The 140,298-nt window shown below is 44.9% G+C and overlaps 9 protein-coding genes across 15 annotated transcripts; 1 reads left to right on the top strand and 8 right to left on the bottom strand.

Annotated features, from left to right (window-relative positions):
- Nucleotides 1-3,932: 3,932 nt before the first annotated feature.
- LOC309383754 (EPM2A-interacting protein 1-like) lies at nt 3,933-14,487 on the bottom strand. The gene is made up of 4 exons (XM_081936594.1): nt 12,496-14,487; nt 10,565-10,642; nt 10,056-10,182; nt 3,933-7,615 (listed from the first exon to the last, which is right to left on the bottom strand). The coding sequence occupies exons 1-4, from the start codon at nt 14,293-14,295 to the stop codon at nt 6,678-6,680; spliced, it is 2,943 nt and encodes a 980-aa protein (XP_081792720.1). The 5' UTR covers nt 14,296-14,487; the 3' UTR covers nt 3,933-6,677.
- Nucleotides 14,488-18,939: 4,452 nt separating this feature from the next.
- Nucleotides 18,940-25,204, bottom strand: LOC309383777 (uncharacterized protein). The gene is made up of 5 exons (XM_081936651.1): nt 24,790-25,204; nt 24,212-24,329; nt 23,993-24,060; nt 22,067-22,193; nt 18,940-21,428 (listed from the first exon to the last, which is right to left on the bottom strand). Exons 2-5 carry the CDS (start codon nt 24,318-24,320, stop codon nt 19,969-19,971), a joined length of 1,764 nt encoding a protein of 587 aa, XP_081792777.1. The 5' UTR covers nt 24,321-24,329; nt 24,790-25,204; the 3' UTR covers nt 18,940-19,968.
- Nucleotides 25,205-31,737: 6,533 nt separating this feature from the next.
- Nucleotides 31,738-40,284, bottom strand: LOC309383770 (uncharacterized protein). 5 transcript variants are annotated; one of them, XM_081936638.1, is made up of 5 exons: nt 40,216-40,284; nt 38,476-38,597; nt 38,014-38,078; nt 35,382-35,508; nt 31,738-33,906 (listed from the first exon to the last, which is right to left on the bottom strand). In XM_081936638.1, the coding sequence occupies exons 3-5, from the start codon at nt 38,059-38,061 to the stop codon at nt 32,036-32,038; spliced, it is 2,046 nt and encodes a 681-aa protein (XP_081792764.1). In that variant the 5' UTR covers nt 38,062-38,078; nt 38,476-38,597; nt 40,216-40,284; the 3' UTR covers nt 31,738-32,035. The 5 variants fall into 5 exon arrangements, with proteins under 5 accessions (XP_081792764.1, XP_081792767.1, XP_081792766.1 ...); XM_081936641.1 differs by lacking the exon at nt 40,216-40,284 and adding an exon at nt 37,823-37,898 and having other exon boundaries at nt 38,476-38,493; XM_081936640.1 differs by lacking the exon at nt 38,014-38,078.
- Nucleotides 40,285-42,758: 2,474 nt separating this feature from the next.
- LOC309383763 (uncharacterized protein) lies at nt 42,759-52,367 on the bottom strand. 2 transcript variants are annotated; one of them, XM_081936626.1, is made up of 5 exons: nt 51,731-52,367; nt 50,679-50,822; nt 48,809-48,935; nt 45,070-45,543; nt 42,759-45,027 (listed from the first exon to the last, which is right to left on the bottom strand). In XM_081936626.1, exons 1-5 carry the CDS (start codon nt 51,815-51,817, stop codon nt 43,607-43,609), a joined length of 2,253 nt encoding a protein of 750 aa, XP_081792752.1. In that variant the 5' UTR covers nt 51,818-52,367; the 3' UTR covers nt 42,759-43,606. The 2 variants fall into 2 exon arrangements, with proteins under 2 accessions (XP_081792752.1, XP_081792751.1); XM_081936625.1 differs by having other exon boundaries at nt 42,759-45,543.
- Nucleotides 52,368-53,906: 1,539 nt separating this feature from the next.
- LOC309383766 (uncharacterized protein) lies at nt 53,907-62,287 on the bottom strand. The gene is made up of 4 exons (XM_081936633.1): nt 62,250-62,287; nt 59,831-59,974; nt 58,592-58,718; nt 53,907-56,566 (listed from the first exon to the last, which is right to left on the bottom strand). The coding sequence occupies exons 2-4, from the start codon at nt 59,972-59,974 to the stop codon at nt 54,717-54,719; spliced, it is 2,121 nt and encodes a 706-aa protein (XP_081792759.1). The 5' UTR covers nt 62,250-62,287; the 3' UTR covers nt 53,907-54,716.
- Nucleotides 62,288-63,239: 952 nt separating this feature from the next.
- LOC309383780 (uncharacterized protein) lies at nt 63,240-70,056 on the bottom strand. Its single transcript, XM_081936668.1, has 4 exons — nt 69,936-70,056; nt 68,651-68,782; nt 66,828-66,954; nt 63,240-65,326 (listed from the first exon to the last, which is right to left on the bottom strand). Exons 2-4 carry the CDS (start codon nt 68,780-68,782, stop codon nt 64,035-64,037), a joined length of 1,551 nt encoding a protein of 516 aa, XP_081792794.1. The 5' UTR covers nt 69,936-70,056; the 3' UTR covers nt 63,240-64,034.
- A 3,616-nt stretch (nt 70,057-73,672) lies between these two features.
- On the bottom strand, nt 73,673-86,615 carry LOC309383775 (uncharacterized protein). The gene is made up of 3 exons (XM_081936649.1): nt 86,503-86,615; nt 79,390-79,511; nt 73,673-78,046 (listed from the first exon to the last, which is right to left on the bottom strand). Exons 2-3 carry the CDS (start codon nt 79,505-79,507, stop codon nt 76,191-76,193), a joined length of 1,974 nt encoding a protein of 657 aa, XP_081792775.1. The 5' UTR covers nt 79,508-79,511; nt 86,503-86,615; the 3' UTR covers nt 73,673-76,190.
- A 3,108-nt stretch (nt 86,616-89,723) lies between these two features.
- On the top strand, nt 89,724-100,218 carry LOC309383774 (uncharacterized protein). The gene is made up of 6 exons (XM_081936648.1): nt 89,724-89,830; nt 91,947-92,553; nt 94,531-94,651; nt 94,942-95,024; nt 96,818-96,944; nt 98,008-100,218. The coding sequence occupies exons 2-6, from the start codon at nt 92,167-92,169 to the stop codon at nt 99,276-99,278; spliced, it is 1,989 nt and encodes a 662-aa protein (XP_081792774.1). The 5' UTR covers nt 89,724-89,830; nt 91,947-92,166; the 3' UTR covers nt 99,279-100,218.
- Nucleotides 100,219-104,811: 4,593 nt separating this feature from the next.
- Nucleotides 104,812-115,885, bottom strand: LOC309383755 (uncharacterized protein). Of its 2 annotated transcripts, none has more exons than XM_081936596.1 (5): nt 114,187-115,885; nt 113,264-113,369; nt 111,827-111,906; nt 110,941-111,067; nt 104,812-108,024 (listed from the first exon to the last, which is right to left on the bottom strand). In XM_081936596.1, exons 1-5 carry the CDS (start codon nt 114,478-114,480, stop codon nt 105,839-105,841), a joined length of 2,793 nt encoding a protein of 930 aa, XP_081792722.1. In that variant the 5' UTR covers nt 114,481-115,885; the 3' UTR covers nt 104,812-105,838. The 2 variants fall into 2 exon arrangements, with proteins under 2 accessions (XP_081792722.1, XP_081792721.1); XM_081936595.1 differs by having other exon boundaries at nt 111,827-111,909.
- Between the last annotated feature and the right edge of the window lie 24,413 nt (nt 115,886-140,298).

Raw genomic sequence — 140,298 nt, forward strand, 5'->3', positions numbered from 1 at the left:
AAGGTCCTGCTTGAGCAAAGGGCTGGACTAGAAGACCTCAAAGGTCCCTTTGAGCTCTATTCTACTCTGAAATACATTCTGATTGAGGAAGGATCCTGAGCAGCCTAGGGAGCAATTGTAGATCTTAAATGATTCAGAGAGAATTTCAATCAGGGCAGGGAGCAACTCTCTCTACAACCCACCACCACCGCTTGGTATAGGTAGTTCTCAATTTACAAGTTTATTTCGTGACCATTAAAGTTACGACGGCATGGGGAAAAAGTGACTTATGTCTGTTTTTCACTGTTACAACGGTTGCAGCATCCCCATGGTAACATAATTAAAATTCAGATGCTTGGTACGTAACAGGTTCATATTTATGACGGTTGGGGTATCCCAGGATCATGTGATTGCCTTTTGCGACCTTCTGACAAGCAAAGTCACTGGGGAAGTCAGATTTACGTAACATCCATCTTAATAACTCAACAAATGCAGTGATTTGCTTAACAACTTGCAAAAAGGTCGTAAAATAGGGCAAAAGTCACTTAACACATGTTTCACTTAGCAACCTAATTTTTTGGCTCAATTGTGGTCGCAACTTAAGGACTACCAGTATTCTTAAGCCATGGAAGGGATCCCTTCCTGGAGGGTCCCAAAGTTGGTCGGGAATTTGCCTGGGCTGAGAATTGGAGGGATCGGACTAGAAGATCTCCACATCCATGATGGACATGGGCTACTTCTTTGAGGCAGAGAGTTCCCTGCTCCACGTGCTGAATACAGATAGACCTTGACTTATAACAGTTCATTTAGTAACCGTTCGAAGTTACAACAGCACTGAAAATAGTGACATGTCTTTTACACCTACGACCGTTGCAGCATTCCAATGGTTGCATGATTTATCTTCAGATGCTTGTCAATTGACTCACATCTATGATGGTTGCAGGGTTCAGGAGTTGTTTTGCAACCTTTTGACGAGCAAAGTCAACGCTGGATTATTTAACAACTGTGTTCCTGGTTGAACAGCTGCAGTGACCCACTTAACAAATGTGGCGAGAAAAGTCATAAAACGGGACAAGTTCACTTAGCAAAGTTTTTCACTTCACAAACATCAATGTTGGGTTCAATTGTGGCCGTTGAGGACTACCCTTATCTTGCTCTGTGCCCCTTCAAGGGCACGCTCCAAATTGAGTAGCATCCAGTGAGAAAAGGGGTTAGGCTGCGCATGAGAAGGTTCTTCTCTTGCACTCAGCTCCAAAGCCTTCCCATAAACAACCTATTATATATGCGCTAATATCGACAATAGTGGGAAGGCCTTGAAAGCAACCGTGAAATCAAAATTTGGTTCGAATATGCTGGAGAAGGGGAACAGCGGAAGCCACAGAATGTGCCTCTCGGCAGTCATGGGATCAAAGTCCAGCGTAAAAACCGCCCTCCAGTGTGGAACTCCAGAAAGCCTCACCCTCTTCTGCCTCTCCCACCGTATCGCACTGCAGCCCACTTTCTCTTAAATGCTGAGACAAAGGTTGTATGATGTCATTGGCCCACATGGAAGCTTTTTCCTGGTCTTCCAGTGACCTAATCCAATATATTTTCACGTGTCTTAATCTAGAAATTGGATGTGACATCTGTATAATATTGCTACAAATGCTACATATCTGTATAGTATTCTACAAAGAACAGGGGGGCAGGGGTCAACTTTTTTTCCAAAGCACCAGCGGTTAGGACAAGAGACAATGGATGGAAACTAATCAAGGAGAGAAGCAACCTGGAACGAAGGAGAAACTTCCTAACAGCGAGGACAATTAACGAGTGGAAGTTGCCTTCAGAAGTTGTAGGTGCTCTATCATTGGAGGTTTTTAAGAAGACTGGACAGCCATTGACTTGTCGGAAATGGTATAGAGCCGTGATAGCAAACCTATGGCATGCATGTCACAGGTGGCACGCGGAGCCATTTTTAAGGGCACACAAGGTGTTGCCCTGTCCAAGCTGGCCAGCTGACTTCGGCCTTCTTCCTTGAAGCCTCCAGAGCACGAAAAACCAGCCCCTACGGGAAAACCGGAAGTTCAGGAACAGACTTCCGGTTTGCTCGTAGGACCGTTGTTCACCCTCCGGAGCCTTCAGGGAAGCCTCCTGAAGCTCTGGAGGGCAAAAACCAGCCCTAGGAGCAAACCGGCTTCCAGTTTGTCCGAAGGTCCGTTTTTCGCCCTCCGGAGCCTTCAGGGAAGCTCCTGAGGCCCCCGGAAAGCGTCCGGGGGGGGGGGGAGGCTGTTTCGGCCCTACCCAGGCTCCTAGAAACCTCTGGATTATTATAAGAATAATCCATATCAACTATTAGCACCAGTCAATGGTATTTGTGACACATCTTTAAATGTTCAGTTGACTTGAGTTTCATGTTTAATGAATAAAAGAAATAATAATACTTTATTGTCAGTGCACAACATATGTACAATGAGATTGGTTGAGCTCCCTCAGTGCACCCCCCTCAACACAATACAACTCACAGTGAAGACCCAAAAAAGAAAAGAAAAAAAAAGAAGAAATATCCCTAACCCAATAAATCATATCACAACAAACACCAAGTCCCATTACACTAGTGCGAGCATGTTACACATTGCGCCAGCCCTGCAAGTCCATCGTACTACATAGTTATGATGTTATTTTGCATTCAGGAGTCTGACAGGCCACGGATATATTAGCCATGTGATACTTGGTCTGCTGGTTATTCAAGACCTCGTAGCCAGCCATCTATAAGCAAGCAGGCAACTTCAAATTGCAACTTAGAACTGAGGAGAAATTTCCTGACAGTTAGAACAATTAATCAGTGGAACAGAAGTTGCCTCCAGAAGTTGTGAATGCCCCAACACTGGAAGTCTTTAAGAAGATGTTGGATAGCCATCTGTCTGAAACAGTATAGGGTTTCCTGCCTAGGCAGGGGGTTGGACTAGAAGACCTCCAAGGTCCCTTCCAACTCTACTATTGTATTGTATTGTATTGTATTGTATTGTATACTTTATCACTGCTTCATGTATAGACAAAAAGGCATCTTTAACGGGAAATCTAAACAAGAACGTGTCAAGACACAGGGATTTCAAATCCTGCCCCCCACCCCAGTAGCTTCTACTCCCATAGAACTAAAGCTTTTCCTCCAAATTAGGGAACCTTTGCTCCCTCAGTCAGGAAGGTCCTGCTTGCATCAAGAAATGCTGCTGCCTTGTCCTGGTAAGCAGCCTCCATCTAGTAAATGCCAATGGCATCACAGTTCCCAACATTTCAAGATCATATTGATCACTATTGTCCAAAGCACCTGAGGGTAGAACAAGAAGCAATGGGTGGAAACTAATCAAGGAGAGAAGCAACTTAGAACTAAGGAGAACTTTCCTGGCAGTTAGAACAATTAATCAGTGGAACAGAAGTTGCCTCCAGAAGTTGTGAATGCCCCAACACTGGAAGTCTTTAAGAAGATGTTGGATAGCCATCTGTCTGAAACGTTATAGGGTTCCCTGCCTAGGCAGGGGGTTGGACTAGAAGACCTCCAAGGTCCCTTCCAACTTTGCTATTGTATTGTATATACAGTTGAACATAGGAAAACCCAAAACCAGACCAAGGAATGTCCAATTTCAGCTGGGCAGCAGCCAGCAATCTAAGCCTGTGACAGCATGGCTTTGACTGGATGGGAAATTATGGCAAACAAACCTATCATTTGATGAGTAACAGACAACAGGATCCTTTCTGATTAACACAGTCACGGTATTATTTTGGATGATGTCATTCTATGAACGGCACGTCATATAATCCAGATTTTGAATTTGCCTTTCCTGATCCAATTCAGTTTCTCAACTTCAGCGTGTTCCCTTGTCACTTGGTGTGTGGGCAAGTTCCTAAGGTTCATTTTCCACGCTCTACCTTTAAATATCCTGAGAAGTAAACAAGCAATTGACCTCTAATGAGAAATGTGAAATAAAAAGAGAGGGAAATTTATTTACAAACTTTAAAAAGTTTGATTTCCAGCAAAAAAAAAAAAAAAAAGCCATAAATTATATCACATGAACATAGAATGACATAACCAGCTGTAAAGGGGAGGCAGTTACCCAGGGCCTGAAATGCAGTCATGTCATATTTTCCAACGTACCAAAAGGCAAGACAAGAAACAACGGATGTATTGAATTCTGGATGGAGAAAGAGGCGTCGGACTCGTTGAGCTACTGTCAGCCACTTTATTTGAACAGATCAACTAGAAAACGGCAAGGTAACAACTTCAGCACCTTGCTCTGCTTGGCAGCTATTTATATTGGAGCTGTCAAGCAGAGCAACCAATAGGAACAGTGTAAAAAGCCCGCTTCCAGACAGGCGCATCTTAACCAACAGCCGTGAGTCTTTGGTTGCCGGGCTGTCAGTCGTAAGTTGAGGAATTGCGGCCGGTCGTAAGTCAAGGACTTAGGACCAGTCGCAAGTAAAGGACTTTACACTCCTTCCCAAGCAGGTGCGTGCACAGTAGCTGCGCATGCATAATCTGCGGGGAAGAGCTCCAGGTGACATCACGCTGTTCCAACCCTGGAGGCAGGCCAGGCTCCTCAGGTAAGTCCTGCGGCGGTAGCAAGGCGGAGCCCCAATGAGCTGCTGGAAGGGGGTGGCTGGTTGCGGGTCTTCATAGGAGAGGCCTGACTGGGGGAAGGCCTCAGTTGGAAGGCGGCGCTTCAATTGGTCAATGTGGCGCCACCATTCTCGCCTGTCTTGCAAGACAACCCTGTAGGAACAGGGGCCCATTAAGTGTGATGATGGCTGGCACCCACCTAGGTTCCCCTGCAAAGTTCTTGGCAAAGACAGGGTCCTCCTCCAGGAACTGGCGTGTGGGAGTCCCTAGGCTTTCGGGCCATAGGTCACTGTATTGGGGGTACAGCTTGTCCAGGATTGTTTGCAGGCGCTGGCCCATCAGCAGCTCCACGGGGCTTTTATTAGTGGTGGGGCACGGAGTGGAACATTGCCCAAGGAAGTAGGCTGCCACCTTGTCTCCCTGGCCCATACGCCCAGCGCTTCCTTAGCCGAGCAGACGGCCCAGAGAGGTGGTATGGGGCCATGAGGGCATGGCAAATCCCCAGGCGGTTAGGAACCCCTGGAACCCTGCGGCTGTAAATTGGGGCCCATTGTCAGATACCAAGGTATCTGGCAAACCGTGGGAAGTGAAAATGCACCACAACCCTCTTATAGTGGCCTCGGTGCTGGTGGACGGCATAAGTAGTAGTTCTACCCATTTAGAGTAAGCATCCACTACCACCAGGAAGTTCTAGCCATGGAATGGACCTGCGTAATCCATGTGGACCCTGGACCAGGGTCCTCTGGGCAGTTCCCCTTCGTGGACTGGTGTGGCAGGAGGCACTGGCCGGGACTCCTGGCATGGGTGGCAGTTAGCCACCCATGACGTGATGACCTCATCCATTTTGGGCCACCAGACATAGCTGCGGGCAAGGACCTTCATGCGATCTATGCTGGGATGGCCCAAGTGAAGGCAGTCTAGCACCTGGGTTCTCAAAGTGGGGGGAACCACCACCCTGTCTCCCTAGAGTAGGCACCCGACCTGGGTTGCGAGCTCTAGCTGGCATGTCCTGGAGACCTTTGTTGATGGTCGACTTATAGTCAGCACAAATCCTGATGGACCCGTCAGCCTTAATGGGAACGGCTATAGGAGTCTCCCATTTAGAATGGTTGATGGGCTCCAGGACTCCTTGTGCCAGGAGCTTATCCAGCTCTGCATCAACTTTAGGTCTCAAGGCAAACGGCGCCCTGTGAGTCTTCAGGCAAATGGGGGCTACCTATGGATCTATATTTAAACTAATAGGGAATCCCCTGTATTTACCCAAAGAGCCATCAAAGACATCTGCAAACTCCTGAATGACGTCTTCGATGGAGGAAGAGGCAGGGTAGTTGGCATGGATGCCCACTAGGGAGAGACCGAGAAGTGGGAACCAATCCAGCCCAAGGAAAGCATGCAGGGGTTTGGCTACCACGATCACTGTTAGGTGACTATGGAAATTGGCATAGACCACCAATACAGAGAGGCAGCCTAAGGTAGGGATTGAGCATCCCTGATAGTCACGCAAGGCTGTAGTTGGTTCTTTCAGGTGGGCTCTGATGATGGTCAGAATCAGGTGAGTGAGAGTGACCCATGAAAGAATGGACTTTGAAGAACCAGAGTCCACCTCTGTGGCACACGGGGCCCCTTCGATGTGTAGGGAGATGTGGATCTTCCAGGCATCCTCCATGTGGGACGAGTTGCTGCTCACGGAAGCGGCTGGGTAGTCGATGTTGAAGCAGTCCTCTCGGAGCGCGAAGGCTCGTCGTTCTGGGCGGCCGGTCGGAGGGCACAAAGGTGGCTGGGTGGTCGAGGGCAGATTAGCCCTGCAGACATGGGCCAAGTGTCCTTTTTTGTTGCAGCAGTGGCAGATAGCAGACTTGAATGGGCAAGCCGTGCAGGGTGGGAATGACCAATATTGGCACCAAAGGTTTGTTCATAGTCATAGGCTTCCCAATGCGAAATAAGGATGGGGACACATTTTAAACAATTTCCACACTTCAGGCATTTTTATGGTTCCCTAATGTGGATTCATTTCGATCTGATGAAACACCCTTTGGAACTGAATGTTACTGGAAAGTCAATGTATTTCTGGTGTGTTTAGAAAGCACTTGTGATGAAAGCTCCTAAGCTATGATTGTTCTCTCCTGTGGATTGTTTTATGTAGTGAAAGGTGATTGTGCCGACTAAAGCTCTTTCCACACTCTGAGCATTCAAATGGTTTCTCCCCTGTGTGGCTCCTTTTATGGCAAATAAAATGACTGCTGCATTTGAAACTCTTTCCACACTCCAAACATTTATATGGTCTCTCCCCTGTGTGGCTCCTCACATGTTTGGTAAGGTCTGAACTTTCACTGAACTTCCTTCCGCAGTGAAGGCACGTATATGGCTTCTCCCCAGTGTGGGTTCGTCGATGTCTCGAAAGGTGACCAGTCTGCCTGAATCTTTTCCCACAGACCTGGCATATATATGGCTTCTCCCCGGAGTGAATCCATTCATGGACAGTAAGCCTACATCTGTGAGGGAAGGTCTTTCCGCACTCCAGACATTTGTATGGTTTTTCCATGGGGGGATTTTCTGGGGGTAAAATAAGCAACTGTTTCTGGCTGAAACCCTTTCCACACTCATATGGGTTATTCTCTCCAACGGACATAAGATGACTGTCCAAAGTGTATTTTCCTACACAATTTATAAATGCGTGTGGAGTCTCTGGAATGTATGACAGGTGATGTAACGCAAGAGAGGAGCCAAGATTGATATTTTGCCCATACTCTTGATGTCCATATTGTTCCTCTTCAGTCTGGTTTGTACAATATTCAGTGAAAACAATTTTTGCTCTCTCTGTCTTGTCACCACCAAAATATTTTTCACTTTTTACTCGTTGCTGAAGTTGCGGAGTTGGGAGGCCAAGGACTTCATTGTGATCAGAGGGAGAAGATTTCTTCCTTCGATTCTTTAGGAAACTTTTCGTACTCTTTTGAAGTATCCCCTGAATTCCAAACATCTTTTCTACAGACTGGAATAGCGCTAAGCTGGGCCCCTGGTAGTCTTTATGCTCCTGCCCGTAACCTGGTTCGACGAAAAACAAAAAAACAAAAAAAATCATTACATTCGTCACGCAAAAATGCCACAGCTGTTATTTTTGCATTTACAAGATTGTCAGAGTTCCTCTTTAAATGCCTGAGACTTTCATATCATTTTTAGTTCTGCCTCAAACATTATGTCCTTTTGAATAGTTCCCCACTTATTTTTATGAGGTATGTCTAGTTTCCCCACACCCCACCCCGGGATTCCCTCTTCCTGCTGGGAAAGACCCCTGGGGGACACACACCTTGTTTTGTCATCTGAATTATGAATAATCAGGTACAAGAGATATTAAGAACAAAATGTATGAAACAATTGTGATGTTTATCACTGCAAATGTAGTTTCAAGAGGGCCCTACAATATATGCTGACACACCTAGCCTCAATTCCTGAAGGCATTTGAAATGACATCGTATAATCATGAATCTATCTTTGCCAAGGGGAACATCATCCTCAAACATAAAGGAAACCTCTGAGAATCTCCTGGTTGAAAATAAAAAACTAAAATTGAGTTTCCCTGGTAAAGGCTAAGCTTCCCTCTGCTCCACTCTCCGCGGCCTAGGATCAGGCGGGGGAGGCAGCTGTTCCTTGTCAGAGGGGACACGATGCCTCTTATCACCGCTGCCCTCTGCAGCCGATCCTTCCCTGCCTTTATTTCCTGTAGAGGAAATAAACGTAACAAACAAAATGGAGGCTGTACCGGTTTGTTTCCCCGTCTTTTAGACATGAGCAGGGTTAAACCCCGTCATCTCTTTGCCTAGCCCTATGAGACCTGAACTGACCACCCTGCTCGACACCCCAGTCCCATCAAACCAAATAAAAAGTCTCATCCACTCGCAGTACAGCCCTTAAGCCCCAACCTTCCATCCTCCATCCGCTGATGACCTCGGCATTCCATCTCCTGAACCTCTTTTGAGTTATGCTGTCCTGCTGAAAGGCCCATCTTGTCTAACAGCACAACTACAGGCATCCCTTGCTTAGTAATAACTGCCCCAGACAGTGACCGTTTAGATATGATGAAAAACTTGACTAATGCCCACATTCATGACAGTCACAGCATTTCTCTCAGTCATGTGTCCCCCAATGAAATCAGTCAGTACATGTTTGTTTCACTCCCCTTCCTCACAGGGTGGAAAGATTGCCTAAGCAAGCTGTTTCTTTCTTAGCATCTTTTCTGCACAGAGCAGGGCGTCGCTGCTAATGTCAAGTTAACAAAACAGACCGGAATTGTTGCCAATAAACCAGGAAGCTGGTTGGCATATAGCCTAAGAAAGGAAAGGGAAAAGAGAATGGTTGAAAAAAAATCATGAAGGCAATAACGTAATAACTGAAAACGAGCAAATTAAAGAAAACGTTTCATAACTTTTAACTCGGGGGTTTCAAACTGGAGGCCCGTGGGATGGAGGCATCATGCCCAGGCCACACCCACCCCAGCTCCACAAAAACATCACAAAATGTCACATGACAGGCAAGATGAGAAAATAAGATATAAATATTAAGAAGGAAGTTTATAAGCTGAGGGATTTGGTGGTATTTCTGCAAGACCAAAAAATAATATAGAATATTAGATGGTGAAATTAAATGAGCTTGGGTCTTTAGCAGAAAACAAAATAGACCAGAATTGTTGATTAGAGGCTGGTTTGCAGCTGCTGCCTAACATGATAAGACTCTAATGCAGGGGTGTCCAAACTTGGGAACTTTAAGACTTGTGGACTTCAACTCCCAGAATTCCCCAGCCAGCCATGGGAGTTGAAGTCCACAAGTCTTAAAGTTCCCAAGTTTGGACACCCCTGCTCTAATGTCACCGTCAAGGCATTTTTTGCCTCCTCTAGGTGGACAGCCTGCATTCTTCCAGTGTACATTCCCCTTTGCGTCTCAGCTTGCTCTCTTGTAATTCCTGTCTCCAATGAATATGGAAACAAACAATTCTCTTGCAAATTATCCAAGCATTAGGGCGAGCGTTCCAAAGCACGAATGGTGAGGTTTACTCTGTTACCCAACTTCCTCATGTCACACTTCCACAAAGCTGTCAAGCGAAGGAAACCTGAAGTAAACTCGTAAGTGAAGTCATGGTCACGTAATTTATTACTTACTGATTGCTTTGATTAACAGAATAGTTGTTGGTCCCAACTGAAAGTCACTAAAAGAGAACTACTGTAACCCCAGGTTACAGTATTTGTCTAACTTCTACAATCGGACTAAAGAGAAACCGTCATCTTGGCTAAAGAACTTCTTCAAAAACCCAGACAAGAAAGGATTCTTGTAAAGTGTCTACCATCTTCTCCACTTACTCTGCTCTTAAGAAAAACAAAAAGAAATCCCAGGACGTCCTTCTAGGTAGAAGCTGCTTTCTGAGCACTTATAGCAACAAAAGACTCCCGCAACAGATCCTCCTGCAGAATGGTGACACAAAAAAGGTCCTTACCCACAGCAACCAGATTCCTAGAATTCTCCAGCATGATTTCTCTGTGTAAGGCTCTTTGGCTAGAATCCAGCAGAGCCCACTCCTCCTCCGTGAAATACACAACCACGTCTTCAAAGGATACAGAGCCCTGAAAGTCAAAGGAAATGTTTACTCAACCCAGATATCCCAGAATGTTCTCTTCTACATTTCCAATTTCCTAAAAGTAAGTTTTTGCAAGACAGAAAATGCTCCTTTTCTGACACAATTTGGTTTCATGGCTGCCTCACTGACAATCTACCTGCTTGGTTAAATTTTTTTCTTACCAAAATTCATTTCGGTGAAAGACTTTGAAGAGGTACACCATTTGGGCCCATCTCTTTCTGTGTGTGTTTTTTTTGTGTGTGCAGAAGCTACCATTTTGATGTAATAAGTCCATTCTTCACATATATCACTTTTCACTGAATCCACTTGAACAAGTCAGACTAATGTTTTAGACTTTAAGGATTTCCTGCTCTGATAAGGCTCCTTACCTGAGATGTTGTGGCACAGAGATCAGATAGAGCTTCTCCACGATCAGGGGATACCCTGGCCATTTTCATCGGTTGGCCCTGCCATTCAAAATATATCCAGGATGAAAGACATGTTAAAGCAATTAAACAAAAGAATGATGGTGTCTCTAAAGCTGGACTATGTTATAGCTTAATTCAGGAGTGTCAAACTCAATTTAATTGAGGGCCACATTAACATTATGGTTGCCCTCAAAGGACCAGTTGCATGTAAGACTATGATGACTCCCCCCTCACTGGGCGTGGCTGACTTGAGACGGTTGGGTCGGGATGGAACAAGTGGCACTGGTTAACTCAATGTGGGGACAACTTGGTGCCCCACAAGCTCCCTTCCCCAAACTGCTGGCAGCTAACTGCGTTGTCCTGCCCTTGTCGGAGTCTGAATCTGCGGGGGAAGATGAGCTGGAATAAGAGCTGACAAATATGGAGAGGGCGGTTCCGTTGACCTTGAAGGAAACTATGGAGGAGCAGAGTCGGTCCATGCCTGGCTTTTCTGAATTAGAAAGGCTTGCAGACAGGGAGGAGCAGGAGAGGCAGAACTCAGACAAAGAGCAAGGACTACCCCCTCCTGATCCTAGAGTACGAAGAGAAAAGAGAAGGCGAGAACAACGCAGTCAGAGCCAGCTACAAGGGAGGAGAGCACCTGTTCCCCTTAACAAGGCACACCTGGGGATTGAGATGTAAGGAGGTGCCGATGGGAGGGGCATTTGTTGGGAACAAGTGTTGAATCTGTAGAGCAGGGGTGTCCAAACTTGGGAACTTTAAGACTTGTGGACTTCAACTCCCAGAATTCTGGGAGTTGAAGTCCACAAGTCTTAAAGTTCCCAAGTTTGGACACCCCTGCTGTAGAGCCTCATGTGCACTTGCCAACACCTGGAGATTACTGTGCTCTGTCTTGTGAGCTTTGCTGCAGGACTTGTAGTAAACATGGGGACGTTTGGGGGCAAAGCTGGAGCAATAAAGGGGAGTTAGTCCTGTTCTCTGGCTGTGTTGCTTTCATGTCATGCACGGGTCATCACATGCGCACAGGCACACACTATATTCCAAGTTTTGAGACTTTTATCCACAGACGAAGGAGAGGGCCTTCTCCCCAAGCCCTAGCAGTTTGCTAGCTCAGATGTGGATAAGTTTCCAAACTTGGAATAGTGTGTGTGTGTGTGTGTGTGTGTGTGTGTGTGCGCGCGCACGCACACACAATACTCTAAAGGAGATATTCTTCTCCCAATCCCAGACATTGTTGGCATTTCCGTGTCTGCAAAGCAGGAGGTGGAGGACAACAACTCTGTTGCGTGTGGAAGCACGGAGGAAAAAGTTTGCAGGAAGCAGTTTCCTCCGAATTCAACTTCTGCCTTGACAGCTCTCTGGAGAGCAAAAGGAGGAGGCAGGGGAACAACGCTCCCCACTTCTGCACAAGTGAGGCTGGCCCTTATCGAAAGGGAATCCCTGTTTCCAATTGTGAGTGGTAAGGATGCTGGCTTGTTGGAGCAGCCTTCCCTTAATCTATGTATTTATGTATTCTTTTTTATGTATTCCACTGACTGTACACTGCCCCGAGTCCCTTTTGGGAGAGGGGGCGGTCTAGAAATATGAATAAAGTAAAGTAAGTAAAGTAACCTGCCACCCCCTCCTCCTATCCAGAGATCTTTCAAGGCAGAAATTGGACTTGGAGGAAACTACTTCCTGCAAACCTTTTTCCACATTAGCATTATGGTTGCCCTCAAAGGGCCAATGGCATGTAAGACTATTGCATCATGTTAGTTCAGGAGTGCGTTATGTCTAAGACCTTGGCCAAACAATATTAATATTTCAAATATGAACAAACAATTAGTTCAAATAAATCTGCAAAAACAAATTTAAAACAAAGAAAAAAAACTTTGTAGTTCTCTCTCTCTCACCTTTTTTTCTGACCTGGATGTTTGGCATCTTTTCCTGGCTACAAGTTCATCCACGTTTAGGGTTAGGTTTTGAGCTGTGGAAACTCTCAGGATAGAGCGGAGGTGTGCATCAGTGAGAAGACTCCTGTGGGCTCTTTTGTTCGCCCTGATCACAGAGAAAACTTTCTCACACAGGTGTGTGTTACCAAACATGCAGAGCATTCGAGCGGCCCGTAGGCGGAGTTGGGGCATCGTTTCAGGGATAAACCTGGCGAACTGCGCGGATCCTACAGAATCATACTTTGCCTTAAGTGTGTTGCTACACTGGAGTTCCATCAGCTCCATCTGGATGTCTGCGGGCGCCTCCTTCACGTCGACTGAAAACGGATTCCTGAGCAGTCCGAAATCGAATGCCTGCGCTTCAAACTCAACAAAGCGGCGTGCAAACTCCATGTGAAGCGTGCTCAGTTGATCCGCAAACTGAGCGTGTGAGAACGCAGCGGTGGAGACTTGGCTGATGATTGTTTGGCAACAGGGAAAGTGACTCAAGTTTCCGTGCTGCATCTGAGCCTCCCAGAGCTGCAGCTTCACTTGAAAGCTTTTCACTGCGTCATACATGTCCGTGATCGCAAAGTCCCGTCCCTGAAGCTGAAGCTTTAGTGCAGCGAGATGCTTCGTAGCATCGCACAGGAAGGCTAATTCGCACAGCCACTTTTCATCCCGCAGTACCGCGGAGTCTTTTCCTTTACTTTCAACAAACTGACAAATGTCCAGACGCAACTCAAAAAATCTAATGAGCACTTTTTCTTGACTTAGCCCCCGCGCCTCTGTGTGATAGGGCAGATCACCAAGTTCAGAATGTATTTCCTCAAGAAAAGACTTAAATTGATGGTGATTTAAATCATTGGCTCTTATAAAGTTAATTGTCTGTGTTACAGTGCCCATTATATGTTCCATCTTCAGAATTTTGCCGCACAGGGTTTCCTGGTGTATGATGCAGTGATATGCTGTCAGCTCACCTGTGCAATTCTCGCTCTTCATCTTCTCTCGCATCCTTCCCACTAATCCACTCTCTTCCCCGCGCATCGAAGGTGTCCCATTTGTTGTCAGTCCCGTAAGTTTGTCCCAGGGCAGTTTCATGTCATTTACACATTTAGATACTGCTTCAAATATGTCTTTTCCTGTGGTAATGCCATGCATTGATTTCATATCCAAAAATTCCTCTGTAATGCATAAACTTGGGTCCACTCCACGGATGAAGATTGTCAGCTGTGCCATGTCAGAGATGTCACTGCTCTCATCCACAGCAAGAGAATACGCAATGAAATCTTTTGCCTTTTCAACCAACTGTCCTTGCAAAACAGTGGCAAGCTCACCTATCCGACCAGCAATAGTATTTCTGCTCAGGCTTAAGTTCAGAAATGCTTCTTTTTGGTCTGGACACAAGACTTCGCACACTTTAACCATGCAGCGCTTCAAAAACTCACCTTCCGTAAATGGCCAGGCTGATTTAGCTATCTCTTCTGCCACTATAAAAGTAGCTTTCACAGCAGCTTCACGTTGTGTCTTTGCTTTTATGAACGACATCAGATTCTTTCTCAACTCTTCCACCGTCTTCATCTTTTCCTGTATGCTCATGTTTCTGTACCTGTCGTGATGCTTGGTCTCATAGTGCTGTCTCATATTATATTCTTGAAATACAGCCACAATATCTCTGCAAACAAGGCACACGGCCGTATCTTCAATATCAACAAACATATACTCTGCCTCCCACCTCTTTTGAAAGCACCTGTTTTCAATGTCCACTCTAAGTTCAGCCATTTTGGGGGGTTTAGTTATCGTCTTCTTCACACAGATGTTGTATATATGGAGTATGAGACTATACAGGAAGCTCAGAGTCCCAGGTGCTGCATGAAGCGATCAGTTGTGAGGCTCCGGAGGCTCAGTAGGATGCTGTGAGTCCAGATGTTTTGAGCAGGGTTAACAACGTCACAGCATCTATGGAGAGAAAGCAAGTGACTACAGCTCTCTTTGATACAATTGAAATTATATGTTTTATACAGGAGAGATCATGGATGGATGGGGGGGAGGGAGGAAATCACCAACCCACCATCACTCCTGTGGGAAGCCCCTTTCCTTAGAAAAATTAAATATTTTGGGAAATATTAAAAAGGCAGGATAGAATATTTCCCCTGAATGAGAAATAGGAAAAATCTTAAGGGATTTTTCCCTGCCCAAGGAAGGAGGTGGAGGCCAGCTTTTAGAAAGGCAGATTTGGTAATCCATTCAGAAAGACTGGGTCAAGACACAAACTCAGATAAAGCACAAAGGGGACAAGCATTAAAATACAAGGATAGAGAAATAGCCATTCTGAAACAGATCCCAAAGAAAGTTAGAGATAAAAGAAAAAACTATTCACATTTAGCGAAGAAATTATACCAGAAAGGGGTGTGGTTTAGATGGCTTTTTCCAGAAGGTATGTTAATATTCTGGGAGGACACGAGAGTTAGAATTAATACAACTACTGAGGCTGAGGCCTTCATGGGAAAAAATAAAGTCCTCCTAGATAAACCTGATGATATTATACGGAACATACAGGACACGGGAGGTGCCGGAGCTCTGCCGGGGGGAGGAGAAGAGGTAACATTGAGAAAACTCAGATCACAAAAATGAACTTGAAAATCTGTTTGATATAAAATGATTGAAATTATTTTAAGATAAAAGTTTATATGCTGACAAAATACCAATAAGTAACAACAATCTAATGTATTAATAAATGAAAGTTATGAGAATGGGGGGGAGGGCCATCTCCTGCATAATATAACTGTCAACATTTGTACTTCATCCACTACCCCTTTCCTTGTATATTTTTCCTTAAAAACCAATAAAATTTTGTTAAAAAAAAAAAGACACAAACTCAGATAAAGCAACAAACCAAAGGTTGACAAAATTAGCTCAGACAGAGACACCTAGGATTTGCCTTTCCCCTTTTGCTTATAGAGCCAGCCATAGGACCCCATAGGAATCCAGAAGGTATAAAGCCCACCCACTCTCAACTCCGTTTTGTCAGCTGTACGAGAATCACGTGTGGTTGGTGGTTGTGCTTCATCAATAAATGGATTCCAATAAATCAATAAATGGATTTCCAATCAGCCTCTATTTTATTTCCGGTGCCTTTCTCCCAACTTGCAACTGAACCAGATGGATTTTTCTTCCAATACTCCCAAGCTCAGGGGTGTCCAAACTTGGGAACTTTAAGACTTGTGGACTTCAATTCCCAGAATTCCCCAGCCAGCCATGCTGGCTGGGGAATTCTGGGAATTGAAGTCCACAAGTCTTAAAGTTCTCAAGTTTGGACACCCCTGCCCAAGCTGGTGTAGCAGCCACAAGGGCTACTCAACCTCTCTAGCTAAGCTACTCCCATTTCTGATCAGTTTCTGATATTTTCAGGGCTGTCTTTTGGCCTCTGAATGTAAAGGGGGGGGGAGGAAAAATCAAGACAAACTCACCTTTCCCAAATAGGAAACAAGGAAGCCATTTTTCCCCAACATTTTCTCCTGCTTCCAAGAAGCCCAGAAATATAGCTCAAAATCCCTGAAATATCCACCCAAAATTTAGCTTTGCAGGCAATGCAAAGACTTCCATGTGGAATAATCTGGGCAAGGAAAGAGAACTCTATGACTGAAAGGGGAGGGAAACTAAAATGTCTCCTATTGTTACAATTTGAATGCCTGTCTCCAAAGGTGGACCATGTTATATCCATAGTTGGGGATGCAAATTCCCTAGGGATTCCCTCTTCCTCCTGTGGAATCATCTGGGTGGGGAAAAAGAACTCTAGGACTGAAAATGGAGGGAAACCATTTCTTTTTTTAAAAAAATAAATAGTTTTTATTAAACATTTTTACCTTTAAAAACAGGGGGGGAGAAACACAACAAAAAAGGAAAGAAAAAACAAGACAAACATAACGATATAAAGTAGTTGTACAGCCTTCTATATCGGCATTCATGTTTAGCCTTTGTACTTCTCCATTCTCCATTGCCTTCCTCTCAGTTTTAACCTCTGTAATAATGTAAGAACAGCAGTACCAACACTTGTAATAATATTAATTGTTCATATCACCATTATATTTACATTGTAGTGAATACTTTTAAGTTTGATAGCAATTAACTTTGGTTAACCAAAGTAACCAAGGGAAATCATTTCTTAATAGCCCACAGCAGGTATTTTGCGCCCATTAAGGAAGATGGGGCCAGCCTATGCAGAAACAAAAGACCTTTTTCACCTCCAGTGATGGAATCAAACGTTTCCATTCTCCTCCACCTACATTTTCAGAATAGGATATGACCATAAGAAATTGTGCAATGTAGTGAGCTCTGTGTCTTCTGCTAAATGTTGGTGGATTAATCCTAAATGGTCATATTAGGATTAATCCACCACAATTTAGCAGAAGACACAGAGCTCACTACATTGCACAATTTCTTAAGGGCATTTCACACAGTGCACAACCTCCCCCCACACCTCCCAGCATTTGAGGATCTCTATAAAAATCCTGGCACTCCTCTAGCTAGTGGTTCAGGTGACCCACAACTGCTGTTGGTTCTGTTCATCATTAAATTTTTTCTTTGTTCCTATCAGCCTCTCGCCACTTGCATTTGTGCCTCCAAAGATGGACTGTGTTACATTCACAGTTGGAGATGCAAATTCCCTTGGGATTCTCTCTTCCTCCCGTGGAATAATCTGGGCGGGGAAAGAGGACGCTGGGACTGAGCTGGAAGCCTCCGCCGCCCGGGGGCAGCTCTCCTCTCCTCTCCGCCCTCCTCCTCGGGCTCAGCGGCAGGAGGGCCCGGCGCTGCTCCCGCGACCTCTTCCGCAAGGCCCATCGTGCTTACCCCGTAGCGTCTGGTGCCGCAGCTCTCCTGCCCGACCGCCTCCGGACGCTTCGCTTCCCGGGTAAGCGGGATCGCGCTTCCTCGTGGTCTGGATCGGGGGAAGCGCGGCTGCAATTCGTTCCCTGCTCTCCGCTCCGACTTCAGCGCCACTCCGGCCTCTGGGAAGGCGAGAGCGGCTTCTTGCTTTAAAAGGGAGCGAGTCCCCTTCGCAACCTCCCCGGCTGCCAGCCACCCCGTGTCTTTCTTGCGGGACGGGACGGCGAGCGAAGACTCCCGCCACGTGCCTCCGCCCGAGTCCCCAGTTTTGCAAAGCCCGCCGGTGGATTTGACTCCGCGGATTGGAGAAGATCCCGAGCAGGCTTAAGGAGGGCGGAGCCTCAGCTGATTGGGTGAAAATTCCAAATCCGCCTAGGGAGCATCTCCCCCCACTTGGTATTCTTAATAGTGTGGAGTGGAGTAGGATGGAATGGAACGGAACAGAATAGAAAATATGGAATGGAATGAAATAAGAAACAGGATCAGGAGGAAGAACAAGAACAGAATAGGAATATTCCAAAGCACCCGAAGGGCAGACAGGGAACAATGGATGGAAACTGAACAAGGAGAGATTCAACCTGGAAATAAGGAGGAATTTTCTGACAGTGAGAGCAATCAACCCATGGAACGGAAGTTGTGGGAGCTTCATCACTGGAAGCTTTCAAGAAGAGACTGGATTGCCATCTGTCAGAAATGGTGTAGGTAGGGCAGGGGTGTCCAAACCTGGGAACTTTAAGACTTGTGGACTTCAACTTCCAGAATTCGGCCACGGTATTGTTTTTGGATGGTGCTCATTCTACGAATGGCACTCCACCTAATCCAGGGTTTGAATTTTCCTTTCCTGATCCAATTCAGTTTCCTAAATTCTGTGTGTTCCCTTTTCACTTTGTGTGTGCAAGTTCCTAAGGTACATTTTTTTCTCATTTCATGTTCCACCTTTACATATCTTGAGGAGTAAACAATACTAATTTGAAGCAACTGGCCTCTTATCTGGAAATGCGAAATAAAGAGAGAGGAAAGTTTCTTTACCATTTCAGCAGCACAAGAAAGTAGAGATAGTCCTCAGTTTATAACTATAATGGAGGCTGGAATAGTAAGTCGTAACAGTCACAAATTGAGGTACCCACCTGAGTGACCTGATTTTATTACCTTTTTTGCAGCAGTTGTGAAGCATATGCCGCAGTCGTTTAAAAAAGTCTATGGATTCTATGGGCGTTTTTTGCCAGAAACTTTGAAAAGAAATAACAGATGGCAACTAATCAAGAACATAAGCAGGCTGGAATTAAGGAGAAACTTCCTAACACTGAGAACAATTAATCAGCGTTAATTCAGATGTTTGAGGGGCTTCATCACTGGAGGCTTTCAAGAAGCCCCTTGTCTAAAATGGTATAGGGTCTCCTGTTTGAGCAGGGGGTTGGACTAGAAGATCTCCAAAGTCTTCTGATTGGAGTGTGCTGCCATTCCAAGTCTAGAACTGGTTCATATTTATCTTTTGAATCGTAAATTCAAAGAGTTGCTAAGCAAGTACTATCCACAGTCTTTAGAAAAGAAAATTCCAATATTTTATTGTGAAATTAAAGGACAAGCACCCTAGTAAATTTGTACAAAGTTGCATCAAATGGGGATTTGTGGAGAGGGGGAAGGATTTTCCTGTATTTATTAAGGGAGGAGGGTCAGCAGAGGTAGTTATTGAGTGTTTGAGAATTTCACCACTATCGTAATATTTTTGTAACATTAAACCTGATTCTACTATATTTATTCTGCACTGCAGGACAAACCTTTCATCTATGGGATATCGCATTAAACGCTTCAAGAGAGATCACATCTTTCTTATTTGCTTTTTTTTACAAGGCTAAACATTTATATCGGCATCAGTCTCTTTTCATGGGATTTGAACCCTGCCCAACCATGTAATCCTCATCAGCCTCTCATACAACAGCCCCAGATTACATCAAGAAAAATATTCAAAATTGGCCTAACAATGTGGAGAGTGGCTCATAATTTGTTGATGAAGACTTATGAAATAAAAAACACGAACTCTTTCCATGTTCCACTCTTTTATACAGTTTCTCTCCCAAGTGGAACTTTTTTAGTATTTAAGAAGACGCGTCCTCTTAAATAGTGGCTTTGCTTCATGTCTTGATATATTATATTTCCTGCATGGATCAGCTCTTCAGTCTGCAGGTTTAGCTTTCCTGAAGATCAACCAAATTCAGATACGTATGTATTTTCTTGGGGGAGGGGGGGAATACTGGTACCAAAAGTTCATTTACGCTCATAGGACTTCCTGTGGGAAACAAAGGCAGTGCCGTGTTTTAACTCATTCCCACACTTCAGGCATTTTTATGGTTCTTCCATCTGGATTTATTTAGGTGTGATGAGACGGCATTTCCAACTGAATGTCCCTCCAGTCATCACCACCACTTCAGTATTTCATAAACGGGTCTTTTTTTTTTCGGTGTCATCATATCTTTGAACGGTCACTAAATGAACTGCTATAAGTCGAGGACTACCTATGCTTCTATGATAAGCCACATTTGAGTGAAAGTGGACGTTCTTTTCACAGTCCTAGCGCTGGTACAATTTCTTCCCGGTGTGCATCCGTTTATGCTTCTTAAGGTGACAGTTTCGCCTGAAGTTCTTCCCACACTCCAGGCATTTGAAGGGTTTTTCTCCGGTGTGGATCCTTCGATGGTAAATGTAGGTAGTTCTCTGACGGAAGCCCTTCCCGCACTCTGTACATTTATATGGGCTCTCCCCCGTGTGGATTCTCATGTGGATCACGAGGCTTGATCTTCTACTAAACTTCCTTCCGCATTTCAAGCACGCGAATGGTTTCTCCCCGGTGTGGGTTCTTTTATGACTTGTTAGGTGGCCGCTCTGACTGAATCTCCTTCCACACACCAGGCATATGTACGGTTTCTGCCCTGTGTGTTTTCTTTTGTGAGCTGTAAGGCGACTTCTCCTACTGAATCGCTTTCCGCACTCTGGGCATTTATACGGTGTCTCCCCTGTATGAATCCTCTTGTGGTACATGAGATCCGAGGATCCAGTGAAACTCTTTCCACAGACTGAGCATTGGTACGGTTTCTCCCCGGTGTGAGTCCTTTTATGTTGCATAAGGCTAAAGTTACGCCCGAAGCTCTTCCCGCACTCCAGGCACTTATAAGGTTTTTCACCTGTATGGATCATTTTATGGCGGATGTAGTGACTGCTCTGATTGAAGCTCTTATCGCACTCTGTACATTTATATGGTTTCTCCCCTGTGTGGCTCCTTACGTGCTTGATAAGGCTGGAACTTCCACTATACTTCCTTCCACACTGCAGGCACGAATATGGTTTTTCGCCGGTGTGGGTTCGTTGATGTCTGGTAAGGTGACCAGTCTGACTGAATTGTCTTCCACAAACCAGACACGTATACGGTTTCTCCCCCGTGTGGGTCCGTTCATGGATAGTAAGTTTACATTTGTGAGTGAAGGTCTTTCCGCACTCCGGACATTTATATCGTTTTTCCATGGGGGGATTTTCTGGGGGTAAAATAAGCAATTGCTTCTGGCTGGCACTCTTTTCACACTCATATGGGTCCTTCTCTTTATGGGGCCTAAAATGACTGTTCAAAGTGAGTTTTTCCGCACAATCGATAAATGCATATGGTGTCTCTGAGATGTATGGTGGGTGATGTAAAACAAGAGAGGAGCTAAGATTGATATTTTGCCCATACTCTTGATGTTCGTGCTGCTCCTCTTCAATTCGGTTCGTATAGTATTTACCCAAAACAGATTTTGCTTTGTCTATTTTGCCGTATCCGAAATGTTTTCCAACTTCTTCCCGTTGCTGAAGTGGCTGGGTTGGGAGGCAGAGGACTTCACTGTGACTAGAAGGAGATTTCTTCCTTCCATTTCTTAGACAGCTCTTCACACACTTCGAAGCTGCTCCCCGATTTCCAACCATCCCGTTTTCAGGCTGGATCCGTTCCACTAGGCTTGGCTCCTGGTTATTTGGCTCCTGGTTATGCGCCTGCCCATAAGCTTATTTGAAAAAAGAAATAAAAAAGTTCGTTATTTTCATCACAGAAAAATGGTTCACCAGTTATTTCTGCACATTTCCTGGACTGCGTTGTGTGTTTTTCTTACATATAGGTAGTCCACCAAGTTGCAATTATTCGTTCAGCCACCACTGAAACCTAACAGTGGTGTCTGATTAATGATATTTATCTCCCAATGTTGCAGCTTTTTCAGGTGTTATGACCCACATCTGTCTCTGAACATCCCCCTAAACATAAAAGAAATCTCTGAGAATCTCCCGGTAGAAATACAAACAGAAATTGAATTTTCCTGCTAAGGATAAGAATTGGGCAGAGGTGGCTTAGAAGTTCTTCTAAGATGATAATCCTATGATAAAGGTTAGATTCAGAATAAAGTTGGTTACCAGCCACAGTTCTACCCAGCTGGTGTGCCATCAATCAGTATTGGTATCAAGACTGAACTGCTTTACTTCTTTCAAACCTTATTGCTATTCAGGATCGTGGGAGCCTGGAAATCATCAAGGTCACCATTCCATTTACTTTAGTCTTTAAGAGAAAAAGCCCCAGAATGTCTTTCTGAGCAGTTATGGCAACCCAGGTCTTTCCACAAATACCTGAATCCAGAGCAAAACAGGTCCTTACCCAGAGCGGCCACATTCCTAGAATTCTCCAGCATGACTTCCTCGTGCAAGGCTCTCTGGCTGGGATCCAGCAGCGCCCACTCCTCCTCCGTGAAATACACAGCCACCTCCTCAAAGGTTACCGAGCCCTAAAGATCAAAGTAAATGTTCCTCAAAAGAAGTCCCAGGAAGTGCTCTCCCAAATTTCCAATATCCTAAAAGTGAGTTTGATAAGACAGAAAATGCTTCTTTTCTGACATAATGTACTACAAGGTTTTTATAGCTGCCTCTCCACAATCCACCTGTCTGGTTAGAATTTCTTCCTACCATAATTCATTTCAGTAAAAGACTTTGAAGAAATGGAACACTTTCACTACATCTCCTTCCGTATGAAAACTTTCTGGGTTTTTTTTCTTTGCTGCACAAGCTACTATTTTGATGAAATAACTGCATATCGCACATATATAGCTTTTAATGGTATCTCCGTGGACATATGCCATAATTTAATTGCTGTGGTTTTTAAACATTTTTTTCCGAATTGTCATACTAATACTTCTATAAAATGTAATGTTAAAACTAATTCCTGGCTTTTATTTATTTGTAACCTGCCTTTATTGTTTTTACAAATAACTCAAGGTGGCGAACATATTCAGCACACCTTCCTCTTTCTATTGATCCCCACAACAACAACCCTGTGAAGTAAATGGACTTAGAGAGCGTCACTGGTCCAAAGCCACCCAGCTGCTGTGCGTGGTTAAAGCAGGACAAGAACTCACTGTCTCCTGCTTTCTAGCCGGTGCCTTAACCACTACACCAAACTGTCTTTATTTCTTGCAAGCCGATTGCTGGGGTTTTCCGCATACTTTGGATAGCAAAGGATTTATCTTTAAAAAATTAATGTAACCCATTGTGGAAAGTTAGCATCCACCCCTCTCCTAGAAGGATGAGATATTTTGAGAAATATTAAAAAGGCAGGATGTTGTATTTCCCTGGATGAGAAATAGAGAAACATGCTCTTGGAGACAGAAAGCAGCCCCAACCTTTCTAGATGGCCCTCGGCAGATCTCTTAAGTGCAAATTCAGCACTTAAGAGATAAAGAGATAGCTAGCTCTATTCATAGGCAAAAATTCCCTGCAGCAAGGTCTAAACAAAGGTAGGATTAGCCCTCAGCCACCAGAGGAATCGCCCAACAAGCCCCTTCATTGTGTCAGTCAAACTTCAACCAAGCTTAGCTCAGACAAACTCCCCGGATTTGTACATGGCACCATGGGAGTCTGACAACAGCCAATAGAATACATGTTCTTGCACAGGAAGAGGGAGTTCAAGTGCAAAGCCCAAGAGAAGGTATAAAAACCCCTCACTCCCAACTCCATGTGGTCAGCTGTCCAGAACCATGTGCTTGATGGTTCTGCTTCACCATTAAACCATCATTCCAATTAGCCACCATGTTTCCAGTGTCTTTCTCCCGGCTTGGAAGTGAACCAGATGGATATTTCTTCCAACACCATTACAGGTACAAGAAACTTAAAAGCTCAACTGATTCCAAGAAAAAGGGAGAGGGGGGGTAGGTGCACTCAGACTTGCAAGGCTCTGTTAAAACTAATTTAAGAATTAGTTTTACTTACAAAGAAAGCGGTATTATACTTCCTGTATCTTTGGTTTAAAATTTGGTCTACCTTAGAGGGCTGCCTCTTCTGTAGCTTAAACCATCATCTTGAAAGCAGAATCAAGCAAAATTTTGACACTTGGCCTCCTTAATAAGCTTTGTGTAAGAGTCTCACGATACAAACTTTTTTATACTGCACTAAATACTATTTAGCTTTTTTTAAAAAATCATATTAATGGTCCACGGGATTTAAAATTATGAATTTTAAAGTGGTCTCTGAGGTCCGAAAGATTGGTGACCCCTGCCCTAAATGACTTCCTGTTCTCATGAAGACTCCTTACCTGAAATGTTGCGGCTCCACCAGACAGAGGAGATGTTGCAGCAGTTTCCATCCACAACTTTGAGTTCCCTGTAATAATCAAGATAAAAGAAGAGGGATAAAAAATATTTGGAAGCTGGGTGGGAAGCAGTGTAAATTAAAGGCAGAATGATGTGTAGAAGAAACACAAGAATGAAATGACTTAAGGATTCACGCCCTGCAGAAGCAAGTTTCCACTTACCAGGCAACAAGACCTGAGTTGGATGCTCCTCAGAGAAGCCCATCACCTGCTCCATAGAAAGACCAGAGAGAACTTCTCCGCCTTCAGGAGATACCGTGGCCATCTTCATCAGCTTGCCCTGCCAAAAACATAGCCAGGGTTAAAGAAGAACAAAAGTTAAAAATAATTTAACATTGGAACAAGGGGATTCTTTTGGGTCTCCAGAACTGGACCATGTTTTAAATCCATAGTTGGAGATGTGAATTCCCTTGGGATTCCCTCTTCCTCCTCTGGAATAATCTGGAGTGGGGTGAAAGAGAATCCTGGGACTGGAAATGAAGGGAAACCAAAGTCTCTTCTATTGTTACAACTTGTGTTTGTGCCTCCAAAGCTGTTACATCCATAGTTGAAGATGGGAATTCCCTTGGGATTTCCTTTCTTCCCGTGGAATAAACTGGATGGAGAAAGAGAACTCTGGGCCTGAAAGGGGAGGGAAACCAAAGTCTCTTCTATTGCTAATCACCTGCATTTGAGATGGACAACTAGTTAAAGGAAACCACGCCACAAGGAGATCATCCCGGGAGAAGAGATTCCCTCACCTGCCGCCGACCTGCCTCCGTTCGTTCCTGGGCCCGAGGAGGGCTAGCGGGAAGTCTCCGACCAGGGCAGCCGCCAACCGGGGGGCAGCTCTCCGCCCGGCCCTCCCGCAGCACTCAGCCCACCATCTCCGGGGGCAGCCCGGCTAGGAACCGCTCCGGGATCCCCCCTCCTTCCTCCATCCCCGGGAGCTCGGCTGCTCTTCTTCCTCCTTCTCCCGGGGCTTCAGCCAGCCGAGGGCGAAGCTGCTGCAGGCGGCTGCAGAGCGCCCGGGGCCCCGCCGATACCGGGGAGCCCAAAGCGGCGGAAGCGCTCGGCCTCTGAGCCCGGCGGCTCCTCGGGGAGGCTCTCTTCCACGCCAGGCTCCGGCCCCGGCCTCCTCCTTCTCCTCTTCCCCGCCCTCCTTTTCCTCCCCGTCGGGCTCAGCGGCGCTGCTCCCGACCTCCTACTGCGCAAGGCCAGCGGGTTGTCCCCGCCGCGCCTCCAGCCCGCTCCTCTCCTCTCCTGCCCGGCCAGCCTCCGGACGCTCAGCCGCTCCGCTGCCGATTCCCCTTCCTTGCCCCCTCCTTCTCCTCCTTCTCCTCCTTCCCCGGGAAAAGCGAGATCGCGCTTCCTAGCGGTAAACGATCCGGCAGCTGTAACCGATTCCCGGGAATCCGCTCTCACCGGAACGTCCCGTCCCCTTCTCCGCCTCCTGGGACCCGAGGCGAGCGAGCGAGCGAGAAGGCTTCTTCCTACAGAGACGAGGCTCCGACAGCCTCCCTCCCTCCCCTCCCCTCCTGGCTCCCCCCTCCCTCCTTTATAAGGTCCCCGACGACCACCCCTCCCCCCACCTTTTCTTGCAGGAGGAAAGTGCTGACGAAAGCTTGTCTTGTGTTCTCCGACCCAGAGGGAAAAGAGCCTCGGGAGGGGCGCCAGGGACGGGGTGGGGAGCAAATGTGTATTGAACTCACACCTCCCCTCCCCGCTTTTTGTACAGGCAGTCCTTGACTTGCAGCAGTTCATTTAGTGGCTGTTTGAAGTTACAATGGCACTGGGAAAGGGGGCCTAATGACTTTTTTCCAGACTCATGACGGTTGCACATGGTCACATGATCAAATTTTGGATGCTTTGCAACTGGTTCATGTTTCTGACCACTGTCAAAATGGGCAGTGATGTAATATTTACATGTATGTATGTATGTATGTATGTATGTATGTATGTGTCTGTCCATCTATCTATCCCTATCTGTCATCTATCTATGTATCTATCTATCATCCACCTATCATCTATCAATCTGTCTATCATCCATCTACCTATCATCTATCAATCTGTCTATCATCCATCTTATCAATCTGTCTGTCATCTATCAATCTGTCTATCATCCGTCCGTCCATCCATCATCCACCTATCATCTATCAATCTATCATCCATCTACCTGTCTTATCAATTTGTCTCTCTTGTCTTTCAATCTCTCTATCATCCGTCCATCATCCATCTACCTATCATCTATCAATCTATCATCCATCTACTATCATCTATCAATCTGTCTATCATCCATCTATCTGTCTTATCAATCTGTAGGTCTTATCTATCAATCTGTCTGTCATCTGTCCATCCGTCCATCTATCTATCTTATCTGTTGCATGTGTATATGTGTGTTATGTATGTATGTGTATATATGTGTATATATGTGTATGTATGTATGTATGTATGTGTATATATGTGTATGTATGTATGTATGTGTATATATGTGTATATATGTGTATGTATGTATGTATGTGTATGTATGTGTATATATGTGTATATATGTGTATGTATGTATGTATGTATGTATGTATGTATGTATGTATGTATACATACATACATACATACATACATACATACATACATACATACATACATACATACATACATATATATATATATATATATATATATATATATATATATATATGCTGGTTTTGTTGTATTCGGGTCTTTTCCCGTGTAAGGTTGAGATTGTCTTTGCAACCTTTCGCCAGGATCTCACCTGCGGTGAGGGTGGTGGGTGGTGTTCGTTTGTTGGCTAGGGCTGGTTTCCAAATGTTTGGTAGGCGGGAGGTATCATCACGTTTGTTCATGCTGTGGGGAACCTTACACGGGAAAAGACCCGAATACAACAAAACCAGCATACCTACACCCGTGAAAATCTACGAAAACAATTTTTATATATATATATGTTTTAGTAGATTTTCACGGGTGTAGGTATGCTGGTTTTGTTGTATTCGGGTCTTTTCCCGTGTAAGGTTCCCCACAGCAATCACCAACCTAATCCAAAAGGAGACTCCCCAAAAAAACCAAGACACAGAACAGGACAATGGCATCGCCCTCCTCCCTTATATCAAAGGCACCACAGACAAAATCAGCAAAATTCTCCACAAGCACAATATCAGGACAGCCTTCACCACTGACCAAAAAATAGCCAACATCTTAAGAAACCCCAAAGACAAAATCCAGCTAGAAAACCAAGGAGTCTACAAAATACCATGCAAAATCTGCCCAGCAATATACATAGGACAAACAAACAGGATAAATGCACGCATCACAGAACACAAGAACGCAGTAAGAAAAAAAGAAAAAACTTCCTCCCTTTTCCAGCACCTTAAAGCTACAGGACATGAAATCAACTTTGAAGGAGCCAGGTTAAGCTCCAAAACAGAACACCTCCACAAGGGAATAATCATGGAAGCCATCGAAATAGAGAAACACCCCCACAACATGAACAAACGTGATGATGCCTCCCGCCTACCAAACATCTGGAAACCAGCCCTAGCCAACAAACGAACACCACCCACCACCCAAGCCGTTAAAATACGAAACAACAATGCACACACAGCCTGCACCAATCAGCACCAATCTACCAACATGATACAACCACACAACCAATCATTCCACTTACTGAAACAAAGCCAGCACCCCATCCCCTCCCACCAAGACTTACAGAAAGACGGCAGCTCCGATCACATTTTAAGCCCACAGCTTGAAGATGGCAGGTGAGATCCTGCCAAAACGTTGCAAAGACAATCTCAACCTTACACGGGAAAAGACCCGAATACAACAAAACCAGCATACCTACACCCGTGAAAATCTACGAAAACAAATATATATATATAGAATTTCATTTTTAATATGGGGTCAGTGTACTCACAGTAATAAATGACAATAAAGGCTATTTTATCCTTTCTCGACTTTCTGACAAGCAGTCAGGGGGGAAGACAGATTCACTTAACAGCCAGGTTATTAACTTCACAACTGCAGTGATTCACTTAACGACTGCAGCGAGAGAGCTCGTAAAATGGGGGCAAAACTCACTTAAGAAATATCTCCCTTAACAGTGGAAATTTTGGGCTCAGTTGTGGCCATAGGTCAAGAACTACCTATATATTCTTAAGCCGTGGCAGGGCTACCTCACTAGAGGTTCTGAATCAGGATTGTACTGGAATTCGTCTGTGCTGACTGAGGGATTCCTGTCCTGTTCAGAGATCGGACTGGAGTACCTCCCCTATCCCCTCCCAACCTTTGGAGATGAGATACATATTTCTTTGGGGCACGGTGTTTTGTGCTCCACATCAACGGAAAAGGGGTTAATTATATATTTCACTTTTTGGGCTTTTCTTTTCTTGTTAAAATATCATCTTCTTGCACTTATCCTTAAACTGTTCCTGTAATAATCTGGAAACCAGCTCAAAGCAATTCTGAAAGCAAACTTTAATTTTAGCATCTTGGGGACACCAAAAAACCTCACAGAAGGTGCCTTTAGGCATTCACTGGATTTCAAAGGATAGCTGTGAAAACCTTTGTCCGGGATGCCAACAAAATTGGAGGCTCATTGATGCAATGCCATGGATTTAAAAAACAGCAACCCTGTGACAACAGGATGTCATGCGCAGGGGAGATTTATTTATTTAATCCTGCCTTTATTTTTTAGAAACAGCTGAAGGCAGTGAACATATCCTACACACCTTCCTCCTATTTTCCTCACAACAACCCTGTGAGGTGGGTTAGGCCGAAAATGACTGACCCAGTCACCTATCTGGCTTTATTGAGCCACGGTGGCGCAGTTGTTAATGAATCACGGACAAGCACAGAGTCACCAGGGTCCTTTCTGAACGGCCACCATATTGGTTTGGATGATCTCATGCTTTGAAAGAGAGTTTCTCATAAGCATTAGATTTAAACTGGCCCTTCCTGGTATGGTTCGGTTCATTTAGTTCAGTCTTTGCTCCCTCTTCACTTTGTGGTTTCAACTTTTCCAGGTTCATCCATTTCACATTTCCTAAACAACCCCAACACCATCATTGCAACCTCATGCTCTTGACTCCATGCTTCTACGACAGCATTCCCCTTGGAGACTCTTTCAATCTTTTCTCCTCCTTTCGGATTGTTGGGTTCAATGTATTTTCTTTATCAATACTCTTTTTTTATAGAACACTTTTTGCGAATATACATTGAAGCCTCAACGAGTAGCAGCAGTTACCAACCCAGACAGAGATCAGAAGGTCAGCTGGACCACCAGAGTCATCTGGAACATCAGCGATGCAGGCTGGAAGAAAAGATATAATGAAAAAGATCAAGTAATACCGCTGAGAACATAATGTATGGATTCAAATTCAGCTCCAGTATATGTCAAAATGGGGGGTCAAAATGAAATCCACAATCCTTCTCTCTTTTTATGTGGATCAAATTCAAATTCTACTCATATTGTGGCTTTGCTTGTTGGGTGAACAGATCGGAAACATAACATTCACTCCTCGCTGATTATAAGGCATCAGCTGGCCTAGGCACACATGGTGAAGGTCAAACTATCCATTCAGTGGGGAGAAGAGGTTTGCTGTCGTGCATGAATGTCTAGTTGCTATGATCCTTGGGGAGGACCAAGCTGAGAAGAGAGGCAAAGACAAGGGGAAGAGAGGCAAGAGAAGGGGGAGAGCCTTCTCTGTGGGAGCGCCTTCCCTCTGGAATGAGCTGCCCCCGGAGCTTCACATAATCCCTGACCTCCGGTCCTTCTGACGCGCCCTAAAAAGTTGGCTTTCCCAGCAAGCCGGCCTGGCCTGTTAATTTTATCTAATTTTTAAAATGTTATTGTCATATTAATTGGGTTTGGTTTTTTGGATATTTATCTAATTTCCTTTTAACTTTTGTGATATGTGTTTTTTAATGTTGTATGCTGCCCTGAGTCCTTTGGGAGAAGGGCGGCATATAAATCCAATAAAACAAACAAACAAACAAACATTCATCCAAGAGAGGAAAAAAACCCAAACAAAGCTGTCAGTAGAAAAAAATAGAGGGAGAAGTCCACAGTGCAGACGTCAGAAGTGGCGAATACACAGCTGGCGCCAGGAGGACGGAAGAAGTGGCAGAATAAGGATTTACTCCCCACACCTAGGAGTACTATGGGAGGTGGAAAGGGTCAAAACAAGCCAAGGTATCATCCAGGAAACTGTGGAGCCCCAGGAGAAAGGGGAAAAGGAGACCTTGGAAAAGTCTTGTAACCCTGAAAGTGCCAAACGATGTGCACTGGAGACACTGTGCAGTTGGGCTCCAGGAAGAAAGGGGGTCATGAGGGAAAGCCCAGTGGTCTCCCAGGAGACTGCAGAATCCCAGCTGCTGAACAGTTGAGAGAAACCCTAGAACAGTGATGCCTAACCTTTTTGTTGTGTGCCAAGTGTTTAAAACCCATAATGCAATGCGTGCACGCCCCCCCTCCACATCCCCCTGTGCATGTGTGCGCAATTTCCCCCTGCCCCCCATTTTGGGCCTAGTAGGCCTCTCTCCAGCCTCATAGGAGCAAAAACAGACCGTGGGGGAACTGTGCTGCCGACCCCTGCCCCTCGTGCCCCATTTTGGGTCTAGTAGGCCTGCAGCGTCCTGGGAGCAAAAACGGGGTCACGGGTGCCACACCCTCCACCCCCTTTCATGCGTGCAGGCCCCCCCTCCTGCTTGCGCGGCAGAGACCCAAAAATCAGCTGGCCAACAAGAGATGCACGTGCATGCACGGTGGAGCTGAGCTGGGGTGAGGGCTCATGTGCCATAGGTTCACCCTCACGGCCCTAGAAGTACAAGGGATGGCCAAGAAAGAGAATTCTAGAGAGAACCAGAGGAAGACTTTAGCGTTACCCAGAGGGATGGCCTGGAAGACAGAAACTGGGTCATGGTGAAGGGGTGGTTGCGGGAAACAGATCTATTTTCCCCAGTTTACCCTCAGGTGCACTTACCTCACAACTGAAGGACCCTGAGGCGGCCACCTTCTTTATAACAGGCAAAGACATCTGGGGGGAAAAAAATGTTGGCAACGACTCCGATTCATTTTCAAGTAATGGAAAGGAAGCGGCCTTTTCTCAGGGCCACCTTGAAGAAGTTTCAGCCATCACTTCCCTTTCCATGTTCATTTAGTTTCTCACTTGAATGGAACCACTTTGGAATCTACCATTGTAGATCTTTGTTAAAAAAAAATCTTGGCCATGCTCTTATGTTTTCTCCTAAATGAATCAACTCCTTCTACTCACTGCACCTTTAAATCCCATCTAACTTATTTGAACGCACTTATTTGTCTCTATGTGAGTTTGCGCCTGTAATTTCTCTTAAAAAGCCAGGGCTGGAATTGAAAGTTCCAGCAATTCTCACAAAATAAAACCTTTTATGGGAAACAATGGCAATGCCTCTTTTGCACCTTTCCCCACACCTCGGGTATTTTTATGGTTCTCCCACATGGATTCCTTTAGGTCTGATAAGGCTACTCTCCAATTGAACATTGCTGTACAGTATGCATATTTCTATTCTTTCCACTAGATTCTTTATGAAAGAAAAAAAAACCATTTGGAATGAAAGCTCCCGAAAGCTCCACGTATTTCTAAGTTTTTTTTCCTTTTGGAGGAGAAAACATTTGGGATAAAGCTCCCAAGTTGTGATTTCTCTCTTTTGTGGGTCTGTTTGTGTTGAGAAGGTGATTTTTCTGACTGAAGCTTTTTTCACATGCCGCACATTTGTAGGGTTTCTCTCCCGTGTGAATTCTTTTGTGTTTGATAAGGTTCGCATTCTGAGTGAAGCTCTTTCCGCACTCCGTGCATTTGTATGGTTTTTCTCCTGTGTGGATCCTTCTATGGCAAATAAAGTTACTGTCCTTACGGAAGCTCTTTCCACACTCCGTACACTTATGTGGTTTTTTTCCTGTGTGGATTCTTATGTGGATTCTAAGGTTTGAACACCCACTGAACTTCTTTCCACAAATCAAGCAGGTATATGGTTTTCCCCCGGTATGCGTTCATCGATGGTATCGGAAGATAAAATTATAGGAAAACCTCTGCATTCTGTGCATTGATATGACTTCTCTCCTGTGTGCTTTCTTTTATGAGATGTAAGACGGTTGCTTTTATTAAAACCTTTTCCGCACTCCAGACATTTATATGGTTTCTCCCCCGTGTGAATTCTTTTATGACAAATAAAATAACTGCTGCAACTGAAGCTCTTCCCGCATTGCTTGCATGTGTACGGTTTCTCCCCCGTGTGAATCCTTTTGTGCTGCAAGAGTTTATAGTTCTTACTGAAGCCTTTTCTACACTCGGTGCATTTGAATGGATTCTCTCCTGTGTGAATTCTTTTATGTTGCAAAAGGCTACCATTCTGGCTGAAATCTTTTCCACACTCCATGCATTTGTATGGTTTTTCTCTCGTGTGAACCCTTTTATGGCAAATAAAATGACTGCTCTGATTGAAACTCTTTCCACATTCTGGGCACGTATAGAGTTTCTCCCCGGTGTGTATCCTTCTATGTTGCAAAAGGCTGCTTTTCTGACGGAAGCTCTTTCCGCACTCCAAGCATTGATACGGCTTCTCGCCTGTGTGAATTCTTTTATGTCGCAAGAGGCTACTGTTTTGACTGAAGCTCTTTCCACACTCGGTGCATTTGTATGGTTTTTCTCTCGTGTGAACCCTTTTATGGCAAATAAAATGACTGCTCTGATTGAAACTCTTTCCACATTCTGGGCACGTATAGAGTTTCTCCCCGGTGTGTATCCTTCTATGTTGCAAAAGGCTGCTTTTCTGACGGAAGCTCTTTCCGCACTCCAAGCATTGATACGGCTTCTCGCCTGTGTGAATTCTTTTATGTCGCAAGAGGCTACTGTTTTGACTGAAGCTCTTTCCACACTCGGTGCATTTGTATGGTTTTTCCCCGGTGTGGATCCTTTTATGGCAAACAAGGACACTGTTATCACGGAAGCTTTTTCCACACTCCAAGCATCTATATGGTTTCTCCTCCGTGTGTCTCCTTACATGTATCATAAGGTTTGAACTGCCACTGAATTTCTTTCCACACTGCAGGCACGTATACGGCTTCTCCCGTGTGTGGGTTGGTTGATGTCTTGTAAGTTGGCCGCTCTGACTGAATTTTCTTCCGCATACCAGGCATATATACGGTTTCTCCCCCGTGTGGATCCTTTCATGTATGATCAGCTTACGTCTCTCGGTGAAAATCTTTTCACACTCCAGACATGTGTAGGTTTTCTCCCCCGTGTGGATCCTTTCATGTATGGTAAGTTTACCTTTCTGGGTGAAAGTCTTTTCACACTGTGGACACTTATAGGGTTTCTCTCTTAAGGAATTTTTTGGGGGTAAAACATGCAATCGTTTTTTATTACATTCCTTCCCAAACTCACGGGGCTCCTCATTTTTATGGGAAATAAGATGACTGTTCAAATTGAAAATTCCCCCACAATTTATAAATTTATATGGTGTCTCTTTGATATATGATACGTTATGTAAAGCAAGAGAGGGACTAGGATTGATAATTTGCCCATTCTCTTCATATTCATAGTCTTCCTTTTTATTCTGCATTGGGCAATGTTTACTGAAATCAGATTTCTCTCTGTCTCTTTTGACATGTCTGAGATATTTTCCTTCTTTTCGTTGGGGGATTTGCTGGATTGGGAGGTCATGGATTTCATTGTGACCAGGAGAAAATTTCTTTCCTTCATTCATTATGCAACTTTTTGTACTCCTTTGTGATGGTTCTTGATTTTCAAGCAGGCTTTCTTCAGACTTTATCATTTGGAATACTACCATGCTGGGCTTCTTCTTATTCTCGTGTTCCTGCTCAAAAGCTAATTTGAAAAAAGAAAAGAATAAAAGAACGTAATTGTTACTTTCATCATAGAAAATGGTGCCTCTGTGATTTCCGTATATCCAAAATTTTGCTCTTTGTATGATTCCCTTATATACAGGTAGTCCTCAAGTTACGACCATTTGTCGAGCCACCATTCAAAGTCACAATGGCATTGAACAAATGGTAGTTACCACCACCCCCAGTTTCCAAAGTTACAGCTGTTGCAACACATCTTTGATCACATGAGCAAAAGTGGACATTTGGCAGTCTACCCAAACTTACAATTGCAAAGATACATCAACTGTCCACATCCGCTTATCCTCACCTGTCTAAATCAGAATAGAGCTGGAAGGGACCTTGGAGGTCTTCTAGTCCAACCTGCTGCTCAAGCAGAACAACATTTTGGTTGCTAAGCAAGAGCATTGTTGAGTGAGTTTCATGACTGCCAAGCCACTCCCACCGTCACATGGCCAGCAAGCCACTCCCACAAAGCAGTCCACACCTACAGAAGAGGTTCTAAAAAATTTTGAAACCCACCACTGGTCCAGACTCAGATTTCTCTGGGTACATGGAAGGGAACACTGAGACAGATGAGGGAGGTGATGTAAGGGGCAGAATAAATGACCTTGAAAGACAAGCGAAAGAGCCATTCAGGAGATATAAGGTTGGATAAAAGAAACCTGAATCCAAACAGAACTGTAACATGAGAAAATCTCTCAGACAAGACCTTCACTATTCTCAGAAAGGAGGGAGGGGGACAGGGAAGTACATTTAGACTTGCAAGATTCTCTTAAAGTAAAGGTTCCCCTCGCACATATGTGCTAGTCGTTCCCGACTCTAGGGGCGGTGCTCATCTCCGTTTCAAAACTGAAGAGCCAGCGCTGTCCGAAGACGTCTCCGTGGCTGGCATGACTAAATGCCGAAGGCACACAGAACACTGTTACCTTCCCACCAAAGGTGGTCCCTATTTTTCTACTTGCATTTTTACATGCTTTTGAACTTCTAGGTTGGCAAAAGCTGGGACAAGTAACAGGAGCTCACTCCATTATGCAGCACTGGGGATTCGACCTGCCGACCTTTCGTCTTAGCCACAGAGTCACTGTGTCCCTTCAGAATTCTCTTACTATACTAAAAAAACAGTTTTAGCCTGTGTGACCTTTGTTTCTTAGTCTGGTGTCCCTTGAATGGTTGAGAACTGGGCAGGGGTGAATTAGAAGAACCTCAAGATCCCTTCCAACATGATGGTCCCCTGATCAACAAGTAACCTTGAAGCAAGAGGGGAATAAAAGCTCAGTTGAGAAAGGATCCTGGGAAGTATTGATCAATTTTTCCATATATTTACTCTGGAATCACAATAAAAAAACAAAATGAAAACAGAATTTCTCCCTCAACCTTGAAACATGTTTTGTCAGAGTTTGGATGATAAAAAGACTTTCCACAATTAAGCGAGTCCACAGCAAAATAGATTCTTACCCAGAGCAGCCACATTCCTAGAATTCTCCAGCATGACTTCTCCATATAAAGCTCTCTGGCTGGGATCCAGCAGCTCCCACTCGTCCTCCGTGAAATACACAGCCACCTCCTCAAAGGTTACCGAGCCCTGGAATTCAAAAGATATATAAGTTTCCTCAGCGGAAGTGCCAGAAACCTCCCTTCAACATTTCCAAAATCCTAAAAAAATGAGTTGCACAAGAGAGAAAATGCTCCTTTTCTGACACTATGTACTGCTAGGTTTAATACCTGTCTCTCTGACCAGCTACCTGTCTGGTTAGAATTTCTTCCTTCCGCAATTTATCTCAGATAAGCCAGCTTGTCGCATCTCCTTTTGTGTCAAACCTTCCATTTTTTTCAGACAAGAAACCATTTTGATGTAAAAAAAAATTCACACCTCACATGTATAAGAACTTTTAACTGGATCTGCTTTGATATGCGCCACAATGTAATTGCTCTCATTTGTTTAACTGGTTGTGAGATGGCCTATTAATGCTTTAATGGAGGTTGTTGAAAGAAGTACCGTATTTTTCGAGTATAAGGTGCACCGGAGTATAAGACGCACCAAGGTTTTGAAGAGGCAAATTTTAAAAAAAGTAGGTAGGTAGATAGAGGGAGAGAGAGGGAGAGAGAAATACAGTAGGTAGGTAGGGAGAGAGAGAGTTAGGTATGTAGGTAGATAAATGGATAGAGAGAGAGAGAAATAGAGATAGAGAAATAGAGAAATATAGTAGGTAGGTAGGAAGAGAGAGTGTGCAGGTTGGTAGGTAGAGGGAGGGAGGGAGGGAGGGAGGGAGAGGGAGGGAGGGAGGGAGGGAGAGAGAGAGAGAGAGAGAGAGAGAGAGAGAGAGAGAGAGAGAGAAATACAGTAGATAGGTAGGGAGAGAGGGTAGGTAGGTAGCTTTATCCATGTGCTGGAGAAGGAAATCACTGACAATCTGCAGCACCTAAGACTTTGTTTCTGCTGGCACAGCACTTGATCAATGTAATTCTCATCAATCAGTTAAAGAGCTTTCTGAAAGGGGGGGAAACGTTTTTGCACTCTGCAAACCTCCCCAAAACGGCCCATTTTTGAAGTTTGAAGTTTATTTAATTTTTCACGAAAACGGGCCCGTTTTTTTTTTTTAAAAAAAGGCATAAATAGCTTTGGGGGGGCTTGCAGAGTACTCGGTTGTTTTTTGCGAAAATGGGCCTGTTTTTTGTCAAAAAACGGGCATGCATAGCCTTATGGAGGCTTATAGAGTGCTCCTGGGGGCTGGGGGCAGGCAAAATTGAGCAAAAATGGCCCATTTTTTGCTCATTTCTGCCCTCGCCAGCCCCCAGGAGCTCTCTGAAAGCCTCCATAAAGCTATGCACGGCCATTTTGGTGAAGGAGGGGGGGCTTCGGGAGGCAAAAAATGCTATATTCAGTGTAAGATTTTCAGCCTCTTTTTTGAGGAAAAAGGGTGCATCTTATACTCCGAAAAATATGGTATATCCACCTGGTTCAGCTTCGAAGCGAGGAGAAAGACTGATTGGAAAGATGGTTTAGTGGAGTAGAACCATCAAGCACATGGTCCTGGTGCAGCTGAATACATGGAGTGGAGAGTGAGGGTTGTTTATACCCTCTTGGGCCTTGCTCTTGAGCTTCCTGTTCCTGTGGCAAAAGCATGTACTCTATTGGTTGCTGTCAGACTCCCATGGGGCCAAGTGGGATCATGTTTGTCTGAGTCAGGTTTGGTTGAACGTTGGGCTAATGCAATGAAGGGACTTTTTGTGCAATTCCTATTGTGGCTGAAGGCTAACCCTACCTTTATTCAGAGCCAGATCTTGCTGCCAGCAGTAATGGATGACCAAATCTGTATTTCTAAAGCTGCCCCAGCTCAGTATCTGCTTGGGTTAGGGTTAGGGTTAGGTGGGGAGGCGGCAGGGATCTGAGCCTCTGTCTCCCTTAATATTTCTATTTCTCTTTTAGGGGAAATACAATATTCTGCCTTTTTAATATTTCCTAAAATATTTCACTCTTCTAGGAGAGGAGTAGGGTGCTAAATTTTTTATAAAGTTGACAAATTTAAAATGACTCAGTGCTTCCATTTTTTGCTAGCTATTCCTTGTTTTACCCATACCTCGGGTACAAAGGATTTATTTTAAATAAATTAATGTAATCCACTGCAGGTTCAAGAAACTTGATTCCTTAAATAAAGGAACTGATTCTTTAAATGAATTCAATATCTCAATATGAATGTAATGGTCCAGGAGGAAACGTTCCTGCCAGGACAATGGTCCTACCACAGAAATCCGAGTCTGGAACAGAAATGTGATTTGAGAACATTTCTCAAGTGTCGCACTATCAAGTTCTCACCAAGATAAAGTGAGGAAGGAGGCAGGTTTACTCAGACTTGCAAGATTCTGTTACTATAACCCTGCAGAGAAAGTAGTATTACCTTCTATAGCTTTAGTTTTAAATTTGGTCTATCTTGGAGGACTAACTCTTCAGTAGGTTGTGCTTAATCAGTCATCCTGAAAGAAGAATCAAGAATTTTGATTTTAACACCTGAACTCCTTAATAATATTTGTGTGGACTCTCACGGAACAAATCCCCCCCCCATTTTCCTGCCCTAATGAGGCTCCCCACCTGAGCTGTTGCAGCTCCACTACATGTAGATGTTTCAGTGGTTTCCATCCTCAACCTTGGGTTCCCTGTGATCAAGATAAAAAGAGATGTATGAAGAATAGCAATAGCACTTAAGACTTATATACCACTTCACAGTGCTGTACAGCACTGTCTGAGCGGTTTAGAGAGTCAGCCTCTTGCCCCCAACAACCTGGGTCCTCATTTTTACTAACCTCGGAAGGATGGAAGGCTGAGTCAACCTTGAGCCAATCAGGATCGAATTCCTGGCAGTGGGGCAGAGGTAGCCTGCAATACTCCATTTTAACCACTGCACACCAACACAGCTCCTTTTTGGCAATATTTGGAAGCTGGCTGAGCCAGCTATTGGAACACGCTATAAATTAAAGCCGGAATGATGTGTAGAAAAGACACAAGAATGAAATGACTCCAGGTTCACTGACCGTGAAAGCAATTTTCACTTACCTGGCAACAAGACCCGAGTTGGATCCTCCTCTGAGAAACCCAACAGCTGCTCCAGAGAGACCAGAAAGATCTTCTCCGCCTTCAGGAGATATCGTGGCCATCTTCATCAGCTGGCCCTGCAACTTAAAATAAAGCCAGGATCAAAGAAGGTCGAAAGTTAAAACAATTAAAACATTGGAACAAGGAGATTCTTCTCTGCTTCCAAAACTGGGCAATATCCCTTGATGGAGATTTACAATAATAATACAATAATACAATAGCAGAGTTGGAAGGGACCTTGGAGGTTTTCTAGTCCAACTCCCTGCCTAGGCAGGAAACCCTATACCGTTTCAGACAAATGGCTATCCAACATCTTCTTAAAGACTTCCAGTGTTGGGGCATTCACAACTTCTGGAGGCAAGCTGTTCCACTGATTAATTGTTCTAACTGTCAGGAAGTTTCTCCTCAGTTCTAAGTTGCTTCTCTCCTTGATTAGTTTCCACCCATTGCTTCTTGTTCTACCCTCAGGTGCCTTGGAGAATAGTTTGACTCCCTCTTCTTTGTGGCAACCCCTGAGATATTTGCCTGGGATTCCTTCTTCCTCCTGTAGAATCATCTGGAGGAGAAAACAGAATTCCGGGACTGGCAACAGGGGGGAACCAAAGTCACTTCTATTGTTACAACTTGCATTTGTGTCTCCAAAATTGGACAGTGTTATATCCATAGTTGGAGATTCAAATTCTCTCGGGATTCCCTCTTCCTCCCGGGGAATAATCTGGATGGGGAACCAGGACTCGGTGGCTGAAAGTGGAGGGAAACCAGAACATTGTCTATTGCCTTTGAGCAGGGCAAGGGAACTGGATCTTCTTCCCAGGAGGGAGACACTTTCTGTTGTAATTTCTAACGGTCACTAAATGAATTGTAAGTCGAGGACCACCTCTAATTTGGACGAGCAAGGAGAGACCTGGGAGTGAAATTGGAGGGCAAACCAAGGCATCTTCTATTGGACAGGACCTGCCTTTGAGCTGGGCAAGGGAACAGGCTCTGCCTCCCTGGAGGGGATATCCCCTCACCTGCCACTTACCTGCCTTCCCTCCTGGACCGGAGGAGAGCTGAGCAGGAAGCCTGAGTTACAACTTGCATTTAGGTCTCCAAAGCTGGACGGGGTTATATCCATAGTTGGATATAAGAATTCCCTTGGGGATTCCCTTCTTTCTCCTGTGGAATATCTGGACTGGGAAACAGGACTTTGGGACTGAAAGGGAAGGGAATCCAAAGTCTCTTCTATTGCTAATCACCTGCTTTTGAGGTGGAGACTAGTTAAAGGAAACCATGCCACGAGGAGATCCTCCCGTGAGGGAATACCCCCTCATCTGCCTCCCCTCCTGGACCCGAGGAGAGCTGAGCTGGAAGCCTCCGTCCAGGGTCTCCGCCCGGCCCTTCTCCGGGGGCAACCTGGCCAGGAGCCTCTCCGGGATCCCCCGCTTCTCCTCCACCCCCGGGAGCCCGATTGCTCCTCCTGCTCCTCTCGGGGCTTCAGCCAGCCGGGGCGAAGCCGGTGCAGGTGGCTGCAGACCGCCCCGGAGCCCGAAGCGGCGGAAGAGCTCAGCCTCTGAGCCCTGCGGTTCCTTGGGGACCCTCTCCCGCCTGGCTCCGGCCCGGCCCTCCTCCTCCTCCTCTGGCTCAGCGGCGCTGCTCCCGACCCCCTCCTCCTCCTCCGCAAGGCCATAGGGATGCTCCGCTGCTCCTCCTTTCTCCTACCCGAACAGCCTCCGGACGCCCAGCCGCGCCGCTCCAGATTCCCCTTCCCCGCAGCCTCCTCCTTCCCGGGAAAAGCGCAAACTCCCCCCCCCCACTCTCCCCCCCTCCCCGCAGCAGCGCAACGCCCCCCCCCCCGGGAAGGCAAGCGAGAGCCTCCTCCTAGAGCGGCTAAGTCCTCCTCCCTTTAAATGGAAATAGTAACAGAGCTGGAAGGGGTCTTAGAGGTCGCCTAGTCCAACCCCCTGCTCACGCAGGAGACCTACACTAGGGATTCGAACCGCCGAACTGCCGGCCTTTCTGATCAACAAGCTCAGTGTCTTAGCCACTGTGCCACCTAGCCAGGCTTCCATGTCCATCCCTCTGTGCCTTTTTTTTCTTGTGGGTGGCCGCTGCTGGCAATATAGGTACTCCTCGACTTCCAACGGTTCCTTCAGGGACCGTTCAAAGTTACGATGGCCCTGAAAAAAGTGACTTAGGGCCACTGTTCACACTTACAACCGTTATAAGCACGGATCGAAGCACAGGCGCTTGGCCACTGACTCATATTTACGATGGTCGCAGTGTCCCGAGGTCATGGGATTCTCTTTTTGTGACCTTCTGGCAAGTGAAAATCCACAGGGGAAGCCGGACTCACTGAACAACCAGGTTACTAATTTAACAAGTGCGCTGATTCACTTAACGACGATGGCGAAGAAAATTGCTTAAATGGTAAAGTAAAACTTATTTAACAAATGCCTCACTTAGCAACAGATTTTTTGGGGGTTCAGCTGTGGTTGTAAGTCGAGGACTGCCTGCAATCCCTCTCGCGCATGATGCGTTACATTCGGGAGGAAGTTGGCTGGGGAATTCTGGGAGTTGAAGTCCACAGGACTTAAAGTCGCCAAGGTTGAGAAATATTGCGCTAAAGGGTGCTGGAGGTTTGAAGAGCAGATGGATCCCACGCAGATTTGGGAAGGAATCGCTGGGAGTGGAATGGGAACTATTGTCTGGCTCTCAAATAACCCACCTCCTCCTCCTCGCTACAGGTATCCTCGACTTACAACAGCTCACTTAGAGATTGTTCAAAGTTACACCAGCACTGGAAGAAGTGACTGCTGACCCTTTTTCACACATAACGACCGTTGTAGCATCCCCTTGGTCACGTGATTTACGTCCGGATGCTTGCCAACTGGTTCATATTGATGACAGTTGCAGTGTCCCGCGGGGTCAACAGGAAAGCCGGATTTGCTTAACCACTGGGTTACTAATTTTGACAACTGCAGTGGTTTCACTCAACAAATGTGGCGAGAAAGGTCATAAAATGGGGCAAAACTCACTTAACAAATGTCTTACTTAGCAACATAAATTCTGGGCTCAATTGTAGTCCAAAGTCGTAGGGCAACCTGTGTTCTTAAAGTCATCGCAGGGCTCTCTCACTGGAGACTGGAATCCTTCAAGGTGAATCCAAGGTTGGTTCTTCTAGACTCACTGAGGATTTTGTCTTGTGATCGGACCAAAACAGGGGTCCCCAGTCTGATCCGTGAACCGGCATCCGGCTGCAGCATATGAGAAACCGGGCCGTACAAAAAAGCAATGGCTCATCCATGGGATGCAGGCAGTATAGAAAACCACGTCCCCTCTGATCCACCAAAAAACCTCTCTTCATGGAACTGGTCCCTGGTGTCCAAAAGTTTCGGGCCTCTAGACTAGAAGATCAAGGATGCTCCGAACTTTAGGATTCCATGATGGAGAAATTCTTGCTATGACTATCTTATTGCGCCCCTGCTAAGAAATAGCAATCGCTGTTATAGCAATAGACGTATATACTGCTTCACAGCCCTCTCTAAGCGCTTTTACAGAGTCAGCCTATTGCCCCCAACAATCTGGGTCCTCCTTTTACTGACCTCGGAAGGATGGAAAGCTGAGTTAACTTTGAACCTGGTGAGAGTCGAACTGCCAAATTGCAGTCAGCAGAAGTAGCCTGCAGTATCAGCATTCTAACCACTGCGCCATTGCCCCAAGCTGAGTTACACCCAATGGAAAAAGGGGTTAGTTGCACATTTCACCTTGTGTTTGATACTTGTGTGACAAGGTTATTCTCTTGCACTTAGCTCCAATCTGCACCAAAGCAACAGTGATATCAAGCTTAATTTGGCACCTTAGGGGGGACCAGTAAAACCCACAAAGGGGGCTGTTTAGATATCACGGGATCCAAGGGGCTTTAAAACCTTTAAATGGGGATGCCTGGAACCTCCTCTGCCTCTCCCACTCTATCCCAGGGCTACCAGAGGGGTATCACCCCTACCACCTTCCCTTAAGCTCTCAGAGCAGTTAGAGTTTTATAATGTCACAGTCCCTTAAGTAAACTTTCCCCATGATTTGCACATTGTGATAATCCACAATACTTTCATAGAGACATCTTAACTAGAAATTGGATATCTCTATAGTGTTGCTGTAACTTATTAATAACATATAGAAAAAATTGGACATTTGATACAGAAACTGCAGGTAACTTCTCGGCTATCCTTCTGTATTTCACCACATATTGAAATTTGTTCCTCTTTTTCACTGTTTTTTTTTATTTTTATACCTTTATTCATATGGACATTTTTTTCTTTGCATGTACAACCAAAAATGAAGAGATAAATGAATTTAAACATTTAGGTCTTGATCAAAAATTGAGTGGCAAAAGAGATAAAATACTATGAAGTAATAGAATATTTGTAGCTTGTTTATTTCTTGTCGATGTTTCATTACCATACTAGGTAAGTATCATCAGTGCAATTTCGTAATGAAACATGTGCAACGAAACAACCAAGCTCAGAGAGCACCAAGGACCTCTGGATACCAGGAACTGCTCAATACAATCATAAACTAAAAAGTGTTTCTGATTTTTTCCTTCTTTTGGCCAAATCCAGACAGCACCGGGTTTTCCAATAGATCTTTGTTTTTAATTAGCCCCTTTTCTGAATATCGCTTGCCACCTTTTGAGTATTCAGCCTGAACATTCCTGAGACCTCACTGACAGGATTTTTATTTGGGCCTCTTGGAATCTTTTCTCCTTTTTCAAGCATTCCTTTTTAAACAGGGATCTCCAATCTCGTCCATTTTAAGACTTGTGGAGTTCAACTCCCAGAACTCCCGTCAGCATGGCTGACTGAGGAATTCTGGAAGTTGAAATTCACAAGAGTTTGGAGACCTCTGATTTAACATCTTTTCTTTGCCAATTCTATTTCAGTGATGGTCCTGAAAGGTTTCTCCACCATCCAGACATTCCTCCCAACAGAAAGCTTTTTCTGGAAAATAAGGGCGAAATTCTTTCTCAATCTCACCCCGAAACACTCTGCATTTTTATGGTTCTCCCACATGGATTCCTTTAGGCCTGATAGGGCTACTCTTCCAAATGAACATTTTACCACAGACCACGTATTTCTAAGGTTTTTTTTCTTTTGGAGGAGAAAACATTTGGGATAAAGCTCCCAAGTTGTGATTTCTCTCTTTTGTGGGTCTGTTCGTGTTGAGAAAGGTGATTTTTCTGGCTGAAGCTTTTTTCACATGCCACACATTTGTAGGGTTTCTCTCCCGTGTGAATTCTTTTGTGTTTGATAAGGTTTGCATTCTGAGTGAAGCTCTTTCCGCACTCCATGCATTTGTACGGTTTTTCCCCAGTGTGGATCCTTTTGTGACGAATAAAGTCACTGTCCTTACGGAAGCTCTTTCCGCACTCCGGACAGTTATATGGTTTTTCCCCTGTATGGATTCTTAGATGGATTTTAAGATTTGAACATCTACTAAAAGCCTTTCCACACTTCAAGCATTTATACGGTTTCTCTCCAGTATGGGTTTGTTGATGGTATCTGAGGACAAAGTTATAAGAAAATCTCTTTCCGCAGTCTGTGCATTGATACGGCTTCTCTCCTGTGTGTTTTCTTTTATGAGATGTAAGGCAACTCCTTTTATTAAAACCCTTTCCACATTCCAGACATTTATGTGGTTTCTCCCCCGTGTGAATCTTTTTATGGCAACTAAAGTCACTGCTGCAACTGAAACGCTTCCCGCATTCCTCGCACTTGTATGGCTTCTCCCCCGTGTGAATCCTTTTGTGCTGTAGGAGTTTATAGTTCTGACTGAAGCTCTTTCCGCACTCCAGGCACGTGTACGGTTTCTCCCCTGTATGAATGGCTTTGTGTTGGAAAAGAGTGCTGTTCTGACTGAAGCTTTTCCCACATTCCAAGCACCGGTAGGGTCTTTCCCCCGTGTGAATGGTTTTATGTTGCAAGAGGCTACTTTTCAGATGGAAGTTCTTTCCACACTCCAAGCACCCGTAGGGTTTCTCCCCGGTGTGAATTCTTCGGTGTTTCGCAAGGTGAGAGTCTTGCCTGAAGCTCTTTCCACACTCTATACATTTGTACGTTTTTTCTCCCGTGTGGATCTTTTTGTGGTAATCAAGGACACCGATGTCGTGGAAGCTCTTCCCACACTCCGTACATAGGTACGGTTTCTCCTCCGTGTGTCTTCTTTCGTGCTTCAGAAGGCTGGAACGTCCACTGAACTTCTTCCCACACTGCAGGCAGGTGTACGGTTTCTCCCCCGTGTGGGTTCGTTGATGTCTCGTAAGGTGACCGCTCTGATTGAAACTTTTCCTGCACAGCAGGCATACGTACGGCTTCTCCCCCATGTGGATCCTTTTGTGGGTGACAAGGTTGGTTCTCTCAGCGAAAGTCTTTCCACAATCCAGGCACTGATAGGGTTTCTCCCCCGTGTGGATCCTTTCATGTATAGTAAGGTTACCTCTCTGAGTAAATGTCTTTTCACACTGAAGACATTTGTAGGGTTTCTCCTTTGGAGGAATTTGGGGAGGTAAAAGCAGCAATTGTTTCTTACTGAAATCCATTCCACGTCCGCATGGTTTCCCCTCTTTATGGGAAACTATATGATTGCTGAAATTACAATTTTCCCCAGAATTTATAAACGCATATGGTGTCTCTTGGATGTACGATGGGTGATGTAAAGCAAGGTAGGAGGTAGAACTGATACTTTGCTCATCCACTTGATATTCATATTGTTCTTCTTCGGTCTGGGTTGCATAATATTTAGTGAAACCAGAGTTCTCTTCGTCTCTTTTGCCACATCTGAGATACATTCCCTTTTCTTCTCCTTGGTGAACTTCCTGGGCTGGGAGATAAAGGACTTTACTGTATCCAGAGGATTCCTTCCCTCCATTCACTTTACAGCTTTTCTCACTCCCTTGTGATGGTTCTTGACCAACAACCGTGTCTTCTTCAGATTTGATCATTTGGAACACGATTATGCCGGGCTCCTTGTAGTACTCATGCTCCAGCCCAGAAGCTGATTTGAAGAAAATGAAAAATAAAAATTAATCATTGCATACATGACAGAAAAACAGTGCACCCGTTCCTTGACTTACGACTCTAATTGAGTCCGGAATAAATATCATAGGTTGTGGTGGTCATTAAATGGATCACCACGTGAATGTGCCCGATATTATGATGTGCTTTGCAGCATTGGTTAAACAAATGTGGCAATTGTTAATCAAATTGGTTTGCTCCTATGGGCATTCATTGCCAGGAATCAGAAGTAAACACCCCAAACCAGCAAAAAATACCAAATGTTCTAGTCATGTGACTGTGTGGCAGTGACGTGCAGTCAGGTGAGGCAAGTGCAGTCAGGTGAGCCTCACCACTCTCATCATGAAAAGAAAAAAAATGTAAAAGGAAAAATCTGAGGTAGTTGCTGCTTCACCGTGGATGACTTTGCTTAACTGTTAAAAAAAGCGCCCTAGACTATGCGCCCTTAAAAAAGCGCCCTCGACTATGAGGCAGGAGAACTGCATGCCTCCTCTAGTCTGACTTTAGGCGTTTTATGATCACTCGAGCAGAGTTAAGCAAGGGTTAAAAGCCTAAAAATTCCTGACCTAGGTGAGGCACGCAGTTCTCCTGCCTCATAGTAGAAGGCACTTTTTAGAGGCTTTTTTTAACAGTTGAACAGAGTCATCCACAGTATGTAGTGTGTAGCACACACTTTCCCTAGCCTCTTTCTTTTGGAAGGCTCGGATTGGCTCCCCTCCGGCTTCTCTGCCTCTCCTCTCACCCCAGCCTGCCAGCAGGAGGTGAGTGGGTGGGCTTTATTGTGTTCCAGGCATTTCTCACCCAGACAGCAGGCTGCATTTGCAATGGTGGAGGTGTTTGGGGAAGGCAGCAGGGGAATGGGGGGGATGGCAGAGGAGCTGCTTTCAAGCCACTGGAAAAGATATCCAATCCAACTTGTGTGTGTGTGTGTGTGTGAGAGAGAGAGAGAGAGAGAGAGAGTGAGTGAGAGAAGGAAGGGGGTAGGAGAGATAGTCCAATCCAACTTCTGTGTGTGTGTGTGTGTGTGTTTGAGAGAGGGGGAGGAAGGGAGAGAGGGAGGAAGGAGGGGAAGGGAGAAGAAAAAGAAAATGAAAAAAGGAAACTTATTTTGCAAAGGAGAAAAACAAATGCTGTCGTTTTAAATCGGAACTGAGCATGCCTGGCTGTGGAATTCTGGGAGTTGAAGTCCACAAGTCTAAAAATATTTGAAACCCACCACTGTGTCAGTGCCTCACCAGCCATAAACCTCACCGCACGTCACTGCTGTGTGGGATGTTGCAGATAGCTGTAAATACAAGCCTGTTGCCAAGGGCCCAAAATGCTATCAAGTGACCTGCAGGTTGGGAGTTGGCAGCCATGGAGGTGGGTGGACATTGATCAGAAATTCAGAAACAGTTCATTTATTATTTACGGTAGATGTATGATAAAGCAAAGAAATATTGGGAGTAGGATACATATCTTAATACAGAAAATTCTTAAAGTAAATATAAAGAGAAAACCAGAGACTCTCCTTTTTAGTTTAACGGAAAAAGATCTGGAAAACAAATTCGGAGGTCATATGTTTTATATGTTGAAGACAGCAAGATTACTCTAAGCACAGAAATGGAAGGGCATCTCGATGCCCACAAGGGATGCATAACTGCAAACATTAGAGTTAGCAGAGATGGCTGGATTGACTGCTTTGATCAAAGAAATATATATATATATATGTATGTATGTATGTATGTATGTATGTATGTATGTATGTATGTATGTATGTATATGTATATGATGTATATGTATATGATGTATATGTATATGTATATGTATATGTATATGTATATGTATATGTATATGTATATGATGTATATGTATATGTATATATATACACATACACTTTTATTTCTACCTGGAAACCGCTTCTGGACTTTGTGCTTGAGGTAGGAAAAAAATGAAAACTTTGATTTTGGGTTTTACTGATGAGTTAGATTTGTTGCTATAGAAATGGCCAGTTTAAACTATTTTGTAAAAATAAAAAGTTGAGGCTTGATGCAAATGCCTTATTCCTCTGCACCAAAGGGAGGTGGAAGTCCATGCCTTTTTTCTTTCTTTCCCCCCTTTTCTTTGCCTCCCTTTTCCCTTTCCCTATTTTCCCTACTCTTTACTTCGCATTGTCTTTGTATGTTATATTATGAACTAATAAAAAAAACGGTTTAAAAGGAAACTAGAAAAACAGGTCATAATTAGCTCTGAGGAAGCCCACTGTAACTTCAAATGGTCACTAAGCAGGGAGTCTGTTAAGCAAGAATGACCTTTAATATTGCATATCGAAGATTCTGCTGGTTTCATCTGGCTAGAAGAAACCAAACTTTCATTTAGTTATGGTTCTTGCTGAACCATAAGGTGGCACGCAAAGCCCTCTCTGCGGGCAGACCAGCTGTTGCCCTACCCTAATTCTACTGCGCATGTGTGCATGCGTCCTGCTGGCAAGCTGGTCTTCAGGCCTCTGCTGTGCATGCACGGGGCACATGACTGGGACACATCTGCACATGCATGGGGAGCAGGGCACATGTTCAGGGAGCACTCGCATTGCATTTGGGGGGTTTGCGCACATGTGCACCCCCCATCCCCACCCCGAGTGGTGGGTTCCTACCAGTTCGGATCAGTTCGGCTGAACAGGTAGTGACTGGGCGGCCTGGATTGCTGGAACCAGCCTGCCACGCTCCCGAACATCTTGTTTTTTGCTTCTGCACATGCGCAGAGCAATTTTTATTGCACTGTGCATGCGTGCGTGGCACGCCTACAAGCGAACCAGCAGTAGTGCAAGCACTGAGGGAAAACAATGCCAGTTGTTCTCAGCTTTACATGGAGTTTACAAATGATTTACTCAGGGTCAAACCAGGGCCTTTTGACTAAACATGCTAGTATCAGAACAGCCACTGGTTCTTAAGCAATCTAGAAAAGTGGGTGTTTGTAAGGAACAAATGTCAGAGACATTCAGAGCAGTATCTTCCTTTCCTGAAGATTTTTAAGAGTGTCTCCTCCTGAATCAGACCAAACATCTTCATTTAAAGAATATCCTCAAACACTTAGATGAAAAAGAATCCTATGCAGTATCTACAGTATCAAATCTATTTATATATTTATTTTGGCCTTAGAATAAGTCCCAGAATGTCCTTCTCCTAACTGGAAGTTGCTTTCTGAGCACTCATGGCAACCAAAGATTTTTCATAAATACCAGAATCCGGAGCAAAACAGGTCCTTACCCAGAGCGGCTACATTCCTAGAATTTTCCAGCATGACTTCCTCATACAAGGCTCTCTGGCTGGGATCCAGCAGCACCCACTCCTCCTCCGTGAAATACACAGCCACCTCCTCAAAGGATACCAAACTCTGAAAGTCAAAGGATATGTTCCTCAGCAGAAGTCCCAGAAAGTTTCCTTCCAGATTTCCAATTTGAGTTTTGCAAGAGAGAATGCTCCTCTTCTGACATGACATACTACCAGTGGTAGTATTATAGTAGCTTTTCTAAAGAATCACTTTGGAAGTGTTCATAAGTGCACAAGGATGGAATTAAAATATGCATGTTGAAGTAATAACATAGCCATCCCAGAGAGATTTTCTTTAACCCCAAAAAAGCCAATGCAATCCTAAACTGCATTAACAGAGGGATTCAATCAAGATCACGTGTGGTACTAATACTATAAAGGCTTAGGAAGACCACACCTAGAGTACTACATCCAGTTTTACTCACCACACTATTAAAAAAATGTTGAGACTCTAGAAGAAGTGCAGAGAAGAACAAGGATGATTAGGGGACCGGAGACTAAAATATATGAAAAACGGTTGCAAGAACTGGGCATGGCTAGTCTAGGGAAAAGAAGGACCAGGGGAGACATGGGAGTAGTCTTCCAATATTTGAGGGGCTGCCATAGAGAGGAGGAGGCCAAGCTATTTTCCAAAGCACCTGAAGGCCAGACAAGGAATCATGGATGGAAACTGAACAAGGAGAGATTCAATCTGGAAATAAGGAGGGATTTTCTGACAGTGAGAACAATCAACCCATGGAACAGAAGTTTATTTTATTTATTTATTTATTTATTTATCAGTATTTATAGACCGCCCCCTCTCCCCGAAGGGACTCGGGGCGGTGTACAGGTGTGTCATTAAAACGAATACAAAAGACGAATATACTATACCCTTAAAAACGAATTAAACTTCATACAACTGTACAAAAAGTAAAAATTAAAAATTAAATTAAAAACAACTAAAAGCATACCCCTAGAAAATTTAAAAAATGCAGGCTTGAGGAACTAAAATTGGGAATTAGGAATTAGGCCAGGCCGGCTAAATTGAACAGGTGGGTCTTTAGTTTCTTACGGAAGGAGCGGAGGTCGGTGGTAGTCCTGATATCTGGGGGGAGGTCATTCCAAAGGGTCGGGCCCATCACAGAGAAGGCCCTACTCCTGGGCGTCGCCCGCTGGCATTGCCTAGTTGCCTTCAGAAGTTATGGGAGCTTCATCACTAGAAGAAGAGACTGGACAGGCACTTGTCAGAAATGGTGTACGGTCTCCTGCTTGTGCAGGGGGGTGTTGAACTAGATGACCTACAAGGTCTCTTCCAACTATTCTGCTCTGTTCAGTTCCACCTGTCTGGTTGTAATTAATTCTTGGCACAATTCATCTCAAAGAAAGACTTAAAAGGTCTACTAAGCACCTGCGTTTTTATCTCCTTTTGCGATAATTTTACTTCTTCGATTATTTTGATGGGTTCTGAGTACACCTACTGATGTGTTTATAAAGGTGAATAAACAAAAGACCCGATTCCTCTTCTTGCACCTCCCTAAGATGAGAAACCATAGCACAGAGTCGCTCAGTGATATGGGTGTTTGTATGTCTAAATGCGATATATAAACATAATAAAAATAAAATAACATTCCTCTTAAGAGACAATACTGTAACCTGTTGCGTAACCTGCATTCATAAGAACATTCTCCAAATGTTGCATGTCAACAAGCAACTTGAACACAGGACCAAGCCACTAAATCTTGATCACATTACTTGATCACAGTCTGCATTCAGTCGCATGAAAAAACAGATCCCCAAATGTTTCCCAGCTCTGATGAAATTTCCCTACCTGAGCTGCCACTGATCTACCACAAAGAGGATTTTGATTCTCCTCAGAGTTATTCCTTCCCAATAACTGCTCCATAGAGGGACGGGAGAGTGTTTCTCTTCCTTCGGGAGGTGCCAAGACCATCTGCTTCAAGGGCTCCTGCATCTGAAATTAACAGCCGGAATCACAGAAGAACGAAAGTTAAAACAATTGAGCATTGGAAGAAGGGAATTCTTTTCTGCCTCCAAAGATGGATCACTTTATATCCCTGGTTGGAGATGCAAATTGCCCATGAGATTCTTTGGGATTATTCCACCTGGAGAATAATCTGAAAGGGGAAATAGCACACTGGGATTGAAAGCGGAGGGAAACCAAAGCCTCTTCTATGGTTACTGCCTGCATTTGTGTCTTCAAAACTGGACGGGGTTATATCCATAGTTGGAGATGTGAATTCCCTTGGGATTCCCTTCTTTCTCCTGTGGAATATCTGGACTGGGAAACAGGACTCTTGGACTGAAAGTGGAGGGAAACCTGTAAACTGGATTTGGAAGCTTGCTTTTAAATCAAACTCCCTCCTCCCTCTCTTCTTGATTTTAAGGTATTTCTGTAAGGGTCTGATGGTTGAACAGGGGTTTGGATTAGATGACCTCCATTCCTTCATTCCGTAAGGGTCTCCTGCTTGAGCAGGGGATTGGAATAGATGACCTCCAAGGTCCCTTCCAGCTCTGTTCTGTGATTCTTCTATTGTTACAACTTGCATTTGGGTCTCCAAAGCTGGACTGTATTATAACCAGAGATGGAGATGGGAATTCCCTTCTTGCTGTGGGGTAAACTGGATGGGGAAACAGGTCTCTGGGACTGAAAGGGGAGGGAAACCAATGTCTAGGGTATAGGTTTTCCTGCCTAGGCAGGGGGTTGGACTAGAAGACCTCCAAGGTCCCTTCCAACTCTGCTATTGTATTGTATTGTCTCTTCTATTGCTACCTGCCACCTGCATTTGAGGCGGACCACTAGTTAAAGGAAACCACGCCACGAGGAGATCCTCCGAGGGGGGAGGGTAGGGATCAGCTTACCTGCAGCCTCCGTTCCTGGGCACGAGGAGGGCTGAGCGGGAAGCTTCCGGCCAGGACCGCCGCAGCCCGGGAGCAGCTCTCCGCCATCTCCGGGGGCAGCCCGGCCAGGACCCGCTCCGGGATCCTCCTCCTCTCGAGCCAGCCGGGGGCGAAGCTGCTGCAGGCGGCTGCAGAGCGCCCGGGGCCCCGCCGACGCCCGGCAGCGTAAAGCGGCGGAAGCTCTCGGCCTCCGTCGGCTTTGCTGCCGATTCCCCTCCCCGCCTTCCTACCCGAGAAAAGCGGGATGGCGCTTCGTCCCGTTCCAGATTCGGGGAAAACGCAGCTGCCATTCACTCCGGGTCTCCGCCTTCGGGAAACCTGGGACTAGGGGCGAGAGAGCGAGAGAGCGCGCTCCTTCCTAGAGCGTCGACCCTCCCTCTCCTGCTCCCCTTTCAAATGTCCCCGGAGGCCGCCCCCTCCCTCCCCTCCCCTCCTACCCCTTTCCTGCACAAGGCGACGGCTGTCAAAGCTCTCTTGCGCATGCCCCGTCTCACTCCCAAGGGAGGAAGCTAATGAGCTGTGTGTGTGGTTCCTGCGGCTTTGGCAGAAGCTCAAGCAGCCTCTGGGGAGGGGATGAGAATAGGAACAGAGCTTGGAGGTCTTCTAGTCCATCCCCACCCCCACCCCCGCTCAAGCAGGAGAACCTTTCAGAGAGGTGGCTGTCCAGTCTCTTCTTAAAAACTGGATTCCAGTTGTGGTCCAAGGAGGGAGCTATTCTCATTTCCCTCCTCTGACTTTACAAGTTTGTTTAGTGGCCGTTGGCACTGCAAAATGTGATTTATGACCCCTTTTCAGTTACGACCTTTGCAGAATCCCTGGGATTAAAATTTGGATGTTTGGCAATCCATTCATATTGATGACTGTTGAGGGGTCCCAGGATCATGGGATCCCTTTTGTGACTTTCTGACAAGCAAAGTTCAGTTTTGTTCGCCACGATGTAAAAAAGATGTGGAGACTCTAGAAAGAGTGCAGAGAAGAGCAACAAAGATGATTAGGGGACTGGAGACTAAAACATATAAAGAACGGTTGCAGGAACTGGGTATGTCTAGCTTAAGAGAAAGAAGGACTAGGGGAGACATGATAGCAGTCTTCCAATATCTCAGGGGTTGCCACAAAGAAGAGGAAGTCAAACTATTCTCCAAGGCACCTGAGGGTAGAACAAGAAGCAATGGGTGGAAACTAATCAAGGAGAGAAGCAACTTAGAACTGAGGAGAAATTTCCTGACAGAACAATTAATCAGTGGAACAGCTTGCCTCCAGAAGTTGTGAATGCCCCAACACTGGAAGTCTTTAAGATGTTGGATAGCCATTTGTCTGAAACGGTATAGGGTTTCCTGCCATTGGATTAGAAGACCTCCAAAGTCCCTTCCAACTCTGCTATTGTATTGTATTATATAAAGTCAAGTGGGAAGCCAGATTCACTGAACAACCGGGACACTCACTTATCAACTGCAGTGATTCACTTAACAGCTGTGGGAAGAAAGGGCATGAAATGGGGCAAAACTCACCAATTTTGGGCTCCATTGTGGTCGTAAGTCGAGGACTATCTGTATTCTTAAGCTGTGACAGGGCTCCCTTATTGGAGGTTTGGGATCCAAGATTGGACAGGAATTTGTCTGGCCTGCCAAAGGATTCCTATCCTGTGCTGGGATCCCACTAGGAAACCTCCAAGGCACCTCCCAATCTTAGGAATCCATAGTGGAGATGGGCTATTTCTTTGGATTGCCTTCTTACTAAGGAAATCTTACTAATTTTGTTCTCATCTTAGAACTGATCACTTAGCAACCGTTTGAACTTATGATGGACATCCCTGGGGATACTTGAATGTTCCAACAGGCACGTATACTCCGTCACATGATCACATTGGGTGCTCGGCAGCCGCCCACATTTATTGCTGTTTGCAGCATGCTGTAGTCATGTGACCACATTTTACATTTTTGCCAGAAAGCAACTTCCACTTTTCAGTAAAACTAAACCATAGCAAAGCGTCGGTTCACTTAAGGACCACTGCAAAAAAAAAAAAAAAAAAAGGGTACAAATGGGTGTACTTCCAAAAGAACTAAAGCTTTTTTCCCAAATAAGGAGTTATTTATTTATTATCACCCCATTCCTAAGAGGTCCGTAAAAGGGGCGTGGATAAGCGCAACAGGGTGCCTACTGTCCCTGTCCTATGTCCCCATTTATTTGTGTTCATTTCTTTCGTTCATGTCCATGTTTATATTTGTACCTGCTATCTTGTACATGTTTGACAAACTAATAAATACAAATACACTTCTTTCAGTCCCTGGCTTTGACCAGATGGGAAACGATGGCAAACAAACTTCGACATTTTGTGAGTTATGGATAGAAACATCTTATTTACGCCTAGAGATTAAGGGTAAGAAAAAAAAGAGGAAAAATGATCTATACTTTTACAAAAGATACATCCCTAGAAAGTAGCATGTTCCAAGAGAAAGGGGGGAAAAGCCCCATTACATATAGATTCTTCAATAAATAAATTAAGAGAGAACTCTAGTCAAATTTTTGAATAATTGGCTAAAATAACCTTGTGGAGATGAGGATATTAGCCTTTATTAAGGTTGGAGTCCATTGAGAAATTTGTGTCTCCGTCAGTTTCACACTATTATCACAACATTTTAAATCCGTGCAGCACATCCAAACTCATATTGTTGTGGGTTTAGGGTCAGTCCTGGAGTTTGTACATATGCGAGGTGTTTCTCCCAAAATAAGATATCTTATGGGAAAATAAGAGCATAAATTCAAAGGGCGATTTGAATCTTTTCTCACAGTGGGCATTTTTATTCTCACACATGGTTTCTTTTAGGCCTTTTAGATCATGTTACTCCTCTGATTGAACATTTCTCCACAGTACACATATTTGTATTATTTTCCCCCCCACAAGGGTCCATTTTACATGGGAAAAGGTTTGGAAGGAAAGCTTGGGGTCTTATGGTTTTTCTCGTGTGTGGATTCTTTCGTGTTGCGAAAGGTGATTGGTCTGGTTGAAGCTTTTCCCGCAATCTGCGCATTTGTAAGGCTTCTCTCCCGTGTGAATTCTTTTGTGCTTGACAAGGTTCGCGTTCTGCGTGAAACTCTTTCCGCATTCTGTGCACTTATACGGTTTTTCTCCTGTGTGGATCCTTTTGTGGCAAAGGAAATTACTGTATTTACAGAAGCTCTTTCCACAGTCTGTGCACCTGTAGGGTTTCTCCCCCGTGTGGATTCTGACGTGGATTCTGAGACCTGAATGTCCACCAAATTTCTTTCCGCATATCAAGCATATATATGGTTTCTCCCCAGTGTGCGTTCGTTGGTGTCTTGTGAGGCAATCCCTATAGGAAAACCTCTTTCCGCACTCTGTGCATTTATATGGCTTCTCTCCTGTGTGTTTTCTTCGATGTGATGTAAGCCGACTGCTTTTATTAAAACCCTTTCCACACTCCAGGCAGGTATACGGTTTCTCTCCTGTGTGAATCCTTTTATGACAAATAAAGTCACTGCTGCAACTGAAACTCCTTCCACACTCCTTGCACTGGTACGGCTTCTCCCCCGTGTGAATCCGTTGGTGTTGCAAAAGTTTATAGTTCTGATTGAAGCATTTCCCACACTCTGCACATTTATAGGGATTTTCTCCCGTGTGAATTTTCTTATGCTGCAAAAGGCTACCATTGTGACCGAACCGTTTCCCACACTCAACGCACCGGTACGGTTTTTCTCCCGTGTGAATCCTTTTATGGCAAATAAATTGACTGCTCTGATTGAAACTCTTTCCACATTCCGGGCACGTGTAGGGTTTCTCCCCAGTGTGAATTCGTTTATGTTGCAAAAGGTTGCTTTTCTGACTGAAACTCTTCCCACACTCCAAGCACCGGTAGGGTCTCTCTCCTGTATGGATCCTCTTGTGTTCCACAAGGTGACAGTTTCGCCTGAAGTTCTTCCCGCACTCCAGGCATTTGAATGGTTTTTCTCCCGTGTGGATCCTCATGTGGCACAGCAGGACACTGTTGTCCCGGAAGCTCTTTCCACACTCCGTACATATGAATGGTTTCTCCTCCGTGTGGCTCCTTATGTGCTTCACCAGATTCGAACGTCCACTGAACTGCCTTCCACACTGCAAGCACGTGTACGGTTTCTCCCCCGTGTGGGATCGTTGGTGTCTCGTAAGGTGACCGCTTTGACTGAATCTTCGCCCACATACCAGGCATACATATGGCTTCTCCCCTGTGTGTGTCCGTTCATGTATGATCAAGTTTCCTCTCTGAGCAAATGTCTTTTCACACCTCAGACATTCGTATGGTTTCTCCCTCGGGGGAATTTTGGGGGGTAAAATAAGTAATTGTTTACTACTGAAATCCACTCCACACTCATATGGTTTCTCCTCTTTAGGGGAAATTATATGACCGCTGAAAGTGAAATTCTCCCCATAATTTATAAATGCATATGGTGTCTCTTGGATGTACGATGGGCGATGTAGGGCAAGATAGGAGGTAGAGCTGATACTTTGCCCATCCCCTTGATATTCATATTCTTCTTCTTCGGTCAGGGTTACAGAATATTTAATGAAATCAGAGTTCTCTTCGTCTCCTTTGCCACATGAGAGATATTTTCCCTTTTCTTCTCCTTGGTGAACTTCCTGGGAAGTTGGGAGAGAAAGGACTTCATTGGATGCTGGAGGTTCCTCCCCTCCACTCACTTTACAGATTTTCTTAATCCTTTGGGATGGTTCTTGACCAACAAGCAAGTCTTCTTCAGACTTGATCATTTGCTCCCTGTAGTTCTCGTGCTCTTGTCCAAAAGCTGATTTGAAGAAAGCAAAAGCCACAAAAAAAAAAAAAAAAGTCTTATAAATTGTTCATGAACAAAAAGCGCTGCAAACATTGTTTCTCGCATAAACAAAATTTTGCTGGTCTCGTCTATGTATTCCTAGAACACTATAAATTTATGCTTTCCTTTAAAAGCCATGTAAATGCTGAGAAGATACTAAACTGCCAATGCAGGCGGTATCACTGCGGAAATGTTAAAATATGAATTTAAATTGCTTGTGTAGTTGCTTCTGTAACGGTTTATAGCACGAACTGGATTCACCGCTACTTACATTCTTGAAATCGTATCAGGCTTCGCTAACAGTAGTCTATGCAACTATCTTGGGCTGAAGCACTCAAAGAGAAACACCCCCACACACACTTATTTTCAACCTGGCGGGAAGTTTAAAAATGATTTACTCAGAGCCAATTTGGGCGTCCTCCTTGATGCCCGGCTGTCAATGGATGACCATGTGGCAGCCGTGGCGAGGGGGGCGTTCCACCAGGTTCGCCTGGTGCGCCAATTGCGCCCCCTACTGGACTGGGATGCCCTACGCACGGTCACTCATGCGCTGGTGACGTCCCGCCTGGATTACTGCAACGCTCTCTACATGGGGCTGCCCTTGGGACGCGCCCGGAGACTGCAGTTGGTTCAGAACGCAGCCGCGCGGGCTGTGATGGGGAGTACGAGGTACTCCCACGTAACACCTCTCCTGCGCGAGCTGCACTGGCTGCCTGTGGTTTTTCGGGTGCGTTTCAAGGTGCTGATTACCATCTTTAAAGCGCTCCATGGCACAGGACCTAGTTACTTGCGGGATCGCATCCTCCCACATACATCCCTGCGGCCAATTCGCTCACACAGGGAGGGACTTCTCCTGGTGCCGTCCACTAGGCAATGCCAACGGGCGACACCAAGGAGTAGGGCCTTCTCTGTGATGGGCCCAACCCTCTGGAATGACCTCCCCCCCGACATTAGAACCACTTCTGACCTCCGCTCCTTCCGGCAAAAATTGAAGACTCACCTGTTCCGATTAGCAGGCCTGGCATAATTACAACTGTCCCTCCTGGCAAATGTATTATTATCTGGTTATCTTAGGGTTTTTTAATCTGTTGTGTCTGTTTTAGGGATTTTAAAAAAATTATATTTATTTAGCTTTGTACAGTTCTTTTAATTGCATTTTAACCTCCTCCAAACTGTACATATTTAATTTTTTATTGTATTTTGTGATATTCTCTATGGACTGTACACCGCCCCGAGTCCCTTCTGGGAGAGGGGGCGGTCTAGAAGCACCAAATATAAATAAATAAATAAATAAAGGCCCCTTTGGCCTAACTGCCAATATGAAAACTGTCACCGATTTTCAGACAACCTAAGAAATTGGAGGGCTGTAAAGAACAGATGTCAGGGACATTTGGGTCAGTACCTTCCTCTCCTGAAGCTGTTTAGGTTACCTGCTCTATAATCAGATCGGAGAGAAACTACACTCTTCACTAAAGAACTACCTCAAATAATAAAGGTCTCATAAAGCAGGGGACTCCAACTTGTGGTCTGTGGTCCACTATCGGACTGCGAGCTAATCGCCACTGGGCCGCGTGAGAAGATGACCCACTTCTGTGACCCTCATCCTGGATCCACTCGTACAAGTATTGTCATGGACACTCATAGACCCACTTGTGTGAGCCTTGTTGCAGGTGCTCATGGCCCCACCCATGCTCGTGTTGGTGCAAACATCGTACGCGCTCGTGCATGTGCACAGACGCACATGTGCTTGCCCCTCCCAAAAAATCATCCCATCCTCTCTTCCCCCCCCCCCCCAATCCCCAGTTCCAGGTTGCCAATCCAGTAAGGTTGGGGGACTGTGCAATAAAGTATCTCTAGTAACTTCTACATAAATTTATTTTCCTCTTAGAAATAAAAAGGCCCAGAATGCCCTTCTTCTAGCTCAAAGGTGCCATCTCACCACATGGATAACAAACAATTTCCACAATTATTTGAACCCAGAGCAAAGTGGAGCCTTACCCAGAGCGGCCACACTCCTAAAATTCTCCAGCATGACTTCCCCGTGCAAGGCTCTCTGGCTGGGATCCAGCAGCGCCCACTCCTCCTCCGTGAAATACACAGCCACCTCCTCAAAGGACACCGAATCCTGAAAGTCAAATGAAACATTCCTTAACAGAGACTGCAGAATGTTCTCTCCCAGATTTTCCAACATCCTAAAAATGAGTTTTGCAAGAGAGAAAATGCTCTTCTTTCGGACATGATACTAGGTTTTATGGCTGCCTTTCCAAAGATTTCATATGTGCCACTTAATTTGGTTAGAATTTAACGTTAAGGCTGTTCTCTTGCTATAAATAGACTTCTTTGGTTGTTTTGTGAGGACTCCCAACTAATATATTAATAACTAGTTGATAACCCAGTATTTATTTTTCCAAGCCTCCTTCCATGAACGTCGCCACAAATTCTAATGTTTAGAAAAACTGGTTTTCCACCCAGTTGAAAGTTCATGATCTTGCCCCCACACCCACAAGTCCATCACATGGTCCAATCTTCCACTGCCACGCTGGCAGTTCCACCCATCCAGTTCCAGTCAGGCTCAGAGATGCAGAGACAAAGGATGACCTTGGGCTTCTAGAAAGGAATTTTTTATTTCAACAACACATTCTATTCCTATTCCCCCTCCCAATTCCCCACTAATGAAACAGCATAGCAAAATAAGAGAGAGTGTGGCAGGCCAAAGATTCTAAAAGGAACTGGCTGCAGGCCTGACACGCTGTACAGTAGAAGCCATTTAAGGCTGTACGGTAGAAGCCGTTTTAAGGCACAACAGGCCGTATACAGAACACACACACCGAGGGGTGTTAGGGGTGTCTTACCTCCAGAGTATTTTTTTCCAAAGAGTAAGTCATCAAATTTGGTTGAAATTGGTCGAGGCGTTTCAGAGTTATGCTGGAACACATACACACACGCACACACACAGAGCCATTTATATATATATATATAGATAGAAGATAGTGATTCCTCTTCTTGCACATGCCTAACATTGCGAGGCATTTGTTTTAAGGCACAAAACCCCCGCAAACACACAAGTGATTCTATGAATATATTCAGCTTCTAATATGTTGCGCTTCAACAGTGAACTTGGAAACCATGCCAATGAATCCTGATCTCACCACTTGACCTCCTTATCATGATCTGCATTGAGTCTCATGACAGAACCAGATCCCGAAATGTTCCCCCGTTCTTCTAAAGCTTTCCCACCTGAGCTGTTGCTGATCCATGACAACGAGGGTTTTGATCCTCTTCAGAGATGCTTCCCCAGAGCTGCTTCATAGAGGAGGGATGGGAGAGATCGTCTCTTCCTTCAGGAGTTACCAAGACTGACTGCTTCAGAAGCTCCTGCATCTGAAATCAACAGCCGGGATCACAGAAAAATAATTGGATTAAAACAACTGAACATAGGATGGCGGGGATTCTTCTCTCTCCCCCACCCCAACTGGACCATGTTATATAGCAATAGCACTTAAGGCTTATATATCACTTCACAGTGCTTTACAACCCTCTCTAAGCTGTTTTACAGAGTCGCTATATTGCCCCCACAATCTGGGTCCTCATTTTACCGAACTCGGAAAGACGGAAGGCTGAGTCACACCTTATATTCATAGTTGGAGATGCAAATTCCCTTAGGATATTTCTCCATGTTGTGGAATAATCTGGATGGGGGAAACACGACTCTGGGACTGAAAATCACATGATGCCACAACGGTTATTAAGTGTGAAAAATGGTCGAAGTCACTTTTTCCATTGTCACTTTGAATGGTCAGTAAAGGAACTGTTGTTAAATTGAGGACTACCTGTAATCTAGGCGGGGAAAGGGAACTCTGGGACCGAAAATGGAGGGAAACCAAAGTTGTTGCTAGCTGGGCCAGGCAAGCAGCCCTTCTTCCTCCCAGGAAGGGAGCTCCTCACATTCCATCATTCCTTCGAATGATCACTAAATGAACCGTTGTTGAGGACTACCTATAACCTGGATGGGGAAAGAGGGAATTCTGGGACTGCAACTGGCGGGGAAACCAGAGCATCTTCTATTGATAGGACCTGCCTTTGAGCTGGGCAGGGGAACTGTATCTTCCTCCCAGGAGGGGATACCTGCTTCCCCTCCTGGACCGGAGGAGAGCTGAGCAGGAAGCCTGAGTTACAACTTGCATTTGGGTCTCCAAAGCTGGACGGGGTTTTATCTATAGTTGGGAGATGGGAATTCCCTATTAGTCTTCTCATCGTTCCTATCACCCATCTCCTCCCACTTATGACTGCAGGATTATAGCTTTATTGCTTGTATCCTTACGATTGATATTGTTATTGTTTCCTGATTGCTTATTTGTACCTCGTGACTATCATTAAGTACTGTACTTTATGATTCTTGACGAATGTATCTTTCATGTACACTGAGAGCTTATGCACCAAAGACAAATTCCTTGTGTGTCCAATCACACTTGGCTAATAAAGAATTATATTTCTACTTCTATTCTACTCTTCCTGTGGAATAAACTGGACTGGGAAACAGGACTCTGGGACTGAAAGGGAAGGGAAACAAAGTCTCTTCTGCAAACCTGCCACCTGCATTTGAGGTGGATGACAAGTTTAAAGGAAACCACGCCACGAGGAGATCATCCCGGGAGAGAATATCCCCTCCCCTGCCACCCCTCCTGGGCCGGAGGAGAGCTGAGCGGGAAGCCTCCGGGCAGGGTCGCCACCACCCGGGAGCAGCTCTCCGCCCGGCCCTCCTGCAGCCAGCCCGCCATCTCCGGGGGCAGCCCAGCCAGGATCCGCTCCGGAATCCCCCACCCCCGCTCCTCCTTCATCCCCGGGAGCTCGGCTGCTCTTCCTCCTCCTCCTCCTCGGGGCTTTAGCGAGCTGGGGGCGAAGCTGCTGCAGCCGGCTGCAGAGCGCCCGGGGCCCCGCCGAGGCTCGGCAGCCTAAAGCAACGGAAGCGCTCGGTCTCTGAGCCCGGCGGCTCCTCGGGGAGGCTCTGACTGCGGCCCGGCCCTCCTCCTTCTCCTGGGGCTCAACGGCGCTGTTGCCGACCTCCTCCTTCTCCTCCTTCCATCGGGATGCCCCGCCGCGCCTCTAGCCCGCTCCTCTCCTCTCCTGCCCGGCCAGACTCCGGACGCCCAGCCGCTCCGCTGCAGATTCACCTTCCCCGCTTTCTCCTCCTCCACCTCCCCCGAGAAAAGCGAGATCGCGCTTGCCGGCGATCCGGATCCGGAGAAATGTAGCCGCTACCGATTCCCGGGAATCCGCTCACGGAGAAACGCCCCCCTCCCCCGCACTCCTTCGGGAGGCCCGGGCTACGGGCGAGAGAGAACTCCTTCCTAGAGAGGCACCGCTCCTCCGGCCTCCTTCTCGATCCTCCCCTTTAAACATGCCCCCGAAGGTTCCCCCTTCTTTCCCGCAGGAGCCCCCTGCTTGTCAAAGCTCTCTCTTGCGCATGCTCCGTCTCACTCCTGCTCATGCTGGATTTTTGATTCTTCGGGCTCATTTCTGGTCTTTGGAAAGAGAGGATTTCCCCCCAGTACAGCCAGCAATAGCAGTAGCACTTAGACTTATATACCGCTTCATAAAAGCAATTTTACAGAGTCAGCCTATCGGCCCCAACAATCTGGGTCCCCATTTTACCCACCTGGGAAGGATGGAAGGCTGAGTCAGCCTTGAGCCTGGTGGGATTTGAACTGCTGAACTGCAGCTAACAGTTAGCTGAAGTAGCCTGTAGTACTACACTCTAACCACTGTGCCACCTCGGCTAGTCCTCGACTTATGACCATAACGGAGCCCAACGTTTCCTCGGCCAAGTCAGACGTTTCTTTAAGTGAGCTTTGCGACCCGTTTTGCCACCTTCCACACCACAGTTAAGCGAATCATTGCAGTTGATAAAATTAGTACCACGGTTGTTAAGTGAATCTGGCTCCCCATTGACTTTGCTGCTTGGGAGGTTGTAAAAGGGGACCGCATGACCTTGGGACACAGCAACGGTCCTAAGTATGAAGCAGTTGCCAAGCATCTTTAATTTTGATCACGGGGGAGGTTGTAACTTTGAAAAATGGTCCTAAGTCACATTCAGTGAATGGTCACTAAGTGAACTGCTGTTAGTCGAGGACTACCTGTATCTGATTCTTTGGGCTCCTTACAGGTCTTTTAAAAGTCAGGATCCCCAGTACAGCTAGTCCTCAAGTTATGACCACAACGGAGCCCAACGTTCCTGCGGCTAAGTGAGACATTTGTTAAGCAAGAGGGACAAAAAAAAAAAAAAAAAAAGCAGCAGAACAGCCCCCAAAACTAGACAAGGCAAATCAAACCACAACTGGGCAAGAGCCACCGGTATCACAAACTTACAGCATGGCTTTGACCAGATGGACAGGATGGCAAATAAACCCTATCATTTAATGAGTTATAGAGAGATAGAAGCATCTCACTTATGCCAGGAGATTCAGGATACCAAAAAGAAGGAAAACCATCTACACTTTTAAAAAAGATACAGCCCCAGAAAATAGCATGTTCCATTGGAAAGGAGGAAAAGAAGCCCAAATAAATTCAACAATTAAATTAACAAAGAACTCCAGCCAAATATTTGAAGAGTTGGCTAAAAGTAAAAGATTTTGGAGAGAAAGACGTTCATATCTGTCTTTATTAAGGCTGGAGTCCGTTGAGGTATTTGTGCATTGGTCAGTTTTACATTATTATCATGACATTTGGGTAACATCCACCTGGATTCTGTCACACTTATTCTGTACTGTGGGACAATCCTGGACAAGGTTTTCCTCTCTTCTGAGGGACACCTCATCAAATACTTTTATATCCCTCTTGGACGCTTTTTTTTACAAGGCTAAACATTTTCCCCCAGCCTCAATGTTTTCATGGTACTTGATTCCAACTGTTAAACTGTTCATTGATAAACCCTGTTCGCCTTCTTCATGTTAGACCTTCATTCATGGTCTAACAATGTCTGGCTATGTCACGCACATGTGTGGACATGCAGCAGGGAACCGAAGACCAGCTGGCTGGTGGGATAGTGGGGCATCCCAACATCTGCAGCGCAGCAAGAGGTAAGATCTTTTTCTTTCATAAGCTTCTGTTGTGTCGTTTGCAGGGAAACAGAAGCTTATGAAAGAAACGCCATAGAAATCTGTCCTGGGGCAATGGCAAGTCATGTTTAAGTGTCTTTAGAGCGAGTCCTGATAGTCAAAGAGTTTGTACGTACTTGAGGTGTTCCTCCCAAAATAAAATCTTTTATGGGAATAAGGGCCTAAATCCAAAGGGCCATTTGAATCTTTTCTCACTCAGGACATTAAGGTTGGCCCATGTGGTTTCCTAGGTCTGATAAGTCTATTCTTCCAATTGAATATTTCTGCACAGACCCCCATCTTTCTATAGTTTCCCCCACAAGAGTCCCATATTTTAGAAGAAAACATTAGAGAGGAAAGCTTCCGAATTTTGGGTTCTCTGTGGTTGTGAATTCGAGTTGCGAAAGACGATTTGACTGGTTGAGATTTTTCCCATTGTCGGCGCATTTATACGGTTTTTCTCCCGCATGGATTCTTTTGTGTTTGATGAGGTTCACGTTCTGAGTGAAGCTTTTTCCGCACTCCATGCATTTGTACGGTTTTTCTCCTGTGTGGACCATTTTGTGGCGAATGAAATTACTGTACTTACGGAAGCTGTTCCCACATTCGACGCACCTGTAAGGTTTCTCCCCCGTGTGGATCCTTTCATGGCTTCTGTGTTCAGATCGTCCACTAAATGTCTTTCCACACACCAGGCATGCATATGGCTTCTCCCCAGTGTGGGTGCGTTGGTGTCTCATCAGGCCGTCCTTATAGGAAAACTTCTTTCCACATTCCGTGCACTTATGTGGCTTCTCTCCAGTGTGTTTTCTTTTATGAGATGCAAGGCGACTGCTACAATTAAAGTCCTTTCCGCACTCTAAGCATTTATATGGCTTCTCCCCCGTGTGAATCCTTTTATGGCAAATAAAATAACTGCTGCAACTGAAGCTCTTCCCACATTCCCTGCATGTATACGGTTTCTCCCCCGTGTGGGATCGTTGGTGTGTTTTAAGGTGACTGCTCTGACTGAATCCTCTTCCACACACCGGGCACACATATGGTCTCTCTCCTGTGTGGGTCCGTTCATGTATGACAAGGTTACTTCTCTGAGTGAACGTCTTTTCACACCTCAAACACTTATAAGGTTTATTCTCCCTTGGGGGATTTTTGGGGGATAAAGTAAGTAACTGTTTCACACTGAAATCCACTCCACGCTCGTACGGCTTCTCTTCTTTGTGGGAAATTAGGCGACTGCTGAAATGGAAATTTCCCTCACAATTTATAAATGCACCTGGTATCTCTTTGGCGTACGATGGGCGATGTAAGGCAAGGTAGGAGGTAGAGCTGATACTTTGCCCATCCTCTTGATATTCATATTGTTTCTCTTCGGTTTGGGTTGTACAATATTGAATGAAATCAGAGTTTTCTTCGTCTCCTTTGGCACATCTGAAATATTCTCCCTTTTCTTCTCCTTGGTGAACTTCCTGGGTTTGGAGGTCACCGGCCTCACTCGGATAAGAAGACCTCTCCCCTCCGTTTCTTATGCAACTTTTCATACCCTTCTGAAGAGCGTCTTGATGTTCAAACATCCTTTCTTCGGACGTGTTCATTTGTAATAGTGCTATCCTACGGTGCTCGCAGTTCTCCTGCTCATAAGCTGATTTGAAGAAAGGGAAAAAGAAAAGAAAATTAATCTCAGTAATTGTTCATGAATGAAAAGTACTGCAGACGTTGGTATCTGTATATGGAAAATTTGGCTGATTTCCTGTTCATGTGCGTAAGAACTTTCATTTTATTTACAGTTCTGGCTGAGACATTTATGTCCTTTTAACTCTTCCCCACTTTAATTTCAAGAGGAATTTCTTTCTTTTCGTTTTTCTTTTTGCCTGAAACACCAAGAGCAGTGGGGAGGGGAATGTGCGTTTTTGTTTTATTTTTATAGTTTTCTTAAGTTTGATGTACACTAAAGATGGCATTTAATTTCATTGTAACGAGGTGCAATGACAATACAGTAAACAGGGCACTCAGGGGCAAGACCCCAACCCCATTCCAGGTAGCCACTGGGACTCAGACAGGCCAAGAAGCAGAGCCAAACGTCTTCTAGAACTCCTTGGGATCCACCCCTTTCCTGGAGCAGACTGATCTAAAAAAACCTAGGCTCTTGGTGGCTGGAGGTGATGCCGGAGAAAGGTGATAAATCTGCCAGAAAATGGTCTGACCAAGACGGAAGAAACTGAAAAACCAGATCATTTTGCCACGGCTCAGGTAGAAAAATCAGGTACGGCCACTACAGCTGGATCTTGACTAACAACCACAATTGAGGCCAAAATTTCTGTTGCTAAGCAAAACCGTTGTTAAGTGAGTTCTGCCTCATTTTCACAACCTTTCTTGCCACGGTTGCTTAGTCAATCACTGCAGTTAAGTTCATAACATGGTTGCTAAGTGAATCTAACTCCCCCTTTGACTTCGCTTGTCAGAAGGTCGCAAAAAAGGGATCACCTAACTCCGGGACACTGCAACCGTCATAAATACATGCCAGTTGCCAAGCATCCGAATTTTGATCATGTGACCATAAGGATACCGCAACAATTATATGTCTCCGAAATGTGGACTTTGCTATCTTCAAGAGTGGCCTTTGTCTTTTAAATACAGGTGTACTTCTGGGTTTGTACTCCTTTGTTGTGCCATGCATTTATGAATGCAAATGACCATTTGTCTGCAGGGAGTGTAAATCCTTCTATTCCCCAGCAAATCCGGTCAGAGCTGAGGAAGCTTCTTGGATGATAAGCAAAACGTCTTAAGAAAAACAAGAACGTCCAGCTGCCTCTTTAAAAAAAAAGCACCTTTGGGACAACCATGACCTGGATGACTTGAGAAATCTCCACAGACACGGATGCCAGAGAGATTTAGGGCGCTATCGGCTCCACCTAAAGTTGTTCAGGTTATCTGCTCTTCAATCAAATCACAACAAAAGCTCAATTGAGAAAAGATCCTGTGAAGCATCTGCCAACTTTTGCATTTACTATATTTATTTTGATTTTAGGAAAAAACAAAACAAAAACCAAGGCAGAATGTCCTTCTTCTAGCTAGAAGGTGCTTTTGAGCACTTATGGCAATAGACTTTCCACAATTGAATCCAGAGCAAAACGGGTCCTTACCCAGATCGGCCACATTCCTAAAATTCTCCAGCATGACCTCTCCGTATAAAGCTCTCTGGCTGGGATCCAGCAGCACCCACTCCTCCTCCGTGAAATTCACAGCCACCTCCTCGAAGATTATTGAGCCCTGAAAGTCAAAGGAAACATTCCTTAACAGACATCCCAGAAAGTTCTCTCCCAGATTTCCAATATTCTAAAAGTCAAATTTTGCAAGAAGGAAAATTATCCTTTTTTTAAAAAAAAGATCTATGATCAGGTTTTATGGTTGCCTCTGCCAAGATTTCAAATCTCATATATTATTATTATTAAATCCGATCACAATTTAAATCTAATGTGATTCTTCTTGCCATGATTTCACTTCTTTGTTTTGACCGGTTGTGAATCCTTACTAATATGTTAATGGAAGTGAATAAACAAAAGAACTCATTCCCCTGTTTGCACATCCCTAAGATAGCAAGGCGTTCATTGTGATGGAATGTAGGTGGGCTGGATTTCCAGGAGGGAGTGGGAACATTCCAGAGGAATGAGAGACAAATCGGTCCAGATATTTTATGTGAGAGAAAGAGGGTGAAAACAGCCCCTCCCTAATAGTTCTAGATGCAGATAACAGAGTGCTTAGAATCAGAATAGAGCTGGAAGGGACCTTGGAGGTCTTCTAGTCCAACCCCCTGCTCAAGCAGGAGATCCTATACCATTTCAGAATAGTGACTGTCCAGTCTCTTCTTAAAAGCCTCCAGTGATGAAGCACCCACAACTTCTGACTGCAAGCTCTTCCACTGGTTAATTTTCCTCTCTGTTAGGAAGTTTCTCCTTAATTCCAGGTTGCTTCTCCCCTTGATTAGTTTCCATCCATTCTTGCTTTGCCTTCTGGTGCTTTGGAAAATAAATTGACTCCCTTCTCCTTATGGCAGCCTCTCAAATACTGGAAGACTGCTATCATGTCCCCATACTCTTTCTGTTCTCTAGACTAGCCGGACCGAAGTCCTGCAACCGTTCTTCATACATTTTAGTTCTTTAGTCCAGCTGTTCTTCTTTGCACTTTTTCCAAAGTCTCAACATCTTTTTTGTAATGTGGTGACCAAAACTGAATGCAGTATTCTAGGTGTGGCCTTACTAAAGCCTTATAAAGCGGTACTAATAACTTCACCTGATTTTCATTCTATGCCTCTGTTTATACAACCTATGATTGTATTAGCTTTTTTTGGCTGCTGCCGCACCCTGCTGGCTCATGTTTAAGTGATCGTCCACTAGGACTCCAAAGTCCCTCTCGCAGTTACTGTTTTTGAGCCAGGTTTGTTAGTTTAGCAAGACTTTATTACGTGAGGAAGCACAATAAAGGAGTCAGCTTGGAAGAATCATCCCATGTCATTCTTTGTTTTGGGACCTGACATTTATTTTAAATACAGGACTGTAATCTATTTCAGGCAGAAGAAACATAAATACTCAACTGGTTCCATTTATGAATTGGATGGATGGAAACCGATGAAAGAGAGAAGCAACTTAGGAAAAATTTCCTGACAGTGAACATTAATCGGTGGAACGACTTGCCTCCAGAAGTTGTGAATGCTCCTATGTTGAAAATTTTTAAGAAGGGAATGGATGACTGTCTGAAATGGTATAGGGTTTCCTGCCTGAGCAGGGGGTTGGACTAGAAGACCTCCAAGGTCCCTTCCAACTCTGTTCTTCTACGGTATATTCCACATTCTATTTGATTTCTTGATACCTTGCGCTTAACTAACCATCTTGAAAGCAACATTAGCCATCCAATCCTGAATCTCATGATGAAAGCAGACTCCCAAATGTTTCTGATGAAACTATCCCACCTGAGCAGTTGCTGATCCACAGCAAAGAGGATTTTGATCAGGAGTTTCCAATAGCTGATCCATAGATGGATGGGAGAGACTTTCTCTGACTTCAGGGGTTACCAAGACCGCCTTCACCAAGGGCTCCTGCATCTGAAATAATAGCCAGAATCAAAGAAAAAAAACAAAAGATAAAATGAATATTGCAAAGAGGGGATTCTTCTCTGGCCCCAAAGCTGGGCCATCTTATATCCCTCGGCGAAAATACCAATTAATTCCTCTGGGATTCCCCTTCTTCTTTGGAATACAGGTAGTCCTCGACTTACGACCACAATTGAGGCCAAAATTTATGTTGCTAAGTGAGACATTTGTTAAGTGAGTTTCGCCCCATATTATAACTTCTCTTGCCACATTTGTTAAGTGAATCACCGCAGTTGTTAAATTAGTAACATGGTTGTTAAGTGAATTCGGCTTCCCTGTAGACTTAGTTCGTCAGACGTTTGCAAAATATGGTCACATGATCCTGGGACACTGCAACCGTCATCGATGTGAACCAGTTGTCAAAGCCTTTGAATGCAAACCACGTGATCATGGAGATGCTGCCATGGCCATAAGTGTGAAAAATGGTCATGTCACCTTTTCCCCAATGCCTTTGTAACTTTGAACGGTTGCTAAACAGCAATAGCAAAAGCCCTTATACTTATATACCACTTCACAGTGCTTTTGCAGCCTTCTCTAATTGGTTTACAAAATCAGCCTATTTCCCCAAGCAATCTGGGTCCTCCTTTTCATCGGCCTCAGAAGACCGAGTCAACCTTGAGCTGGTCAGAATCGAACTCCTGGCAGTGAGCAGCGAGTTAGCCCTGCAGTACTTTAACCATTGCGCCACCCCAGCACATGAACCGTTGTAAATCGAGGACTAATCAGTTGGGACAAATTTCCTCCAGGAATTGCGAATGCTACCACGCTGGAAGCTTTTAAGAAGAGACTGGGCAACCAATTGCTTGGAATGGTAGGGTTTCCAGAGCAGTGGGGACAGTAGGTTTCCAAGCAGGGGGTTGGACTAGAAGACCTCGAAGGTCCCTTCCAACTCTTCATTATTCTGTTTATCTCACCGTTCCCACGGCTGTTTTTCCTGCTGTCCCCAAGTCTTTCCCACAGAAGCGTTACACAAACCCGTGGCTACATAACCTGGCTTTTCCCAGGTCCCAGCACAGAAGGACCCCTTCCTATAACCCCACCCCACATCCCGACCGCCCAGAAGCGGCCAAGAGAGGATGGGAGGCTAGCCAAAGGTCCCTCTCACCTCCCGCTTACGAAGCTCTATGGATCGCGGCAGGCACGTAGGAGATCCAGTCGAGATTCCCCAGGCGAAGAAAGCGAGGAGTTGAACCAGGCAGGCTGCGCTGGTCTCCACCCCCCCGACTTTTTTTGCGAGGGGGGGGAAATCACCCACTCACCACCACCTTCCCAGCTTTCCCGGGAGAGAAAACGAAAATACCTCTTCCTTGCGGAGGCGCTCTAGGAAAGCGCAGCCGCCACTCGCCCGCCCGCCCCCCTTGCCCCGGTCCCGCCGTCTCCTCCGCGAACCTCGGAGTTGCGGGCGAGATAGCGCTTCTTCCTAGAGAGGCCGGCCTTAAGCGGACCCTTTAATTTTGCACCTCTTTTGAGGCTGGAGGCTCCTGCTGGTCGTCCTTGGCTTTCGACCATAATTGAGCCCCACCTTTCTGTTGCTTACAATAATACAATAGTAGAGTTGGAAGGGACCTTGGAGGTCTTCTAGTCCAACCCCCTGCCTAGGCAGGAAACCCTATACCGTTTCAGACAAATGGCTATCCAGCATCTTCTTGGGGCATTCACAACTTCTGGAGGCAAGCTGTTCCACTGATTAATTGTTCTAACTGCCAGGAAAGTTCTCCTCAGTTCTAAGTTGCTTCTCTCCTTGATTAGTTTCCACCCATTGCTTCTTGTTCTACCCTCAGGTGCCTTGGAGAATAGTTTGACTCCCTCTTCTTTGTGGCAACCCCTGAGATATTGGAACACTGCTATCATGTCTCCCCTAGTCCTTCTTTCTCTTAAGCTAAACATACCCAGTTCCTGCAACCGTTCTTCATATGTTTTAGTCTCCAGTCCCCTAATCATCTTTGTTGCTTGACAGATGTGAAGGGAGATTTGCCCCATTTTGCGACCTTCCTCGCCAGAGTTGTTAAGGGAATCCCTGCAGTTGTTAAACTAGCAATGCGGTTGTTAAGGGAATCTGGCTTCCCCGTTGACTTTGCTTGTCCCATGGCCGCAAAAGGGGATCATAGAATAGGAATAGGAGTCGAGTCTAGTAGAACAGGACAGAAGGGAATAGAATAGAGTCAAGAGAAGAGGAGCGAAGTCAGTTGCCTGGTTGTTAAGTGAATCTGGCTTCCCCATTGACTTTGCTTGTCCAAAGGTCGCATCATGTATATATATTACAGGTAGTCCCGGACTTATGACTATTCATTTATGACCATTCAAAGGGACAACATTGAGAAAAAGTAACTTATGACTGTTTATTCACACTGATAACCATTGCAGCATCCCCACATGGTCGATCAGAATTCAGGCTCCTGGCAACTGGCATGTATTTATGTTGGTTGCAGTGTCCTGTGATCCTGTGATCACTTTTGCGACATTCTGTGAAGCAAGTCCATGGGAAAGTCTGATTCACTTAACAACCATGTTACTAACATAACAACTCTCAGTGATCCACATGGCCAGAAAGCCGTAAAAGCAGGCAAAACTCAGTTAACAACTGTCTTGTTTAGTTAGCAATAGAAATTTTGGGATCAATTGTGGTTATGTTCTGACCGAGGCTTCCCGAGAGCATGAAGCAAACTCCTGGTCCCGAACAAAAAAACCCTTTTATTAACTGACTGTGAATTCTGCTCATTCACATCCAGCAAAGTCTTTCGAGGGAGGATTTACAGTCATAGACCTTATCTGGCTTGGAGAGCTGACAGGCTGATATCTGCAAAACTTGGTAAACAGTCTCGGAGAGTCACAAACCAATTAAGCAAACTAATTGTCTCCTGCAAACTCCACTCCCCTTTCGCTCCTCTTTTATTTCCTCTGGGAGAGGCCATTCATCCTCCTCCTATGGCCTTACTCCCAAGTCGATCCATGTTCTTTAACTGTTCCCTTCGTCTGGCAACTCTGTGCATGCGCACACTGGGAATAGCCTCCAGCTGTTCGTCTGCCTCACTGATGTCTGACTCTGACGGCAGCTGATAACTGTCAGATGGCTCTGGCCCCCTCTCTGCCTCGGACACAGAGCCCTCACCAGAGCCTTCCTCAGACTCCAGGACTGGCCCACGTTCCTCCCCAACCTCCTCACTGTCCGAATCTGCTGCCAGCTCTGCTGGTGGGCCACAACAGATTGTAAGTTGAGGACTTTCACAGGATCCTTCCTGTTTATCAAAAATAAGAGGACTGCCTCAACTAAAATTCTGCAGATATTGTGTGTGTGTGTGTGTGTGTGTGTGTGTGTGTGTGTGTGTGTGTATTTTGTTTTATATATAATTCTTGATGTCAGAGAGAAGGTACGTGGAGACTGATATTACTGATACCATGCCCTTGGTATTCATATTAATTTTCTACTTTGGCAATTTACAACGTGCAGACTTCAACTCCCAGAATTCCCTAGTGAGCAGAAGATCAGATAAGGGCAAAAGTGGTTTTCATCAAAAGAGAGGAAGGAGAGAGAAGGGCTTGTGTACCAAGATATTTAGCTTCTTGGACATGTCTTTCCTCCCCATTCTCTCTTGGATTTCATTTCCATCAGAATGGAAAAGGCTCTAAAGCTGGAAAAAGTTGGAAGGAAATTGAAATTTTGGCCTGCAGAAGAGCCGAAGGACCAGGTTAGTGACAGATTATCATGGAGAAAATCATGTGATCACTCAGACTTGACCTTGATTTGATGGCACATAAGGGACTCGGTGGCTCAGTGGCTAAGGCGCTTAGCTTGTCCATCAGAAAGGTCAGCAGTTTGAATCCCTAGCGCCGCACAATGGAGTGAGCTCCTGTTACTTGTCCCAGCTTCTGCCAACCTAGCAGTTCGAAAGCATGTAAAAATGCAAGTAGAAAAATAGGAACCACCTTTGGTGGGAAGGTAACAGCGTTCCGTGCGCCTTCAGCATTTAGTCATGCCGGCCACATGACCACAAGATGTCTTCGGACAGAATTGGCTCTTCGGTTTGAAATGGAGATGAGCACCCCCCCCTAGAGTCGGGAACGACTAGCACATATATGCGAGGGGAGCCTTTACTTTTACCTTTTAATCAAATCAAGCATACTGTATTTTTTCAGGGGTAGTTTTACCTCCTGCTTAGGTTAAATATGCACAATGATCTAGGTCAGGGGTATCAAACTCAAGGCCCGCGGGCTGGATATGGCCCGTGGGGTGCTTAGATCTGGCACACGGAGCCACCCTGGAAACGGCGAAGGACCAGCCTGCGGTGTCTCTGCCAGCGAAAATGGAGCTTGGGAGCGCCATATGCAGCCCTCCCAAGCTCCGTTTTCGCTGGCAGAGGGTTGCAGGAGGCCATCCCTGCTGAAAACAGAGATCGGGAGTCTGTTTTTGCTAGCTGAGCATTTGGGCCGCCACAGGAGCCTCCGACATGAGTGACATCAAGCTGGCCACGCCTACCCCACCCACTCCGAGGTCAACCACAGCCCTGATGCGGCCCTCAATGAAATCGAGTTAGACACCCCTGCTCGAGGTGAACATATAACTTGTTCCACGTTGTCTTAAATGCATTGGAAAGTCCAAGTATAAGTTCTGCATCCCAAAAAGCCCCTCGCCTCATATGATTACGTATAGATTAATTATCACTAGCATCTTTTTCTCCTATGTTAGTAGAACAAGACTTTTCTTTCTTTACTTTCTACATTAAAGACTTAAGTTTTATCAAACCAAGTCAGGAATATATAAAGCTTCAAGTGCCCACATCAGTATGAAAGTCAGAAACAAGTGGTGAAAGTCATCTATGGCACCAATCTTTGTTACATGCTTGCTTTATTTATTTAAATTTTTATAGCCACCCATCTCACTAGTGTGAGTCTGAGCAGCTTACAAGTTAAAAACAACAACAAAAAACCCCTCCAAACATATATAGATAAAAATAATTCGAGCAATAAATCGCAAAAATAAAAGCACAGAAGAATGCCATCCAGACAAACAATGCAATCACCATGCAGGCTCTTCATAGCCATGTCCTCAGGGACTTTTTAAAGGCCAACAAGGTTGGGGCCAAGTTGGCATGGTGGAGGCATAAGAGCAATAGCACTTAGACTTATATACCGCTTCACAATTATTTACAGCCCTTTCTAAGCAGTTTACAGTCAGCCTATTGCCCCCAACAATCTGGGTCCTCATTTTACCGATCTTGGAAGGATGGAAGGTTGACTCAACCTTGAGCCGGTCAGGATTGAACTGCTGGCAGTGGGCAGAGTTAGCCTGCAATACTACGCTCTAACCACTGCACCACCATGGATATACTCTATTTAGCACTATATTTAACAAAAAACCCAAATTAAGCCCCAATAGGAGATTACAGGAATAGGACTTCAGACTAGAGTGTATATCCATCCATCCATCCATCTGTCCGTCTTCCCCATTGACTTGGCTTGTCAGAAGGTCGCAGGAGGGGATCACATGAACCCGGGATACTGCAACCGTCATAAATATGAGTCAGTTGCCAAGCTTAGCTCATACGACCACAGGGATGCTGCAATGGTGATAAGTGTGAAAAAACAGTCACTTTTTTAAAGTGCTGTTGTAATTTCAAAAGGTCGCTAAGTGAAGTGTTGTAAGTCGAGGACTACTTGTCAATACGGCAGCATTTTCTTGCCTTAGTTCAAACATTTGCACATGTTAATGACAGATGTGCGCCCAGGAGTAGGGCCTTCTCTGTGATGGGCCCAGCCCTCTGGAATGACCTCCCCCCAGATATCAGGATAACGACCGATCTCCGTTCCTTCCGCACGAAACTCAAGACCCACCTGTTCCAACTAGCCGGCCTGGCCTAACTAGAACCTTCTAACCTCCCTGGCAATTTTAATATTTTAATATTTTAAAATGAACTTTGGGGTTTTTAAATTGTTTTAACTGTTCTAATTTATTGCTATTTATTTTAACCTAGTGGCTTTCACTTAAATTTGATTGTTAAATATTGATGTTACCTCCTCCATGCCACACTTGTATCTTTGATTTAATTGTATGTCGCCTCGAGTCCCTTTGTGGAGAGGGGGCGACTGATAAATCGAAATAAATAAATAAATAAATAAATAAAGATGAGCAATATTAAGGATGCCTGGTGCTATTATGCAATGCGGCCACAAGGTGGCAGTAATGTCAAATGGATGGAGACACATTCTTGGAAAAAGATCAAAAATGGCTGTCTCTAACTTTCTCACTGGTGCTCCCATGACAATAGTTTCCTCCTTTTTAATATATATTTGTTGTCATTATGACAGATGTTCTCATGACTTCTCCATTGGTGTAAAACCCCCCCCCCCCACAAATCTATATTTAAGCCTTACTCATCTGGGACTTAGCTTATGAGCAGCCTTCACAACACTGCAGCCTACACAACACAGAGGGTTGGACTAGAAGACCTCCAAGGTCCCTTCCAACTCTGCTATTGTATTATTATTACTTAAGCATGCAACGTAAGTCATCTCCTATGTTTGGCTTATATTAAATGTAGTGGTCTTTTTGCTTTGACAAATGAACATTTCCCCCCATATTAGGATATGAACATCAACTAGGCCTTTGAGTACTGCCTAATATAAGGGGTCCCCAACTCCTGCTCCATGGAATGGCCCCGGTCTGTAGCATGCCAGAAATCGGTCAGCACAAACAAATGAAGCCCCATCCATGAGATGCAGGCAGCACACAAAACCATGACTCCTCCCGTCCGTGGATAAACCACCTCCATGGAACAAGTCCCTGGTGCCCAAAAGTGTTGGGAGCCTCTGGCCTAATATGATCCCAAATGAAATTTAAAAACAGGAAAATGAACATAAATGGCAAGGAGTGACTTTTGTACAAAAAGACGCAGTGCAGAACAGTTTTCAATCACACACGTTCACTCTAACAACTATAGGATGTCTGGACTCCAATCACCCCCAGAATTCCCCAGCTGGGCTAACAGATACTGACCTACAGAATCTTAGCTGAAGTGACTAAGAAACATACTGGAACCATAAATGTTAAATTAGTGAGTTTCTTCAATTTCACTCTTCTCAAGGAAGTCAAGAGCACCTACACAAAATGATAGATTTATGATGGTTTAGTTTCTGAGAAATATATAGCTGTCCTGCCTTGCTTTGTGCACTTCCGCTTCACATTTGCCTCTTGGAATTTCCTGATGAGATACTGTGCTAAGACAAAAACTCTTATTCCATGAAAAGAATAATTATGGTGCCTTACTCTGCAAATTTTTGGTAAATAATTGCTGGACTTAGGGCATGACAACTTTTGTCCCATTCTGATCACGAGTAATAATTTTCTCTTCACATTCTTGTCATCTCAAACAATTCCTGGTGGGTTTTCCACACTCCAAATATTCAGTAGTTTCCCCTCTGTGTGAGTCCTCTGATGTCGAATAAGAAGCGTGCTAGAGAAAAAGTTATTTCCACACTCCAAACATTTGAAGGGTTTTTCCCCGGCGTGACGCCGCTGGTGCTTACAAAGAAGTGATCTCTCACTAAAGCCCTTGCCACACTCTGGGCATTTAAAAGGTTTCTCCCCCGTGTGAGTTCGTTCGTGTCTAATCAGGAGGTTACTCCAGGTGAAGCTCTTTCCACACTCCAAGCATTTGTAAGGTTTGTCTCCGGTGTGGGTTCTCACATGAGAAATAAGGATGGAGTTGTGACTGAAATTCTTGCCACACTCCTGGCACTGGAAAGGTTTCTCCCCGGTGTGAATCCTTTTATGAGAGGTGAGGTGTATGTGCTGACGGAAGCTCCTTCCACAATCCGGGCATTTAAACGGCTTCTCGCCCGTGTGAATTCTTCGGTGGGAGATCAGGTGGATGTGCTGACGAAACCTCTTTCCGCACTCCAGGCATTTAAAGGGTTTCTGTCCCGTGTGCATGCCTTGGTGCGCGGTAAGGATCCCACTCTGACTAAAACATTTCCCACAATCCTGGCACTTAAAGGGCTTCTCGCCTGTGTGAATCCGTCGATGTGCCGTAAGGCTTCTGCTCTGACTGAAGCATTTCCCACACTCCGGACACTTGTACGGTTTCTCCCCTGTGTGGCTTATCTGGTGCCTAATAAGATTCGTGCTGTCGACGAAGCTCTTGTCGCATTCCAAGCATTTGTAGGGTTTCTCCCCGGTGTGGATTCTTTTATGTCGAATGAGTTCAGAGCTGCGACTGAAGCTTTTCTCGCACTCGGGACATTTAAAGGGTTTCTCCCCCGTGTGGGTTCTTTCATGTCGAACCAGTTCGGAGCTGTGACCAAAATTCTTTGCGCACGAGAGGCATTTAAACGGTTTCTCTCCCGTGTGGGTCCTTTCGTGCCGAATCAGGTGCGAACTCTGGCTGAAGGTCTTCCCACACTCTTGGCACCGGAAGGGTTTCTCTCCTGTGTGGGTTCTCTTGTGAGAAGTCAGATGTATATGTTGACGGAAACTCTTCCCGCACTCCGGACACCGGAAGGGTTTCTCTCCCGTGTGGATTCTCTCGTGGGAGGTAAGGTGTATGAGCTGGCGGAACCTCTTCCCGCACTCCAGGCATGGGAACGGCTTTTGTCCCGTGTGCATGGCTTGGTGCGCCGTGAGAATGCCGCTTTGGCTGAAGCACTTCCTGCACTCTGAACATTGATAGGGTTTCTCTCCGGTGTGGCTCCTCTGGTGGGAAGTGAGAATGCTGCTGTTACTGAAACACTTCCCGCACTCCAAGCATTTGTAAGGCTTCTCTCCCGTGTGGCTCCTTTGATGGGAAGTGAGGTTTCTGCTTTGGCTGAAGCTCTTTCTGCACTGGGGGCATTCGTAGGGTTTCTCTCCTGCATGAACACTTTCGTGCCTAATCAGTTCGGAGTTCCTACTAAAACTCTTCCCGCATTCAAGACATTGAAATGGCTTCTCTCCTGGGTGGGTTTTCCAATGCATGTTCCTATCTGACGTTTCATCCCAAGTTTCTACATAGGAAGAAGCCTCGTGGTTTTTTCCATCTTTTGGAAGGTCTGGGTGGGCTGAAATTTCATGGACACCTATGTCCAAATTAGCGAAAGGTACATTCCTTTCACCAATCAGGTTTCCGTTTTCCTTCATTGCCCCTGAATTTTCAAAAGTGTCTTCTACATCTTGGCATGTGTAACTGTTCTCCAGCACAGATTTTGACAGCTCTCTATCATTTCTTCTGATCCACACCTGCCCATCTGAAATGAAGAGAAACATCTGATGTAAGTCAAAGTCCAGCTGAGGAATGAGTACAGTCAGCTACTTAAACCAGATAACTAACTCTACACCCTGTCTTGAAAAAAATATTTAAAGGAACAACCTGCTGTCCAATTCATTAATTCTAGACATGAGTTAGTGTTTGCTTGACAAGAACTCCATCTCCAATGTCTGTCCTGACTAGCTTCTTTGAAAGTCTCCACTCTCAAATAATTAGGAAACTTTCTCTATAAACAACTCAGTATTCGACAAAGGCCCCGATTCCTGGAGGTGAAGTTGGCTCAACTACTTGAAGGGTATAAAGGGCTGCACAAGGACATTTAAGAGTATGAAGCAAGTTTTGACAGCCAGTTTGGTTTTGTGACTTAGCCACCAGGCTAGAAAGCAGGAGAATGTGAGTTCAAGCCCTCCTTAGCCATGACAGCCAGCTGGGTGACTTTGGGCCAGTCACTTTCTCTCAGGCCACTCCGCCCCACAGGGTTGTTGTCGTGGGGAAAATAGGAGGCAGTTGTGTTGGACGTAGTTGCCGCCTTGATTTATTTGTAAAAACAATAAAGGCAGGATACCAATAAGTAAAGAAAAATGAGATAGACAGACAGACAGACAGATAGATATGGATGGATGGATGGATGGATGGATGGACGGACAGAGATGATGTATGATGTATGAATGGATGGATGGATAGATAGATGATTAGATGAGAGAGATATGGATGGATGAATGGATGGATTGATGGATGGATAGATGGATGCAGATAAATGGATAGATAGATAGATGAAACAGGTGGAGAGAGTGAGGGAGAGAGATATTAGATAATCTCTCACTGGTAAACAATTCACGGTGTCCACACAGTGTGTATCCCCTGTACATTTTCTCCTTCCCAAAATACCAGAACCAGAGGTCACGCAATGAAATTAAATCTTGAAAAAAAAACAGGACAGACAACAGGAAGTCTGCAACATACTTTGATTATGAATCCGACTTTGAATTCAACAATTCAATTTTGCTACCACGAAACGTGTTGCCGGCTCTCCGATTGGCCGGCTTCAAACAAGAGGTGAGCCAATTTATGGAAGCCATGGAGATCAATGACTATTAGTTGTGATGACAGACTGACGCCCTCTGAAGGTCGTATGCTGGGATACTGGTAGGCTTCCTTGTGCAATTGGCTGTGAGAATAGATTGCTAGACTAGATAAGCTAAGGGCTTGATCCAGCATGTTCTTCTTATATTATTTTTTTTCTTGTTCCTCTGGCATTTCTAGCCTTTTTTCTCTCTCCTGCTTTTACTAGCACATCTTTTCTCTCCCACTCGGAATGCTTACGTTCCTCCGCCACATTCTGGAAGGGGATACTATTGTAGGTCCTTCCAGCTGAAGCTACAGGACTTCCCTGTGATAAGAGGCCTCCTTTTTGGAATGGGTCCACGGCAGAAGCTTCCATGCTCCTGTAAGGTTTGGAAACAACAGAAAGAAAGTGAATTGGGCGCCTGGGATGAAGAGATCACTCACTAAGCAATATTGTTGCCGAAAATGACAGGCTTTAGACTTCTCAGGATACAGGAGGAGTTTATTTGGCAGCCAGGTTCAGAAAGTTAGCACATGGCTAACATTGCAAATTCTGAACAACCTTCTTTATCAAAGCACGCATTCTTATACATTCTCAAAGACAGCGTAACACGGAAACACTTAACTCATTTCTTATTGGTTACCTTGAGGAAAAAGCCTTATAAGGAGATGGGGGGGTCTTACTTCTCCTTTTGTTACAGGTATGGACTACGTGCCATTAACGAACTTTAATTGAACCTTGTGGTTTTGGACTTTTGACATAGGGACGTTGGCTAGAACATCTTGTGGTTAGAGGCTGATGACATTTCCCTGTCCCTTTAAGCAAGCTTCTAACTGTCCCTTTTATGCCACGTCTTCATTCTTATATTTTAATCCATATTTTATTCTACTTTATCATATCTGGCAAGTCTGAAAAGAAACAAAAAAGAATCTGCAAATAAGGTGTATGGAGAGAATAAAATATATATTGTTGGAAGGAATATCCACCTGGTTCAGCTTCGAAGCGAGGAGAAAGACACTGGAAACATGGAGGCTGGTTGGAAAGAGGGTTTAATGGTGAACAGAACCACCCAACATATGGGCCTGGTGCAGCTGGACACATGGAGTTGAGAGTGACGGGTTTTTATAGCTTCTCTTGGGCTTTGCACTTGAACTTCCTGTTCCTGCACAAGAACATGTAGTCTATTGGTTCTTGTCAGACTCCTGTGGGGTCATGTTTGTCTGAGCTGACAGGTTTGGTTGAAGCTTGCTGGGGGATGCCATGTTCTTAGGAGATTGCAATGCAGTGAGCTCTGTGTCTTCTGCTAAATGGTATTATTGTGTCCTAAAGGGTCATGTCTTATTCCCATCACCCTGGAGCTGAAGGCCTTTTGTCTTGTAGATAGGCTGGCCCAGTCCTGCTGGGGCTATTAAGAAAGGTGGGGGTTGCTTTCCAAGAGCATGTTTCTCCTTTAGGGAAATATAATGTCCTGCCTTTTTAAAAATATTTCTCAAAATATTTCATTCTTCTAGGAGAGGGGTGGGTGCTAACTTTGTACAATATATATTCAGGTTTATCCTTAGGAAACTTACAGTTATTTAATACAGATGGATCATGTTGGCAAGCATTTATCCATTCACTCCTAAGGAATTAAGATGGATGTGATGACACCTCTTTCATTAAAAGCCAGTTGAGCTTGGCCTCAATATATCTTGAATGCATATATACCCAGAAGGTGAATGGACATCGAATCAACCACATGCAGTTGTAGGAAGCACACACACACACACACACACACACACACACACACACACACACACACACACCAGAAAGAAGGCTTTCTTAGGATCAAATAATTCACATCTCTCCAGTGCCCGGAAAACCCTCCAGGTAGTCCCTCCAATGATTAAGTTTTATGAATGAGATACTTTTAGATCTATTGAGAAAACTGGAGTATTCCATTCAGTATCCATTTACAGAAATCCAGGCCAGCCTTTCACAAACAAAATGCCTTCAGCCACTCTTTCCCCAGGCTGGAGCTGATGGGCTTACGAATGTAGATTCCTCTCATCCAAATTCTAAGGACAGGGCATGATCTTTAGGACATAATAGGATTTACCCACCACCATTAGAATAGCAAAAGTTATAAGGCTCACTAAATTGCACAACCCCCTGGAGCATCTCAATCGCCAAACCCCAGAACCCTGTCAAAATCCACCCATCCACTCAGCCATTTTGTCAGCCACCCCAGAAACATGTTGCCGCCACTGACGTTTCCAGAAAGCCAAATAAGCAGAGACCTTCTTTCCTTGTAGCCAGCCTCCATTTTATTTCCAGCGGTTTTTCCCCCCTTCTGGCTTGGGACAGGACTGGATTTTTTTCTTCCAACACAGTTATGTTCGCAACAACATACAGAATTTTGCCCTTGTCTTTCTTCCCAGATGTTTTTGGACTTCCTAGTTCATCTTACCAATGTGAAATTTCTTGGTGATGATCTCCTCTCAGAGTACTAACCAGAGCCAACCCTGTTTGGCCTTTTGAAAGAAGCTAGAGGCCCATATTGTCATCAACCACTAAAAGCCTCTTTCCTCCCCCCTTCAGACAAAGGCTTTCAAATAAATTTAGGCAGAACTGACCCCTTCTAATGTAAATGAGTTTACAAGCTGAGTTGCAGTCTTGAAAGCAAGATTTGGGGCTGACTCTGAGAGAAGCAAATCCCTTCTTCCTTTTGTTGGAAGAAATATCCCTCTGGTTCAGTTCCAAGCTGGGAGAAAAGACACTGGAAATAACATGGAGTCCGACTGGAAATGTTAGCACCCAAACCTCTCCTAGGAAAAAGAAATATTTTAGGAAATATTAAAAAGGCAGAATATTATATTTCCTGGGATGAGAAAAGGAGAAACATGTTTTAAAGACACAGCAGCTCCCTGCAGCTCTCTGCCCCCCCCCCTTTGTCAATGGGCCATTAAGGCCTGAGCCAGTCTATTCTACATAACAAAGATCTACCTACTTCAGCCAGAGCCATAATAGGAATCCCAAAGCCCTTTCATTACATCACCACCAAACAAGGCTCAAAACTTGAACTCAAAACCTACAGAGTTGCCCCTGCATGGCCCCATGGGAGTCTGACAACCAATCAGAACACAAGCTCAAATTCAAAAGTCCAGAGAGGGCATAAAACTCAGGGACCTCAGCATCTCTTCCCCTTTTTTTCTCTTCAGCGAACATCATCAAGGCAGGTGATTCCTGTCCACCATTAAAAAAACCATCTTTCCAAACAGCCACCATATTTCCAGTGTCTTTCTCCCTATCTGGAACTGAACCCAGAAGGACATTTCTTCCCAACAGAAAGATTCTGTTTATTGGTGAACAGAACCACCTGGGCTTCTGGTTCTGGGGCAACTGACCAATTAGATAGATGATTGGCAGGATTTTTATACAGATCCTGAAATGCTACTTGGGGGGGGGGAGTTGTGCAATGAAGGGGCTTGTGTTGTGAAAGGATGTTGGGCAATTCCCATTGCGGCTAATGGCTTTCTTCGTGTGCTGGATCTTGGGTGAGGGGGCTGCTGTGCTTCGTTAGCTGTCAAACTTTGCAGCAAGGCTTTTCAAAATAGCCCGTCTTGAATGGATTTCTGCCCACAGTATTTGCTTTGCTTATGAATGGAGCCATCTATACAATAATAATACAATACAATAGTAGAGTTGGAAGGGACCTTGGAGGTCTTCTAGTCCAACCCCCTGCCTAGGCAGGAAACCCTATACCGTTTCAGACAAATAGCTATCCAACATCTTCTTAAAGACTTCCAGTGTTGGGGCATTCACAACTTCTGGAGGCAAGCTGTTCCACTGATTAATTGTTCTCACTGTCAGGAAATTTCTCCTCAGTTCTAAGTTGCTTCTCTCCTTGATTAGTTTCCACCCATTGCTTCTTGTTCTACCCTCAGGTGCTTTGGAGAATAGTTTGACTCCCTCTTCTTTGTGGCAACCTCTGAGATATTGGAATAATGCTATCATGTCTCCCCTAGTCCTTCTTTCTCTTAAGCTAAACATACCCAGTTCCTGCAACCGTTCTTCATATGTTTTAGTCTCCAGTCCCCTAATCATCTTTGTTGCTCTTCTCTGCACTCTTTCTAGAGTCTCCACGTCTTTTTTACATCGTGGCGACCAGAACTGAATGCAGTATTCCAAGTGTGGCCTTACCAAGGCATTATAAAGTGGTATTAACACTTCACGTGATCTTGATTCTATCCCTCTGTTGATGCAGCCTAGAACTGTGTTGGCTTTTTTGGCAGCTGCTGCACACTGCTGGCTCATATTTAAATGGTTGTCCACTAGGACTCCAAGATCCCTTTCACAGTTACTACTACTGAGTAAGGTATCACCTATACTGTACCTGTGCATTCCGTTTTTGTTGCCTAAATGTAGAACCTTACTCTTTTCACCATTGAATTTCATTTTATTAGATAGTGCCCAATGTTCAAGTTTGTCAAGATCCTTCTGTATCTTAAGCCTATCTTCTGGAGTGTTGGCTATTCCTGCCAGCTTGGTATCATCTGCAAATTTGATGAGTTCCCCATTTATTCCCTCATCCAAATCATTGATGAAGATGTTGAAGAGTACTGGGCCTAAAACAGAGCCTTGGGGTACTCCACTGCATACTTCCCTCCATGTAGATGCAGTTCCATTGAGGACTACCCGTTGAGTGCGGTTGGTCAGCCAGTTACCAATCCATCTGGTGGTGATGCTGTCTAACCCACATTCTTCTACTTTATCTAGTAGTAGGTTATGGTCTACCTTATCAAAAGCCTTACTGAAGTCCAAGTAAACTATATCAACGGCATTCCTCTGGTCCACTAATTTTGTCACATTATCAAAGAATGCAATAAGATTAGTCTGGCATGATCTGTTTTTGACAAATCCATGTTGGCTTTTGGCTATTACTTTGTTTGCTTCTAGGTGTTCGCAAATTCGTTGCTTGATTATTTTTTCCAGAATCTTTCCTGGTATTGAGGTTAGGCTGATAGGTCTGTAGTTCCCTGGATCTAATTTTTTCCCTTTTTTGAAGATGGGAACCACATCAGCTCTTTTCCAGTCCTCTGGTAGTTCCCCGGTGTTCCAGGATCTCTGAAAGATATAATTCAGTGGTTCTGAGATCTCGTCTGCTAGTTCCTTCAGAACTCTGGGGTGTAATCCATCCGGTCCTGGTGATTTGAACTCATCTAGGGTAGACAGGTGCTCACTTACCATTTTCTTCCCTATTTCAATTTGTGTTCCTAATTTTGTGGTGCTGCTTTTGATAGGTTGGACTGTTTTATCCCTTTGTGTAAAGACAGATGCAAAACATGAGTTAAATAGTTCTGCTTTCTCCCTGTTGCTTGTCACCTTCTTGCCACTTTCTCCTAGCAATGGACCAATTGTTTCCTTAACTTTTTTCTTGTTTTTAACATGTTGGAAGAAGCTTTTTTTGTTAATTTTTACTTTTGTGGCAAGCCTTTCTTCATTGTGAGCCTTAGCTTTCCTCACTTCATCTTTACAGGCTCGGGCTATTTGCTGATATTGTGCCTTAGTTATGTCCCCCTCCTTCCACTTTTTATACTTACTTTTTTTGTCTTTCAGTTTGTCAGATAGTTGTTTATGCAGCCATGCTGGTTTCTTTTGGGAGCTGTTGTTTTTCTTCTTCATTGGTATTGTGTTAGACTGGGCTTTTCTAATCTCATTTTTCAAAATTTCCCAAGCTTCTTGAGTTGTTTTCCCCTCGAGGATTCTCATCCATGGAATTTTTCCCAAGCTCTCTCTAAGTTTATTGAAATTAGCTTTCTTAAAGTCCAAGACTCTAGTTTGACTTTGTTCTACTACTTGTGTTTGGATAATGTTGAATTCCAATATTGCATGGTCACTTGCCCCCAGGGTTCCTATGACTTCAACACCTTCTATCATTTCTTCTCTGTTAGTGAGAATTAAGTCCAGTATGGCTGATCCCCTTGTTTCCTTCTCTACTTTTTGGAAAACAAAGTTGTCTGCTAGGTTTGTTAGGAACCTGTTGGATCTTCCACTTGGTGCAGAGTTTGTTTCCCAGTTGATGTCAGGGTAGTTAAAATCTCCCATTACTATTGTGGTGTGCTTCCTACATACCTTAGTTAGCTGACTAGCAAAAAGTTCATCTTCTTCCTCTGCTTGGTTGGGTGGCCTGTAGTATAGACCTATGGCAATGTCATTTCCCCCACAACCTTTAATATTGACCCAAATGCATTCAAGATAGTTCTCATTATTGTTGTGCTCTATTTCTGTAGAGACATAGTTATTTCTTATATATAGTGCAACTCCACCTCCTCTTTTATTTGGTCTATTTCTTTTAAATAATTTAAATCCTTCTAGCTGTATGTTCCATTTGTCAGTTTCATCCCACCAAGTTTCTGTAATGGCAATAATATCATATCTGCCCTCTTTTACTTGAATTTCTAATTCTCCCTGTTTATTCCTCATGCTCTGTGCATTGGTATATAGACATTTGAGTCCATTTTGATTGACCTTGTGTTTACTGTCTACATAACCTGTATTATGCCTGACTGCCCCTATTTTCTTGCCACTTGTGTGATTCATGCACATGGTATGACAATCACTATTACATGCTTGGTTTTGCTTGACAGCAGGAGTGATAATCTTACCCACACACACATCTATGTTACATGCATTTATAACCCTATGAATTTTAGTTTGCTGGGGACAGAGATGTTCTGTATCTATTAATTCTCTGTCCCCGCTCTTCAGTTTAAATGTTTATCAAGAAAATCTGTGAATTTAATGCCAAGTAACTCAGTTCCTTTCTTGGATGGGTGCAACCCATCTCTTTTGTACAGTTTTTCATTGGACCAGCTACAGGCTTCATGACTAATAAAACCAAAGCCTTCACTATCTAGATAGTTGGCTTCCTCTTTCCATTAGCTCTTTATCTCCTTCAGGGCTGGCACCTGCTGTGGGCTATTGCTAAAGACTCGGGGGCTGCTTTCTGCTTCCAAAAAACATGATTTTCCATTTCTCCTTTAAGGAAATATAATATTCGGCCTTTTATATTTAATAGTTCCCAAAACATTTCATTCTTGGTGTGTGTATGTGTCTGTGCGGCTTCACACACTTTTAAAGGTGCAGCCTGCATCTTTGCGCATTTGATGACAAGGAAAATCCCTTCTCAAAACAAAACCAGAGTGACTTTTGCAATAAAGGAAGAGGAGCCTGGGATGGATTTATTGCAAAAGGCGTGGGGAAGGGGGGGCAGGCGTGGACCCTGTCCCTCTCTGCCTTTTCATTTCTCAGCCTTCTCTGGACTGGCTGGGCTTTTGTGCATTGCAAGCTCCCTCCTGCCTTCCCTTCTCCAGCCAAGCACAACTTACCAGCTATGGGGACAGCTGCGCTCCTGAATGCTAATCTCTCCAGAACGGCTCAGCTTCCATAGAAAAGCAAAGCCGAGAAAGGGGGGGAGTATGAAGGGGGGGGGGGGAGGGAAGAAGGAGGATACAGCCGGAAATGGGTTTTCATCTGTCTCCCCCCCCCATTGCCCCCCTAATGCCTTTCTAGGACTGTTTTGTTCACTCTGTTTAACCCTTGGAGGAAAGCTAGCAACTCTATTCTCTTCTGTCGCGGGGGAGGAGGGGAGAGGAGGAAGAAAGAGAGAGAGAGAGGGAGGGAGGGAGAGAAGAACAGGGAGAGAGAGAAAGAGAAAGAGGGAGGGAGAGAGAAAGAGACAGGGTGAGAGAGAGGGATGGAGAGAGGGAGAAAGAGAAAGAGGGAGGGAGAAAGAGAGAGAGAGAGGGAGGAAGAGGGGCGAAGAGAGAAATAGAGGAAAAAATGGGATCAGTTTGGACGAGGTGGGTGCACGCAAGGTTGAAGCGCAGCGATTTGGCTCCTGAGCCCAAGAAGAAACTTTCTACCCCAAACAAAACAATAAAGAAAATTCCGTAGCCTGAAAATTTGGGAGCTTGGAAACCGGGTGGCTGCTTAGGTTGCGCTCTTTTTCCATCTCTGCCTCATGTCTCTGCAGATTCTCAGTCAACCAGATCGTGGTTTTCCAAAAAGTGGTTTCTTCTCCAAACCCCCAAAACTTTCACCTTAGACTGTCTACTGTTGACCTCACCCCCTTCCTAAGAGGTCTGTAAGGGGCCTGCAAAAGTGCACCAACCTGCCTACCGTCCCTGTCCTAATGGTCCCTTTTATTCATACCATTTCATGTAGTCATAATCATGTCTATACTTAGATCTGTTATCTAATTCATATTTGGCAAAATAAATAAAATAAATAAAGTACTTTTTCAAGAGGCGATTGGACTTTCAACTCTTCAGAGCTGAAGAAGCTTCTTGGAGGAGAAAAGAAACATCTTCAAAGAAAAACCAGAAAGTCCAGTCGACTCTTGAAAAAGCACCTTTGGGACATCTCTGCTGTATTTCCCGCCTGAAAAAGGGTAGGGACTGATTTTTAGGTATTGTACAATGCAGTCTAGCAATTGGCAAAATCTGATGGATAGGATGAGACAGGATAGGATAGAATAGGATTAAGTAGAGAAGAGAAGAGAAGAGAAGAGAGAGGAGAGGAGAGAGGAGAGGAGAGAGGAGAGAGAGGAGAATAATATAAAGAATAGAATAATAGAATAGAATAAAAAATAGAATAGAATAAGAATTACAATAGAATAATAGAATAGAATTTAGAATAGAATAGAATTCTTTATTGGTTAGGTCTGATTGGACACTCACAAGGAATTTGTCTCCGGTGCATACGCTCCTAGTGTGCATATAAACAACTAAGTAATATAATCATAAAATGTAAGCCAAATTGACTTCAGTGGGGTTCTCTCCTGTAATGAGAGATAATAGGTGTCTTTGAGATGAACCAGCCCTTCTGGGACCTGTGGGAAGAAGCTATAAACATTACAACTGTGTTAGAAATATTGTAAAGGGAATGATATGTTAACTGATCCAAATCAGGTCTCCATAAAGTTACTGATTTACAGCCTCTGAAATCCTTTAAACTTACTCAAGCAGAAGAATTAATTAAGCACTTATTTCAAATGGTAAACACAGGTAAACACACACAAGCAAACACACAAAACACAATGTCAACATAATAGGATTCAACTGAAGAGACTCAGTCCACATCACTTGATTTAATTGTTCTAACTGTCAGGAATTTAATTCCACAGTTAGAACAATTAATCAGTGGAACAGCTTGCCTCCAGAGGTTGTGAATGCCCCAACACTGGAAGTCTTTAAGAAGATGTTGGATAGCCATCTGTCTGAAACGGTATAGGGTTTCCTGCCTAGGCAGGGGGTTGGACTAGAAGGCCTCCAAGGTCCCTTCCAACTCTACTATTGTATTGTATTGTATTGTATTGTATAATCAACTCCTTCTCTGGGGTCAACACATACAAATGCCCACGCGCCTCCAGGGTCACCCTAAAATCAGGACCTAGACATGTCCACACCCAGGACAAGCTCCCCTTATAAAGCAATATCTATGTACCCCATTTTCTCTGCAGCTGCCCCCATAAGGCAAATTTCTTGACTTTTGGGAATGAATCACTCTCCTTTCCTCACAGCTGTCTGCATTTAATTTTTACTAATTCCTGCATAACGTCGGTTCGGGTTGGGACCCGAAATTATTCTTCTGATAGGGCCTTCACTTCTGAAGTACAGGTAGTCCTTATAACAGTTCATTTAGTGACCGAAGTTATGATGGCACTGAAAAAAGTGACCCTTTTCACACTTACAACCACTTATGAACATTGCAGCATCCCTACAGTCACATGATTTACCTCCGCATGCTTGACAACTGACTCACATTTATGACGGCTGCAGGGTCCTGGGTCATGTGATCCCCTTTTGCGACCTTCTGACAAGCAGTCAGTGGGGAAACCAGATTCACTTAACAACCGTGTGACTAATTTAAGAACTGCAGTGATTCACTTAACAAATGTGGCGAGAAAAGTTGTAAAATGCAACAAAATTCACTTAACAAATTTCTCACTTTGCAACATAAATGGGCTCAATTCGTAAGCAAAGTTTCTGGTTTTATCTTTACATTCACAGTGAGAATATGAATATTACTCCAATATGTCTTTGCAAACTAGATTAGTCTTTCTCAACCTCGGCCACTTTGAGTTGTGTGGACTTCATCTCCCAGAATTCCAGCTGAGAATTCAGCTGGGAATTCTGGGAGATGAAGTCCACACATCTTAAAGTGGCAGAGGCTGAGACACCCTACATTAGATGGGTCTCCCATCAGTAACACAGCAGCATACTTTTGGTGGTGCAGGATTTCCCCATTTCCCCCAGCATTTATTTCACTACACACTTCCACAGTTTTGTTCCCCGACACAAAATCAGAAAGTCTCCTCCCCAAGGGATGCATGGAGCGTATCTGGGCAGGGTCTGTTGGGGAGACCAATCATTGATAAGAATGCAAAGAAGTAAATTAAAATCTTAACTTATTTTTAGTTAAATAAAGTACAGAGGGCCAACAGGAAGGGATGGGCGTAAGATCCAGCCTGAGCTGCTATGTTGCCCCTTCTCACCTCTTAAGGGTTAAAGCAAGAGAGGCGAGCTGGCTAGAAAGGCCAAGAGGAAGGAAAGAGAAGGGGAAACCAGCTATTTCCTATCCTGTGTCTTGTCTTGCCCCTCCTTCTTACCTCCCCCCCCCCTGGGCAAAGGGGTCTTTGTCTTGGTATGCCTGGTGAGTTCCTGCCTGGGAGGGGAGGGAGGCTACATGGGATGACGGTGTCAGGTGAAGGCAGTAGGGAGGGGGCCAGCTATGGAGAGCCCACACCTGCGGAGGGATGGAGACCCAAGGTGGGGAGGGAGGAGGGAACTGTTGGAGGATTCAGAGAGGTCCAAAAGACCACCCTCTCCCAGACATCTGGCGCTCTTGGTCTCGAGTCCACCGCCCACCCACCACCTTTTAAAATGAAATGCAATCCGTGGAGGAGGAAAGTTTAACTCAAGCTCGAGTCCCTTCCTGTGGAGTTGGTCCACGGTGTTAAGCATCTGGGGGTGCAGACAATGAACAATCCGACTTGGTGTTTTCATACGTTATGTTCTGACCCAGCTTCCCAAACACAACAAACCCTCTGCAGAGAACTCAAAAAATTCCTTTATTAGGAGTGCCGGCAGTAAAAAGTTTCTCTCTCAGGCTAACAAGTCCTGCTGGCCGGAAGATAAATAGTTATCTGCCACATCTATTCATCTCCGCCTCTTGCCTTTTATCCCCAGAGCCAGGGTGGGGCTTCGCTAGCATCGGTGGCTCTTCCTTCCCCAGGATCGGCCCATGGATTTCCACTGCTCTCCTCTCCTCTGCTGTCTGCGCATCTGTGCATCAGGCACTGGACCCAGCTGTTCCTCCTCTTCCTCATCATCCACTTCCAAACCTGGGGGCTGTTGGCTCTCCATCTGAGGGCTGATGGACAGGCCAGGCTCCACCTCTTTCTCTCTCTCTGCCAGCTCCATTCCCTCTTCCCCCTCGGAGCTCTCAGGTTGCCCTGATGCTGACCCTGACTTCCACACTCCTCCTCTGATTTGGCTGCTGGAGGGGCCTAACACGTTATCTTTAGCAAGTGTGCTGCAATCTTGGGACGCAGCAACGGTCATAAATATGAATCAGTTGCCAAGCATCTGAATTTTGATCATGTGACCTGGGGGAATGCCGCAACAGTTGTAAGTGTGGGAAAATGATCATAAAGTCACTTTTTTCATGCCGTTGCAACTTTGAATGGCCACTAAAGGAACAGTTGTAAATCAAGCCTGTATAACACTTGAAATGCCTAAAAAAAGAAAAAAATGTAACTCTCACTGGTATGTGTGTATGTATGTATACATACATACATACATACACACACACATACCAGTGATATATAGTGTCACAACCCCTGGTATGCCCAAATATGGGAGGGAGCATATTGCTTCCCTTTTTCTGTCTTTCGGCTCATCCTAGGAGCCATCCAGGCAGAAAACCATTTTTTTAATGTTGCCTTTGTTACATTTGTGTTGCATTTGTGCTGATAAATAAATAAAGGGAGACTAGTATAGATCTATTTCAAGCTATTTAGCTCTCATCAGCTAGCCATACCCTTACCAGGTTCGATTCCCAGTAAGGGTATGGCTAGCTGATGAGAGCTAAATAGCTTGAAATAGATCTATACTAGTCTCCCTTTGTTTATTTATCAGCACAAATGCAACACACACACACACAAACACACACACACACACATATACGTATATACATACATATATACATACATACACATATATACACATACATACATACATATAAATAAATAAAAGGACAAGGGCTCTGATCGGAGTGCTTCTCAATCAAATTAATTCAGCCTTCTCTAGGCTGATACCCTCCAGATGGGCAGTATTTCCATTGACAATTTGCAACAGCCAACTTGCCACCACCAACTTTCCACGGCCATCTCACCACACGGCAGCTCGCTGCGGGACAAGAGTTACATATCATAACAAAGAAATGGTGGAATAGAATTATGAAAGAAAGGATGCAAAAAGAGGGACAGAATGAGCTATGAATGGCAAAAAGTAAAATATTTTTTTATTTATTTTAAATAATTAAATACAATTGTTCCTCAGAGTTACCCCATGGCAAGTTGGCCGTGGTGACTTATCCAGCGACTGATCCAGTTGGCCATGGCGAGTTGCCTGCAAAAAGTTGGCTGTGGCAAGTTGTCCTGTTCCCTTTCCATTTTCCTAGGTATTCTGAGATCTGCAGTTCAGCACATCTGGGAAGCCCCAAGTTGGGGAAAGTAGGCTTATGGCTTTGTTCTCTATTGTTACAGGTGTGACCATCTCTACGGTACTTGCTCTTTGAGGTCTAAAGTTTCTCTACCAGAAGATGCCACAGTTATCAGCTGGCATGGCTTACCAGATCCTTTACCGCTTTGAGAATGTGCTACACCTTGGCTTTTTGTAGCTTCACACCCTGTTTCCTTTAAGAAGAAGTTTCAGAGATTTGCACACCCCTGCTCCTGATGGGATCTACCCTGGAACAATTAAAAAATGGAGCAAAATCTGGCTGGACCAGAAGCAGGAAGGAACTCTGATGGTCTCCAGGTGGTGCTGGGGGCTGCTAAGACGATGCCAGGGGAGTCCGACCACATGGGGGATGCCCGATGCCTTCACTTCCGGCACTTCCGCTACCCAGAGATCTGGGGACCCCGAGAGGTGTTCAACCAGCTCCGCGACCTTTGCTTCCTGTGGCTCCAACCTGAGCATCGTACAAAGAATCAGATTCTAGATTTGGTGATCCTGGAGCAGTTCCTCGCTGTCCTTCCTCCAGAGATGGAGAGCTGGCTTCGAGAATGTGGGCCGGAAACCAGTTCTCAGGCAGTGGCCCTGGCCGAAGGATTCCTGATGAGTAAGGCTGAAGAAAAGGAAGAGCAGCAAGTGAGTATCCTGGTCCAGGTATTCCTCGACTTATGACCACAGTGTGAGCTCAGGATTTCCGTCGCTAAGCAAGACAGCTGTTAATTGAGTTTTCCAACCTTTTCCAACTTGTCTCGCCACAGTTGTTAACTGAATCACTGCAATTGTTTTTAATAACAGTTTTATTAATTTATGATTAATAAATTAATAAAAAATGTTATAATTATTAATTTAATAAAATTATATGGGAGACATGATAGCAGTATTCCGATATCTCAGGGGCTGCCACAAAGAAGAGGGAGTCAAGCTATTCTCCAAAGCAGGGCAAGAAGCAATGAGGGCAGGATAAGAAGCAATGAATGGAAACTAATCAAGGAGAGAAGCAACTTAGAACTGAGGAGAAATTTCCTGACAGTCAGAACTATTAATCAGTGGAACAGCTTGCCTCCAGAAGTTGTAGATGCTCCAACACTGGAAGTCTTTAAGATGTTGGATAATCATCCAACTTTCCTGCCTAACCATTGGGTTGGACTAGAAAACCTCCAAGGTCCCTTCAAACTACGATATTCTATTCTATTCTATTCTATTCTATTCTATTCTATTCTATTCTATTCTATTCGATTCGATTCGATTCGATTCGATTCTATTCTATTCTATTCTATTCTAAATAAAAAGTGTGGAGAAGAAGGGGGGAAAAGCAAGAAAAGGCATTGCCTTCTAACTCTCTTAGGGTAATAACATCAAACCACAATTTTTTAGTTTTACATAGTACTTTAAACTAGCCATTTCGATGACACCATATCTATCTAATCGGTGAAGCCCCAAATCAAAGTTTCATTTTTTTCTACCTCGAACACGAAGTCCAGAAACGGTTTCCAGGTAGAAACAAAAATAATTGTGTTTTTTTCTTTAATCAAAGCAGTCAATTTAGCCATCTCTGCTAACTCCATCAACTTTTGCAGCCATTTGTCCATTGTCGGGATCAAAGTGCCTTCCATTTCTGAACGTACATCACTGCAATTGTGAAGTTGGCAATATGGTTGTTAAGTGACTCTGGCTTCGCCACTGATTTCGCTTATCAGCAGGTTGCAAAAGAGACACTACAAGTGTCATAAATATGAGTCAGTGGCCAAGCAGCTGAATCACGTGATCATATGGATGTTGAAACGGTCATAAGTGTGAAAACTGGCCACAAATCACTTTTTTTCAGTGCTGTTGTAACTTTGTACGGTCACTAAACAAACGGTTGTAAGTCGAAGATTATCTGTAGTTGCAAGGAGCAAGGAACCACAATCCTGAGGAAAACGTGCTCCATTGCAGGTAGTCATCAAGTTACGATCACAATTGAGCCCAAAATTTACTCTGATAAGTGAAACGTTTGCTAAGTGAGTTTTGTCCCTTGATCCCTTGTTGTTTGATCTCTCTTGCCATGTTAAGTGAATCACTGCAATTGTTAGTAACACCGTTGTTAAGTGACTCTGGCTTCCCGATTGGCAATTTCCGCAGGACATTGCAACTGCCGTAAATACGAACCAATTGCCAAGCATCTGAATTTTTTATCATGTGATCATGGGGATGCTGCAATGGCTGTAAGTGTGGGAAAATATACATAAATCACTTTTTGGGAGGTGGCGCAATGGTTAGAATGCAGTACTGCAGGCTACTTCAGCTGACTGCTAGCTGCAGTTCGGTAGTTCAATCCTGACCAACTCAAGGTTGACTCAGCCTTCCATCCTTCCAAGATGGGTAAAATGAGGACCCAGATTGTTGGGGGCAAGAGGCTGGCTTTGTAAACCGCTTAGAGAGGGCTGTGGAGCACTGTGAAGCGGTACATAAGTGCTATTGCTATTGCTATTTTGGTGCTGTTGTAGCTTCCAATGGTTGTAAGTTGAAGGCTATCTGTAGTTGCAAGGAGCAAACCACCACAATCTTTAGAAAAGCACCGTGATCCCTTATGGTCCCTTTCTCACCTGGGAACTTTCTACTCTTCTTTTCCAGGGTCAGAAAAATTTTCCAGACTTGGCCAATGAGATGGAGAAAGCTCCTTCAAGCATCAGACCCAGAACATTTTTCAGGTGGATTGTGGAGGAGGAGCCTGAGCAGGTTGTTTCTTGTCAAGGTAAGGCCTTCCTTGACAGATTTCTCCTTCATATCCCTTTCTCACCTCTATTTGAAATCTGGCAAGATTTTTTTTTTGGGGGGCGGGGGGTAATTTGCAGTCTTTTACAGTTGCCTTGTTTCATCAGAGACAATGGCTTATTTTTTTATTAACTGTATTTATAAACCCTTCGAGTCCCACAGGCAGTATACAATAATCCAACAAATAGATCAAAATCCATATTAAAAAACCCCCAAAAAATTGAAGAAAAAAAGAAAGCCAAAATAAATCCCTTTTGTGTCCCCTCACAGGTGAAGGAATGACACCTGTGATCCAGTCGTGGTGGCCCCCGTATGGAAATGGAATAGAAACAGCTCATGAAGAATCACGTCAGGTATGAGAAGGACTCTTGAATAGATAAGCAAGGGCTTTGAAGTCTCCACCCTCTCTATAGTTTAGTAGGACCAGTTACTATTATCCAGACTGGATTACGAGAGGCTCATCTGGGTTTGGATCAGGGGTGGGTTCCTGTCAGTTCTAACCTCTTCTATAGAAGAGGTTCCACAAATCTACAGGGCCGTTTAGAACCGGTTCCAGCTCCCTCCCCCCGCCCATCCGCACATCATCAAGATGAAGAGCGAGAGGAGGAATTCTGAGAGTTGAAGTCCACAAGTCTTAAAGCTGTCAAGTTTGAACACCTTTGGGGTTTTTTTTCCTAAAGGGTTAGGGGTGCAAAGGTCTTGTAACTTGACAGCTTTAAGACTTGCTTGCTTCAAATGCCAGAGTTCCTGAGCCAACATTTTGGTTACTAAGCAAGAGCGTTGTTAAGTGAGTTTCAACACATTTTACAAGTTGGCCACGCCCACCTAGTCACATGGCCGGCAAGCCACTCCCATTCAGTCACATGGCTGGCAAGCTACTCCCACAAAGCAGGCCACACCTACAGAAGAGGTTCTAAAACCCACCACTGGTTTGGGTGCTTGAACTGCAGACAGTTGGGTCATTTGCATTCTTTGAGAGAGTCATTGAGGCCACCTGGAGGTTTATCTTTGTCATCATGGTCGCCTTAGCAGCGCAAATGAGGGTGGAGCCTTGTTGGAACTGTACTGTGTTGTAGACTGGAGATAGATGATCTACAATCAGAGGTGGATTTCCCATAATTTTACCACTGGTTCGCCGTGCACCGAAAATGTGAGTGTGCGCATGTGCGCCTTCCACATTTGCTTGTGGCCTTCTGCGCATGTGATTTGCTCACGCGTGTGGCTTTCACGCATGCATGCGGCTTAGAAAATGGGGGTAAATAGAACGGCATAGTGCCGGGGCTGGTGGGTGGGCAGGTCCACCTGCAAGTCACCACTACTGGTTCGTCTGAACCGGTCCGAACCGGCTGAATGCTACCACTGTCTACAACACAGTCTTTCAACAGTTCCAAGAAGGCTCCACCCCCATTTGCACTACTCAGATGACCCAGTTACATCGGACATATTGAGTCCCACGCCCCAAAGGTGACAACTACAAAGATCCTGCTTCTTCTTTACGCTGATGATGCTGTTCTCCTTTCATTGTCAAGGCCAGGACCGAAAAGATTACTTTCTGCATTTGGGTCTTACTGTGCCGAAAACCATTTGGCTATTAACTATGATAAATCAAAAGTACTAGTGTTTACCAGAGCCCGGAAATTGTATAACTGGAATATCAGTGGTAATGCTGTTAAGCAGGTTTTCCATTTTAAGTATCTAGGTATTCAATTTCCGAACACTGGTGCCTGGACTAGACATCGAACCCAGGGGCTGAACTCGGCCTCCTGTAGTCACCAGCAGATTTTAAGATTCTTTTATACCCAGGGTGGCCAGTTCATTCCTTATTATTATTATTATTACTCAGGTGACCCTGATGACACAGGTAAGCCTCCAGGTGGCCTCAATGACTCTCTAAAAGAATGCAAATGACCCAACTGTCTGCTAGGAGTGTCAATCCTTCCATTCCTCACCACCCAGTCAAAGTTTTCAGTCTTGGATGAGAAGCGAAACGTCTTCAAAGAAAAACCGGAAAGTCCAGTCGCTTCTTGAAAAAAGCACCTTTGGGACAACCATGGCCTGGATGATTGGGAAGCTCCATAGACTCGTTATCCTCCTGCTCTGGAAATAAGTTTTAAAAGAATTCACGTCCTTCCCTTTGGTCCTTCAGGATCTGGTGACTTTTGAAGATGTGGCAGTCTACTTCACCGATGAGGAGTGGGCGTTGCTGGATCCAGACCAACGAGCCCTCCACGTGGAAGTGATGGAGGAGAACTGTGGACATTTGGCTTTTCTGGGTAAGTTGTGTTTCTCGAGGGCCCTTGAGGGAGCAAATGGATGAGGCCAAAAGGCCTACTTCTTTTTCCAGGACTTGTTCTAGTCTTAGGAATCTTTTCACCAGAGATCCCAACATTCAGCAGCATCTGTGGATGGAGGGAGATGGGTGGCTGGTTTTGTAAGAGAGTCAGTTTGATCAAAGCATCATTGCCTTGCAAACTCATCCCTTCATATGAATGAGGTCACTTGCTCATGTAACGTCATGCTGCTGCATTCCTCATTCCAACAAAAGTGGCCAGATCCCACAGACCCCCACATATGATATCTGGAATTACGCTAGGAAGCATGTGAAATGAGCCCCCAACACTTTAAAACTGCATACTCTTCATCCTAGCTTGAGCATTGCTTCTCATTGTTTGTCAACTTTTAAGGATGAATCAGAATAGAACTGGAAGGGACCTTGGAGGTCTTCTAGTCCAGCCCCCTGGCTGAAGCAGGAGATCCTATCATTTCAGACAAGCGACTGTTCAGCCTCTTCTTAAAAACCTCCAGTGATAAAGCACCCAAAACTTCTGGAGGCAAGCTGTTCTATTGGTTAATCGTCCTCATTGTTGGGAGGCTTTTCCTTAGTTCTAGATTATCTGTCTCCTTGATTGGTTTCCATCCATTGTTTCTTGTCCTGCCTTCTGGTGCTTTGGAAAATAAATGGACCCACCTCTTCTTTGTGGCAGCCCCTCAAATACTGGAATACTGCTATCCCCCACCTGGTCTTTCTTTTCTCTGGACTAGCCAAACCCAAATCCTGCAACTGTTCTTCGTATGTTTTAGTCTCCAGGCCCTTAATCATCTCCGTTGCTTTTCTTTGCACTTTTTCCAAAGTCTCAACATCTTTTTTGTAATGTGGTGGGCGAAACTGGATGTTGTATTCCAGGTGGGGGTCTTCTTACTTTACAAAGGGGTACTAATATTCTGATTTTGATGTGTGGACTTCAACTGCCAGGATTATCCAAATGTGAAGGTGACGGTTATTGTTGCATGATGACACTCCATCCCCTTTTTAACACCTTTCTCTCTTTGTTCCAGCCGGGGACAGCTGGAAGGCCGAAGCAGAGGAAGAAGTCAATGGGCTGTTTTTAGAGAAGGCTGTGGATAAGGAAGAGGAAAAGCAGAGCCGGAAAGTGGAAGAGAAAAAAAAGAGGACAACTCCATCCCCTGTTTTTCGGGATGCTGCCGCCTGTAAATTCCCAGTTCTAGAAACCAAATGCAACAGGAAAAGGAGCAGCCAGTGCCTGGCGTGCGGGGAAAGCTTCAGCTGCAAGTTGAGCCTCAATGCGCATTTGAAAACCCACAAAGAGGAGAAAGCCTTTAAGTGTCCTGACTGTGGGAAAAGCTTCTCCCAGAGGAAAGGCCTGATAAGGCACGAGAGGATTCACACGGGGGAGAAGCCCTACGCCTGCCTGGAATGTGGGAAGAGCTTCTGTCAGAGCGCGGCCCTCATCACCCACCAGCGCATTCACACTGGGGAGAAACCGTACACTTGCCTGGAGTGCGGAAAGAGTTTCTGCCAGAAGACCACACTGGTCCGCCACCAGCGAATCCACACGGGCGAGAAGCCCTACTCGTGCAGGGAGTGCGGGAAAAGTTTCAGCCATCGGTCGCAACTGACATCCCACCTGAGAGTCCACACGGGGGAGAAACCATACAAATGTTCGGAATGCGGGAAGAGTTTCAGCCAGAACACAAACCTGACGTTGCACCAACGAACTCACACTGGGGAGAAACCCTTCCGGTGCCTGGAGTGCGGGAGGAGTTTTAGCCACAGCTCGACTCTAATGGCCCATCAGAGAACTCACACAGGAGAGAAGCCGTTCACCTGCTTGGACTGCGGGCAGAGTTTTGCCCAAAACGCCAGCCTTATTTTCCATCAAAGAACCCACACGGGGGAAAAACCCTACACGTGTCCAGACTGTGGTAAAAGTTTTAGCACCAGCACCAGCCTGACTTCGCACCGCCGGATTCACACGGGCGAGAAGCCCTATGTGTGTGCCGAGTGCGGGAAGAGCTTCTGTACGAGTACGAATCTTGTCACCCATCAAAGGATCCATACGGGGGAAAAGCCATTCAAATGTTCCGAGTGTGGGGAGAACTTCCGTAAAAAAGCCCATCTTCTGCGCCACCACCTCACGCACACCGGGGAGAAGCCGTACAAATGCGTGGAGTGCGGGAAGAGCTTTAGCGAGAAAAGGAACCTTAATTCACATCAAAGGATCCACTCGGCATATTGGAGTGAGGATCCTCCTCGCAGCAGTGGTTGGGGGCTGCCTTCTCTAAATTCAGATTGTCCTCCCATTTGACAAGATGCTGGTTCTTTCCAGAGCCATTTGCACCACAAATCTAATCCAGAAGGAAATTTGGAGTGTTCTGCACTCCACTTCTCAGTGAACAGATGACAGGATGCAGGGTGGGTGGGGCAGCTCCCCCCCCACCCTAGCTTAATTGTTATGCTTGCACCTCAGCCCACCTGGTACACCCACAGGGTGGGCAGGGCTTAACTAGGGCTTATATTAGGCGCAGGCAGGAAAATCGGGCTAGAGCTTGGTTTTGGGGTATATTCGGGGAAACATGGTAGAATGCCAGTTTATATGTAAAATAACAAAATAGGCTTACGTTTCTGTTTTGGGTAATGGATCATGTGAATTGCTCTTTGTTCTTATCCATTTGGCCAGTGAAGGTTCCTCAAAATACACTAACAGTAGAAGAAAAAAATAGAGTACAATACACTCAAATCCAGGCAGTCCTCAACTTACAACTATTCGTTTAGTGACCATTCAAAGTTACGATGGCACTAAAAAATGTGATTTATCAGTCCTCAGGCTTAGTGACCCTGACGGGTCCCCCTGCCACATGGTCAAAATTTAGGAGCTTGGCAACTGCCTGTATAGTACTCACCAAGGTTTACAGCAGAGTTCCCCAAATTTTCCAGGTTGGCAGCCCAGAGTGGGGAGAGAGGGGATGATTTGTGGGAGAGGGAGGCAAACACCTGTAGCTTGCGCAAGTGGGGCTGTGAATGCACACGTGGGTAGTGCTGCAAGCACCCGCAACGACGCTTGTGCAAGTGGGGGTGTGAGCACCCGTGATGATGTTTATGCAAGTGGCACCACAGCGTTAACGATGATGCTTGTGAGGGTGGGGCTGTGAGTGTCCGCAACGATTCTTGCGCAAGTGGGACTACGAGTACCTGCAATGCTAGCGGCGACCCGCATGCAAAGGGGCTTCAACGTTCCTGTGCGAGTAGGGCCGTGTGTGCCCGCAATGCTGTTTGTGCAAACGGGGCCACAAATGCCTGTGATGAGGGTTGCACGAGTGGGGCTATGAGTACCCATGATGCTCATGGTGACACTCGTGTGAATGGGCTACGAGTGCCAGTGTGAGTGAGGCTGCCTGTGCCAGCAATGACACTTGCGTGAGTGGAGCTATAAGCGCCCCTGACGAGGGCATGAGTGGGACTGTGAGTATCCACGATACTTGCGGTGACGCTCACACGAATGGACTGTGGGTGCCTGTGCAAGAAGGACCGCATGTGCCCGTAATAACTCTTGTACGAATGGGGCCACGAGCGCCTGCAATGATGCTTGTGCATGAATGGGGCCGTGAGCACCCACAACGACAGTTACGCAAATGGGGAGACTACCTGCAATGATGCTTGTGAGTGGGGTTGCGAGGCCGGCTAGGAGCACTTGTCACAATGCTCATGTAAGTGGGGCTACGAGCTCCCGCGATGTTTGCAACGATACTCATCTGAGTGGGGCAGTGGTGGGTTTCAAATTTTTTTAGAACCTCTTCTGTAGGTGTGGCCTGTTTTGTGGGAGTGGTTTGCTGGCCATGTGACCGGGTGGGAGTGGCTTGCCAGCCATGTAACGGTGGGGGTGGCCAACTTGTAAAATGTGGTGAAACTCACTTAACAACGCTCTTGCTTAGTAACCAAAATGTTGGCTCAGAAACTCTGGCATTTGAAGCGCAAGTCTTAAAGCTGTCAAGTTACAAGACCCTTGCACCCCTAACCCTTTAGGAAAAAAACCCAGGGGTGTTCAAACTTGACAGCTTTAAGACTTGTGGACTTCAATTCCCAGAATTCCTCCTCTCGCTCTTCATCTTCATTCAGCGGGGGGAGGGAGCTGGAACCGGTTCTAAACGGCACTGTAGATTTGTGGAACCTCTTCTATAGAAGAGGTTAGAACTGGGAGGAACCCACCTCTGGAGTGGGGCCATACCTGCAGACACATGTGCTTGCACCAGCCAGCTACTCATGTAACCTGATGACTAGTATGGTCATTTCGAAAAATCCTTTCTTAGCAGGCACTTAGAAGCCAAGAGGAACATATGTGTCAAATTTCAAGTTTGTAGACTTTACGGTCCTGGAGATTTTGTGATGAGTGGGTGATATTTGGCTTTTATATATATATATATAGATTTATCCCTAGTAATTTAGCTTTTAAATAGGCGAAAGATGTATTGAAAAATCTCATAACGGAGACAGGAAAGTCTTGACGGAAGGCTGTCTGCCATTCAGGTGAATATGATACCACTGTCTCTACCCCGCCCCCCCACTGCCAGAACTAGACTAAAATCTATGAATCAATATCTATTCATCTTGAAAGTGAGATGCCATCTCTGGAACCTAAAACTTGTGTGTTGAAATTAGAGCAACCCTAGAACAAAAATGGAAATAGGCAATTCTTCCTTGGAGATTTCCAGTTTCATTATTTTGGGACCATGAATGCTCAGTGAGAAGAGCTTTAGTTTTTCCTTTTTAAATGATTTTTTTCTTTGCTAGCCTTCCTCTTGAGCAGCTGGCCAATTCCCAAATATGGATCCTTAAAACATTATTAGCGTAAAATAATTCCAAGTTTAAATGAGTACAAAAATCATTTCAAGACCTCTATTAAACTTTATGCTGAGTTTTTTAGTCGAGAAGGGGTGTCAATTGCTTCTATCTATCTATCTATCTATCTATCTATCTATCTATCTATCTATCTATCTATCTATCTATCTATCTATCTATCTATCTATCTATCTATCTATCATCTATCTATCTCTATCTATCTATCTATCTATCTATCTATCTATCTATCTATCTATCTATCTATCTATCTATCTATCTATCCATCTATCATCTATCTATTTATCTATCATCTAAAAACGGCTCTCTCTCTCTCTCTGTGTGTGTGTGTGTGTGTGTGTGTATGTGTGTATGTTCCAGCATAACTCTGGAACGCCTCGAGCAATTTCAACAAAACTTGGTACACAGATGACTTACTCTCTGGAAAAAAATATTGTGGGGGTAAGACACCCCTAAGGCCCCTCGAGGTGTGTGTTCTGTTAAGATACAGCCTGTTGTGCCTTAAAATGGCTTCTGCTGTACTGCGTAAAATGGCTTCTACTGTATAGCACAGTGGAGTTGCCATGGTAACGGCATCACAATACTCCACAAGGGGGCTCTCTCTGGTAAGGGAGAAAATCTAACATTAGAAATTACGTTTGGCCTGGACATTTCCCCCCTATAAATAAATACCTGGGCAACGCCGGGTTATCAGCTAATTTGATATACAAATGCTGAGAGGAAGTGTATTACATTGAAACAAACCAATTTGTAAGTTCTTATGTGGTCAGAACAGTATAATAATACCCCACAGTGGAAGTGTTAATCTCTGGTATTAAAGTATCCAAACCATGTGCCCTATATCAAATATCTAGGATGAGTGGAAAGTCCATGTAACATTTAAAAAGGGTGTGCAATTAGTTTTACCAAGAGGTTGAAGGAAGCTTCCCCCTCCCTCCTAGAAAGAAATATTTTGGTAAATATTAAAAAGGCAAAATATTATATTTCCCTAAAGGAGAAATGGAGAAACATGCTCTTGGAGACAGAAAGCAACCTCCAAGTCTTTCTTAAGAGCCTTGGGAGATGCTAAGGCCAGCTTTTAGAAATGCAGATTTGGTAATCCATTCAAGACAGGATATTTTGAAACTGTAAAGCAGAATGGTAGGATTAGAAGCAGTCATCACCCAAGATCCATTAGAGGGAAAAGCCATTAAGCCACAATAGGAATTACCCAATACCCTTTCAGAACACAAGCATCTTCACTGTATCATCCCCAGCAAACTTCCACCAAACCTGGGAGCTCAGACAATAGAGCCGGCTATAACCCCTACATAACCACTACGACAGCCAATAGAATACACGTTCTTGCACAGGAACAGGAAGCTCAAATACAAAGCCCAGAGAAGGTATAAAAGCCACCCACTTTCAACTCCATGTGTTCAGCTGAATCAGAGAACCATGTGCTTGGTGGTTCTGCTTCACCATTAAACCATCTTTCCAATCAGCCTCCATGTTTCCAGTGTCTTTCTCCTCGCTTGGAACTGAACCAGATGGATATTTCTTCCCGTAGGGTCACATGAGAAACTAGCAGTGTTGCGGATGGTCATTCTTTCTTTCTCTCTTCCTCCCTCCCTATCCCCCCCCTCTCTCACACTCACACCTGCCACAAGCTGGATAGCAGGGATAGTGAAAATACATATAGCCCACGGGGTGTAAAATGAACTATCAGTTTCTGGCGTGTGCATGTACAGTAGCCAGCTAGCCTTCCGGTTACTGGCGCACATGCGCATGTGACAATCAGGTGGCTGGCACGCACGTTCACGCCAGAAAATGGAAGACCAGCTCTTCGTTTCCGGCACTGCTGCATGCATGAAGGCCAGCTGATCACCGTGCGCACATGCCCGCCAGAAGCCCGGAAGAGGAAAGGGTGACGGTGCATGTACCAGGCGACATGGCTCCGCATGTCACTTTGGGCATGTGTGCCATAGGTTCGCCATCACAGGTCTAAGCAATACTGAGGAAAATCATTTCCTATTTGTGATAACAAACTAACAAGAGTTGGAAGGGACCTTGTGTCAACTCAAAGTTGCCATAGTGAGGAAAGGGGTGGGAGGGAGCGCATTCCACGTATACCTTCGGCTAGAGTCAGATCTCAGATGACTACAGCAGGCTTGTGAGGGGGTGTCTCGTTGGAGAATGTGATTTATGACACAGACTGAGGAGGGAAGGAACAGGGGTAAAGTTCAACCATAATTCATATGAGGATGCATATGAGGATCTGACTGCATTAGGGTACTGCTGAAATGGTGTTCCTAATAAATGACTAGTTTTCTTTTGAAATTTGGCTCAAGGCTCATGAATGAATTGGGGCATTTTTTGGAAATTCGATACCTTGGAGATCTAGTTCAACCCTTTGCTCAACAGAAGATCCTATATCATTCCAAACAAATGGCTGCCTAATTTCTTCTTAAAAACCTCCAGTGATGGAACCCCAGTGGTGAAATTCAATTTTTTTACTACCGGTTCTGTGGGCGTGGCTTGGCAGCGTGGCTTAATGGGCCAGGTGGGGAAGGGGTACTGCAAAATCTCCATTCCCACCCCACTCTGGGGCCAGCCAGAGGTGGCATTTGCCGGTTCTCCGAACTACTCAAAATTTCCGCTACCGGTTCTCTGAATTACTCAAAATTTCCGCTGCCAGTTCTCTGAACTATTCAAAATTTCCGCTACCAGTTCTCCAGAACCTGTCAGAACCTGCTGGATTTCACCTCAGTGGAACTCCCATAACTTCTGAAGGCTACCTGTTCCATGGACAACAAATCCTATCGTTAAATAATCTCTTTTCAAGTATCTGAAGAGGGCCATCATATCTACCCGACTTCTGAAGAATAAACACACCAAGTTCCTTTTGCTTTCTTTCTTAAGGGAACCAACCATATGTCCAGTTCTCCTGGTGAACTTTATTCTCCACCTCTGAATGTGATGTTATGTATCCACATTATATGAGGATTATTGCACTGATGAGGTTACCTTGTTTGGATAATGAAACATCTGCAAGAAAACAACCAAGTTCAGAGAACACCAGAGGACCTCTCGTATTTGGACTAGTTGGACTAGAAGACCTCCAAGGTCCTTTCCAACTCTGTTATTCTGTTCTGTTATATCCACTGTTTAAAATGCATTTCCAACAACTGGACAATATACTTAAAACAGGGCTGAAATAATGCACAACAGTAGAGCTAGTATGCCATTCACAGTTTATAAACCATTCTAGCAATAGTCTACAGTTAGAATTTCCTGTTTTACAGTCACATCAAATGATTTACTAATATATCGATTATGAAGGATGCCTATCTTGAAGGTTGATGAACAGGATAGATACAAGATCATTTTCAACCTAGCTTACCAAGTCTGTTATCCAGGCGATGCTGAATGAGCTTGCAAATCATAACATTGTGTGGCTCATTGTCAAAGGCCTAAAACAAAGATATTGTATCATCATTCCATAATCTGCTAAAACATTATAGCACCGAGCTCTCTGTTCTTTGATTTCTTTCCCTTTGACACTATGAAAGATCTCATCTTCTGCTCTCCTCTCCTCCTTTGGCCTTCAGTCTTTCCTAACGTCACTTTTCCACTCTTCTCTGTTCTCATTTGAAAGTCCTCTCTTCTCATTTAGCGGCCAACGTATTTGAGCTCCGGCTTCAGTAGCTGTCCTTCCAAAGAACAGTCAAGGTTGATTTCCTTCAAGATTGACCCATTTGATCTCCTTGCAGTCCAAGTGTCTTCTCCGACACCCCAATTCGAAAGCGTCAATTCTTCGGCGCTCAGTCTTCCTTATGGTCCAGCTCTCACAGCCATACCTTACTGCAGGGAAAACTACAGCTTTGAGCTTAATTTGAAAGAGACTTGATCTTTTTTATGCAGTACCACCACATGCAGTTTTAAAACAGCAATTGGAGAGTTGAGCCTTTTCTATATTCCTGGTAAGAATTTAGTGGTTCCTGAACATTATCCTTTATCCTCTCACCCCACTTATCAGCATGCACTGGCCAGCCTCTCTTTGAGGTGAGTTCTTTCATGTCTGCGAAGGTGTGTGTTTGAACTGAAGCACTTGCCACATTCCAAGCACTTGTACGGCTTCTCCCCGGTGTGAATTCTCTGATGGGTCACGAGTGAGCTGCTCACGCTGAAACTTTTCCCGCAAACAGAGCAAGCGTAAGGCCTCTCCCCTGTGTGGGTTCTCTGGTGGGTACTGAGGTGCGCGTTCCAATTGAAACACTTCCCGCACTCCAGGCATTTGTATGATTTCTCCCCCGTGTGATTTTTTTCATGGGTGCTGAGGTTGATCTTCGTAATGAAGCACTTCCCGCACTCCGCGCACTTGTACGGCTTCTCTCCCCGGTGAATCCTCTTGTGTATGATTAGGTGAGAGCTGCGAAGGAAGCCCTTCCCACACTCCGTGCATTTGTAGCGTCTCTCATCGGTATGAATCCTCTGGTGAGAGGCGAGGTTGCTGCTGACGTTGAAACTCTTCCCACACTTCGGGCATTTGAACGGCCTCTCCCTGGTGTGGGTTCGCTCGTGGCGACAGAGGTGCGCGTTGGAAGTGAAGCACTTTCCGCATTCTGCGCATTTGTAGGGCCTCTCCCCCGTATGGGTCCGTTGGTGCCTGCGCAAGTGTGTGTTTGAACTGAAACACTTCGTGCATTCCAGACACTTATAGGGCTTCTCTCCTATGTGCGTGATCTGATGGGTAATCAGAGAAGAACTCTGCGTGAAGCTTTTCCCACATTCCAGACATTGATATGGCTTCTTCCCGCTGTGCGATCTCTGATGTCGGCTTAGTTCGGCCCGCTCACTATAGCACTTTCCACAGTCCGAGCACTGATGCGGCTTTTCTCCTGTGTGTGTCCTTTCATGCCTCTGTAAGTGCGTGCTCGAACTGAAGCACTTTTCACACGCTGAGCATTTGTACGGTTTGTCCCCGGTGTGCGTGATCTGATGGGTAGTAAGAGAAGAACTCTGTGTGAAGCTTTGGCCACATTCCAAACATTTATATGGCCTTTCTCCGGTATGAGTTTTTTTATGCCGGTTCAGCTGGGCGACTTGGATAAAAGACTTGCCACACTCCTGGCATGGAAACGGCCTCTCTCCTGTGTGGTTTCGCTTGTGCAGGCTCAGTTTGGTCCTCGTGATGAAGCCCTTCCCGCATTCCAGACACTTATGGGGCTTCTCTCCCGTGTGGATTTTTTTATGCTTGATCAGGTCCGAGCTGCGAGCGAAGCCTATCCCGCACTCGGAGCACTTATGAGGCTTCTCACCGGTGTGAATTTTTTTGTGCTTCAGGAGATCTGAACGGCAAGTGAAACATTTTTCGCATGCGGGACATTCATGTGGCTTCTCCCCCATGTGAATTTGTCGGTGTTTGACAACATCAGAACTGCGAGTAAAACATTTGCCGCACTCTGCGCATCGGTAGGGTTTCTCGCCGGTGTGAATTCTCTGGTGGGAGGCGAGGTTACTGCTCATGCGGAAACTCTTTCCGCATTTTGAACATTTGTAGGGTTTATTGCCTGTATGGGTTCTTTGATGGACCTTGAGGTGTCTTTCTGAACTGAAACACTTTTCGCATTCCAAACATTTGGAGGGTTTCTCCCCACTATGCGTCCTGCGATGGGAAGCGAGATTGCTGCTCTCGCTGAAGCTCTTTCCGCACTCCAAACACGTGTACGGTTTCTCCCCTGTGTGCGTTCTCTGATGCACGTTTAGGTGGGTATTCGACGAGAAGCTCTTTCCGCACTCCAAACACTTGTACGGTTTCTCCTGCATATGAATCGTTTGGTGAGTAATCAGGGCTGAACTCTCCACAAACCTTTTCCCGCATTCCAAGCATTTAAAGGGCTTTTCCCCCGTGTGGGTCCTCTGGTGCCTCTCTAAATTTGTCTTCCAAACGAAGCTTTTCCCACAATCCGGGCATTTGTACGGTTTTTCCCCCGCGTGGGTGTTTTGATGCCTGCTCAGTTGTGCGCTTTGGGTGAAACACTTTCCGCACTCCAGGCATTTATGCAGGCGGTCGGCCGTGTGGGTTGTTTCGTGCGTGGTAAGATTCGTCTTCATCGCAAAGGCCTTTCCACACTCCGAGCATCTGTACGGCTTCCCTTCTAGGCGAAATCCTTGGTTTGTACCTGGTTTGCTTTTATCCCTGATTCTCCATTCGTCACCTTAAGAGATGAAGACCAAAAATGGGTAATTGGGTCTAAATTTGTAAACTCCCCCGCCCCAAATCACTATTTTATGCAAGAAACTGCAGTAATAAGAGGAACTAAAAACACTTCTGCACAAATAGCAATTGTCCTCCATCCCACTGAAGTTAATTAGCCAAAAAAAGGACTCCTGGCTCATTATTAAAGTAGAATATACTTTATGAAGCACAAAGTGATTACAATTGTAGAACGGCAAAATCTGTTGGCTTGGTGCGAAAAAGATGTAATTGTTCCTCTTTTTCTCTGGCTGCTCTGTTATCAGTCAATGTCCAATTAGAAGTTCTCAGGTTGTTTAGGAGATGGGCCCTGTGTTTACACCTTCTCCATCTCTGCATTTTTTTGACCTTGTGTTGGATTGGGCCAGCAGAGCTTCACTCCTAATCCCCTCTGTCCTTAACCCTCCCTGTTCCAATCTTTCCTCTCCCCTGTTGCAAATGTCAGGCTGGCAAGATGCCATGTGAAGCACTAGAACCTAGACTTATATACCGCTTCACAGTACTTTACAGCGCTCTCTAGGCAGCTTACAGAGCCTCTTGCCCCCAACAATCTGGGTCCTCATTTTACCGACCGCAGAAGGATGGCGGACTGAGTCAACCTTGAGCCAGCCAGGATCAAACTGCTGGCAGTTGGCAGAATAAGCCTGCAATACTACATTCTAACCACTATGCCATCGTGGCTTTTGACATTTGGCTCAAATGCATACAATTGCTCCATTTTTAACTGCAAGGTAATGTTGATTGTAAGCAGCATCTGCAAAATCCACCCTTCCTCCACTGTATTGGCCAGAGGGAGATGGGACACCTGAACTAGACTAGAACAATAGGATATGCTCATAGAGGTAGTCCTGTCACTTAGGCTCACTGCAGCATCCCTGCAGTCACAGGATCAAAATTCAAGTATTTGGCAACAAACATGTACTTTATGACAGTTGCTGTATGCCAGGGTCATGTGTCCTTCCCAGCCAGCTTCCAACAAGCAATGTTAGAAGCCAGCTACTGTCAGGCCTGTAGTTATGTTTCTTTTAGGATCTTTTGCCTGCCACACTTTCTTATAATTTCCTATGCTGTTTTAGTAGTGTAGTAGTTGAGAGGGGGGAATAGAAAGGAGTAGGATTGTGGAATGTATTGTTGTCATTCTTTTATAGAAGCTCAAGGTCATCTTTTGTCTCCGCACCTCGACCCCTGACCGGAAGCAGAGGGGTGTAGATGCCAGCGTGGAAGATGATGATTGGAACATGTGATGGATTTGGGGGTGTGGGGATAGATCATGAACTTTCAACTGGGTGGAATTCCAGGAAGAACATTAGAGTTGGAATTCCATAGACGTGCTAACTTGCCTGTATGAGTAAATTGGAACTTTAAGGATTATTCTGCCTTGGTCTCTGATTGATTTCATACGTGGTATTTAGAACGTTGACAGCTACACTTAACAACTGTGGTAAAAAGCTCATAAAATCAGGTGGAAATTACTCAATGACCCCTTCACTTAGCGATGGGAATTCTGGGCTGATTTGGGACCATAACTCACGGATTACCTATATAAACGCCTTAGGAGTGCAGATAGAATAAGAGAATTGGAAGCAACATTAGAAGGCATCTATTCCAACCGCTTGGTCAATATAGAACCTTTCCGGATTTTGTGGGAGGGGCAGATGTATGTGTGGCCCACGTGAGTGGAGTCCCAAGCACCTGTGACGCTCGTGCGAGTGAGGTAATGAGCCCCTGAAATGCTTCAGCCAGCCACTCATGCGGCCCGGTTGCGAATAGGCCACTGCCCACAGGTTGGGGACCTGATATAGAACATCCCCGAGCTATCACTTTTTCCAAACTGACCTGGATGTGTGATATTATTTCTAAAAACATTTTGGTATACGCAATGAAAAAGAGCCATGGTGGCACAGTGGTTAGGAAGTGGAATTGCAGGCTAACTCTGCTCACTGACAGGAGTATGATTGTGACCGGCTCAAGGTTGCCTCAGCCTTCCATCCTTCCAAGGGTGGTGAAATCAGGACCCAGATTGTTGGGGGCAAGAGGCTGACTCTGTAAACTGCTTAGAGAGGGATGTAAAGCACTGGGAAGCAGTCTATAAGTCTATTGCTAAAAGGTAAGGGTGAAAACAGTGGAAGGCTACCTGCTGTGACCCGCCAGCAGAGCTGGCAGCGAATTCGGACAGTGAGGAGGTTGGGGAGGAACATGGGCCAGTCCTGGAGTCTGGGGAAGGCTCTGACGAGTGCTCTGCATCAGAGGCAGAGATGGGGCCAGTCTGACAGTTATCAGCTGCCTTCAGAGTCAGACATTAGTGAGGCAGACGAACAACTGGAGCCTGTTCCCAGTGTGCGCATATGCAGTTGCCAGATGAAGGGAACAGCTAAGGAACAAGGGTTGACTTGGGAGGATGGTGAATGGCCCCTCCCATAGGGAATAAAAGAGGAGCAAAAGGGGAGGGGAATGCAGGAATGAACTAACTGCAGGAGACAATTGGTTCATTCCTTCATTCTTGCTAAGTATTGCAGTGTCTGAAAGATATCGGCCTGGCTACTCTCCAAGCCTGATAAAGGTCGGTAATTGTGAACTCTCTTGAAAGACTGTGGGGCCGGGACTTTGCTGGAGAGGAATTCACTGTAAATTAAATAAAAGAGATTTATAGGGACAAGGACTTGGCTTCGTGCTGCTGGGGAAGCTTAGGTCAGGACACTACCTAAGGATGATATTGGGGTTGGGGAATGCATCTTCGGCTACTCTTTCTGCCTCAGAAACACTGAAAAACTTCAACAGATGCAACGAAATGGACGTGAGGACTTGAAAATCTGCGAATGTATTTTAAAAATCCTACAACAGTTGTGGGCATTGATTCCTAGGAAAGAAAGAGGCTTACCAAGAGATGCCAAAATCCTTTTGATCTCCTCTATGATTTCTCTGTGCAAAGCTTTCTGGGCAGGATCCAGCAGTGCCCATTCTTCCTCGGTGAAATGCACAGTCACATCCTCCAAGGTGAACAGCCTCTAAAAAAAGGAGAAAAACCTTCCTTGCTCACAGATCACTTAGAACAGGGATCCCCAACCCCTCAGTCCATAGACCGGCACCAGTCCGTAGCATGTCAGAAACTGGGCATGTGGAAAAATCTCTCTCCATGGAACTATCCCTTGGTGTCCAAAAGGTTAGAGGCCACTGACTTAGAGGTTTCTCTGCATACGAAGCATGGTGGGTCTTACCCAGAGTGACCAATTTTATTTATTTATTGCATTTATATTACCATCAGAGGTTTGGTAGCACTAAGTTTTGGCAAAAGCAAAGAGAAAGAGGATTAGGGGGCTGGCGGCTAAAATGTATGACGAACGGTTGCAGGAACTGGGTATGTCTAGCTTAAGAGAAAGAAGGACTAGGGGAGACATGATAGCAGTGTTCCAGTATCTCAGGGGTTGCCACAAAGAAGAGGGAGTCAAACTATTCTCCAAAGCACCTGAGGGTAGAACAAGAAGCAATGGGTGGAAACTAATCAAGGAGAGAATCAACCTAGAACTAAGGAGAAACAGTGAGAACAATTAATCAGTGGAACAGCTTGCCTCCAGAAGTTGTGAATGCCCCAACACTGGAAGTTTTTAAGAAGTGATTGCATTTGTCTAAAATGGTACTATAGGTGTTCACAGCTATGTGTGCACAAATGGGGCAATGCATGTGCAAATTCACGCACACCGGCCAGACACTCATGCAGCCTGGTAGCAATTAGGCCATGGCCCACAGGTTTGGGACCCTTGCCTTACCTGATCCCAATGCACAGCAGCCATTTCCCCTCCATCTTCAATCTCAGGCGGCTGAAGCTGTTTTTCCCAAATGACTCCATCTTCTGTGGGAGAAAGTGGGTGTCAAGATCATTCACTTCAGACAATGCCCGTTTCCTAGCGTGCTGGAGCAACAGGCCATTTATTTCCTCATTTATATCAAAAAAATTTTTTTTAAAGAAATAACTGCAGGTAGCCCTTAACAATTCGTTTAGTGACCGTTTGAAGTTAGTGCGGCACTGACAAAAGTGAGCGATGACTTTTTCTCACTTATGACGGCTGAAGCATCCCCACGGTCATGGGATCGCAATTTGGATACTGGGCAAAGGGTTCATATTTATGACGCTTGAAGTGTCGTAGCATAATTCACCTAACAAATATCTTGCTTAGTAAACAAAAAATTGGGCTCAACTGTGGCCATAAGTCGAAGACTATCTGTATCTGCCTCCTAAGCTCCTCTTTCCCCATTGAGCAGGGGTGGGTTCCTCCCAGTTCTAACCTCTTCTATAGAAGAGGTTCCACAAATCTACAGGGCCGTTTAGAACCGGTTCCAGCTCCCCTGCCCGTCTGCACATCATCCAGATGAAGAGCGAGTGGAGGAATTCTGGGAGTTGAAGTCCACAAGTCTTAAAGCTGCCAAGTTTGAACACCCCTGTTTTTTTTTAAAGGGTCAGGGGTGCAAGGTTCTTGTAACTTGACAGCTTTAAGACTTGTGAACTTCAATGCCAGAGTTCCTGAGCCAACATGACTGGAGGAGGAATTCTGGGACTTGAAGTCCATAAGTCTTAAAGCTGTCAAGTTTGAACACACCTGGGGTGTTTTTCTAAAGGGATAGGGGTGCAAGGGTCTTGTAACTTGACAGCTTTAAGACTTGCATGCTTCAATGCCAGAGTTCCTGAGCCAACATGACTAGAGGAGGAATTCTGGGAGTTGAAGTCCACAAGTCTTAAAGCTGCCAAGTTTGAACAGCCCTGGGGTTTTTTTTCTAAAGGATTAGGGGTGGAAGCTAACTTGACAGGTTTAAGACTAGCGTGCTTCAAATGCCAGAGTTCCTGAGCCAACATTTTGGTTGCTAAGCAAGAGCGTTGTTAAGTGAGTTTCACCACATTTTACAAGTTGGCCATGCCCACCCAGTCACATGACTGCCAAGCCACTCCCACCTGGTCACATGGCCGGCAAGGTACTCGCACCTGGTCACATGGCCAGCAAGTCACTCCCACAAAGCAGGCCACACCTACAGAAGAGGTTCTAAAAAATTTTTAAACTCACCAGTGCCATTGAGCCATGAGTGACAGGGCTGAGTCTCATGTATAAAATGTTGGAGGTGTTAAGCATCCCGGTTTATGTTAATAACACGGGAGCCTGGAGTCTTTCCCGCTTCATTAAAACCCTATTTAAACATGCCTTGTAGTTCCTTACTTAATGAAACAGTGGGTCCTTTTACTTCCTGCAAGAACTTCAGCCTATCATCCTTTGAATCTTTGTGTGCTCCACAAAACTCTGGGTCAGTAACTCCGTCCTTTTCCTTAAAAAGAAAGAAAGTTGTGAATAAAAAATTAGCAAATTAATGATACAGAGTCGCTTCTTGTGAGATTGGCAGCCATTTAAATTTAATAGATAGACAGATAGAGATATGTTATAGAGATGAGAGGCAGATGGATAGGATAGATGGATGATAGGTACCAGTAGATAGGTAAGATAGATAGATAATAGATGATAAATGGATAGATAGACAGATAGATAGATGATAGATGATAAATGGATAGAGATAGATACAGAGATTGATAGGTGATAGACAGACAGATAGATATAGACAGATGATAAGTAGATATAGATAGACAGATAGATGATATAGAGATAGATGATAGAGACAGATAAATAGATAGATATAGATAGATGATATAGAGATTGATAGATGATAGATAGATAGATATAGACAGATGATAAGTAGATAGAAGATTGATACATGATAAATGATAAATGGATAGATAGATAGATAGATAGATAGATAGATAGATAGATGATATAGAGATTGATAGACAGACAGACAGACAGACAGACAGACGATAAGTAGATAGATAAGATAAGGGGTCATGTGATCCCTTTATCTGACCCCTTGACAAGGAAAGTCCAAGGGGAGACAGGATTCACTTAACAACGGTTACTGATTTAACAACTGCAGTGGTTCAATTAACAAACGTGACAAGAAAAGTTGTAAAATGGGGTAAAACTCAGTTAGCAACATAAGTTTTGGGCTCAATTGTGGTTGTTAAGTCGAGGACTACCTGTACGGGATGCCTAGATTGAAATGTTTCCCTGATCTCCCGGCCACGTTCACTCACCCAACTCTGCAGCTGTGATGGAAAGCCTACTAGGGATGGCTCCGGGATCTCCACGCCTTGGATCGACTTCTTGGTGCATTGCTCCAGGTTCTGTTCCTGAAGATCCAGAGTACAGATCTGGTTGCAGAAACGTTGAAGGAAGCGCTCTTGGAAGCGTTGCTGTAGCTCTGTGCTGAGCCTACCTGGGCATTTCTGAACTCCACTTCCTGAGAATTCCCTGCTGCTTCCAACCTGAATGGTGTTGAGATGTCCTACTTGACAGTTTGCTAAGTTCTGTTGCTCCATGATGGACATTTCTTCAAGGAAGCTTCGGAGAAAATCACCAGGGATTAATTCCCACTCTGGGCAAACTACCGTATTTTTCAGACTATATACCTTTTTCCCTCAAAAAAGAGAGTGAAAATCTGGGTGCGTCTTATACACGGAATATAGCATTTTTGGCCTCCAGAAACCCTGCCCACTTTGCAAAAATGGCTGTGCATAGCCTTTAGGAGGCTTTCAGAGTGCTTCTGGGAGCTGGGCAAGGCAAAAATGAGCAAAAAATGGGCCGTTTTTGCTCTTTTTTGCCTCCCACAACCCCCAGGAGCATTCTATAAGCCTTCTAAAGGCTATGCATGCTCTTTTTTTGACAAAACAATGGGCCATATTTGCTCACCCCCCCCAAAGCTCCCAGGAGCACTCTACAAGCCTCCTAAAGGCTACGCATGCCCTTTCCCCCCCCAAATTCCCATCTTATACTCCCGTACTTCTTATACTCCGAAAAATACTGTAACGATAAAAGTTCCCCTCGCTCTCCACTTTGGCCCCTTTTGTTACTTGGAGGGCATACAGATAGTCCTCGACTTACAACAATTCATTCAGTGACCATTCACGGCATTGGAAAAAGAGACTCGTAGCCAATTTTCACAGCAACCTTTGTAGCATCTCCATGATCATGTGATCAAAATTCAGAATGTTGGGAACTGGTTTCTACTTATGACCGTTGCTGTATCCCAGGTCCCCTTCTGAGACTTTCTGATAACCGAAGTCAACGGGGAAGCCATTCATTTAACAGCTGGGTTACTCACTTATCAACTATTCACTAAAGAATAGTAGCAAGAAAGGGTTGTAAAAAGGGGGCAAAGCTCGCTTAACAAATATCTCACGTAATAATAGAAATTTTGGGCTCGATGGTGGTCATAAGCTGAGGACTACCTGTATGTAATGGACTCAAACCGTGGTTGCAGGGGTGCATCCATGGTGATCTGGAGAAGGCCTTGCATGATTTCACTCAGCATCCTTTTTATGTGCAAAAGCTAACATGTATTTTATCCTTGAGAAGCAAAACAGTCCAGTCCTGCAGAGCTCCATCAGCACTTGGAGAAGTAGGAGGAAAAGCTGGGGAACCCTGAGTGCCCCAATCAATCAATCAATCAATCAATCAATCAATCAATCAATCAACCAACCAACCCAACAACCAACCAACCAACCCATCAGCCAGTCAACCGGCCTGGCCTGTTAATTTTAACTCATTTTTTAAATGTATTGTCCTATAACTTCGGTTTGGTTTTTTTGGATATGTATTTAATTTCTTTTTAACTTTCAGGATGTGTGTTTTTTAATGTTGTACGCTGCCCTGAGTTCTTTGGGAGAAGGGCGGCATATAAATCCAATAAAAAAACAAACAAAAGAAAACCCCAACCCATTAATCAATCAGTCAACCAACCCTCCAACCAACCCATCAATCAACCCACCCACCCACCAATCAACCCATCAGCCAGTCAGCCCATCAACCAATCAACCCATCAGCCAGTCAACCCATCAACCCATCAACCAACCCATCAATCAACCCACCCACCCACCAACCAATCAACCCATCAGCCAGTCAGCCCATCAACCAATCAACCCATCAGCCAGTCAACCCATCAACCAACCAACCAACCCATCAATCAATCAATCAATCAATCAATCAATCAATCAATCAATCAATCAATCAATCAATCAACCCTCCAACCAGCCCATCAACCCATCAGCAAACCAACCAACCCATCAGCCAGTCAACCAACCAATCAACCCATCAACCAACCAACCCATCAACCAACCAACCCATCAATCAATCAATCAATCAATCAGTCAACCAACCCTCCAACCAAGTCATTAATCAATCAACCCATCAACCAACCAATCAACCAACCAATCAATCAAACAAACAATCCTCCAACCAACCCATCAATCAATCAACCCACCCACCCACCAAACTATCAACCAACCAACCAACCTACCACCAACCAACCTACCACCAACCAACCAACCAACCAACCAACCAACCAACCAACCAACCAACCAACCAACCAACCAACCAACCAACCAACCAACCAACCAACCAACCAACCACCCAAAACAGAGCTGGAAGGGACCTTGGAGGTTTCTAGTCCAATCCCCGGAGGCGGTGGCTGGAGTAGCTCCGAAGGCGGAGAATCATCCCAGGGTGCCTCCCTGTGCTTCTCCCGGGGATCCCCGAATCGATCTCCGCCCAGATCGGACGCCCGCCGGGTCTCCGCAGAAGCACTAAGGCGGCGACAGCAGCCGGAACGGCCGTCCCGATCCGAAAGACGCCCTGATTGCGGGAGGACCTTCTTTCCTTCCGTTCTAGGAATTCCTTCTCCATACTTTTAACTCTTTCCAGGTCTGCAGCGGCGTGGGGAGGGGGGAGTCCCCTCGGCGGAATTCTGAGCCCGAGGGAAGTTCCTCCGGGCGCCTCCACTCCCGCCGCTGCTCTTGGGACGCCAGAAGTAGGAGAGCGCGAGGGAATCCTCCGGGAGGAATCGCACTTGCAAAAGAAAGAAAGCGGGATCCGCTTAACGACCGAGGGAGGGCTCGGAGTTATGGCGAAGAAGGCAGAGGCTGCCGGTCACCCCATTGCATGATGATGATGATGAGGAGGATGAGGAGGAGGATGAGGAGGAGGAGGAGGAAGAGGAGGAGGAGGTGAAAGAGCCAACAATACTTTTTTGACCCTACATATCTGTGATGCTCCTCCATGGCTGGGAGCTTCCTTTTTTGGGGAGAGGGGAGGGGGGATAGCCACTGCAAGAGGGAGAAGCGATGCCTGGGATGGGGGTGGGAGTAGAAATGGGGGAGAGAGATTCTTACAACTGGGTCACAACAAATGGCTAGTCTGAAGAGAAGGACTAGGAGTGACATGATAGCAGTGTTCCAATATCTCAGGGGTTGCCACAAAGAAGAGTGAGTCAAGCTATTCTCCAAAGCACCTGAGGGCAGGACAAGAAGCAATGGATGGAAATTAAACAAGGAGAGAAGCAACTTAGAACTAGGGAGAAATTTACTGCCAGAACAATTAACCAGTGGAACAACGTGCCTCCAGAAGTTGGGAATGCTCCAATACTGGAAGTTTTAAAGAAGAGATTGGACAACCATTGATCTGAAACGTTGCAGTGCCTGCCTGAGCAGGAGGTTGGACAAGAAGACCTCTAACGTCCCATCCAACGGTTTATTCTATTCTGTCCTATCCCTATCCCTATTCTATTCCATTCTAGAGAATAATAATAATAATAATAATAATAATGTTGAATTTATTAGCCGCTCCCTTTCCAAGCAGGACTCGGGGCGGCGTACACTAGAAACATATAAAACATAACACATGTGTACAAACACATAAACATACATATATACAAAGACATACGCGAGAAGGATTAGGGTGACATGATAGCAGTGTTCCAATGTTTGAGGGGCCGTCACAGAGAAGAGGGGGACAGCCTATTTTCCAAAGCACCCAAAGGCCAGACAAGGAACAATGGATGGAAACTAATTAAGGAGGGAAGCAACTTAGAACTAAGGAGAAATTACCTGACAATTAGAACCATTAATCAATGGAACAAGTTGCCTCCAGAAGTTGCAGGTGCCTAATCACTTGGAAACTTTCAAGAAGAGATTGGACAGCTATTTGTCTGAAATGGCATAGGGCAAGGGTGTGAAACTCACTGCCCATGGGCTGGATGTATCACTTGCTGGCCATGCACACACACACCACCTCCGTTTGAGCGAAGGAGAAAAAAACATCCCGATATGTCATGTGACCTGTGTTTGACACCCCTGGTATAGGGTCTCCAGCTTAAGCAGGTGGTTGCACTAGAAGACGTCCAAGGTCCCTTCCAACACAGTTATTCTGTAATTCTGTAACTCACTTGTGTTGCTGATGCTTAACGTAGAAATTGCGGGACAGATTTCAATGAACAAGAACTCCAAGCGAGATTCCAGGACAGCAATAAACTTTTAAGGTTATTTATTGCCTCATGGTGTGTGTGTGTGTGTGTGTGTGTGTGTGTCTCCTTCCTCCCATCCCAGCACCCTTGTGTGGAGAATGATCTCCAGAATTGGACTCACAAGGAAATCAGTTCAAGGGGTAAATCTTACAGACCCCCCCCCCCCACTCCACAGCCCTTTTGAAAGATTAACAAGGAAGGAAATTAAAGTTTGTATTTACAGTCCTTGGGGAGGCAGAGAGTACAAGGAAGTCAATAGACACGCCCCCGGAGGGAATTCACATTGAGAGGCTTTGAATAGTGCTTGGGGCTGTGAACTGCATGCCAACTGTTAATTTATTAAAGTCAAGGCAGGGATCTTACGGATTTCAGGGAGCAGCAGCAGGCCGGTGCCAGAGGCCACTAATTAACTAATTATGGTTTTCAGAGTGGATACAGTAACAATTATTAGGGAAGAACCAGATTTACAGGGAAAAATGTTTCTGAGGAAGAGATCTACTTTACTAGGAGGAAAAAAGAGGGGGTGGGAAAAAAAAGGAGCAGGAACCCTGGTCAGCACTATTCTTAGATAAAATATCGTTACTTTTGGCTTAACTCAAGCATTGTCTGCAGAGATAGCAAACTTTCACCTATTCCCAATATTTTTCCTTTCCGTGATGAGAGGACAAATGTGAGTTGATTATATACTGAAATGACTGTCTGTCTATTATCTCTCTCCCTCTCTCTCCCTCCCTCCCTCCCTCCCTCCCTCTCATCTACCTATCATCTCTGCCTGCCTGCCTGCCTATCATCTATCATCTGTCATCTCCCTCTATCATCTCCCTCTATCATCTCTATCATCTCTCTCCCTCCCTCTCTCTATCTATCCATCTCTCTTATCATCTCTCTCTCCTATCTCTCTCTGTTTCTCCATCTCTCCATCTCTCTATTCTCTCTATTATCTCTCTATCATCTCTCTCTCTATCCTATCTCACTCTCTCTCTATCATATCTATCTATCTATCTATCTATCTATCTATCATCTATCTATCTATCTATCTATCTATCTATCTATCTATCTATCTATCTATCTATCTATCTATCTATCTATCTATCATCTATCATCTATCTATCATCTATCTATCTATCTATCTATCTATCATCTATCTATCTATCTATCTATCTATCTATCTATCTATCTATCTATCTATCTATCTATCTATCTATCTATCATCTATTTGTCTATTATCTATCTATCTTTCATCTATCTATCCTTATCTATATCTATTCATCCTTTTCTATCTTTGTTAGATTGGGTAATGGATAGGCACACACAGGCTTAACGGTAACAACAGCTCTTTACTAAGTATAACAAGTGAGAACAATCCAGCGAAGGTTGAGTCTGACAGCAGCCCTTTTATAGGGAGCTGTCAGACCCTTCGGCCAATAGGATTAAACCTCTGTTCCCACCGGAACAGAGGACCTTGGTGGAAACAACTGTAGTTAGAACAATTATCTAACAATCTACCCGTATCTTTCTATCATCTTGCCATCCACCCTTCTATAGAAGAGAATATTTGTAGTTCAGGATTGAACTGTGGAGTCCCTTGTGCGCTCTCTCTCTCTCTCCTTCCCTTCCTCCCCCTCCCTCCCTCCCTTGATATGACATGGAGAAAATCTATGTGGGCTGCTAAGAATCCACAACAACTTGATGGCATCTAACCAACCAATCAATCAAAGCATTTGAAATAGGTGACTTGCTTAAAGATCTTTTCCTTCTCACTTTTGTTTGCTTGGTTTCAAGTATAGAAACTTACTCTCCATTCTCCAAAGCACCTGAGGGCAGGATAAGAAGCAATAGGTGGAAGCTCGTTAAAGAGAGATCCAATCTGGAAGTAAGGAGAAATTTCCGGGGCAGTGAGAACACTTGATCAATGGAACAGATTGGTTTCTGAAGTTCTGAGTGCTCCATCACTGGAGGTCTTAAAAAAAAGATAGAACAGCCATTTGTCCCTCATGCAATAAGGTCTCCTGTTCTGGGCAGGGGTTGGACTAGAAGACCTCGGAGGTCCCTTACAGCCATATGCTCCTCTGATTCTAGATATATTTTTGCTCAGAATATTCAAATCCTTCAGGAAACAGCCGCCAGGTGGCGCCTTGTGCACCTAGCGGCTTCCAGCCTCAAAAAAGAACATCATTGGATCAGTTATGGCAACTCTTTAGCTCCTTGCCCAGAATCTTGCCAGTCTAGGAAATAGCACAACCTCTTTCTTTAACCCTTACATAGACAGTAGAAGAGTCTAGAGATAAATTGCTTCTCATAAAGAGCAAAAGTATGGCTGCTATAGCCAATAACAATAACAATAGAGGTGGCACGCTGCAATGCTGCTTATCCAGAAGGGGTGTTAGAGTGCTGGGCATATATGTATGCAGATCCTCCTAAAGCAGGAGACAGTGGCATCACGTTATTCTCCCCTCGCTTGCAAGAAAGATCTCATGCCTGCAATCCTGGGAAAACTAGGGCTGATTTGGGAAAGCTTGTCCCCTTCCTGTCTTGCGGGATTCTGGAGAGAGGAGTAAGTTTGAGCTGCAAGAGAGACATTTCCCCGCTGGAAATCCTGCCAGAGGTGAGCACGAAAGCCTTAGGAGGGGGAATCTGGGTGATTTTGGAGGGTTGAAAAATGCTTCTGTAGCATCCTACCCTAAGGTGATGGAATTTAGATCCCGTTTGCCTCCAGCCCCCTAATCAAAGATGATCAGGAGACTAGAAGCTAAAACATATAAAGAACAGTTGCTGGAATTGGGTAGGTCTAGTCTGGAGAAAAGAAGGATTAAGGGTAACATGATAGCAGCATTCCAGTATTTGAGGGACTGCCACAAAGAAGAGGGGGTCAGCCTATTTTCCAAAGCACCTGAAGGTACTTTACTTTACTTTATTTCAAGCTTTTATACCGCCCCCTCTCCCAAAAGGGACTCGGGGCGGTGTACAGTCAGGTTAAAAACATAAATACATAGGAATAATACAAACAGTTAAATACTAGTTACTTAAAAGAGGAGGCTGTAAAAAAACTGTACCTAAAGTAAAGTAATTGAAAACAGTGTTAAAAAATAACCCCTAAAAATACCCAATTAAAAATATCTGCCAGGAGGTAAGAAGGACTATAAATGGGCCAGGCCGGCTAAACGGAACAGGTGAGTCTTCAGTTTTTGTCAGAAGGAGCGGAAGTCGGTGGTGGTTCTGATATCGGGGGGGAGGTCGTTCCAGAGGGTTGGGCCCATCACAGAGAAGGCTCTACTCCTAGGTGCCGCCCGTTGGCATTGCTTAGTGGACGGCACCAGGAGGAGTCCCTCCCTGTGAGAGCGAATTGGTCGCAGGGATGTGTGCGGTAGGATGCGATCCCGCAAGTAACTAGGTCCTGTGCCATGGAGCGCTTTAAAGATGGTAATTAACACCTTGTAAGGTAAGGCAAGTAACGATGGAAACTAATCAAGGAGAGAAGCAACCTAGAACTAAGGAGAAATTTCCCGACAGTGAAAACAATTAACCAGTGGAACAACTTGCTTCCAGAAGTTGTGAACGCTCTAACAGGGGACATTTTTAAGAAGAGATTGGACAACTATTCGTCTGAAAAGGTGTAGTTGTTCCCGCCTGAGCAGGGGGTTCAGTGGTAGGTTGCAGGCAGTACACCCTGGTACGGGCATACCGGAGCCAGCCCAGAGCTCTGGATACCGTTCTGGTATGGTGCTTTGGAGGGCCCACCCGGCCACCCAGGCGCTTTACCTGTCTTTTAAAGCTTCTGCGCTGCCGCACGTCCATGAGGATTTGAAACCCACCACTGTGGGGGTTGGACTAGAAGATCTCCAAGGTCCCTTCCAATTCTGTTATTCTGTATTCTGGCAACCTATCCGGCCAAACTGTGCAGCTATGTTTGGGAAACCTGGATAGAAGTCTGTCTTGGCAGAAGGAGGTAAATAAAATTTCCTTTTATTAGAGACGGAATGTGATGGTAATACTTCCGATTTTTCTCCAGATCTGGTTCTTTCAGACAAAGCTGCTTTGGAGGTCCGAGAGCTCTCTTAGAAATGGTTTCAACTATGCAATAACTCAGAGAGGAGATGGATGCAAAAGACCAAGGAGGCACGGGAGCAAGAAAATGCCTTCTTACAGCTCAGGTTGAGACCCACACGGAAGGAGGTGAAAGAACTGGGCAGGAGGGTCTGGAAGAAGACCCATCCGCTTCAACTGAATTGCATCAGGTTTTCAGGGGATTCCGCTACCAGGAGGCCAAGGGCCCCCGAGACGCTTGCAGCCAACTCCACCAGCTTTGCCAGCAATGGCTGAAGCCAGAACAGAACACGAAAGCTAGGATGCTGGATTTGGTGGTCCTGGAGCAGTTCCTGGCCGTCCTGCCCCCAGAGATGGAGAAATGGATCAGGGAATGTGGAGCAGAGACCTGTTCCCAGGCGGTGGCCTTGGCAGAAGGCTTCCTTCTGAGCCAGGTGGAAGACAAACCCAAGCAGGTGAGAATATTTAAATCCAGCAATGGAGAATATTTGTAGCTTAGGGTTGAAATGAGGGGTCCTTGGTGCTGTTGTGGCCCGCCAGAGGCCAGCAAGGAGGTTGGGGAGGAACATGGGCCAGTCCTGGGGGCTGAGGAAAGCTCAGACGAGGTCTCTGCGTTGGAGGCAGAGAGGGAGTTAGACAGCAGCGAGGCAGAAGAACAGCTGGAGTCTGTTCCCAGTGTGCGCATGTGCAGAACTCCAGAAGACAAGAACAAGAAAGCAGGATCGACTTGGGAGTAAAGCCACACCTTGGAGGTGATTGGCCCCTCCCATAGGAAACAAAAGAGGAGCGGATGGGGAGTGGGCTTTTGCAGGAAACAATTCGTTTATTTGGTTGGTTTAAGAGTGGAAAGTTCTGTGTGTGACTTTAAGAGACTCTGTGCCAAGTTTTGCCTTGCCCTGCGTTTGGAAACTATTTATCTGGCAGCTCTCCAAACGAGATAAGGTGCGTGTGGATAAACATTCCTCTGAAAGACTGTTTACTGAGCCTTGCTGACTGTGAATGAAAGTGAATGTGACTGTGAATTCACAGTTGTGTAAATAAAAGGGGTTTTGCAGGGACCAAGACTTTGCTTCTTGCTTTCTAAGGAAGCCTGGGTCAGAACAGGTGCTCTATTCAAAGTTGCAATAACACTGAAAAAAGTGGCTTAGGACCCCTTTTCACACTTACGACTGTTGCACCCTCCCCATAATTGTGTGATCAAAATTCAGATGCTTGGTACTTATGACAGTTGCAGTCTGCCGGGGTCAAGTTGATCCCCTTTTGTGACCTTCAGTCAAGCAAAGTCAATGGGGAAGCTAGGTTCACTTAACAGCCGTGTTACTAATTGAACAACTGCAGGGATTCACTTAATAACTGTGATAAGTAAGGTCATAAAATGGAGCAAAACTTAGATAACAACTGTCTGGCTTAGCAATGGAAATTTTGCGCTTAGTTGCAGGGGTGGGCTTCAAAAATTTTAGCGAGGGGTTCTCTGCCAGGTGGCTGGGTGGGCGTGGCCATGGTGGGCGTGGCCTAGTCAGCCACCTACACCACGGTGGGGGTGGGGTGTTTTTGCCCTCCCCGGGCTCCGGTGGCTTTCCTCAAGTCTCTGGGAGGGTGAAAACAGCCTCCCCAGGCTCCAGAGGCTCTCTGAACCTTTGGTAGGCCCATTTTTCATTCTCCCTGAGCCTCCGCGCGTGCCCTGCACTTACCTACATCCAAAACAGGCCGTGTGGGGACTCCTGGGAGGGGTGGGGTGGGTGGGGCCAGTCAGGAGTGGGATTTGGGGGTATTCCGAACTGCACAGAATCTTAGCGAGAGGTTCTCCCAAACCCCTGCAAAGCCCTAGCAGCCCACCCCTGCTTTGTGGTTGTGAGAATTGCCTATATGGATTCCTTAACTGTTTCTATGTCAGAACTTAACTGTTTTTTTTTTTTTTAGTTCCTCATACGACCAGACCTTACTAACTTTTCCCAGAAGAGACGGGAATTGAAAACTTATTCTATCCCCATTCAACAGAATAATGGAGTTGGAAGGGACCTTGGAGGTCTTCTAGTCCAACCCCCTCTGCTTAGGCAGAAAACCCCGTACTTATTTCTGACAAGTGGCATCCCAGGCTCTTCTTAAACAGCTTTTTTTTTTTTTAAAGCCACTTAAAAATGATGGAGCACCGACACTTTCTGGAGGCAATTCGTTCCACTGATTAATTGTTCTGTCAGGAAATGTGATTAATTTCCGTCCATTGCTTCTGTCCTGCCTTCAGGTGCTTTGGAGAATAGATCGACCCCTTCTTCTTTCTGTCAGCCCCTCAAATACTGGAATACTGCTATCATGTCACCCCTGATCCTTTTTCTCTCTAGACTAGCCAGACCCATTTCCTGGAACCGTTCTTCGTGTGGGCTCTAATCCTCTTTGTTGCACTCTGCACTCTTTCTGGATTATGGGATTTTCTAGATTACAGGATGGACTTTTGTAGTAGAAGACAAGAATGTGTTTGTTCCTATGCGCTATATCCTAATTCAGTGATGGCTAACCTTTTCTGGACTAAGGGCCCAAAGCATGTGCACCCCCCCTCAACCCACAAAATGCAACGCACATGCAGTCCCCCGCACGCCCCGTTCGTGCGCGGCAGAGAACCAATGACCAATTGGCTAGTGGGAGGTGCGCGTGCACATGCCTAGCGCCATCACGGTCCTAATTTGTTCCTATGTGCTATATGCTAATCCTTCTTGTTGATATTTCCATGCAGGAAGCACTTGTTGAGGTAGATGGAGAACATCCAAAGTCAAGGAGGGTTTCCTGGGAGGCTCGACTCCCAGATATCTTATTAGGTAAGACATGATTTCCTTTTGCCCAGACAAATCTCAGCTCTCATCTTCAGGAAATGCTTTTGCAGTACGAATCTGACTCTGGATGAGTTGCTGTATCTTCCCAACAATATTTTTGAATGTCTCCTTGTACCTCCTTTGCCTCCCCCACAGGAGAAAATACGTCATCGTTTGTACCTCTTGAAACATCTTCTTTTGACGGTGGAGCAGAGACAGCAGCTGTGCCCCCAGTTGAGGTAGGGAATTATCAAGAAACGATATGTGCCGAGATGATTTGGGGGGGGGGGTAGGGTTTATAAAAACAGGGTATAATAATCTGTCAGAGTTTGTTGCAGAAAAATAAAATCCAGAAAGCACACACGGGTAACTGATTCCGCAGGATTCATTAATTTCTCTTTATATACATAGCAACACATGGAGTAATATATACAATACTGAGAGTGGATTCTCCAACGTGGTAGTAGTTACAGGCAAAACACAGGCAGAGGAGGGATTGGCTTCAGTTCAGAGTTCAGAGCGTAATACAGCCAAGCCATGCCCAGACTTCTTACTTAAGTTTCTGTTTCCAAATATGCCTCATTGGCTGACCTTGTTACCATGCCTCTGCCAGTTCATGAATATACTGACATAATCCCATTTCAGGAATTGTTCTTAAGTATGACTCAGTGGGACCTCCTCAGTTTGATCATGGACATTATGGAATAGAGGTAACCAAGATAGGTCTCTCTTTATATCTTGATAGATATCGCATTCGTGTCAGAAGCACCGAGGCACGTCTGGGTTGAAAGTATTAGCCAGTGACATCACCATTGCCTGAGGGATGCCCAGTTGGGGGCTCCTTTCAGGTCCCTGGCTGGAGCTGGAGCAGAGGACAGGAGCTCAATCCTGTCCCTAGGCAGCACTTGGGTTTCAAACACAGGCTTGCCAATCTCTGGATCCAGCCTTCATGAGCATCACTCAACAACCTACTCATGAGGAAGAACCCCTTTTTATTTAGAACGGCTGGAATACATTCACTTAGAAAGCTCCAGGTCATACATCCTTAGGTGATTCACAAGCCATCTCTGGGTTCCTCGCAGGGAGCCTCAATTAGCACTTCAATCCCAACACAATTGCTGACCAACCTTGGTAGTGGCAAGGAAATCCTGGCAAGGAATCCGCCGGAGGGAACTCTTTTGGAGCATGAACGGTTGTCTCTGACAACCATGCCTCCCATACCACTCCTCCTTATATCCCAGACAGGGAGGGGCTTGTTATTGTCGTCTTCTTTTCCTGGATAGCTGGCCCTCGGTTGCTGCACTTCTCTGCACATATAGGACAGACCCCAGATGTCCCTCCCCCTCATTCAGCTCAGGCCCTGAAAACAGCTGTCTCTCCACCTGAGTGTGAGTAAATGGGCCCTACTCTGCATCTGGCTCTGCGACCTCCTGCTCCACAGAGCCTTCCACAGGCCCTGATGGTAACCCAGGCACCCCCTCCATCTCCTCTGTCTCATCTGATTCGATCACAACAGCTCCAACCCAGCGTCCTAACCATGCAAGCCCCTGTACTCCTTTATACCCTGATGAAAAATGGGGTTCAGGAGAGCTCACCCTCATGTTGGCCCCAGAACGCCAACATACATTTTAAGAGAAATAAAGCCTCTTTCAGGTCAAGCTGCTAACTTCATGAATCTGTCTTTGCCATTTTCTTTGCTACTGTATAAAGCAGTATTTCTCAATCTTGGCAACTTTAAGATGTGTGGACTTCAACTATGGAAGCTGCCTTACACATAAGACTGCATCAGTTTCTTCTATGTTTATTGGGAATAAACAGTTGCTGATTTAGGAAAAGAATAAACCCATAGCCTTTTGGGAACATTTCTTTTTCTGCAAATTGTACAGACAGAAATTTGAACAAAGAAAAGTTGTATACATCTTGTATGACTCGCATTATTATTATTGGTTCCATATTCTATTAGTATGTGTGTGTGTGTGGGGGGGCACAATGGCTCAGTGGTTATAGATGTTGAGCTTGTCAGATGAAAAGCTGACAGCCCGGGTTCAAGGCGACATGTGATGGATGAGCTCCTGTTACTTGCTTGAGCTCCTACCCACCTAGCAGTTCGAAAGCATGCAATTGCGAATAGATCAATAGGTACCACTTCGGTGGGAAGGTAACAGCGTTCTGTGTGGCTTGGCAGAGTCATGCTGACCACATGACCATGGAAAATGTCTTTGGACAATGCTGGCTCCCTCTGCTAAGAAACAGAGATTGACACTGCCCTCTAGAGTTGAACATGACTGGACAGGGGAAATCTTTATCATATTAGCACATTGTTTAGCCCACCTCATCTCCTTTTGTCATGATTTCTAGCTAATTCCATCACACCCTCTAAATGTGGTTTGGAGTCCGTCTGCTAATGTATGTTGATTTCAGGGTCCCGCCCTGAGTCCCATGTCCTTGAAGGAGGTGGCCATCGATTTCACCGAGGAGGAGTGGGCGCTGCTGGATTCCGCCCAAAAAGCCTTGCACCGCGAAGTTATGATGGAGAATTCCAGAAATGTGAACACTCTGGGTAAGGACCCTTCTTAGCTATGGATTCAAATACCCGGTTTCCCCCAAAAATAAGACCTCCCTGGATAATAAGCCCAATTGGGCTTTTGAGCGCATGTGCTAAAATAAGACCTCCCGCCAAAATAAGTCCTCCCTGAAAATAACAGCCATGAGGTGACCACGCTCACTGCCTCCTGCGCCTCAAAAAAAAAAAAAAAAAAGGTCTCCCCGAAAATAAGGCCAAATGCTTATTTCGGGGGTCAAAAGAAAATAAGACCCTGTCTTATTTTCAGGGAAACACGGTAGCTGCCAGTTGTCTATGGAGATTCTCAATCTGGATGATGGTCACGGTTGTCCCAAAGGTGCTTTTCAAAAGGCAACTGAACTTTCTTGGTATTTTTCCATGAAAACATTTCGCTTCTTATCCAAGAAGCTTCTTCAGTTCTGAAGAAGCTTCTGGGATGAGAAGCGAAGTGTTTTCAAGAGAAACAAAAACAGCAAGAAAACCCAATTGCCTTTTGAAAAACACAGTTGGGATAACCGGCAGAAGCTTTTCGTGCCAAAGCTTCCAATTCAATAAATAAATTCAATAAATCCAATTCAATAAATAAAATTCAGCTGGTGAGGCAATCTGCACTATGATTGGTTGCTATGGATGTGGAGGGGGAGTTTCCCTCCCCCCACCCTTTTCTTCTGTTTGCTCTGCGATTTACCTCACGATGCTCCTGTTTGCTCGACTATCTTGTTTGCTGTAAAATATGGATGTACAATATATTTATTTACATAAAACTACAAATTCGTGTCAGCGTCTCTCACTTCACTTGGATAGCTGCTGCACAATTCCCTGACAATATCCTTCTGTTCCATGAAGTGTTATAAATATGTCCTTTAAATAAATAATTTCCTTTTTTTAAGAAATAATGATTTTTCTTTTGATCACACCTCTGAGATTTGATCATTTTTAAAAAAAGGAATTATATCCCAGCTTGAGTCTGGATTTTATTAAAATCCATCTGGTTTAGTTATGTTTAACTCTTCATTTTGTATACTTTACTGCAGGGGTGTCCAAACTTGGGAACTTTAAGACTTGTGGACTTCAACTCCCAGAATTCCCCAGCCAGCTATGCTGGCTGGGGAATTCTGGGAGTTGAAGTCCACAAGTCTTAAAGTTCTCAAGTTTGGACACCCCTGCTTTACTGAGATTTAAAGTCTTTTTTGGTCAAACCTTTGGCCAGAGAAAAAATATTTTTGTTCCTCTTCCTTGAGTGTTTCCCCCTTTTTTCCTTAACTGGGGCCACCAATGGCGCCTGACGGCATGAATTGGGTCCCTATTTGGGGGTAGAAATGTACAGATTTGTTCTGCAAGCCTTCTAGCAGGTCATGGAAGGTATGACGTGAAAGCTATACAGGTCATCCTCATTTTAGGACCATTCATCTAACAATGGCTCACAGTTATAAGGCCTTGGGGAAAGTGACTTACAACCTGTAGTAGCACATAACTGGTAAACCAGCTTAGGTTCAGTTTTTATTCTTTCTATCTCAAGCAGGAGATGGGAAAGAAAATGAGAACCGCCAAGAATCCAATATCGGGACATCACCAGCAATCTATTGTCAACTGAGAAGAGAGATATTTGGGGTTCAACGGAGGTCTCAAACACACCAGGAAAGACACTCGAAGCCTGGCGAGGAGAAATCCTTCAGTTCTGGATGTGCTGGAGTCCAGGAACTTTTCCTGACCAAAGAGAATTGGGAAAGGACGAAAAAGGACAACTGCTTCATATGCAAAAAAATACTGAAAGGTAAATTGGATTTGCTCCCCCTGAACAGGTAATCCTTGACTTAAGAACGCACTTTGGAGCTGGATTTCCATTGCTAAGTGGATCAGTTGTTAAGTGAATCGTGTGGTTGTTGAGCAAATCCCAGCTTCCCCCCATTGATTCTGCTTGTTGGAAGCCAGCTGGAAGGTTGCAATTGGCAATCACATCATTCCAGCTGTTCTGACCCAGCTCCCCAAACATGTCAGATCCTCAGTATTTAAATCAAGTATTCCTTTATTAGGAGTGCCAGCAGTCCTGGCAAAAAAGTTTCTCTCAGTGCAGGCTAACAAATCTGTCCGGCAGGGAGATGAATAGATATCTGCCACTGGCCCATAGCTTTCCACTGCTCTCCTCTCCTCTGCTTTCTGTGCATCCACGTGTCTGGCACTGGACTCAGTTGTTCCTCCTCTTCCTTATTATCCACCTCCAGATATGGGGGCTGTTGACTCACCATCTGAGGGCTGATGGCTGGCCCGGGTCCCACCTCTGTTTCTCTTTCTAGCAGCTCCATTCCCTCTTCCCCCTCGGAGCTCTCAGGTTGCCTTGATGCTGACCCTAACTCCCATGCCTCCTCCTCATCTGCTTTGGCTGCTGGAGGGACCGGTGGCAGACAGACTACAACAATGGGATGCTACAACCATCATAAATACATGCCAGCTGCCTAGTGCTGAATTTTGATCACATGACTGTGGGGATGCTGCAACAGTCATAAGTGTGAAGACCAATCATAAACAAACTTTTTTTTAGTATTGTTGCAACTCTGAATGGTCACTAAACAAGTGATTGTAAGTGGAGGACTACCTCCGTGGCAGGGGTCTCCAAACTTGGCAACTTTTAAGACTTATGGACTTCAACTCCCAGAATTCCTTAGCTGTGCTGGCTGAGGAATTCTGGGAGTTAAAAGTCCACAAGTTTTAAAACTTGCCAGATTTGGAGACCCTTTCCCTATGGCATTGCAGCCAGGGGTAGCTAGTATGAATGCAGAAAACATGGAACCTATTTTAACCAATCTTTCCTTCCTATTTTAGGTCAGCAAATCCACACTGGAGAAAAATCATGTAAACACAGGCAACCCAGAAAGGACTTGGGAGATCTTCCTTCCCACGAAAGGTTCCACCCCACAGGAAAAACATTCCCCTGTGTGGAGTGTGGAAAGAACTTCAGTGAAAAGCGATCCTTGACTGATCATCAAAAGAACCACCCAGAAGAGAAACAGCATAAATGCTTGGAGTGCGACAAGGGTTTCCACACCAACAGCCAACTTGCTTCTCACAAAAGGACCCACGCCAGGAAAAACATGTACACCTGTAAGCTGTGTGGAATGAGCTTCAGAATGAGGAGTTTGCTTACTTTCCACGGCAGGATTCACTCGGGGGAGAAACCGTATAAATGCATGGAGTGTGGAAAGAGTTTCAGGTGGACCAGCGATCTTACGTCTCATATTAGGATCCACACGGGGGAGAAACCCTACAGCTGCCTGGAGTGCGGAAAGAGCTTCAGCAGGAGCAGTTCCCTTACCTACCACAAAAGGATCCACACAGGGGAAAAGCCCTACACATGCCCAGAGTGTGGGAAGCGTTTCAGCGACTGCAGTGCTCTGTGTTCTCATAAAAGGAGCCATTCCTCAGAGAAACCCTATCAATGCAGTGACTGCGGGAAGAGCTTTGGCAAGAACAGCTTTCTCATATCACATAAAAGGCTCCACACTGGGGAGAAACCCTATCAATGCCCAGACTGCGGGAAAAGCTTCAGCCAGAGCAGCCACCTGACTTCCCACAAAAGGCTCCACACGGGAGAGAAACCCTATCAATGCACAGACTGCGGGAAGAGCTTCAGCCAGAACAGCCATCTTACTTCCCACAAAAGGCTGCACACGGGAGAGAAACCCTACAAATGTACCGTGTGTGAAAAGAGCTTCAGCAATAGCAGTTCCCTGACTTCGCATAAAAGGGGCCATACGGGGGAGAAACCCTATCGATGCGCGGAGTGTGGGAAGATCTTCAGCCAGAGCAGTCACCTCACTTCCCACAAAAGGCTCCACACGGGAGAGAAACCCTATCGATGTGCAGAGTGTGGGAAGATCTTCAGGTTGAGTAGTGAGCTTAAGTCCCACAAAAGGATCCACACAGGGGAGAAACCCTATAAATGCTGGGAATGCGGGAAGAGTTTCAAACAGAGCAGCCAACTTACATCTCATAAAAGGACCCACACCAGGGGGAAAAATATATAAATATATTGAATATAGCAATAGAATAGCACTTAGACTTATATACCGCTTCACAGTCTTTTACAGCCGTCTCTAAGTGTTTTACAGACTCAACCTATTGCCCCCAACAATCTGGAGCCTCATTTTACCCACCTCGGAAGGATGGAAGGCTGAATCAACGCTGAGCCGGTGAGATTTGAACTGTCAAATTGCAGTCAGCCGGCAGTCAGCAGAAGTAGCCTGCAGTACCGCACTCTAACCACTGTGCCACCTTGGAATTTAGAACTGGGATATATTGTTGGCCTCAGGTGTGCTGTATTGTGTGTTTTATTGTTGGTTTTTGAGCCACTTGGAATCGCCGTTTGCAAATTGGGTGGCTTTATAAATCATTTAAAAAACAAGAATAATATTCGTCGACTTAAGATCACAGTTGAGCCCCAGATATCAGTTGCTAAACGAGACATTTGTTAAGTGACTTTTGCATCATTTACACTCTTTTTTTTTGTTTTGCTGCAGTTGTGAAGTGAATCACCACAGTTGTTAAGTTAGTAACACAGTGGTAAGTGAATCTGGCTTCCCCATTGATTTTGCTTGTCAGGCCACGAGATCACCTGACCCTGAAACACTGCAACTGTCATAAATATGAGACAGTTGCTAAGTGTCTGAATTTTGATCAGGTGACCATGGAGATGCTGCAATGATCATAACTCACTTTTTCAGTGCCCTTGTAACTTCAAATGGTGACTAAACAAATGACTAAATTGAGGGCAGCCTGTATTGTGGTGTGCTCTACTGGTGATTCTCTTATGTTTTCAACTTTTGTATATGTTTCTGTTTGTTTTTGTAAAATGTGATTCTATAAATAATTTAAATAATAATAATAATAATAATTTCTAAATTTATCGGACTTGAACATTCTGATTCTACAGAAAACCACCCTACTTGGAACAGCTTATATCCTTCGACGTTACCTTAACAGTTCCTAGGTCCTTGGTTAGGACTCGAGCTGTTGAGCTACCAACCAGCCCCAAAGGCTGTGAATCTCACCAAAGATTAAAATAATAATAATAATAATAATAATAATAATGATAATAATAATAATAATAATAATAATAATAATAATAATAATAATAATAATAATAATAATAATGATGATGATGCAACTAAAGGAACAATACCTGAAAACTACAGACCAATAACATGCTTGCCAACAACCTTCAAATTACTCACAGGCATTATTGCAGATAACATTATGGATTATTTGGAAACAAACAACATCTTGCCAGTAGAGCAGAAAGGCAACAAAAGAAGGAGCAGGGGCACAAAAGATCAGCTCCTAATTGATAAAATGATATTAGAAAATTGTAAGAACAGAAAAACGAACTTGAATATGGTCTGGATTGATTACAAAAAGGCATTTGACTCATTGCCACATAGTTGGATCATAAAATGCTTAGAAACAACTGGCATTAGCAAAAATATTACATCCTTTACTGAAAAGGCGATGAAACAATGGAGAACCGAGTTGGCAGTAGGGAATGAGAACTACGGAATGGTTAATATCAAGCGAGGAATTTTCCAGGGTGATTCACTTTCACCTCTTCTCTTCATCATCGCGATGATCCCACTATCAGTAATCTTAAAAAAAATGAAATTAGGCTACCAAACAGCCAAAGAAGCCGAAAAAATTTCGCATTTATTATATATGGATGATTTGAAACTCTATGGAAAGTCAGAAATAGAAATCCAATCATTGACAAACACAGTCCGAGTATTCAGCACCGATATTTCAATGAAGTTTGGCATGGAAAAATGTGCCACTGTATCCATAAAAAGGGGCAAAATCACTGCGTGTGAGGGAATTGAAATGCCCAATGGCCAACTAATTAAATGCAACGAAAATGAAGCCTACAAATACTTAGGCATTCTGCAGTTGGATAACATCAAGCATGGAGAAGTAAAAACTATTGTCAGGGGAGAGTACACCAACAGAGTTAGGAAAATTTTGAAATCTAAATTGAATGGTGGAAATACAATCAAGGCCATAAACACCTGGGCAATACCAGTTATAAGATACACAGCTGGTATAGTTAACTGGACACAAGCTGATTTGGACATTTTAGACCGAAAAACCAGGAAACTAATGACAATGCACTACAGTTTACATCCACGTGGTGATATTGATAGACTATACCTACCCCGGAAATCAGGTGGCAGAGGATTATTACAAGTGAAGCAAATAGTTGAAGAAGAAAAACATGCACTGGCTGATTATTTAAAAGAAAGTCAAGAACATCTATTAATCGAAGTAAAGAACAAAAATCTATTGAAGGCCCAACAGACGAAACAAGAATACAAAAAAGATGTGATAAAATTAAGAATGGAGAGTTGGCAGAACAAAGCATTGCATGGCCAATTTCTGGAAAAAATAAAAGATAAAGTGGACAGTGAAAAAATTTGGTTATGGTTAACAGCAGGTACATTAAAGAAAGAAACAGAGTCACTAATCCTGGCTGTGCAAGAACAAGCTATCCGAACAAATGCCATTAAGACCAAAATCGAAAAATCCTCTGATGATGCCAAATGTAGACTTTGCAAAGAGGCTGATGAAACTGTTGACCACATACTCAGCTGCTGTAAAAAAATTGCGCAGACTGACTATAAAATGCGGCACAATTCAGTGGCACAAATGATCCACTGGAATTTGTGCAAAAATTATAACATTAAAACAGCAACAAACTGGTGGGAACATAAGCCTGAAAAAGTCGTCGAGGGTCAGATGGTCAAGATCTTGTGGGATTTTCACATACAAACGGATAAAATACTGGCGCATAATACACCAGACATCACACTGGTTGAGAAAAATAAGGTTACAATCATAGACATCGCAATACCAGGTGATAGCAGGGTTGCCGAGAAGGAATATAAAAAAATCGCAAAATACCAGGACTTAAAAATTGAAATTCAACGATTATGGCACAAACCAGCAGTGGTAATTCCAGTGGTAATCGGCACACTGGGTGCTATTCCAAAAGCACTGGAATTACATTTAAAACAGTTAAAAATTGACAAAATCACCATCAGTCAAATGCAAAAGGCCGCACTGCTTGGATCCGCACACATATTACGAAAATACGTTACGACGTCCTAGGCCCCTGGGTGGGGCCCGACTAGTAATCAATGCCAAATCCGGCGAAACAACTGGCCGCTGTGATACAATTCTGTTGATGCAATAATAATAATAATAATAATAATAATAATAATAATAATAATAATAATAATAATAATAATAATAATAATAATAATAATAATAACAACAACAATAACAACAATAACAACAATAACAATAACAATAACAATAATCAATGCCAAATCCGGCGAAACAACTGGCCGCTGTGATACAATCGTAGTATAATAATAATAATAATAATCCTCATCATCTACAGAATGAGGATTTTTATGACTTCCAACACCTTAATTCCTATAAAAGGATTGACCATGGTAAAGGTAAAGGTTCCCCTCAAACATGCATGCTAGTCGTTCCTGACTCCAGGGGGCAGTGCTCATCTCCGCTTTAAAGCCGAAGAGCCAGCGCTGCCCGAAGACGTCTCCGTGGTCATGTGGCCAGCATGACTAAATGTCGAAGGCGCATGGTTCCCACCAAAGGTGGTTTCTATTTTTCTACTTGCATTTTTACGTGCTTTCAAACTGCTAGGTTGGCAGAAGCTGGGATAAGTAACGGGCACTCATTCCATTATGCGGCGATAGGGGATTCGGACCGCCGAACTGCTGACCTTTCTGATTGACAAGGTCAGTGTCTCAGCCACTGAATCCCTTTTTTATTAATCATGAGTAACCTACAAATGCAAGGAATGTGCAAAATGCTTCCTTGCTTCTAGCTTCTTTATGTCTAATAAAAGAATCCCCACAAGGAATATAGTTTTGCCAAAAAGAAAGCATCCTACATCCTATAACACATTCTGCATGTGATTTATGCATTTGCTGAAAGCAATCCTACTTCAAATATACATCCACATAAGGAGAAACCGTCTCAATCCTTGGGCCATGGACCGGCACCAGTTACGGTGTGCCCACACGTGGGATGCAGGCAGTGCACAAAACCACACTCCTCACCAATGTTCCCTCTAATTTTTTTTCAGTGTGAGCAGAAAAGTATAGTGTTTGAGCGGCACATTTTCATGCCTTAGCAGCACCTGAATTTTTTTCACAGGTGTCACCTAAGACAACAACGAAATCTGTATTATTTGAAACTCAAAAGTTATGTTTATTCAAGGTACCCGCTTAATTAAAAGTGTTATATAGTATCACTTAACAACGCTCCTGCTTAGCAACCAAAATGTTGGGTCAGAAACTCTGGCATTTCAAGCACGCAAGTCTTAAAGCTGTCAAGTTACAAGATCCTTGCATCCCTAACCCTTTAGGGAAAAAAACCCCAAGGGGTCTTCAAACCTGACAGCTTGAAGAATTGTGGACTTCAACTCCCAGAATTCCTCCTCCAGTCATGTTGGCTCAGGAACTCTGGCATTGAAGCGTGTAAGTCTTAAAGCTGTCAAGTTGCAAGCACTGTTCCCTCTAAGGTGTGCGGCTGCGCGGCCGTGCAGGTGGCAAGAAAACACCACGCAGCAGTTTCCAACTGCCGTGCAGTGATTTCTACTGTCACAGGCGGCGGAGGCTGGGGAGGTCCTTTGCAGACGGCTAGAACTGGCCGCCCGCAAAGGACCTCCCCGGACTTGTTTTGATGAGCGCGGGGCGACTGAGTTCAGGAAAGCAAGTCCGGGGAGGTCCTTTGTGGGCGGCCAATCCTAGCTGCTTGCGCCTGGCGCTGCGGCTAAAATAAACCCCCAAAGCCCCTGCCGCTACCGGAATATCTACTGCCGCCTCCTCCTCCTCTAACAGCACCACCACATTTGCTGCCCAATGCTGTGGCCGAGGTGAAGCCGCCAAAGCTCCCGCCGGCGCCCCCACCCGTGGCAGCGGTGCCTCCCCCTCCGTTCAGAGCACCTGAGCTGAGCCCCGCGTTACCCCTGCCCCCTCCTCCTCTGCTGTGCTTTTGAGGAGCCATGAGGCCGCGGGAGCCAGTAGGAAGGCGGTGGAGGGGGCGGGAGCAGGGGGAAAAGGCCTCATGGCTTCTCAAAAGCACGGCAGAGGAGAAGGCAGCAGGGGTAATGTGGTGCCCAGCTCAGGTGCTCCGAGTGGAGGGGGATGCGCCGCCGTTGCTGCCATGGGCGGGGGCACCAGCGGGAGCTTTGGCGGCTTCACCTCAGCTGCAGCGCCGGGCAGCAAATGGAGGTGGTGCTGTTGGAGGAGGAGGAGGAAGAGGAGGCAGCTGCTATTCTGGTGGCGGCAGGGGCTCGTCGGCATCTTCAGCAGCAGCCCTGCCCCCTGTGAAAAAAACCAAAGATGGAGCAGATCCACGCAGATGACGTCGCCAAAACATGACTGGAGGAGGAATTCTGGGAGTTGTAGTCCACAAGTCTTCAAGCTGTAGGGTTTGAAGACCCCTGGGTTTTTTTTTTCTAAAGGGTTAGTGGTGCCAGGATCTTGCAACTTGACAGCTTTAAGACTTGCATGCTTCAATGCCAGAGTTCCTGAGCCAACATGACTGGAGGAGGAATTCTGGGAGTTGAAGTCCACAAGTCTTCAACCTGTCAGGTTTGAAGACCCCTGGGGTTTTTTTTCTAAAGGGTTAGTGGTGCCAGGATCTTGCAACTTGACAGCTTTAAGACTTGCATGCTTCAATGCCAGAGTTCCTGAGCCAACATGACTGGAGGAGGAATTCTGGGAGTTGAAGTCCACAAGTCTTAAAGCTGTCAGGTTTGAAGACCCCTGGTTTTTTTTTTCTAAAGGGTTAGTGGTGCCAGGATCTTGCAACCAATGTTCCCTCTAATTTTTTTTCAGTGTGTGTGGAAAAGTATAGTGTTTGAGCGGCACATTTTCATGCCTGAGCACCTGATTTGTTTTAGCCATAAATGCCATCAGAGCAGATGTTGGGGAGGGGGGCAAGGAGATAAAGGGTCCCCTCCTTCTCCCTCAGACCCCCAGGAAGGAAGGAAGGGAAGGGAGGGGGAGGGAAAAGAAAGGAAATGGGAAAGAAGAAAAAGAAAGGAAAAGAGAAGAAAGGAAAAAGGAAAGGAAAAAGGAAAGGAAAAAGGAAAGGAAATAGAAAAGAAGGAAAGGAAAAAGGAAATGGGAAAGAAGAAAGGAAAGGAAAAGAGAAAGGAAAGGAAAAAGTGAAATTAGTGAATTAATTAATTACATAGTGAAATTAACACGAACTGTAGCATCTCTGTCTAGTTGTATTTATCTTTAAGAAACAAAAAAAAAATCAAGCAGGGTGGTAGATTGCAGAACAGCTTTCAGAAGTGAGTGTCTTATCTGAGCAATATGAAGACCTTTTCTTGAGCTTTACTTCAGGAAATCAGAAGAAAGAATAATCACTACGTAGTGAGCAGACCAACCCGATTAATTCACTTCCAAAAACTACAGGAAAAACATGATATTATAGAAAAACACAAAAAAGTTCTGTTTTTTTGGCAGCAATCTGCTGTGCAAGTCACTCAGTAGTGATTCATTAGCACTTCCTCAGTTATCCTGCATTAAAAAAAAAAGCTAGCAGAAAGCCCTAACATTAGCTGACTTAGGCTAGCAACATCAAAAGGGCTCTGAAAAAAAATCCAAAGAGATGAGGATTCTGCTTCCATCATTAAAGAGAGCTGTCAATTTACAATTATCAAAAGTTATGAAAGCCCCCAACACCGGAAGTCTTTAAGAAGAGATTGGATAACCATTTGTCTGAAGTGGTGTAGTGTTTCCTGCCTAGGCAGGGGGTTGGACTAGAAGACCTCCAAGGTCCTTTCCAACTCTGCTATTGTATTATTGTATTTGTTATTTATTTATTGAATTTATTTACCACCCATCTCGTAACGAATGACTCTGAGTAAAAAGTAGCCATTCTGCTGTTGTTTGTCAGCTGCCACTTTATGTTTGCTTGTGCTTTGCTGCTATGTGGTGACAGATTGCCCTGAACTGTGGGGAGGGGAAGTGAAGGGGGGATGCTTGGGAAAACGAAAGTAAGTACTGTATCTCCTCGAGAGGCTGCCTCAAGGCACTCAGCTGGAAGTAGGAGGGATCCACATACCAAACCGTACTTGAACTGACTGTTATGAAAATATCTTGCGTGAACCTGACTGGTTACACTGTGCTGGGCAATGAGAGATAGTTAAGGGGGGGAAAGTCGAACTTAAGGAATTTTAGCACGTGATTCTCAGTTCTGGCTTTGCAATACTACAATGCACTTGTCTAATAAACTATACCTTTCTCAATAAACAGAGTCAAGGATTTCTATTTAGGGGTTTAGATTGTGGCAGGTTCAACAATCATTCTTACCATTTAGACCAGATAGGAAAGATGATCCAATAAACTCTTTCTACTTTATTGTAAATCTACTTTAACAACTTGGAAGGTACAATTATCTAGTCACCATAACAGCCTGAGAACTTAGGGAGGGTCCCTTCTGAACCTTTTGCTCTGCCCACTATGCAGCTGCGGCCATGCTGTCTTTTATCTGACTGTTCCCAAATAGCATTTTTTCACCCATCTCCCAAGGTTTTCCCCACAGACATCTCCTAAGATACAGGGTGCATGTAGCAAGGCAACACTTTAGAATACAGGCTTAAGATCCAGAAAGATCTTGGACAGACCTGGAAGCTAAAACAGAGAGTTGCGGAACTGGGTATGTCTGCTCTAACAAAGAGAAGGACTAGGGTGACATGTTGCAAGTCTTCCAATATTTGAGGGGCTTCCATAGAGAGAAGGAGTGGGGAAACCAATTTAAAATATCTGAGGGTAGAATAAGAAGAAACTGATGGAAGATTATTAAAGACAGATCGAACATAGAATTAAGTAGGAATTTTCTGATAGTGAGAACAATTAATCATCGGGATGACTTGCCTCCAGAAGTTGGGCACTATCTAATAAAATGGTCCATCACTGGAGGATATTTTAAAAAGAGATTTGACAACCATTTGCCTGGCTTGGTATAGGGCAGAGTTTCCCAATCTTTCCAGGTTGGTGGCCTGGAGCAGGGGGAAGGGGGAAAGAGGGGATGATTTTGTGGGAGGGGCAAGCGTGCATCGCATGTGTGTATGCAAGTGCCTGTGATGTTTGTGGTGACGTGCGAGTGGGGCTGTGAGCACCTGACAACATTCGGTGAGTGGAGCTGTGGATGCGAGTGGAGGCGTGCGCACCGGCTGGCCACTTACCCGGCCTGGTGTTGATCAGCTTGTAGCCTGGTAGTGGGTTGCAGGCCACAGATTGGGGACATTTGTATAGGGTCTTGAGCAGGGTATTGACTAGAAGACTTCCCAGGTCCCTTCTGTGGTTCTGTAATTCTGTAACATGTTAGTGTGGGCTTGTGGGGA

This window comes from Natrix helvetica, assembly GCF_964273705.1.
Source record: "Natrix helvetica genome assembly, chromosome: 1".
Classification (NCBI taxonomy): Eukaryota; Metazoa; Chordata; class Lepidosauria; order Squamata; family Natricidae; genus Natrix; species Natrix helvetica.

Coding starts and splice junctions, on each gene's coding strand:
- LOC309383754 (XM_081936594.1), bottom strand. CDS start 14,295: ATGGCTGAACTTAGAGTGGACATTGAAAACAGGTGCTTTCAAAAGAGG. Junction 10,643..12,495: donor CATCCAGGTCAGAAAAAAAG/GTGAGAGAGAGA, acceptor TTTGAATGGCAG/GGCCAACCGATGAAAATGGC. Junction 10,183..10,564: donor TCTGTGCCACAACATCTCAG/GTAAGGAGCCTT, acceptor TTTGACTTTCAG/GGCTCTGTATCCTTTGAAGA.
- LOC309383777 (XM_081936651.1), bottom strand. CDS start 24,320: ATGAAGATGGCCACGGTATCTCCTGAAGGCGGAGAAGTTCTCTCTGGT. Junction 24,061..24,211: donor AACTCAGGTCTTGTTGCCTG/GTAAGTGGAAAC, acceptor TGATTATTACAG/GGAACTCAAAGTTGTGGATG. Junction 21,429..22,066: donor TAGGAATGTGGCCGCTCTGG/GTAAGGACCTGT, acceptor TTTTCAAATAAG/CTTATGGGCAGGCGCATAAC.
- LOC309383770 (XM_081936638.1), bottom strand. CDS start 38,061: ATGGAAACCACTGAAACATCTACATGTAGTGGAGCTGCAACAGCTCAG. Junction 35,509..38,013: donor GTGGAGCTGCAACAGCTCAG/GTGGGGAGCCTC, acceptor TTTGAATTCCAG/GGCTCGGTAACCTTTGAGGA. Junction 33,907..35,381: donor TAGGAATGTGGCTGCTCTGG/GTAAGAATCTAT, acceptor TTTTCAAATTAG/CTTTTGAGCAGGAACACGAG.
- LOC309383763 (XM_081936625.1), bottom strand. CDS start 51,817: ATGGCGGAGAGCTGCTCCCGGGCTGCGGCGGTCCTGGCCGGAAGCTTC. Junction 50,823..51,730: donor CCCAGGAACGGAGGCTGCAG/GTAAGCTGATCC, acceptor TGTTAATTTCAG/ATGCAGGAGCCCTTGAAGCA. Junction 48,936..50,678: donor GTAGATCAGTGGCAGCTCAG/GTAGGGAAATTT, acceptor TTTGACTTTCAG/AGTTTGGTATCCTTTGAGGA.
- LOC309383766 (XM_081936633.1), bottom strand. CDS start 59,974: ATGCAGGAGCTTCTGAAGCAGTCAGTCTTGGTAACTCCTGAAGGAAGA. Junction 58,719..59,830: donor ATGGATCAGCAACAGCTCAG/GTGGGAAAGCTT, acceptor TTTGACTTTCAG/GATTCGGTGTCCTTTGAGGA. Junction 56,567..58,591: donor TAGGAGTGTGGCCGCTCTGG/GTAAGGCTCCAC, acceptor TCTTCAAATCAG/CTTTTGGACAAGAGCACGAG.
- LOC309383780 (XM_081936668.1), bottom strand. CDS start 68,782: ATGCAGGAGCCCTTGGTGAAGGCGGTCTTGGTAACCCCTGAAGTCAGA. Junction 66,955..68,650: donor GTGGATCAGCAACTGCTCAG/GTGGGATAGTTT, acceptor TTTGACTTTCAG/GGCTCAATAATCTTCGAGGA. Junction 65,327..66,827: donor TAGGAATGTGGCCGATCTGG/GTAAGGACCCGT, acceptor TCTTCAAATCAG/CTTATGAGCAGGAGAACTGC.
- LOC309383775 (XM_081936649.1), bottom strand. CDS start 79,507: ATGGAAGCTTCTGCCGTGGACCCATTCCAAAAAGGAGGCCTCTTATCA. Junction 78,047..79,389: donor CCAGAATGTGGCGGAGGAAC/GTAAGCATTCCG, acceptor TCTTCATTTCAG/ATGGGCAGGTGTGGATCAGA.
- LOC309383774 (XM_081936648.1), top strand. CDS start 92,167: ATGGAGCAAAATCTGGCTGGACCAGAAGCAGGAAGGAACTCTGATGGT. Junction 92,554..94,530: donor AAGAAAAGGAAGAGCAGCAA/GTGAGTATCCTG, acceptor CTTCTTTTCCAG/GGTCAGAAAAATTTTCCAGA. Junction 95,025..96,817: donor CTCATGAAGAATCACGTCAG/GTATGAGAAGGA, acceptor TTGGTCCTTCAG/GATCTGGTGACTTTTGAAGA.
- LOC309383755 (XM_081936595.1), bottom strand. CDS start 114,480: ATGTCCATCATGGAGCAACAGAACTTAGCAAACTGTCAAGTAGGACAT. Junction 113,370..114,186: donor CATCACAGCTGCAGAGTTGG/GTGAGTGAACGT, acceptor TTTCTTTTTAAG/GAAAAGGACGGAGTTACTGA. Junction 111,068..111,826: donor CTGCTGTGCATTGGGATCAG/GTAAGGCAAGGG, acceptor TCCTTTTTTTAG/AGGCTGTTCACCTTGGAGGA.